At 43.9% G+C, this 143,876-nt stretch overlaps 10 protein-coding genes and 4 pseudogenes across 10 annotated transcripts; 7 read left to right on the top strand and 7 right to left on the bottom strand.

Annotated features, from left to right (window-relative positions):
• Positions 1-12: 12 nt before the first annotated feature.
• On the bottom strand, positions 13-990 carry LOC133231465 (olfactory receptor 1L6). The gene has a single exon (XM_061389864.1). It carries the CDS (start codon positions 988-990, stop codon positions 13-15), a length of 978 nt encoding a protein of 325 aa, XP_061245848.1.
• A 15,597-nt stretch (positions 991-16,587) lies between these two features.
• Positions 16,588-17,411, top strand: LOC133231590 (elongation factor 1-beta-like; the record flags this gene model as incomplete). The annotated part of the gene is made up of 1 exon (XM_061389953.1): positions 16,588-17,411. A coding segment is annotated over one exon (384 nt), but the record flags the coding sequence as incomplete, so codon positions are not given.
• A 12,612-nt stretch (positions 17,412-30,023) lies between these two features.
• LOC133231589 (olfactory receptor 3A10) lies at positions 30,024-31,583 on the bottom strand. Its single transcript, XM_061389952.1, has one exon. The coding sequence runs from the start codon at positions 31,443-31,445 to the stop codon at positions 30,498-30,500; it is 948 nt and encodes a 315-aa protein (XP_061245936.1). The 5' UTR covers positions 31,446-31,583; the 3' UTR covers positions 30,024-30,497.
• Positions 31,584-39,546: 7,963 nt separating this feature from the next.
• On the bottom strand, positions 39,547-40,699 carry LOC133231588 (putative olfactory receptor 3A4). Its single transcript, XM_061389951.1, has one exon. It carries the CDS (start codon positions 40,492-40,494, stop codon positions 39,547-39,549), a length of 948 nt encoding a protein of 315 aa, XP_061245935.1. The 5' UTR covers positions 40,495-40,699.
• Positions 40,700-53,553: 12,854 nt separating this feature from the next.
• On the top strand, positions 53,554-54,671 carry LOC133231587 (olfactory receptor 3A1-like). Its single transcript, XM_061389949.1, has one exon. It carries the CDS (start codon positions 53,724-53,726, stop codon positions 54,669-54,671), a length of 948 nt encoding a protein of 315 aa, XP_061245933.1. The 5' UTR covers positions 53,554-53,723.
• An 11,402-nt stretch (positions 54,672-66,073) lies between these two features.
• Positions 66,074-67,033, top strand: LOC133231463 (olfactory receptor 3A1). The gene has a single exon (XM_061389863.1). It carries the CDS (start codon positions 66,086-66,088, stop codon positions 67,031-67,033), a length of 948 nt encoding a protein of 315 aa, XP_061245847.1. The 5' UTR covers positions 66,074-66,085.
• A 10,782-nt stretch (positions 67,034-77,815) lies between these two features.
• Positions 77,816-78,775, top strand: LOC133231586 (olfactory receptor 3A2-like). Its single transcript, XM_061389948.1, has one exon. It carries the CDS (start codon positions 77,828-77,830, stop codon positions 78,773-78,775), a length of 948 nt encoding a protein of 315 aa, XP_061245932.1. The 5' UTR covers positions 77,816-77,827.
• Positions 78,776-86,660: 7,885 nt separating this feature from the next.
• LOC133231462 (olfactory receptor 1D2-like) lies at positions 86,661-87,640 on the bottom strand (annotated as a pseudogene).
• A 7,017-nt stretch (positions 87,641-94,657) lies between these two features.
• Positions 94,658-95,617, top strand: LOC133231461 (olfactory receptor 3A2-like). Its single transcript, XM_061389862.1, has one exon. The coding sequence runs from the start codon at positions 94,670-94,672 to the stop codon at positions 95,615-95,617; it is 948 nt and encodes a 315-aa protein (XP_061245846.1). The 5' UTR covers positions 94,658-94,669.
• A 7,613-nt stretch (positions 95,618-103,230) lies between these two features.
• Positions 103,231-104,207, bottom strand: LOC133231460 (olfactory receptor 1D2-like; annotated as a pseudogene).
• Positions 104,208-118,690: 14,483 nt separating this feature from the next.
• On the top strand, positions 118,691-119,647 carry LOC133231585 (olfactory receptor 3A2-like). The gene has a single exon (XM_061389947.1). It carries the CDS (start codon positions 118,700-118,702, stop codon positions 119,645-119,647), a length of 948 nt encoding a protein of 315 aa, XP_061245931.1. The 5' UTR covers positions 118,691-118,699.
• Positions 119,648-125,248: 5,601 nt separating this feature from the next.
• LOC133231584 (olfactory receptor 1D2-like) lies at positions 125,249-126,436 on the bottom strand (annotated as a pseudogene).
• A 6,773-nt stretch (positions 126,437-133,209) lies between these two features.
• On the top strand, positions 133,210-134,169 carry LOC133231459 (olfactory receptor 3A2). Its single transcript, XM_061389861.1, has one exon. The coding sequence runs from the start codon at positions 133,222-133,224 to the stop codon at positions 134,167-134,169; it is 948 nt and encodes a 315-aa protein (XP_061245845.1). The 5' UTR covers positions 133,210-133,221.
• A 6,272-nt stretch (positions 134,170-140,441) lies between these two features.
• On the bottom strand, positions 140,442-141,515 carry LOC133231583 (olfactory receptor 1D2-like; annotated as a pseudogene).
• Positions 141,516-143,876: the final 2,361 nt, after the last annotated feature.

Raw genomic sequence — 143,876 nt, 5'->3', positions numbered from 1 at the left:
CTGTAATCATTACTATTGAGATGCCAGTGAGTCCAGACCTGCCCTCACACCTCTTGGGGGTGCAGCCCTCCATCCGAGCCCCCTTTTTAGGGCGCCCTTGACTTCTTTGTTGCGCAGGCTGTAGATGAAAGGGTTCAGGGTCGGGGTAACCACCGCATAGACCACGCTGGCCAGGCGGTCGTAGCGGGCCGAGTAGGCAGACGACGGCCGGAAGTAGACGGAGAGGATGGAGCCGAAGAAGAGCGACACCGCCACCAGGTGGGCCCCGCAGGTGGAGAAGGCGCGGCGCCGGCCCCCTGCCGACCGCACCCCCAGCACCGCGACGAGGATGCGCGCGTAGGACAGGGCCACCAGGAGCAGCGGGGTCAGCACCACGGCCAGGCCCTCGGAGAAGATGGCCGTCTCCGCGGCCGACGTGTCCGAGGTGGCCAAGCTCAGCATCACTGTCATGTCGCAGAAGAAGTGGCGCACGGGGGTGGCGCGCGGGTAGGAGAGCTTGGAGATGAGCAGCGTGTGCAGCAGCGAGTGCAGGTGCGCCACGGCCCAGGACGCCCCCACCAGCGCCATGCAGCGCCCGGGGGTCATGACCGCCGCGTAGTGCAGGGGCCGGCACACGGCCGCCGCGCGGTCGTAGGACATGGCCGCCAGCAGGTAGCTCTCGGTGATGCCCAGAGCCACGAAGAAGTACATCTGGGCAAAGCAGCCCCGGAAGGACACGGCCTGGCCCGGGTGGAGCAGGCCGGCCAGCAGCCTGGGGACCGTGACGGTGGTGAAGCAGACATCCACGAGGCTCAGGTGACCCAAAAAGTAATACATGGGGGAGCGGAGGGCCCCGTCGGACCTCACCAGCACCACCATGCTCAGGTTGCCCAGGGCATTGACCAGGTAGACGCCAAGGAAGAGGAGGAACAACAGCGGGTGGATGTCTGTGCCGTCCATCAGGCCGAGGAGGAGGAACTCTGGGCGGGAGGTGAGGTTGGCCAGAGCCATGGAGTGGCCGCCACGGTGGGGGCCCTGAGAGGAGAGAGGAGACAGCCCAACGTAAATTCTGGCATCCCTAGGTAGATTTCTGCATGTTTTAAAATATGAATATTTTTTAAAACTTCTTCTTGCTAAAATGGTGTAGGGACCACACTGCTCATCCGATAATCCTAGTTTTATGAAGAAATTTAGTCTCAGAAGGGTGTTCTGGGCACTGGGGGGTGGGTCTCAAGATTTGGAGTAGATCTGACCTGATTTTGAGTCCTCGGTCTATCATTTAGGGCTCTCTGAGCCTCAGTTTCTTCTTCTTTAAGTGAGAAAAATATTAGTTGCTACTCCTACAGTTGTGAGGATGTACTTAATCACTCAGTCGTGTCCCACTTTTTGTCAGCCCCATGGACTGTAGCCCACCAGGCTCCTCTGTCCAAGGACTTTTCCAGGCAAGAATACTGAAGTGGGCTGCCATTTCCTTCTCCACAGTTGTGAGGATAGGGTGGGTAATAAATCTAAAATACTTGGCACAGTGCCCAGCACATGATAGGCATTAAAGACTGTCATCTATCATCTATCAAGTATCTATCTATCTACCATCTATCTATCCAGGCTTCCCAGGTGGCTCAGTGGTAAAGAACCCGCCTGCCAATGCAGAAGATGTGGATTCTGTCCCTGGGTCAGGAAGATCCCTTGGAGAAGGAAATTGGCAATCCACTCTAGTATTCTTGCCTGGGAAATCCCTTGGACAGAGGGGCCTGGAGGACTACATATAGTCCGTGGGGTCACAAAAGGGTCGGACATGAATCAGTGACTAAACAACAACAATCTATCCATCTATATCTTCAACGACATCCTCATCATTTGTTTAGTGAAACCAGTAGTTAGGGGCAGAATTGAGACCCAGTTTCTCACAAGACACCTTACTATGTTTGCCTTTCATGAATTCACCACATATTATTTGGCAGCTCAGGGAGGCTTTAGTTATTTAAGTATGTTTTTTCTTAATCTCATCTGAAACCTGCTTCCCTGTAACTTCCACAAGTGGCCCCGGTTTTGGCCGCTGGGGGCCATACACCAAATCTGCTTTCTCTGCAGCTTTTCACATTGTGTTTGAAGAAATCTGTTCGAGGTCCGCTGAGTCTTCTTTTCTCCAGTCCAAACACCCTGGTGCCGTGGATCCTTCCTTATAGGACTCCGTTTCCAGGTCTTTTTCCATTCTGGTTACACTCTACATCGTCAGTGTTTTTGGACACAGTGCTCTAAGCCGGAGTTGGGCTGTGTGGCACTCAACAGTTCAATAGTCCACCTCACGTGAGTTTATCAAGTGCTTGCTTTGGGTCAGGTGCTGTGTTGGTCTCTCGGACTATGAAGGTAGGTCAGTCTTTGTCCTTGACCTCCAGCCATGCACCATGTAAGAAGCAGTACTAACTATGAACAAAGTAGGAATGATTTCCTCTGCTTGGCTGATTCAAGGAAGATTCCAAAGTGAAGGGTTGAACTGGGGTTGGGAGAGTGAGTAGGAGATCATCAGACAGAGACTTGGGAATAGGAAGAGAATTTCAGGTAAGGGGAAGAGTGAACATGTGGCTTCTTCCCTGGAAGGCAGAGTGGAGTCGGGTGGGGAGGAAAATAGAACCCACGGTGAGAAGGCAGCAGGGGAGCGTTGGGTTTGTCACCTGGAGGGCAGTGTGCCAGGTCTCAGGGCTGTCTGCAGAGTCTGTGGGCTGGTCCCCCTCCTGGCCAGAGGTCACTGGTCTTAGGGACAGATACACCGTTACCCATCTCTGCCCAGAGACTTCAGCGTGTTTCCTGTGGGCTGGAACAGCAGCCTTAGAGAGAGAGAAAGAGAGAGAAAGCCAGACCTATAAGGGCCCCAGGAATTCCTGGGCATGCTGTTTCCACCCATCTCTGCTGCCCTGCCAGTCTCCCCATTGCCCACTAGATACGGTGTGAACCACTCAGCCTGGCACCCAAAGCCTTCCAGCTTGGCTCCCAGGATTCCTCTCCAACCTCAGCTCTGGCTGCTTCCACATTATTCCCTTTCCCAACCCCAGCCAGGATGGTCTTGTCACTGTCTCTCTCTCTCTCTTTTTTTTTTTTTTTAACAAATATATTTGCCACTTCCATCATTAAAAAAAATTATTTATTTACTTTTGGCTGTGCTGGGTCTTTGTAGCTGCATGGATTTTTCTCTGGTTGTGGCGGTGCACGGGCTTCTCATTGTGGTGGCTTCTCTTGTCATGGAGCACAGGCTCAGTAGTTGTGGCCCAGGGGTTAGTTGCCCCACAGCATGTGGGATCTTCCCAAATTAGGGATCGAACCCGTGGCTCCTGCATGGGCAGGCGGATTCTTTACCACTGCACCACCAGGGAAGCCCTTGTTGCTGTCTCTGGCTTACACCTTTCTCGCATGCCTTTCCTGCCATGGCTCCCTACCTGCTGCGCTCTTCCTACCCCACCCCAATACCCAGCCCCAGGTTCACCTCCTCCAGGAAGCCCTGCTTCCTTCCTTTTTTTTTTTTAAAATATGTATTTATTTCTTTTTGAAGTATAATTGCTTTACAATGTTTTAATTTCTGCTGTACAACAATGTGAATCAGCTATGTGTATACATATATCTCCTCCCTCTTGGGCCTGCCTCCCACCACCCCCATCCCACCCCCCGAGGTCATCACAGAGCACCAAGCTGAGCTCCCTGTGCTATAGGGAAGCTTCCCATTAGCTGTCTATTTCACACGTGCTGGTGTGTATATGCCAGTGCTCCTCTCTCAGCTCCCACCTCCTTTCTTGACTTCTTCAGCCCACATGAATTTCTCTCTCCTCCATCTCTTGTAACCCTCATTTGGAACATGGCCCTCATTTGCTGCTATTACAGTGACTTTTGCTGCTGTGATGCTCGTCTTCCCACTAGATGACAAGTTCTCTGAGGACAGATGTTTAGTTGTCTGCTATGCCTAATAGGAACAGACAACTAAATATCTGCCCTCAGAGAACTTGTTTGAACTGTCCCAGCAGCCAGGGAAGGCTACAGTGAGGAGGTGGCATTTGAGTAGGACAGACAAGTGTTCATCAAGAGAGGCAGAGATAGTGAAGATCTAAGAATGGGAATGCCAGCTCCCAGGTAGCTTGCAGCCCTAAATCTTATACGGAAAAGGTCACCTTTGTAGGAAATACTCAGATGCACCAAGACACAGAAGCACAAGGGGATGTGAGTCTGATAAATCCAGACACACAGACATGCCAGAGACATACTCACCCCCACTAGGACATGTGAACACTCACATACATGTGTTTACAGGTAGGACAGACCCACACAGATGCACACACGGACCCATCCATAGATGTACATGCCACATACACCTGAAGAGTCAGACCCAGATACATACCTCCTCCAACTCCCACCAATGCCAGAGAAGCAAAGAGACCTCCATGGATCTTCCTGGGCACACTGAGACCCGTGCAGGAATCTGCACACAAAACCAACAGCTTCTTCCTTCCTTTCTCTTGTCTCAGGTCTCCATCTGCCTTAACAGAGTGGGGAATGGTCGGTGGGCCCTAGGTCTCTCAGTTTGGGGAGTGTCTGTCTAATTCCTTGACCCTGGTCTCTTGCTGGTCAACCCAGATTCTTCTTTGGATGGCATCCCAAATAGCTTTCTCTGCAACTCCTGTTTTAACCCAAGATGTAGTCTTTCTAGGGCTTCCCAGGTGGCTCAGGCGTAAAGAATCTGCCCGCTAATTCAGGAGCTATAGGAGATGCAGGTTCAATCCCTGTGTCGGGAAGATCCCCTGGAGGAGAAAATGGCAACCCACTCCAGTATTCTTGTCTGGAGAATCCCATGGACAGAGGAGTCTGGTGGGCTATAGTCCACAGGGTTGCAAAGAGTTGGACACAGCCAAGCACAACAACACGAACCCTTTCTATTCCAAGGTCTTCCTCTCCTCCTTTGCTTTCCTCCCCCAACTTCTCATTCATTCTTCTTTAATAATTTACACGGCAGTCTTACCTGCTGTACCTACTCTACACCAGGCAGTAAGCATTGAGAGCTAAGACATTCTCAAAGAGTTCAGGGATTTCCCTGATGGTCCAGTGGTTAGGAATCTGCCTTGCAAATGCAGGGGACATGGGTTCAATCCCTGGTTGGGGAACTAGGATCCCACATGCTGCAGGGAAACTAAACTTGCCTGCCGCAACTACTGAAGCCTGTTCTCTCTGGAGCCCGAGTGCCACAAATACTGAGTCCACACACCACAACTAGAGAGTCCATCTACCACAATGAAAGATCCTGCATGATGCGATGAAGATTCTGCGAGCTACAACTAAGACCCGAGGCAGCTAAATAAATAAATAAATATATTCTTAAAAAGAGTTCACCTTCCTTCCTACCTCTGTATCAGCCAACTGGCAGTGATTCTAAGATATCATCTCCCCCAACACCCATGTCACAAATGGGAAGCAGGACCCAGAGAACACTGACTTCATTCAGCAATTTGGTGACAAAGCCAGGATGTGAATCTGGGGTTCGGAGCCTACCCAAGTTTTCATGCACTTTCCCATCCTGTCTGCCACACATTGGAGGCTATTTCTCATTTCCCTGTCACTCAGGCGTTCGGTTTACCCATTCGCCTTCCTGCCTTTGATTATTCCACTCTCTGCCAGCAAGTCTCCTCCCTGACCACTCACCTGTGAACACATGTGGGCTCCACCCTTCACACCATATACCGGATGCTGCTCGGCTTCCAGCCGCGGAGATAAGGCAGGTATGCCCTGGAGAGGAAGAGCTACCTCAACAGCCTAAGGCCATGCAGGCTGGGAACAGAGGGGTCACTAAGTAGTTAACCAGGCAACTCCATGGAGAGCTATGGCCTCTGCACCCACAGGCCCCAGGAGGACCCTCTGTTCTCAGCCAGTATGGTGCCTTCTCTCCTGTCCTAGAGAGACTGAATGGTAGAGAGGGGAATGCAAGGGTCTGAGAGCCCAGAACTGGGAAGACACCCCTCCATGTGGTAACACCTGTGTTGCCCCCGTGTCCCCAAAAGATACTATTGCTCCTCTACCTCCTTCTGAGGGGGTCCTGAGAGGGGCAGGGCTTGTCGACAACCACACAGCCAGAAGACCCTGGTCTCTTCTTTCTGGAAGTACCTATGCCGAGCTGCAACCATCACCCCTAAACCTGCCACCTCACTGTGATTCCTTTGCTCAGAAAAGAGTTCTTTCTTCTGATGCCATTGTGAGGAGAGTGGTGAAGTGGAGCTGAGGACTCTGATGCCCAGTGTCCCAGCATGGACCCCAGAACCTCTTCCCCAAGCCCCAGGGAGCAGCCCTAAAGGTCCCATCTAACCTGGAAGCCCAGGGAAGCAGGAAGGGCTGGAGGTGATGGCAGATTCACCCCAGGAAAGCAGATCATGGGACACTCGTGGAGCTGCTCCTGATGGACTGCAAGGATGCTGCTCTCTGTAAGCCCACAGCCCGGGTCAGAGATGCCAGGATCTCAGCCCTGACCGGCCGGTGCTGGGGCAAGATGATTCCCACTGCTTGTTCCAAAGCCCTTTGACTGTCTTGTCCTTCTCACTGGCCTGGCAAAGCAGCCCTCCTGCATCTGGAGGGCCCAGACTAATTCCCAGGCTCATCAATTTCTCTCGAGGACAGTCTCTATCTTTATCTCTCTCTCACCTGCCCTTCCTCCACTTGGTGTACCTTTTAACACTTGGGGACTGATAGCCACATCTCAGGGGATGAGCCTCTTTAGCTTGATCATTCATTTGAAAACATTGCTTGGGGACCATGGGGTGCCGGCCCTGCTGGGCTCTGAAGAGAGTCAGAGAAGTCTTGGAGTGAGTGAGAAGCCCCCAGTGAGTCTCTTCTCCTCTCTTCATCTGTTTCCTCTTTGGTAAATGGAGAGAGATGAACTGGTAGAGTCTGACTTTCCCTTTCGTGTTGGAAGGTGGGACATTCTGAGATTGCACCCTGAATGGTTAACAGGCAGGTCAGAGAGAGATTTAGGCACAGGGGTAAAGAACGTGCCTGCCAATGCCAGAGATGCAAGGGATGCAGGTTCGATTCCTGGCTCCAGAAGATCCCCTGGAGAAGGGAATGGCTCCCACTCTTGTATTCTTGCCTGGAGAATCCCATGGACAGAGGAGCCTGCTGGGTCACAGTCCAAGGGGTTGCAAAGAGTCAGACACTGAACGACTCACCTTTTCACTTTCATGCTAGTGACTGCATGTTTCATGCAGTGGACATGCCACAAGTTATTTAATCATTATGGTAATTTGGAACAAAAAGTAAGGGAGGTATGTCAATTTAAGTGTTACTTTCTTCCACGAAGCTTTCCTAAGATCCCAGAGAAAAAAATCCAGGGTCAAAAAGGTGAATATTTCTGTGGCTGCTGACAAATGTGGAGAAGAAATTCATCAAGCAAGCTTTTTTACTAATTACACAAGCCATCACCAATGGCTGAGTGTGTCTTCTCCTCACTGTGAAATGCTATTATGATTTTTATATTAGTTTTTCTTTTCTTGATTTTAGCTTCTGTGGAAAACAGAACTTTGTTTTCATTTCCTTTGGCTGTTAAATCCATGAGCTGTAATCATGGCTTTACCTGTTTCTGGTAGAGTGTAGCCAACTCTGAATCAGGGTCTTGGCCTCTCTTGGGCCTTGCATCTGAAAAGCAATAAGCTGCACAACAATACATTAGGACAGGAGGGGAGTTTAGAAACATGTCTATGTATTGCCGAGTCCCTTTGTTATGTACCTGAAACTATCCCCATATTGTTAATCTGTTAAACTCCAATACAAAATAAAAAGTTAAAAAAGAGACGTCTAATATTGGCATTTTTTCTTTAGTGTAAACCATTTAAAATAAGTTTTATTTTATATTCAGATCAGATCAGTCGCTCAGTCGTGTCCAACTCTTTGCAACCTCATGAATCGAAGCACACCAGGCCTCCCTGTCCATCACCAACTCCCGGAGTTCACTGAGACTCATCTCCATCGAGGCAGTGATGCCATCCAGCCATCTCATCCTCTGTCATCCCCTTCTCCTCCTGTCCCCAATCCCTCCCAGCATCAGAGTCTTTTCCAATGAGTCAACTCTTTGCATGAGGTGGCCAAAGTACTGGAGTTTCAGCTTTAGCATCATTCCTTCCAAAGAAATCCCAGGACTGATCTTCAGGATGGACTGGTTGGATCTCCTTGCAGTCCAAGGGACTCTCAAGAGTCTTCTCCAACACCACAGTTCAAAAGCATCAATTCTTCGGCACTCAGCCTTCTTCACAGTCCAACTCTCACATCCATACATGACCACAGGAAAAACCATAGTCTTGACTAGACAAACCTTTGTTGGCAAAGTAATGTCTCTGCTTTTGAATATGCTATCTAGGTTGGTCATAACTTTCCTTCCAAGGAGTAAGCGTCTTTTAATTTCATGGCTGCAGTCACCATCTGCAGTGATTTTGGAGCCCAGAAAAATAAAGTCTGACACTGTTTCCACTGTTTCCCCATCTATTTCCCATGAAGTGGTGGGACCGGATGCCATGATCTTCGTTTTCTGAATGTTGAGCTTTAAGCCAACTTTTTCACTCTCCACTTTCACTTTCATCAAGAGGCTTTTGAGTTCCTCTTCACTTTCTGCCATAAGGGTGGTGTCATCTGCATATCTGAGGTTATTGATATTTCTCCCGGCAATCTTGATTCCAGCTTGTGTTTCTTCCAGTCCAGCATTTCTCATGATGTACTCTGCATAGAAGTTAAATAAGCAGGGTGACAATATACAGCCTTGATGAACTCCTTTTCCTATTTGGAACCAGTCTGTTGGTCCAGTTATTTTATATTAGCATAGTTATAATTCTCAGACAAATGAATAAATACAAGATGAATATCTTTAAGTTTTGTATTGGTTAGAATTGACTTGTGTACTGATTTCAAAATATATACCATGCTACATGAACACAGAAAGAAATATGTATATAATATTTAAAATGTTTATATTAATTTATTAAATAAATTGATTTATTTAATAAATAAATATTAATTAATGTAATAATTAACAATCTAAATATATGTAAATGTTTTGTTTAAAAATATTTATATACTAGTTTTATGTTATAACAATATAAATATATTTATATTTTATAAAAATAAATATTTTTTCATATTTCCTTCCACTTTCTCACTCAAGTGAGAAATTATACTCTATGAACAATTATTAGTATTGTTATTATTTTGTAAAGAGGATATCACATTAATTTGTGTTAATCTTATTTGGGTAAATAGAAAGAAGCTGATATTGTAAATGATCTTTATTAAGGATCAGAGAACAAAATGAACTTAATTGTGTTTAGGAAGAGTATAAATTCAGAATCTAGAGGAAAAACCTCAGATGCTAGGTCATGACTTTCCATACAACTGGACATTTGATTCCAGCTTGTGAAGTATGTCAGAGTTGCCTCCCAGGAGTCATGGACTTAGGTTGTTGAATTTTCTCTGTGGATTCTTTTTAAAGACCTTTCATTTTCTGAGGAGTTTACATGCAACTGTAAATGCTTCAGGGCAAGAATTTATATTGAATATTTTCTTGTCTTAGAATGTGCTTTAGTGAAAATGGAATTAGTAGTGTTGGTTGGATATTGTAATATATTGCTAAATTAAGAACATAGTTTATTATGAATAAACCTAGAAGACTTTGTTAAATAATAAAATATGCATTATGGTTCTGAGCTATAAGAATGCTGTAATTTGTAAACGTGCCCTGGGCGAAAATTTTGCATCGGGTTGAACTGCCTTCTGAAGGCAATCTTTATGTCTTCCAGCTCACATCATTCTAAATAAGTTAAATCTGACATTTTAGAATATGTGGACCTGCTTCCCAAACTGCTATTTTAAGAGTTGAGTCACCCATAACAGTAGAGTAAAGAACATGTGTTAGTATCTCTGAAACACATACACAGAGTGTATTATCAGATGTAGAAAACTTGCAATACAGAAATCAAGACTTCTTGGAAGGCAGACCCTACAGAAATAATACCAGTTTCCCAAAATTCTGAGGGTCTTCCTAACAGAAACAACTTGTTGATTTTTGTTGTCAATCAAAACATTTGAAAATATAATCCCACAGCAAAGGATAAAATGACAGGTCACCTGGAAAAGACATATTAAGAAACAGGTAGGATTAAACTTTGGAGAAGGCAATGGCACCCCACTCCAGTACTCTTGCCTGGAAAATCCCATGGATGGAGGAGCCTGGTAGGCTGCAGTCCATGGGGTTGCTAAGAGTCGGACACGACTGAGCGACTTCACTTTCACTTTTCGCTTTCATGCATTGGAGAAGGAAATGGCAACCCACTCCAGTGTTCTTGCCTGGAGAATCCCAGGGATGGGGGAGCCTGGTGGGCTGCAGTCCATGGGGTTGCACAGAGTAGGACACGACTGAAGTGACTTAGCAGCAACAGCAGAATTAAACTTGGTTTTAAGAACTCACATTGCTTTACAATTTAAAATTTGAAGGAGAAGGCAACATGGGAACTAGAATACTTTAAAATCACACATCTGAACAATGTCAGGTCTTCATAAACCTACTTGGGATGGGGGACTCTAGCATGCTCTTTTATATAGAACTGATAGAGAAGCATATGTTTGAAACCACAAACATGAAAGGTGTAAAATGGAGAAGGAAAACATATTACTTCAGAAAGAATATATCTAAAAGAAAGTGGCATTCAACCCAAAGAAGTTGACAAGCAGCGGATGTGAACAACTGAATCCTCAAATATATAACTTAAGTAGTTCAGTTCAGTTCAGATCAGTCGCTCAGTCGTGTCCGACTCTGTGACCCCATGAATCGCAGCACGCCAGGCCTCCCTGTCCATCACCAACTCCCGGAGTTCACTCAGACTCACGTCCATCGAGTCAGTGATGCCATCCAGCCATCTCATCCTCTGTCGTCCCCTTCTCCTCCTGCCCCCAATCCCTCCCAGCATCAGAGTCTTTTCCAATGAGTCAACTCTTTGCATAAGTAGTTAAGTACAGTGAAAAAGTTTACTAGATGATTAAAGACATCCTAAGACAGAGAAGTTGGGTTGAGTTCTGCCTCTGGGAATTGTCTGAGAAACCAGTTCAGCTCCTTATCCACCTCTCTGCATGTGATCACACACACCCCATTCTAGCGCCCCCGAGACTTTACTTATAGAGGCTCTTAGGCTTTGTACCACCATATGTTCTTGGAATGAGATCTTCCTCACACTTGGGAGAAGAGAGAGGAAAGAATAGGAGATCAGGAAAAAGTATAAGAAAAATAAGAAGAAGGAAAAATAAGAACATCAACTGCAGGAATGATGAAACGGATCTGAATCTGCATAATTTGAGATACTTTTGAGGTGATTGAATTGAGAATGTGAATTCAAAGGAGGCGTCTATTTCAGGTCTGGGTTGAGGGGATGCAGCAGGAAGTCTGCCTCTCTGTGAGCAGAAGAACCCCAGCGGAAGTCAAGATTTTGTAAGATTTTCCAGGAAGCCTCAGAAGTCTTGTGGCAGACTTGGAATTTTCCCCAGGTGTGATCTTTGAAAGTTTGAAAGTCCAAGGCAGTTCAGGAGGGCCCCAGTTGACATCTGAGTCAAGCAACTTTTTAAAATTATTATATAAAAAAAGAATGTATAGGTCAATTGTATCTCAATAACACTGGGGAGAAAATGGAAGGTAGTATAGTAAAATGACAATAGTAGGATTATAAGTATTTTCTTCTTTGTATTTTTTTTTTTTTTACTTTGCAATATTGTATTGGTTTTGCCATACATCAACATGAATCTGCCACGGGTGTACACGTGTTCCCCATCCAGAACCCCCCTCCCACCTCCCCCCCATACCATCCCTCTGGGTCATCCCAGTGCACTAGCCCCAAGCATCCTGTATCCTGCATCAAACCTGGACTGGCGATTCGTTTCGTATATGATATTATACATGTTTCAATGCCATTCTCCCAAATCATCCCACCCTCTCCCTCTCCCACAGAGTCCAAAAGACTGTTCTATACATCAGTGTCTCTTTTGCTGTCTCATATACAGGGTTATTGTTGCCATCTTTCTAAATTCCATATATATGCGTTAGTATACTGTATTGGTGTTTTTCTTTCTGGCTTACTTCACTCTGTATAATAGGCTCCAGTTTCATCCACCTCATTAGAACTGATTCAAATGAATTCTTTTTAATGGCTGAGTAATACTCCATTGTGTATATGTACCACAGCTTTCTTATCCATTCATCTGCTGATGGACATCTAGGTTGCTTCCATGTCCTGGCTATTATAAACAGTGCTGTGATGAACATTGGGGTACACGTGTCTTTTTCAATTCTGGTTCCCTTGGTGTGTATGCCCAGCAGTGGGATTGCTGGGTCATATGGCAGTTCTATTTCCAGATTTTTAAGGAATCTCCACACTGTTCTCCATAGTGGCTGTACTAGTTTGCATTCCCACCAACAGTGTAAGAGGGTTCCCTTTTCTCCACACCCTCTCCAGCATTTATTGCTTGTAGACTTTTGGATTGCAGCCATTCTGACTGGTGTGAAATGGTACCTCATTGTGGTTTTGATTTGCATTTCTCTGATAATGAGTGATGTTGAGCATCTTTTCATGTGTTTGTTAGCCATCTGTATGTCTTGTTTGGAGAAAATGTCTATTTAGTTCTTTGGCCCATTTTTTGATTGGGTCGTTTATTTTTCTGGAATTGAGCTGCAGGAGTTGCTTGTATATTTTTGAGATTAGTTGTTTGTCAGTTGCTTCATTTGCTATTATTTTCTCCCATTCTGAAGGCTGTCTTTTCACCTTGCTGATAGTTCCTTTGTTGTGCAGAAGCTTTAAATTTTAATTAGATCCCATTTGTTTATTTTTGCTTTTATTTCCAATATTCCTGGAGGTGGGTCATAGAGGATTCTGTTGTGATTTATGTCAGAGAGTGTTTTGCCTATGTTCTCCTCTAGGAGTTTTATAGTTTCTGGTCTTACATTTAGATCTTTAATCCATTTTGAGTTTCCTCTTTGATTTCTTTCACCAGTGTTTTATAGTTTTCTATATATAGGTCTTTAGTTTCTTTAGGTAGATATATTCCTAAGTATTTTATTCTTTTCATTGCAATGGTGAATGGAATTGTTTCCTTCAGTTCAGTTCAGTTCAGTCGCTCAGTCGTGTCTGACTCTTTGCGACTCCATGAATCACAGCACACCAGGCCACCCTGTCCATCACCAACTCCTGCAGTTCACTCAGACTCACATACATTGAGTCAGTGATGCCATCCAGCCATCTCATCCTTTGTTGTCCCCTTCTCCTCCTGCCCCCAATCCCTCCCAGCATCAGAGTCTTTTCCAATGAGTCAAGTCTTCTCATGAGGTGGCCAAAGTACTGGAGTTTCAGCTTTAGCATCATTCCTTCCAAAGAAATCCCAGGGCTGATCTCCTTCAGAATGGACTGGTTGGATCTCCTTGCAGTCCAAGGGACTCTCAAGCGTCTTCTCCAACACCACAGTTCAAAAGCATCAATTCTTTGGCACTCAGCCTTCTTCACAGTCCAACTCTCACATCTATACATGACCACAGGAAAAACCATAGCCTTGACTAGATGGACCTTCATTGGCAAAGTAATGTCTCTGCTTTTGAATATGCTATCTAGGTTGGTCATAACTTTCCTTCCAAGGAGTAAGCGTCTTTTAATTTCATAATTTCTCTATTTTCTCAGTATATAGGAATGCAAGGGATTTCTGTGTGTTGATTTTATATCCTGCAACTTTACTATATTCATTAATTAGCTCTAGTAATTTTCTGGTGGAGTCTTTAGGGTTTTCTATGTAGAGGATCATGTCATCTGCAAACAGTGAGAGAGTTACTTCTTTTCCAATTTGGATTCCTTTTATTTCTTTTTCTGCTCTGATTGCTGTGGCCAAAACTTCCAAAACTATGTTGAATAGTAGTGGTGAAAGTGGGCACCCTTGTCTTGTTCCTGACTTTAGGGGAAATGCTTTCAATTTTTCACCATTGAGGATAATGTTTGCTGTGGGTTTGTCATATAGCTTTTATTATGTTAAGGTATGTTCCTTCTATTCCTGCTTTCTGGAGAGTTTTTATCATAAATGGATGTTGAATTTTGTCAAAGGCTTTCTCTGCATCTATTGAGGTAATCATATGGCTTTTATTTTTCAATTTGTTAATGTGGTGTATTTTAAAAATAATAGGTGGTTCCAGTTCAAGATGGTGATGAAGGAGGTTCCTGAACTCTTTCCTCCCACAGACACACTGAACCTACAGCTTCAGATGGAACAATTTCCTCTAAAAATAATAGCCCTTATTTCCTGCAATGGCTTTTACCTAAAGAATTAAAATAATCTATGGACATTTTAAATTCTTATATTATTATAATATATATATATAATATTATATTACATAAATATTATATTATATATAATTAACATAGAATTATAATTAATTATATAATATAATTTATTATATAATATATAATATTACATTCTATAATGTATTATATAATTTTAATATAATTATATATAATATATATATTATATAATTACAATAGAATATTATATAATATATTATATAATTTATATATTATATATTATTATATAATAATATATTGTTATATATTTAATTATTATATATCAGTTCAGTTCAGTTCAGTCACTCAGTCATGTCCGACTCTTTGCGATCCCATGAATTACAGCACGCCAGGCCTCCCTGTCCATCACCAACTCCCAGGGTTCACTCAGACTCACGTCCATCGAGTCAGTGATGCCATCCAGCCATCTCATCCTCTGTCGTCCCCTTTTCCTCCTGCCCCCAATCCCTCCCAGCATCAGAGTTTTTCCGATGAGTCAACTCTTTGCATGAGGTGGCCAAAGTACTGGAGTTTCAGCTTTAGCATCATCCCTTCCAAAGAACACCCAGGACTGATCTCCTTTAGAATGGTCTGGTTGGATGTCCTTGCAGTCCAAGGGACTCTCAAGAGTCTTCTCCAACATCACAGTTCAAAAGCATCAATTCTTCGGCACTCAGCTTTCTTCACAGTCCAACTCTCACATCCATACATGACCACTGGAAAAACCATAGCCTTGACTAGATGGACCTTTGTTGGCAAAGTAATGTCTCTGCTTTTCAATATGCTGTCTAGGTTGGTCATAACTTTCCTTCCAAGGAGTAAACGTCTTTTAATTTCATGGCTGCAGTCACCATCTGCAGTGATTTTGGAGCCCAGAAAAATAAAGTCTGACACTGTTTCCACTGTTTCCCCATCTATTTGCCATGAAGTGATGGGACCAGATGCCATGATCTTCGTTTTCTGAATGTTGAGCTTTAAGACAACTTTTTCACTCTCCACTTTCACTTTCATCAAGAGGCTTTTGAGTTCCTCTTCACTTTCTGCCAAGTAAAATAATCTGTGGACATTTGGGCTTCCCTGGTAGCTCATCTGGTAAAGAATCCACCTGCAATGCAGGAGACCCTGGTTTGATTCCTGGGTTGGGAAGATCCGCTGGAGAGGGGATAGGCTACCCACTCCAGTATTCTTGGGCTTCCCTTGTGGCTCAGCTGGCAAGGAATCTGGCTGGAATGTGGGAGACCTGGGTTCAATCCCTGAGTTGGGAGGATCCTTTGGAGAATGGAAAGGCTACCCACTCCAGTATTCTGGACTGGAGAATTCTATGCACTGTATATTCCATGGGGTTGCAAAGAGTTGGACATGACTGAGCAACTTTCACTCACATGGACATTTAATGAGATGAGGGCAGAAACTTTGGAAAACAGTGTGTGTTCCTATTATCGAGTGGTTGATACCAGTAGAACCAATAAAAGATTTACAGTTAGTGTGACAAAATTCACTAATGGGAATTTAAACCTAGTTGGCAGAACTCAGTGATATCCATCCACAAAATGGCCTCACCCACAAGAGACTTGTACTAGACCCAGAAATTCCTGCCTCTATGATATCTTGGGAACATTCAAGATCAAAGTTTTAAAATCATGGGACAGGGAAAATAAAGAGGCTCTGAAAGAATAACTCTATCTCATAGGGTTTACAAAAGAGGGTCACAAAAGAGATGGAGGGTGGGTGTAAATGCATGTGAAGTGTCAAACCAAGATGCTGTCCCTCCTTTTTATCCCTCTTAGTGCTCGGCGGCAACTGCCTGTGATTCCCTTTTCCTCCGCTGCCACCCAGTTCTCTGTCAGTTGTCATCATGGGTTTTGAAAACCTGAAAAGCCCTGCCCACCTCTGGGTGCTGAATGACTCCTTGGAAGACACGAGCTACATCTGGGGGTCTATGTCATCACAAGCAAACATGGCAGAATTTGAAGCCGTTTCGGGCCCACCACCTCCGGACTTGTGTCATGCCATATGTTGGTATATGAAGTGAAAGTCACTCAGTCTCGACCCCATGGACTGAAGCCCACCAGGCTCTTCTGTCCGTGGAATTCTCCAGGCAGGAATACTGAAGTGGGTTGCCATTCCCTTCTCCAAGGGATCTTCCCAATCCAGGGACTGAACCTGGGTCTCCTGCATTGGCAGGTGGACTCTTTACTGTCTGAACCACCAGGGAAACCCAAGGTATAATCACATCTAATCTTACAAAAATACCTGTCTGCCAGGGGTGAAGAAAGCTTTGGGGAAATATGGCCCTGCTAATGTGCAAGGCACCACAGAAAGTGGAGCTACAGATAATGAAGATCATGAGGACATTGATCCCTTTGGATCTGATGAGGAGGAGGAAAGTGAAGAAGCCAAGAGGCTAAGAGAAGAACCCCTTGCACAGTATGAGTCAAAGAAAGCCAAACAACCATCATTTGTTGCCAAGTCATCTGTCTTACTAGACATGAACCCTTGGGATGATGAGACAAGTATGGCAAAACTGGAGAAGTGCGTCAGAAGCATTCAAGCAGAAGGCTTAGTCTGGGCCTCTTCTAAACTAGTTCCAGTGGGGTATGGAATTAAAAAACTTCAAATACATGTGTAGTTGAAGATGATGAAGTTGGAACAGATATACTGGAGGAGAAGATCACTGCTTTTGATGAAAATGTGCAGTCTATGGTCATGGCTGCATTCAACAAGATCCAAAATCCATTGTGGATCAGTGCCCTTAAATAACAGCTTAAAAGACAAAGAAAGAGAAAGAGAGAGACACTATCATAGAGGAGGTCCTCACATTCTCATACTTTCCCAAGAGCCATGTTCCCCTCCCCAGGGTTATGCAAAGCCCACAGACACAGTTTAAGTTTGTGCTATGTGTGCTGAGTTGCTTCCGTAGTGTCCAACTCTTTGCAACCCTATGGACTGTAGCCCACCAGGCTCCTCTGTCCATGGGATTCTCCAGGCAAGAATACTAGAATGGGTTGCCATGCCCTTCTCCAGGGGATCTTCCTGACCCAGGGATTGAACCCTCATCTCTTTGGTCTCCTGCATTGGCAGACAGGTTCTTCATCACTAGCGCCACCTGGGAAGCCCAGAGTTGAGGTTTGAACCTAATGATAACCCAGAGAACACAGAGGGCTTTCCCACATTGCTCTTTGAAGGCACTGTCAGCCCATTAGCAGACATCTTACCACCACCCCACTCCACCCAGGACTCTATGAAGCTGGATCAGCACAGAAGCTTAAGGAATTCATATTTGCTTCCAGTGCTCTAAATCTGGACTCCTGCAGGCAAGGATCAACAAAGGAAGATTAGTAGATAGCTAGGAGAGAGAGCCAAGCTGAATATTCTGAATGCATGGTTCTCATTGGGGCAGCCTTAATGGAGGACACAGGAGAATGCTTAAAAGCTCTAAGGCATGTTCTCAGTGATCCTGAAAGATCTTATTAAACCAAGAAAAGCTTGCAAAGGGGTTCAGCAGAAAAGTTCTTGGGAAAATCATCTCCTCAAAAAAAATTTGGGGAGGGCCATGCTGGATCTTCATTGCAGTGTGTGGGCTTTGTTTTGTGGCAGCTTATGGCTCCTCTTTTTGCAGAGCATGGACTCTAGAGCATGTGGGCTCAGTATTTATGGCGGGCAGGCTCTCTAGTTGAGCATGGGCTTAGTTGCGCCATGGCATGTGGGATCTTAGTTCCCCGACCAGGGATTGAACCCATGTCTCCTGCATTGGAAAACAGATTTTTAACCACTGGACCACCATGGAAGACCCATCCTTCTCATTTTTCAAAGTAAAGAATTAGGGTTATCACTGCAGAAAACTGAATTAAGACTCTAGAACCAACTTCAAGAACTTTACCATTTTTAACTTTACCAACGTTACCGTTGTTGACCAAGAAATAGAGAAGGCTGCAAATAAGAAAGAGTTTATTTGAGGTCTTAGGAGCTGCAATTCTGGAGACACAGATTTGGGTAAAACGAGTGTTTCAGGGAAGAGAAAGGGGCAGGGGAATTAGAAAGGCAAAAGCCACAATGTTGTTAAAGTTGTCTGGCAAGAATTAGGATTAACTTGGATGTAGTTCAGTTGATAAAGAATCTTCCCACAATGCGGGACACCCAAGTTCGATCTCTGGGTAGGGAAGATCCCTTGGAGAAGGAAATGGCAACCCACTCCAGTATTCTTGCCTGGAGAATCCCATGGACAGAAGAACCTGGAGGGCTACAGTCCAAGGGGTCAAAAAGAGGTGGACACGACTGAAGTGACTAAGCACGCACTGATGCAAGAAAGTATTTGTCTGTAAGAGAGAGAGTTTGTTAGGAGTTATTTAGGGCACAGGTCCAATAAGCACTTTGAGTTTCTGAAATATTGGGCAAATCTTCTGGTTGTCTGCAGTAAGACAAGAGAGTATGTCTGAGATCCATTCTGAGAGTGTGTTTGTAAGTCCAACAAAGTCAGCCTAGGGACCCAACTAACACAATAGGCTGTATAGACTGTACTGTAATAAGTTTATAATACTTTTCACACAATACATAAAAAAACACAAAAAATAAAGAAAACCTTTTTAATCTTACAATACAATGAAAAGCAAGGTAGTACGGTACAACAGCTGGCTTCAGGGGCTGGAATCAAGTCAACAGGCAGGAAGAGTTACTGGTTGGAGGAGGGAGAGGAGGTGGGAGATGAAAGATCGTCAGCAATGGGAGACGGAAGGCAAGATGCAGTTTCACTCCCGCCCAATGGGATGGAACACATGTTCACATCTTTGAAAGTTCAAAGCGTGAAGGTATGCATGTAGGGGACTTACTGTAAATGGTCAAAGTTCAGACTCCATCTGGGTTGCGACATTCATCGTCACACTTCTTCAATGGCCTCCTGGCTCCATTTGAGAGAGCTCTCTTAGCTATATAACTCCATTCTGATTTTCCTTCCACACTGTGCATATGTATTATGTGGATATCTTGTTTAAATGCAGATTTTGATGTAGAAGATTTGAGGAAAGCCTGTGGTTTTGAATTTCCAACAAACTTTCACATAACACAGATGCTGCCGGGTAGCTGACCACACTTTGAGTAGAAAAGTCTAGAGGATTTACAGAAAGGGTTACAGAAAAATGAAGAGAAAAAAAATTAGAAATGATGAGTTAAAAGATAAGGAAAAGGCTATAATAGATATTTATTTTTCTAATAGCACTCATTCTGTCTTAATTACCTGCCCTGTTTCCTGTAGTGTCGTTTTTCTTTCTTCCATGTGGATAGCTTTGAAGAGACTCTCACAGTCAGGTTCTCCCCTGGCTTAAGGAATGGGCTTATGATCCAAGACAGACCAGCTGGACACACTTTTCTGGAGCATATATATGATATGTGTGTGCATGCATGCTAAATCACTTCAGTCATATCTGACTCTTTGTGACCCTATGGACTGTAGCCCACCAGGCTCCTTTGTCCCTGGGATTCTCCAAGCAAGAATACTGGAGTGGGTTTCCCTGCCCTCCTCCAGGGGATCTTCCCAGGGATTGAACTTGCGCCTCATGTCTCCTGCATTGGCAAGCAGGTTCTTTACCACTAGCACCACCTGGAAAGCATATATATATATACACACATATAATTCATATAATACATATTCTCTCTTCCTTAATATGCTTCCAAGATTCTTCCAAGTATTCAGGTATGGGTTTAGTTTGTTGACCTAAAACAAATAGACTGCTAGACATTTCTCCAGCAAAGATGGGTTAATTCAGGATCAGCAGAGAATTGCAGTTCAGAGTCTGCAACCATGGAGAGCCAAGTGCAAGTCCCCCTAAGGCAGGGGAAGGAGAATAATATCATGGGGGCTAAAGGAAGTTGGGAGGGCTGTGGCAAACAAAGAATTCATTGCTTTTCATTGGCTGAGTCGCTGCTAGAACAGGAGTCTGTCTTTCTGTTGGGCTCTGGATCCACACAGGGCTGGAGAGCTCCCCCTTCTGGTCTGACTTTATCAATAGATGAGTTTTCTGTTCATAAATTTTTAACAAGTTCATGTTCATGACTGTATTCCCCCTATTGTATTAATGTACAACAGAATATTTTTCTATTATATTGATGATGGACATTTGGGTTTTCAATGGACTATTATGAATAATGCTTCTGTGGACATTCTTATATGCGTGCCCATGGGTGCTCTTGTCTTGAGTATAAACCTAAGAGTGAGGCTGCTGGGTTATAGGGTGTGTACATTTTCATCTTTATTAGATACTGGCAAAATGATCTTCAAAGATGTTGCAACAACTTGCATTCTCATCGTAAATTAAGCACTATAAATCAGTGAGGGTGGGGCAGGGAATGGATTATTCCCTCCTGTTGAGGCTATTGGTTGCTCATTTGAAAAACAAAGACCTCCTGGATGTATATATTATATTACACGATGTGCCAAAATAAATGCAGGATGGATTTAAGAGTTAAATACAAAGCTCCAAATTTTAAAAACCCAAGTGAACAAATAAGTGACTATTTATATAACTGTCATCGATAGCAGGCATTCTAGGCATGTAAGCAATGGAAGAAGGCATGAAGGAAAAGATTAGTAGATCTGACTACATAAACATTTTTTAAATATATGTAAAAATTACCAAAATTAAAAGACAAGCAACAAATTTGGGGAAATATTTGCAGAAAATATGAAAACGTTAATATGCTAATGCTAAGTCGCTTCAGTCGTGTCTGACTCTGTGCGACCCCATAGACGGCAGCCCACCAGGCTCCCCCGTCCCTGGGATCCTCCAGGCAAGAGTACTGGAGTGGGTTGCCATTTCCTTCTCCAATGCATGAAAGTGAAAAGTGAAAGTGAAGGCGCTCAGTAGCGTCTGACTCCTAGTGACCCCATGGACTGCGGTCTACCAGGCCCCTCTGTCCATGGTATTTGCCAGGCAAGAGTACTGGAGTGGGTTGCCATAACCTGTAATGATCTAACAGAAATCTGGAGCAAACTAAAAAATAAAAATATTGAAGTGAAAATGCTGACATCTCACTGAATAAATAAGCAAGAACATAAAAGACAATTTACAAAAGAGAAAAATACCATGTTTAGTAGAAGAAAATACTCAGCTTCACTATGAAACAGAAAATGCAAAGTAAATTTTTAATATATTTTTGCCTCTCAAATTTGAAATGATTAAAAATAATATTTGTGACGATGGATATGGACAACTTCTAAATGGCAATTAAGGCATCACCTTTCTGTTAGTAGATAGTTTAACAACACAGATTAAGAGTCTTAAAATATTCATATCTCATATTAAATATCCACTTCATGAGAGTAAAAATATTACATATCTCGAAATAAATTTAATAAAAGCAGGGAAACTCATTTTTAAAAAAACCTTCAAAACTTTTCTTTAGAAAAAATGGATAGATCATACCATGCAAAGATCCAATACTGTAAAGCTTCCAACCCCAAATTATAAATTCAACGAATTCTAAGTAAGACCCCAATGGTAGAAGATTTCAGTGGGAAAAATGATTCTATAGCTAAACTGGAAGAGAGAACATGTGATACTTATCAACTATTAATACATTTGGGAGGAAAGAGTATGAGAATGCAACGTGAATATGAGATTTTCAGACCTGCGGATCCGTTCCACGGCTACAGTGGTTGAAACACTGTGACACAAGCACAGAATGGTGTGACAGAGTATAAAGCTGTTCAGAAGCAGAGATACGTGTACAAAAACATTTAATATTTGACAAAAGCATTCTTCAAGTTATTGGGAGCTGTCTTGGGAGCACAGGCTATAGAGTAACCAACATACCATTGTATCCCTATGTCAAATTGTGTACTAAAATTTTGGATGGAAAAATGGAAAACGTAAAAAATAAAATTATAAAATACATAGTAGAAAAACAGATGAGTATTTACACAAACTTGAGATGGGGAAAATAATTTCAAGTATGGCAGCAAAGAAAGATGTCATAAAGTAAAATATTTATATACTTGACTACAGAAGATAAAAGTTTGTATGTCAAAAACACAATGCGCATTAATGAGAGGCAAATATAAATAAGGAAAATAGTTGCAGCTAAGAGTTAATACTTGCACTCGAAGAAGAAAAAGAACCTTTACAATAAAATGCAACGTAGAACAGTAATGGAAAACAGGGATTATCACATTGTAAAGATCTCAGCTCCCCAACCTTTTTGGCACCAGAGACCAATTTCATGGAAGACAGTTTTTTCCACAGGCAAGGGGAGTGTGCAGTGGTTCACGTGGCAATGCAAGCAGTGGTGGGGAGAGTTCAGGTCGCAGTGGAAGTGATGGGGATGCTAGATGAAGCTTTGCTCGCTTACCTGCCCACCACTCACCTCCAGTTCTGTGGGCCGGTTCCTGGGGGTTGGGGGATCCCTGGTTTAAATGATAATACCTGAAGTTGCTTAAGGTCTGGAAAGGGGCCCTCTTGCATTGAATTGGCAGAACATTCAAATGTTGCAATACATCTAGTTGATAATTTGTCAATATTCATAAGTTTTGAAGATATATATGTGCATATGGTCCGATCAAGGAAACAGCTGTGCAGAGATATATAAAACTTTGCATTTAATAATGGAAAACTGAAAACAGTCTAAAGGGTTAGGATAGGGTTGATTAAGGAAATCCTGATGCAGGTATAAAATGATACAGCCAATATATACAACAGAGTAGGCACATTTATTTAATATGGGATTGAAGAAAACCAGGCTGTGATGGAGGAGGGGTGGGTGGACAGGAGAGTTTTGGGGTGTGACGGGGGTGGAAGCACAAATGCCGAAAGTCAGAAAAAAGTGAAGAAATGGCGGCAAGTGTTTGCAGAGAGGCTGACTCACACCCGGGCAAACTTGTTTTGAACACATCTTCCCTCTATCGGCAACTTTGCTAATGAATCTTGTTAAGGACACTACTGAAACCATCCATCACTAATTGGCCTCCTCCACCCTCCTCTCTAAGGTCTGATTTCTTTCTAAAGGACACAAATGAAAGCAAAATCTTTTCTGGGTGTCCCTTCCCTCTGGCCTTGTTAGCAGAGATGCAGAAGACAATCAGCAAATCCCCAGCCACCTCTCAGCCAAGTTATCCTGAGCTCTCATTTGGGAGCTAATTAGAGGATTCTGTTTGTGGAATGTTCGAGGACTTCATTCCCATCCCCATCACCGCTGTCTCAGTGGGAAACTTTGTGAGAAAGATGGATGGATGGGTAAACATCCATGAAGATGGGTGAATCTCTTGAGGCTCCGCTGAGCTTGAGAAGTCAGCAAAGTGTTTTGGGACCCAGGGAATTAATCATGCCCTCTTCCAAGTGTCCACGGCAGGGCAGAAGCTTCTATTGTTCTGAGTCTTTCACTAGTTCATTCAAGGGAAGTGAGGGCCACGGTGATACAAAGGACATTAACACTGATCGGGCAAGGCTGGAGTTTGGGGCAGTAAGTTCCTCTTCTGGTGCTTTCTAGCATGAGGCCACAAACTCTAGAAAGACAAAACTCAAAACCCCATGGATTTTTAACACCTTCTACATTATACTTGTGGTGCTGGTTTAGTCTCTAAGTCTCTTGTGACCCCATGGACTGTAGCCCACCAGGCTCCTCTATCCATGGGATTCTCTAGGCAACAAAACTGGAGTGGGTTGCCATTTCCTTCCCCAGGGGATCTTCCCAACCCAAGGATTGAACCTGGGTCTTCTGCATTGCAAGTAGATTCTTTACTAAGTAAGCCACCAGAGAAGGGCCACCAGGAAAGAGCCACCAGGGAACATTATACTTATCAACACACTGATTCTGTATTTCAATTTATTTAATTCTCAGAATAATCATTTGAATTGTGTGCTATGATTCCTGTTTCATAAATGAGAAACTGGGGCCCATGGAGGGTAACTGATCTGTCCAGTGTCACATAGCTAATAAATAGCAGTGTCTGCCCAGAAGCCAGGTCTCCCAACTTCTGGGTCCAATGCTGACCTTGCTTGATCACAGCTAGTTTAATGCAACAAGGAGCATGGGTTGCTCAGCTTGCTGCCCGGCACATGGAGGAAGCTTGATTCATATTTGCTTTTCCATATATCCTGGCCTGGGCAACTATTTGTAAATACCAAATAAAGGTCTGAAGTCTTTTAGGGCCTTAATATCCTAATCTCTTCAGATCCTACAAACATAAACTCTGAAATCAAGGCTAGATATTTTCTGGCTGATGTTCCAGGATTCCTTCCCAAGCTCACTTCTTTCAGTTTCAGTGACCACTGCCTCTCGGGCTGTCACATCTCTGCCTGGACCACTGCTACCGCCTCCAGTCTGGGCATCTCTCCAGTTGCCAGCCCAAGAACCAGCCGTTATTCATCAGAGCTCCACTGTGCATGAGTTATTCCTGGGCATATCCTCCTGCTCTCAATCTTATCACCTGTCCATTTAATTTAATTACCTAAGGCCCCCTTTTCCCCCATAGCTTTTGGTATCCTGTGGGAGAAGGGGGTCTGAGTATTTATCATAGAACAGATGAATGAACAAAGGTGCAAGATATGTGGAAGGAAGGAATGGCTTTGAAAGCTCACATGGCCTTAAGTAGAAGAGGCTGGGTTAGAAAGCAAGGCTCTCTTCTCTCAACTGTCGTACCTTTCCCATTTCCGAGACTCATTATGCTGAGAGTCAGCATCACTCTGTTTAGTTCAGAAGTCTTTGGTGATTTATTAGAGGCAATCATGGAGGAAGGCAAAAATACTGGGCTGTGAGTCAGCACTTGCAGGCTGCCCTACTAACTAACCCTATATGCATGCGTGCTTAGTCACTCAGTTGATCTGACTCTTTGTGACCCCCATGGACTGTAGCCCGCCAGGCTTCTCTGTCCATGGTATTTCCTAGGCAAGAATACTGGAGTGGGTTGCCATTTCCTTCTCCAGGGGATCTTCCCCACCCAGGAATCGAACTGGCGTCTCTTGTGTCTCCTGCATTGACAGGAAGATTCTTTACCACTGGACCACCTAGGAAGCCCTATAACCCCATGGCCTTTGGAAAATTGCTTAGCTTCTGTTTTTTTTTTTTTTTTTTTAATTTGCCAAGTGAAGATAATAAAAACTGGCCTTCTTACTGATATTTTCTAATCCTGGTCCTCATTGTGGATGAGACTCAACTGTGCAGATGCAAAATTCTAATGAGAACACAGATTTCAAAGTGCTCTGTGAATATTGTCATGTGCCAGAAGTATAATGAGGAATCATACTCCTTTCATAATTTTCTTGGGTTCTAACAGTGCCTTTATCTTTGTGACACACATGGTGGGCCTCTAGATACTGACATGGGTGTGGGAGAAAGAAGCAATGTGAAAATGTTTCTGAGAACTTGTCCAAGTAGGCATATGTGTCATAGATGCTTATGGTTTATAAAATGACATTAGCTGAGCTTAGCAGATGGATCTGGCTGTCCTCAATAAGCTCACATTTGTGTTGAAGGCCAAGAACATTTGGAACAAGTTTCTTTGGATGTGAGTTTTCTGAAGTCAGGGTGGTTGGACCAAAATATCTCTAGAGGTTTCTTTAAGCTCCCAGAGGCCATGACTCTATATCTGTGGCACAAGGAATCACGAAAATCTACATGAGTCACCACCAAAATGAGTCACTACCTTTGACTGGAATTGCATAAAAAGATTCAAAACTAGGCAGCGGTGCCAGGGTCTCGGGGGAGAAGGTGTGCTGGTGCTGGTGTAAGATAAGCATTCGTGTGGAATGGAGGGTGAAATTTGAATTTTCAGGGCCAGGAGATGGGATGAGGGGAAAGATCCCCTGGGAGTATTTTCCTAGGCTAGAGATGCTTGGGTTTGGCTCTCATCTCAGAAGAGGCAGCATGGCTAAGATGACCAATAACTACTTTATGTCTCTCTGGAGCCTGTGAGTCTAGATCAAGTGAAGCCAGTGGCCTTATATTGGATGGATAAGCAACTTACTGTTTTTTTTTTCCTCAAAGATGAGGATGACAGAGGACACTTTGAAGGCTGGAGAGAAAATGTTGCAGTCAATTCATTTTACTCCTCCCACTCCTGTATCCACCAATAGCATTTATTAAAAAAAATTTTTTTTTATATTACAGAATTCAGTGAATGTGTGCTCAGTCTCTCAGTCGTGTCTGACTCTTTGTGATCCTGTGGACTGCAGCCCGCCAGACTCCTCTGTCCATGGGATTTTCCTGGCAAGGATACTGGAGTGGGTTGCCATTTCGTCCTCCAGGAGATAGTCTTGACCCAGAGATGAAACCCAAGTCTCCTGCGGTGATTCCATTGGCAAGCGGATTCTTTACCACTGAGCCACCTGGCAAGCCACAGAATTCAGTGAGAAACTTCAAATAAGAGTAAGCGGAGGGACTTCCCTGGTGGTCCAGTGGTTAAGACTCTATGCTTCTACTTCTGGGGGCATTGTTCAATCCCTGGAACACTCCCCCCGCACCAAAAAAATATCCTCTTTCATCCCAGTAGGTCATTCTATAGGATTGCAAGTAAAATAATAAACAATATGAAAAAAAAAGAGTAAATGGAGTAGAAACTGAAAGTCCTTCTGCATTTCCCACCCCCCTGCCCAGTCCAATTCTCTTCTGCAGTGGAAATCACCACCTAAAACTTGGGCACATGTCACATCATCACCACTTTCTAAATTCAGCAGTATGTGCTGTACATCTTTTCATGAAAATATATTCATTCTTCTTTTTAAGCAAAAATATACTTTTCATTAAAATTATTTATACCACATATGAATTGCTCATATTTGCAGAGCAGAGTTAAAAACTATTCACTTCAGGACATCACTTAAAGAAAGACACTTTGTCATACTGATTAGCACTCATTTATTATTATCATCCCACCTGCTTAATGTGCTCCAAGTTGAATGGATCCCAGTCTTGGATGTTGCAGGATTTCAGAACCCAAGCTCCAATTAGCTTTTGCTAATTAAAAGTTCTCTTCCATTCCTTTGCAAGAGGGAGACACTTCTGGCTCTAACTTCAGGCAGTTTCTCTTAGTTCTGGGAGAGAAATAACATTGCAGTTCACACATAAAATCCAGAAAGTTTCTTCCTGTTAGGGCAAGCTCAATGACTATGTCCTCAGAAGAAAGCTTCTCTTTCTTTTTTTCTTATCCCTTCATATCTTAAGGTTTTTTTTTTTTTTCTTTTTTCTGGGGTAAATGGACATTTTATTTTCTCTGCTAAGTAAAATACAACTGTTTCAAAAGTCAACAAACTTGAATTTTACAATATACAGAACAAAAGGAACTAAACTAACACAAAAACAACTTACATAGCATGTAAATTTTGAGAGGATGAAAAGAACTTTAAATAGAATGCACCCATGAAAATTAACTTCAGAAATAAAATCCCAAGATGTTTTAACCACAGCTAACCACATATAATATCATTGGACCTGCATGATGACTATGTAAATATTAAATGCAATGGCAGATTCATGTTGATGTATGGCAAAACCAATACAATATTGTAATTAGTCTCCAATTAAAATAAATAAATTTATAATAATAAATAAATAAATTTAAAAAACATTAAAAAAAAAAAAAGGAAATGAGGAGGAGTCAGAGCTATTAATCTGATTGCACTGTCCCTCAGACCACCTCTGTACCCTGAGAGTGAAATTCAAACAAAACTAACAAAAGAAGTATTAGTTAAATGTAAGAAGTCATATGAAGAAAGCAAATTCAGAATTGCATTTAATATTTACATATCTTAAGATCTTGGGTTTTGGGCATTTAGAAAACATCTGGTCGGTTCACTGACCTCCCACGTAGAACACACATTTCCTGTCACAGGTCAGGAATACCAGTTGATGGTTATCAGTTCCTAATAGCAGTTGACGGATCCATGAGATGGCTTTATGTGCTCAGCACTGTGCTGTGAATTTGAAGACATGTGTAATAGAAAGCATGGTCCTTGTCGTTAAGGAGCTTACAATCTAGTCAGGGAGATCCAAAAAAAGCTGCAAGGAATACAGAAATGATGATGATGTCTTTCTTGCCGATCAGGGCACACTCTTTCGGAGGAGATTACGAACGTGCAATAAAAGTGAAGAGATGCATGAGTCTCCTGACAAAGAAAAGCCCTCGCTCAGCCAGAGGCTGTGGCTGAGAAAGACTGAGGGGAGCAGCTGGGAAGAAATGAGTGACAGAGAGACATGACATCCCCGGCGAAGGTCTGGATGTGATACAGTGGTCATCAGAAAGAAATCGGATGACATGGAGTGGGATAGACACTGCCCCAGGGGCTTAATCAGGCATCGTGGGTGGCCAGAGTGCCGGAGGGGCCCAGGCCCAGAGGCTGCAGGGCCCACCACCAACCACTGCCCCTGGCAGGGGCACTGGACCTGATGTGGGAGACAGCTGTCTTCAGGAAAAATAGAGAGAGTGATGGTGGGAACCTTCATTTGACTGGGGAATAGTCTCAGACACCTTGAGGGGACCAAGCTGCCCTCCTCACCAACTAATAAGCATGTTAGGTAAGGTCCCCCTTCTCAGACTTCCAACTTGTGGACCAGGAAGTGTCTGAAAGATTCACGGAAAAAAATTCTAGAAACAGTCACAACTGCATGTGAAATCAACTCTCATTCTAGTCACTGTTCTTCCATGGGTTCCCTTAGTTTCGTTCTTTTGGTAAAATCTTGGTTTCCAGTACTCATTCAGTGGTAACTTGCAAACTTCTATTTCCCTTTGTTTTTCACCTTTACTGATTTTCTATACATATTAGATAGAATGCCCTTTTATAAATCGGTGTACTTTGCCATGAAAAATAAACACTAAACTAACTATTTTGAATGCTGCGTCTCAGGAAATTAAGGATGATCCACTCTCGAGTTTTCAGTGGAGAAGCTGGGGTAGAGAGTTCACGCAGTGAAGTGAAAATGTGTTGTTCCCACTCATGGTTAGTCGGGATGGGGACCCTGGTTTTAGGAAGAGGTATTTGATAGTGTTGCTCTAAAGAAGATGCTGGAAGGTACTCTGACAGGTCCCCTGCTCCCAGGCTATGCCAAACCTTAATTCCACAATCATGGGCTTATTTCCTGAAGAAGAATCTTTTAAATAAACAGACTCCATGCATGAGTGCGTACTCAGTTGCTTTAGTCATGTCCAACTCTTTGCGATCCCATGGACTGTAGCCCTCCAGGTTCCTCTGTCCGTTGGATTCTCCAGGCAAGAATACTGGAGTGGGTTGCCATGCCCTCCTCCAGAGGATCTTCCCAACCCAGGGATCAAACCCGAGTCTTCTCCATCTCCTGCATTGCAGGTGGATTCTTTACCACTGAGCCATCAGGGAAGTCCCCAGACCCAATACTCTGATACAAATATGTTAGTTGCTCAATGTGTCTGACTCTTTAAGAGCCCATGGGCTGTAGCCTACCAGGTTCCTCTGTCCATGGGATTTTCCAGGCAAGAATACTGGAGTGGGTTGCCATTCCCTTCTCCAGGGGATCTTCCCAACCCGGGAATCGAAACTGGGTCTCTTGCATTGCAGCCAGAGCCACCATCTGAGCCACTTGATCATCTGAGCCACTAGGGAAGCCCTAAGATACAAATATATCTTATCTTTAATGGGTGAGGACAAACATTTTAATTAATATTTTTAATGTATTTCAACTGAACAGTCATTGAATTTTAAAAATACAACATAATTTATTTGTGTCCCACTTCCTGACCCATAGTATAATTTTCTCCCATTTGTCCTTTAAAAAAATATTGATATATTTATTTGGATGTGCTGGCTCTTACTTGCAGGATCTTTGATCGTCATTTCGGCAGGCAGGATCTTCAGTTGGGACTTGTGAAGTCTTATTTGCGGCATGTGGGATCTAGTTCTCTGATGAGGGATTGAACCCAGGCCTCTTGCACTGGGAACATGGAGTCTTAGCAACTGGGCCACCAGGAAAGTCCCTTCTCCCATCTGTCTCTAATCCATCTTTCATCAGTTATTTAGATACTCTCCTCTCTAAGCTTTAGCCTTTCTCCCCAGTTCAAGGCAAACCACATTCTACCCTGGCCTGAATTATCTACTTTCCTTCTTAGTCCACCCTTGAATATCCTCCTGCCCACAACTAAGCCTTCAGCACAAGAAAGCGGGGGGTTGCTCAAGGAGAGAGAGGCATCTCGACACCCCTGCCTTCTCACTCCGGGGGCCGCTTCCCTGTCAGCAACCTCTTCAGGGCGCCCTGCACATCAGGGTTCCGGAGGCTGTAGATGAGTGGGTTCAGCATGGGGCTGATGACAGTGTTGAGGATGCCAATGCCCTTGTCCTTGTCTGAGGCGGACACGGAGCCCAGGCGCATGTAGCTGAAGAAGCCGGTTCCATAAAAGATACAGACCACGGTGAGGTGGGAGCCACACGTGGAGAAGGCTTTCTTCCTGCCCTCCGCCGAGCGGATCCGCAGGACTGCGGCTGCCACGTGGGCGTAGGATACCGAGATGAAGACCATGGGGACCACCCCCATGAAGGTGGCCCCCACGAAAAGAAGCTGCCCGTTGAGGTGGATGCTGGAGCAGGAGAGCTGGAAAAGGGGCGGGAGGTCACAGTAGAAGTGGTTGACCACGTTAGGGCCGCAGAAGTCCAGCACAGACATAGCCACTGTGTGGGTCAGAGCATTGATGAAGGAGATGGAGCAGCAGACGGCCACCAGGGCTCCCTGGACGTCACGGCTCATGCGGATGCTATAGGTGAGGGGCTGGCAAATGGCCAGGTAGCGGTCGTAGGCCATGGCTGTCAGGAGGTGACAGTCCACTCCAGCCAGGAGGTGGAAAAAGAAGAGCTGTGAGATGCAGGCTGCATAGGGAACCCGGCATTGGTGGGTCAGGAGACAGGCCAGCATGGGAGGAATGGTGACAGTGATGCACCCAATGTCCAGCAGAGAAAGGTTCCCCAGGAAGTAGTACATGGGGGTGTGGAGTTTGGGCTCCACAAAGATGGCGGCCAGGATACTCAAGTTGCCCCCGACTGTGATCACATAGGCAAAGAGGAAGATGGCAAAAAGGATGGATTGCAGTTCTATGTTCTCTGTTAGACCAAGAAGGATGAATTCAGTGACCACAGTCTTGTTGCCCCAGGCACCTGGCTCCATAGGCCACTTCTGAGTGATGTAGAGTGAGAAAATGTGGACCTGCTGAAAGGGGAAGAGAGGTACTTAATCTGTGTCTGCTGGATGCTGGGGATAACAGGGCACGTACATTTATTGATGGAATGGATACTGGATTAGAGCTTGAGCAGGATCCCCAAGGCCCTTACAATGCTAGACATTAACTCTTGAATTTCCAGCTCAGGTTGAGATCCAGAGGATCCCAAGAAAGGGGCTGGGACAGAGGAAACTGCTCTGAGGACCCAGGATGGTGGCTGTTGATCAAAACGAGATGGAAGGATTTCACTATTTTGACAGCTATGAAGGTTGTATCAGTGTAGAGTGACTGACCTTAGGAAATATCATCACAGATGGATTTTTCTAAGTTAACATTAAGGCATGCCCAATCTGGGTATGAATCGACAGCAGTGACACAGTACAGTGTCTCATGACACAGTGACAAGAGTTCAGCCTTGCTCTGAGCAGAGGTTCATCTCTCTCCTGAATGCATCTGTCTACTTCTACTTCTCCAGTCATCCCCACTCTGCCTGGTCATGCAAGGTTCCATGTGCCTCGGGTCCTGTGGTCCAATTTGCCTTAAGTAGTTCTTTCTCTACACAAAGACGTTCACAGTCTCTCTCTCTTTCTCCCTCACTCCCTTCCTCCCCCCTTCCCTCCTTCCTTCTGTCTCTCTCTCTCCCTTTCTTTCTCCTGGTATATAAGGACAACTCAGCACAGTGGAAAGAGCTGTGGAGTTGAGTCCAGATGCTTGTGTTATAAACAAGCTTCTACTACTAACTAGCATCAGGACTTTGGAAAAGGATAACAGAAGGGGAAAAGAAGATAAAAGGAAGGGAGGAAGTAGAGAAAGAAGGGAGGAAAAAATAGGAAGCCAACATTTACTTGAATATAAACTTTTTGTCAAATATTTTACTCCATTGAAATTTCACAGAAATTCTTGAAGATAGCTAATCATTTTAAAATGAGAAAAGGGAAGCCCAAAAAAAGATATCCTGTTTTAAGTTCACATAAATAAGAGTTTGTTCTGGAGAACTTGTATTTTGTGCTTTTATTTTTGCCAACCCCTTTGCCAATATCTCAGTATCTATCGTCTATCTGTATGTCCATCCATTTTCCCTTCTGCAATATGAAAGGCTGTGTTGTATTATCTCTAGGTTTACTTAGAGGTATTTGTTGTTCAGTTGTTAAGTCATGTCCAACTCTTTGTGACCTCATGAACTGCAGTACGCCAGGCTTCTCTGTCTTTCACTATCTCCCATAGTTTGGTCAAACTCATGACCATTGAATCAGTGATGCCATCTAACCATCTCATCCTCTGTTGCCCTCTTCTCCTCCTGCCTTCAATCTTTCCCAGCATCAAGGTCTTTTCCAATGAGTCTGCTCGTCGCCAAAGTATTGGAGCTTCAGCTTTAGCATCAGTCCCTCCAATGAATATTCAGGATTGATTTCCGTTAGGATTGACTGGTTTGATCTCCTTCCTGTCCAAAGGACTCTCAAGTGTCCTCTCAAGCATCATAATTTAAAACCATCAATTCTTTGGTGCACAGCCTTCTTAATGGTCCAGCTCTCACATTCATACAAGTACTGGAAAAACCATAGCTTTGACTAGACAGACTTTTGCCGGCAAAGTGATGTCTCTGTTTTTTAATATGCTGTAATACACTATAAATATTGATTTTCCCCAATCAACGTAAATACCCACCTTGGCTCTCCACAGACTTCTCATTTCCCCATTCTTGACCCTAATCTCTTCCCTTCTGACTTCCTCTACTTGCCAGCTCTGACCTTCATTCTTCTTGTCACTAAGAGTAGAGAATGCCACCGTTGCATTTCACTGCCACCCCCTGAATCCGATGATGGCTCAGTCCTTTATTCTCTAGCACCAAGGGAAAAGCTACCTGAAGATCAGGTGGGATCTTCATCCACACTTACTCACGAAGGAAGGAAATGAGCAGTCCTGGCGCAGAGACAGTTACCTTTCTACTCCGAGTTCCCAGATGGCGGTTCTCGTAGAGAGGGTAGTGAGTCCTGAGCTGACCCAAAGTGGCCCGTCTCCAGAAGCCTTATAAAGGAAGTGACGCACGGCCTGACAGAGTGTGTCTTGGTGCTCTCTCTGTATTTGGGAGCTAACAAGCCCTTAGGGGCCCTAAAAAGGACACACTCCCCAGGGATTGCACAAGAAACCAGAGGCAGACAAACAACCTCAGTCCTTCAGTCCTTAAGGGTTTCTCTCATCTGCCTAGTATTTTGGACTTTATTAAAGGAACATTAGAGTCACAACTTCATTCCAGGCTCCTAATGGTCCTGAGAAAGGATACAGTTTCCATATTACTGATGGGAAAAATAAGAACCAGAGGGCTTAGTTGACTTGGCAAGGCCAGAGAGGATGTCCCTAGTGGAGCTCACTAATTCTGATACTGTTTTTCTCATTTATTTTCTACACTGGGTTTTTTAAGGTGTAAAAAACCTCATTGCTTTTAAAAGTTTGGGCTTATGGACTCTGTGGGAGAGGGAGAGGGAGAGGGTGGGGAGATTTGGGAGAATGGCATTGAAACATGTATAATATCATGTATGAAACGAGTTGCCAGTCCAGGTTCGATGCACAATACTGGATGCTTGGGGCTGGTGCACTGGGACGACCCAGAGGGAGGGTATGGGGAGGGAGGAGGGAGGAGGGTTCAGGATGGGGAGCACGGGTATACCTGTGGCGGATTCATTTTGATGTTTAGCAAAACTAATACAATATTGTAAAGTTTAAAAATAAAATTAAAAAAAGAAAAAAAATTCAGAAAGAAGTATGTTAAACACCTTTACATGTTATTTGACTCCACTAGTCTCTGCATTTGTAAATAATAAAACCAAGATATACAAGGCATTCTTAAATAATTTTTACTAAAAAGTAAAATATTGACATGTAAAAAAAAAAAGTTTGGGCTCAATATGTACACACTGCTTATTTAAAATAGATAACCAATAAGGACCTACTGTACAACACAAGGAACTCTGGTCAATGTCCTGTGGCAGGCTAGATGGGAGGGGAGTTTGAGGGGAGAAAGGATACATGTTTGGGCCACTTTGCTGTGCAGCTGAAACTATCACAACATTTTTAATCGGCTATATTCCAATACAAAATAAAAAGTAAAAACAATAATGCAAGCATAAAAAGCAATTACAAAATTACAGAGCTGAAAAAAATAAAAGTTACCTAAAGTATGATTTTAATTGTGAAGTCTGATGAGCTTTTATAAAATATATAGTCATGTATCTAGCACCTCCATCAATATATGGAACACTTCAACTGCTCCCAAAACTTCCCTTCTGCACCTTTGCAGGCAATCCCCTCTCCACGCCATAGTGATGGCAACCTCTGATCTGATTTCTTTCCCTCTGGTGTTGGTTTTTTCATAGTGTCACATAAATGGAACCACACATTATGTAGACTTTTTAAATAATCGGATTCATTCTATTAGCATGATCCTTCAGAGATTCGTGCATGTTGGTTATAGGAGTACATTTCAGCAAGTCATATTCCATCTATTGCAATTTGCTAGGCTATTTATCAGTTAATGAACATTTGGATTGTTTCCAGATTTTAGCCATTACAAATAAAGATATAACTATGTTCAGACAATTCTTTGTGTGGAGACATGTTTTCATTTCTCCTTGGAAAATACCTTGGAGTATAACTGCTGAAACCTATCTAAGTGGATGTTTAATTTTAAAAGCAACTGTCAAACTGTTTTCCAAAGTGGCTATATCATTTTGAATTCCTCCCAGCAATGAATGAGATTGCCAGTTGTTCATCAACACTTAATATCATCAGTCTTTTTAATATTAATCCTCACTGTTAGGTGTGCAATAGTATCTCATTGTGGTTTAACTTTGTATTTCCTTAATGATATTGAGCATCTTTTCATGTGCTTATTTACCATCTGTATGTCATTGATCAAATATTTATTTAAATAATTTGCTACCCCTCAATAAAAATTAGTTGTTTTTCTACTTCTCATTGAGTTATTTTTTAAAATATATTTTATTAAATATAAAGGATACTAGCCTTTAATCCATGTTTTGCAAATAGTTCCCTAGTCTGTGACTTATATTTTCATAAACAGTGTCCTTTGAATAATTGACATTTAAATTTTGGATGATATCCAATTCATCATTTTTTTCTTTTGTGATTCATGACTTTTGTATCTTATCTAAGGAATTTTTGTGTTGGTTTGCAAACTGGCCCCACACAGAGAAGGCAAGGAGAGACCAAAGAAAGAGGCAGACCACTCCAGATTGGCAGGTAGTGTTTTTCCTGCTACATTTTAGGTGACTGTGAAGAAAGCTGAGCGCCGAAGAATGGATGCTTTTGAACTGTGGTGTTGGAGAAGACTCTTGAGAGTCCCTTGGACTACAAGGAAATCCAACCAGTCCATTCTGAAGGAGATCAGTCCTGGGTGTTCTTTGGAAGGAATGATGCTGGAGCTGAAACTCCAGTACTTTGGCCACCTCATGTGAAGAGTTGACTCATTGGAAAAGACTCTGATGCTTGGAGGGATTGGGGGCAGGAGGAGAAGGGGACGGCATAGGAGGAGATGGCTGGATGGCATCACTGACTCGATGGACATGAGTCTGAGTGAACTCCGGGAGTTGGTGATGGACAGGGAGGCCTGGCGTGCTGTGATTCATGGGGTCGCAAAGAGTCAGACACGACTGAGCGACTGAACTGAACTGAATGAAAGTTTTTGGAATCAATTAATACTTTAACAAAATTATACTTTTATGGACATAGGTCAGGTTTTCTTTAGTGTCAGGTCCAATTTAGTGACAAGTCTTACCTCTTTTCTTCTCCCTAGATAGTGCCTAACTGTTAAGACCATCTTCCCTAAAATAAGACAGTGTGTGTGTGTGTGTGTGTGTGTGTGTGTGTGTGTGTGTACTCAGTCGCTCAGTCATGTCTGGCTCTTTGTGACCCCATGGACTGTAGTGTAGCCCATCAGGCTCCTCTGTCCATGGGATTTTCCAGGCAGGAATACTGGAGTGGGTTGCCATTTCCTTCTTCAGGGGATCTTCCCAACCCAGAGATCAAATCCACTTCTCTTGTGTCTCCTGCATTGGCAGGCAGATTCTTTACCACTGAGCCACCTGGGAACCCCCAAAATTAGACAATAATTCATCCTATTGATATTACTTGAGTGCCTTATGTGCTAGTAGAATTTCCTATAAGTTGAGGATTCAGAAAGAATCAGAAAATTCTAGGAAACACACATACATTACAGATCAAAACTTTTTTCAAGAGTGACGAAAGCTAGACCATCAAATGTCTGGATCAGGGACAACAAACTGCTGTGCCCACAAGGGCAAGGCAAAGGGTGTGGAGAGTTGGAAGCCTGGCAAATTGGAGGGTACTGGCCCTCTCTAGTGAGGTCTATAGAAATTTAGTCCTAGATGATTGCTGACAAAGAAGGATGTGGGCCCACTGTTGGTTGACAAATTTCATTCTATAAGAGCTGAAAACCAAGTGTGCTTAGTCGCTCAGTCGTGTCCGACCTTTGTGACCCCGTGGACTGTAGCCCGCCAGGCTCCTCTGTCCATGGGGATTCTCCAGGCAAGAATACTGGAGTGGGTTGCCATGCCCTCCTCCAGGGGATCTTCCGAACCCAGGGATTGAATCCAGGTCTCCCTTATTGCAGGCGGCTTCTTTACTACCTCAGCCCCCAGGAAAGCCTCCTGATTACTTTCAAGTCTTATAAACTACATGTCTGTGCTCCAGGTACAGCTGGGGGTCTAAAAACCGGTGAACTCGATAAAGCACACAAAAATGTTTCCTTTCCATTACTTTTCTAAGTGTAAATATTCCTGACTATCAGAATAATAAATTCACATAGAACCTTTTTCCCAAGGTTCCAAGTGCTGTGTTTAAGTATCAGAGACTCTCCAGAGCCAGTTGCAGCAATTTGAGCGTATACTCACTAACCCCTATCTGTGGGACATGCCTTCTTGGCCTCCTGAATCACTCTGGATAAATCTGCCTCCTGGCAAGGGAAATTGGCTTTCTGTTTCACACAATTCTATTTAAAAAAAAAAAAAAAAAAAACAACTCTTAAGCTATAAAATAAGACTTTAGTAATTAAAGCGATATACCTTGTTCCAGATTGGGAAAATCAGTAATACAAAGGTGTCTGTTCTTCCTAAATTTATACATTGACACTCTGTTAGTAGAAATTTACAGATTTTTAAAAATTAATTGGAAGGATGATTATAAGTAGTTGCAGGAATGAGTATGGCAAAGACAGACCAACGCCAGGGAAATGAAAGTAATAAAAAATACCTTAACAACTACATATTAACTTGTGTTTTAATACCATAATGATTAAGAAGAGCAAAAGAGGGTCCAACAACAGACCCCAAACTAGAAGGATATTTAGTCGATAGTGAAAGGGTGATTTTATATCAGTGGGGAAAGAATCAATGAATCTGTTCCTTTGAAAATTAAATAAAGGTTATTTCTAGGTTCATTGCAGCACTCCATCCAATGAGATTATTTCAACCAAAGCACATTCACTAAGAGAAAGTTGTAAAATCCATTTTATTCTATCCATTCAAAGGAATGCTATGCAATCTAGAAAAAAATGAGTAAGATCTCTATTGAATGTCATGGAAAGATATCCATCTATGTTATTCTTTTATTACTATGTTATCACTATATTATTAAGTGAAAAAAGCAGGTTTTTCTATTTTTACAAATATATGTTAGGTACATGCTTTTTAAACAATTATAGACTAAATATCAAAATGATTATCTCTGAAATGAAATTATGAGTAATTTTATTCTTTTCATACTAATTTTTTAATAATATGCATTTTTATTGCATTATGTAAAAAGATGTTTAAAGCTATAAATGGAATAAATGAAGTGGTTTTCTCCTTTTAGCAATGCAGAAGTAGAGTTCGGTTCAGGTTTATGTCCAAGAAGGCAAAGATCTCCAGTCAGTCAGTCAGGGAGACTTTCTCAGGTGAGCTGAAACTCTTTAATTCCTGTTATTACACATATTTTTTGTTATTGTCAGCCCTATATTCTACCTCATCTCTATGGTTTTTCTAAACAATGCCTTGCCCCTTGGATTTTGGTTTTAAACTTTGTTCTCTTTTTGTTGGTTTATTTGCTAAAGTCAGTCTTCAGCAATTCCTCTATCAGCCTCTTCCAGCTGCTCTGGAACAAGCTGTAAATGTATTAAAGAATGGTAACCCTGTATGCAAGACAGCAAAAGAGACACAGATATACAGAACAGTCTTCTGGACTCTGGGAGAGGGAGAGGGTGGGATGATTTGGGAGAATGGCATTGAAACATGTATAATATCATATATGAAACGAATTGCTAGTCCAGGTTCAATGCATGATACAGGATGCTTGGGGCTGGTGCACTGGGATGACCCAGAGGGATGGTACAGGGAGGGAGGTGGGAGGGGGGGTTCAGGATGGGGAACACGTGTATACCCGTGGTGGATTCATGTTGATGTATGGCAAAACCAATACAATATTGTAAAATAATTAACCTCCAATTAAAATAAATAAATTTATTAAAAAAACTTCTTACTCCATTAAAAAAAATATTTTTCCTGTAACACTGGCCTTCCTTTTCTTTTATACCCTCTTTCTTGTCTGTCCCATCCATCCCACTTTACAGATACCCTTCTTCTTTGGAATGATGTATTACTTTTAAGAGGCAGCAGAGACAGTGCCCACCTAGATTTAAATCACAGCTCTGACACTCTTTAGCTGTGTGACTTTGGGCAAGTTATTTAACCTCTCTGAGGTTGGGTTTCCTAATCTGTAATTTCTAAATCTGTGCCTGCTTCATAGGTTTGTTCTGAGGGTTAAATGAGTTAATAGCTGTCAGTCACTTAGAAGAGTGGCCTGGCACATGGTAATCATGATATAAGTAACAGCTACTGTTGTTTTTATTGTACTTTCCTTCCTAAGCCAGTTTCTGATTTGATTTCACTCTGTTCACATTCCATTTGCACTAATCGCAGTACCTCTTGGAAGCAGTTAGTGCAGCCCTGATATTCTTCAAAGCCAGAGCAAGAAATCTCACGTGGGGGGCTGTCTCCCTGTGAACACCCGTCTCAGGGCACCCTGCACATCGGGGTTTCGGAGGCTGTAGATGACGGGGTTCAGCATGGGGCTGATGACTGTGTTGAGGATGCCAATGCCCTTGTCCTTGTCTGAAGCCTCCCCTGAGCCCAGCCGCATGTAGCTGAAGACGCCTGTGCCATAGAAGATGCCCACCACGGTGAGGTGGGAGCCACACGTGGAGAAGGCTTTCTTCCTGCCCTCCGCTGAGCGGATCCGCAGGACTTCAGCTGCCACGTGTCCATAGGACACAGTGATGAGGACTAAGGGGGCCACACCCATGAAGGCTGCTGCTACAAAGAGCAACTGCTCGTTGAGCTGGATGCTGGAGCAGGAGAGCTGGAAGAGCTGTGGGAGGTCACAGTAGAAGTGGTTGATCACATTGGGACCGCAGAAGTTCAGAGTAGATACAGCAACAGTTTGAGTCAGCGCATTGGTGAAGGAAAAGACACAAGACATGCCGGCCAGGGCTCGCTGGATTCCCCAGCTCATGCGGGTGCTGTAGGTGAGGGGCTGGCAGATGGCCAGGTAGCGGTCGTAGGCCATGACGGTCAGCAGGAAGCAGTCCACCCCAGCCAGGAGGTGGAAGAAGAAGAGCTGGGAGAGGCAGGACCGATAGAGGATGCTTCTGTTACTGGACATGAAATGCCCCAGCATGGCAGGGACAGTGACACTGATGCATCCGACATCCAGCAGGGACAAGTTCCCCAGGAAGAAGTACATGGGGGTGTGGAGTTTGGGTTCAGCGAGGATGGCAGCCAGGATGCTGAAATTGCCCCCCACAGTAGCTACATAAGCGAGGAGGAAGATGACGAAGAGCATGGGCTGTAGAGCTGGGGTCTTCGTGAGGCCCAGCAGGACAAACTCAGTGACAACTGAATCATTTCCTGAGGCTCCCGGATCCATGACTCTCTCCCACCGGCAGTAGAACAAGTAAAGCTAGAAGGTGCCGATGGTGACAAATGGAGAATCAGACTTTTTTTTTTAACTGGAGTATAATTGCTTTACAATGTTGTGTTAGCTTCTGCTGCACAACAAAGTGAATCAGCTCTATGTATACATATATCCCCTCCCTCTGAAGTCTCCCTCCCACTCCACCCACCATCCACCCCTCTAGGTCATCACAGAACACCAAGTTTGGGCTCCAAAGTATTGACCTTCTACTGAATAAGAAAAGTGTACAAGGAGCTTTTGAGCAGCACAAGTTTCCAGGCTTCAGATCCAGGTGGGGTGAGTGGATACCCAACTCAGCCGCCTCCCTGGATGCCCAGTTGAGCTCTCTCACAGGCCAGAGAAGCAGACACCAAGACTCGGAATTCTCTTCTCCAACTCCACCGCCACTTGACTTCTTGCTCTTCTGTCTCCTGGTTCTAACTGCATATCATCCAACACACACACTATCATGGACCTGGTGGCCACATGAGGCTAAAGACTTTTGTGGTGCTGGGTCCTGCCCACATGCTTGATCACTTAGATAATGTCCTCCTTTTCCCACCCCTGGGTGGTCACACTAATAAAACACACAGTGATCCACCGCAACCTCTGGCTGAAGGATGGATATTGAAGTCACTCACATGGAGTCTACTTCAAATGGGAAGAGGCTGGAGTTGGAGCTTCCTGGGCTGGGGGTGGGGAGGGGAGGGTGGGGGTGGGAGGTGGGCAAAAGGCATAAGGCATGAGCAGAGGAAAATGTTTTCTAATGATTAATGTTGAGAATAAAGTCAAGTCCACAGCAGATAAACCTCCATTTAATGGTCTGACCTTTTCTGCATGGACGTGTTCTGACCATCAGCTCCATCTCTCCGGATAGAACTGGTTTTCATTCTAAATCTGCTCTGGACTTAACTATCTGGTAACAGCCTTGCTCCCCTCCAAGTTAATGAGGCTTTAAACTTTGGTTAAAACTGACTTCTCCCTGTCTCTAACCTTTACATTCAAGGGACTGAGTCCCACTGGTTTTTTTCAGAAGGGAGAAGCCATTATTTGGCTTGTATGAAATCCAAGTTGGGAGCATGCAGTGAGGGGTCTTGGCACCCACCCAGTCAAGGGGCTGAACACATCTTGGGCAAACAGCAGGGGACAGTCATGCTGGCCCAAAGACCTCCAAGTGGGGATAGCTTATGAAGGACACAGAGACAAGGAGATAAACAACTCACGTGACATCACCCTCACAGTGGGATTTTTCTCCTCCCAATTGTTACCCTGGAGGCATCAGAAATTAGACTTTCCAGGGGGAGCCAAAGCTGGATAAACAGACATAATGATCTCTAGTATCTTCAAAACGTTTTGAACTTTTCTGAAAATGTTTCCAAGTATGACCTTCATGGACATGGCAACATTCATTCATTTAACAAAAATATTTTTGAGCAATTACTATGAACTGACATTCTTTTTAAGTCTCCCTTTTTTGGTAAATTTTAAACTTTTTATTTTATATTGGAGCATAGCCAATTGACAATGTTGTGATAGTTTCAGGTTCACAGCAAAGTGACCCAGCCATATCCATTCTCCCCCAAACTCCCCTCCCATCCAGCTTGCCACATGACATTGAGCAGAGTTCCCGGTGCTATATAGTAGACCCTTGTTTTGTTACCATTTTAAATATAGTAGTGGGTACGTGTTGATCCCAAACTTCTGCCTATCCCTTCCCCCCATCCTTCTCCCCCTCGTAACCATCTCAGCACTTCATGGAGTTAAAATAAATCTCAGCGAGTCTTAAAAGGCAGTTAAGCTTACACTGCGTTGGAGGTGGAGTTGGGACTTTGGATTTCTGATTTAGTCCAGCCTACCATCTTGGGAGAGGAGCAGCAGTGACTTGTGACATCCTAGCCTTGTGGGGCTGGGGGCCGGGGGATTTGCTCCTATCTCACCCCCTCCATCACTTCACAAGGTCGCCTCACACAGCCTGTCACTACTGCCATCCTCAAACCCAGCTCTTCCTCTAGTCTCAAACAAATATCTTGCCCTTCCTCCATCCTGTACCTTACTCCAGACCCTCCACTGTCCTGACCCTAAATGTTTTCTAGCTTTGTACTCTCAACTTCATGAGTGAAGATAAAGGTTTGGAGTATCTTCTAGACCAGGACCACTCTACTTTTGCTCCTAAAGTGGCTTGAGGCATTTAAAAAAATATTAATGACTCCTAGTTAGTGTCAGAGTCACCTCTTTCTTGGTGAGCTATTGGAGATATTTAACTTCCCGAGAAGCACTCTGGTGTGGTGGACCAGCCCTCTTCTTGCTATGTCTCAGCAGTTTAGGATATCGTTTTCACTTCAGTTACTTCTAATCCCAGCTGGCTGTTGAGTCTGACTTCACTAGGCCACTTTGGTGATGAAATAAAGTGATCCGGATCTCAATTTTGACTCCAAAAAAAAAAAAAGAAAGAAAAAAAAGAGAATGCTTTCCCACTGGCTCTCATTAGCGAGTTTGAGAGAAGTTCTTTGCAGGATCAGTGGAAGAGCCTCACAGTGACTCAGGACTGCCAGAGGCCAAGGAGACATTGACAGGGAATTAGAATGAGTTGACATCTCTACTGACAGCTGTCCACAGAAGGGAACTTCTAGGTTCCAGGACCCAAACTGAACCTTTTACTACCCATTACTACCTTGCTACAAGTCCCAACTAGATAAAAAATGCTAAATGTCTCTCTTTCTGATTATTTTTTATTTCATTAATAATGCTTTGGGCATTCATTTTTATTTTGAACATGTTTCATAAATAAAACACTTATATAACAATGTTGCATAAGCAGTGGTATTCTCAGTTTTAGAATGAGTTACTTCACCTTAGAAGTTAGACAATTATGGCAGTGACGGAAGGTCTTACTGAGGTCAGTTTGCATGAAGGGTGGAAAAGCCTCCCAGAAGAGGGTGCAGGGCATTGACATGCCCAAGTCCAAGCATAATGGGGAGGATATCAATGCAAGTCTGTGTGTACTCAGTTGTGTCCAACTCTGCGACCCCATGCGCTGTACCCCACCAGGCTCTTCTGTGCCTAGAAGTTTCCAGGCAAAAATACTGCAGTGAGTAGTCATTTCTTACTCCAGGGCATCTTCCTGACTAAGATCGAACCCTCATCTCCTATGTCTACTGCTTTGGCAGGTGTATTCTTTACGTGCCACTTGGGAAGCCCCTTAGAATATCAGAGGGAACCTCATCTCCTGATGCCATTTCCTCCCTAGTGTCACCTCCAGATTCACAGAGTCAAGGAAGAGTGTTTCAATAAAGGGATGGTGAATATAAAACTTTCTTGATTATTCCCTTATTGGTAGATAAGTTAAAATGTCCCCTTATTATGCCTCTTCTACATTTAGAACAGATTCCTAGAAGTAGTTTGAAAGGTAATAAAAACTGGTATATTTGATAGCAAGATATTTAGCCAGGTCTTCTCTTTAATGACAGATTGGGACTTCCCTCGTGGTCCAGGGGTTAAAACTCCACCTTCCAGTGCAGGGGGTGAGTATTCAGTCCCTGATTGGGGAGCTAAGATCCCACATGCCTTTCGGCCAAAAAGCCAGAACAAAAACAGAAGCCATTTTGTAACAAATGCAATTAAGACTTTGAAAATGGTCCACATTAAAAAAAAATCTTTAAAAAATGAAAGACTGTTTTCCCCTAATATTTTATTGTAAAAATTTTAGAGCACATTGTAAAGTTTAAAACTTGTGCAGTGAACACCCATATACCTATCATCTAGACTTTACCGTTATATTTGGTCTTTATATAAATGGGGTCTTTCAATAGTTATTCTTCTTTGACTTGTTTATTTCATTATTATGTTTGTATGATTCTCATATTAGTGTCTACAACTATTGTTCATTTATTTTTTTAAGGCTGTATAGCATTGCAGGCTATTAATACACCAAAGTTTATCATTTCTTTCCTATTTCAAGATATTTTGCTTCTGTGAACACTGTTGTATATATTTCTCGGTACACATGCAAGAACTTCTCTATGATTGCTAATTAGAAATAGAGTTTGTGTGTCTTCAGATTTAAAGGATAAATTCAAATTGTTTCCCAAAGGACTTATACCACGTTAGGGTCTTAGCAGTTGTGTATAAGATTTTTTAAAATTCTATATTCTCATTAAAACTTGCCATTTATCTAATTTCTTATTTAGACAGATACAGTGTGAAATGGTGTCTCAACTGTGATTTTAATTTGCATTTGGTAGATCACAAATAAGGCTGAACTTCCTTTCACTGGCCATTTGTGTTTCCTCTTTTGTTCATATCCTTTGTTTTCTATTGGATCTATTATATTTTTTTTTTTATTGAGTGTAGAAGTCTGGAAATATGTTGGATACTCTAGGAGAGCTATATACATATTGTAAGTCTTTTACTTTTTAAAACATTTTTATGTACGTATTTATATTTGGCTGTGCTGGGTCTTTGTTGTTGTGTGGGCTTTTCTTTGGTTTCAGCTAGTGGGGCTCCTCTCAGTAGCTTCTCATTGTGGTGGCTTCTCTTGCTGCAGAGCTTGGGCTCTAGGGCACCTGGGCTTTAGTAGTTGGTGTATATGGGCTTAGTTGCCCTGAGGCATGTGGAATATTCCCAGACCAGGGATCGAACCCACGTCCCCTGAATTGGCAGGCGAATTCTTAACCTCTGGGCCACCAGGGAAGTCCACAAGTCTCTTTTAATTTGCAACTGTATTTAAACATTATCCTGTGATGTGTAGGGATTTTGACATTTTAATGCAGGCAAATCTCTCAGTCTTTTAAAAATGACTAACGTTTTTTGGACTTCTCTTTTTTTAATCTTCTTTTTTAAAATTATTTTTTGGCCATACCATGCAGCATTTGGGATCTTAGTTCCCAGACCAGGGATTGAACTTGCATCCCCTGCATTGGAAGTGTGGAGTCTTAACCACTAGACTGCCATGGGAGTCCCTTTTTGAACTTCTTTAAGAATGACTGAACTCCTAGAAGAGCATGAAGGTATTCCATTGACTATTTTTACAGTTTGAACATCTTTAATTTTCAATATAAGTATCTCATCCTCCTGAAACTAATTTTTGTGCATGCAGAAAGACAGTAATGTCATATTTCCTATGGCTATCTTATTACCCCAGAATCATTTATTGAAAGGCATGTCCTCTTCCTACTGCTCTGCTGGATGCCCATGTCACATACCAAATTCCCGCATATTATTTTCAGACTCTCTAATTTGTTCTTTTGCTTCATTTCTCTGATGTGCTCAGTTGGCTCAGTCATGTCTGACTCTTTTGTGATCCTTTGGACCATAGCCCGCCAGGGTCCTCTGTCCATGGAATTTCCCAAACAAGAATATTGGAGTGGGTTACCATTTCCTTCTCCAGGAGATCTTCCCAACCCAAGGAACAAATCTGTGTTCGTCTCCTGCCTTGTAGGCAGATTCTTTGCCTACTGAGCCATCAGGGAAGCCAGTTCTCTTGTTTTGCTCAGATACAGCACAATCTTAATTACTATACCTTAAAAAACATGTTGTGATGCCTCGTAGGGCAGGCATGAGCAGTTTAGTGCGACAGTAAGAGAGTCATACCATGGCTGGCCGCAGCTTTTAGCTAGAATTAGAGCCCAGAGTTGAGAACTGGGCTTGGATAAAATGAGCACAGCTTGGACAGAAAGCCTCAAGCTCATCCATGGCATGACAAGTACCAGGCAATTATGAGATGGACAGTAAGCATCGGAAAATGAAACACACCCACGAACACTTTTGCAAATGGCTAATATCCTGTAAGCAGAGGCATCATGTACAGTTGAACATGAAGGAGCTGAAAAAGGTTGGCACCAATATAGGAGTCCATCTAGGCAGCAGAGACAGAGTCAACGGGGCATATGACATGGCAGTAGGTGCTTTTTGAAGAAGTTGGAAGAAGAGAGGGCTTCCCTGGTTGCTCAGCTGGTAAAGAACCTTCCTGCCAATGCAGGCAATGCAGAGACATGGTTCGATCCCTGGGTCAGGAAGATCCCCTGAAGGAGGAAATGGCAACCCACTCCAGTAAGGATGGAAAGTTTTCTAGAAAGTTGTTAAAGCCATATTATGGGGTTTGAGATCCAGCTCTGTTACATCCTAGTTGTGCAGCATCAAGCAAATTACTAAACCTCATTGAGCCTCAGTTTCCTCCTCTGCACTGTGAGGCAAACAACAAAGCTACATCAGAGTTATTGGGAGGATTAAGGAAGATAACACATTAAAATGTAGAAAATATTAGTGATTGCTATTATTATTATTACTTGTTGATCCCCAGATTCCCCAGGGACTTTAAGTATGTTAAATTTCATTTAATTCTCAGACCAGCCCTCCCTCAGTGGTCAAGATATTGTTCTCATTTTACAGATGAGGAAACTTCAGAGTTCTTCAGCAGCTAGTCCTAAGTCATACCATTAAGAACTGGAGAAGCGAGTCCATAGATCACATCCACGGAGAAGGCAATGGCACCCCACTCCAGTACTCCTGCCTGGAAAATCCCATGGATGGAGGAGCCTGGTAGGCTGCACTCCATGGGGTCGCTAAGAGTTGGACACGACTGAGCGACTTCACTTTCACTTTTCACTTTCATGACTTGGAGAAGGAAATGGCAACCCACTCCAGTGTTCTTGCCTGGAGAATCCCAGGGATGGGGGAACCTGGTGGGCTGCTGTCTATGGGGTCGCACAGAGTCGGACACGACTGAAGTGACTTAGCAGCAGCAGCAGACCACATCCATGCTTTTCATGCTGCATCAGGTTGCCCTGGGAAAGCATGAGGACCAGGGGTTCTACAGTTAAGCCAGTGCAAGTTCTCCATTATGGTGGGCATGAAGGAAAAAAAGTGAAAGTGTTAGTTGCTCAGTCATGTCTGACTCTTTGTAACCCCATAGACTGTAGCCCACGAGGCTCCTCTGTCCATGGGATTTCCCTTCTCTGGTGGATCTTCCCAGCCCAGGGATCAAGCCTGGGTCTCCCACATTGCAGGGAGATTCTTTACTGTCTGAGTCAAGGGTGGGCATAATACAACTCAGTTTTTCTATTGCTACTTCCAGAATCATTATAGGACCCTCCAAAATGCAATCCCAGTGGCCTCCACTAACAAGTCTCGAGGGAGAAGGCACTGTATTCCTGAGGACTCCTTAGGAAACTGAGTTTGCAGAAGGCTTCTCCCCTTTGCCTCCTTTCTTGTGCTTCTTCTCTTCCCCAAGTCAAGGCAAGCCTAGGAAGTCGGCTGCACTCTGCTCAAAGCTGTCCTTCTAGGAGAGCAAATCTCTCAGTCTGGACTCTGGTTTCATCCCAGCTCTACCGTTAGCTCCATGGGTGACTTTGGAAACCTCTTTGGACTTCACTGCCCTTGAGTGATAAATGGGATTAATAACATTCCCCAATCACCCCATGGAAGCCACATGAGAGGTGGAGCAAGGAGTCAGATGGGAGATCATTTTGAGGAAATCAGAAGCATCACAAAGTTGTGAAGCATCATTACTGGGCTCAGCAGAGACTTGGGTTGCTTTTTGGTCTGTGGCTCCCCAAACCCCAACCCTTCTTGGGAGGGCTAATTTCTGAGGGCCCCAGGGGTGACACTGCAGTGGGTAGTGCCTCACAACACCCCAAACCCCAACCCTTCCTGGGAGGGCTAATTTCTGAGGGCCCCAGGGGTGACACTGCAGTGGGTAGTGCCTCACAACACAGGTGATCTCATCTCTCCTTCACCTGTTTTCTTATATATGGCCTCTTCCTTGCTCTCCGGGGCCAGGGCCTGCACAGTGCTGCACCCTCTTCACCAGGAACCTCCCTGGCTTCTGTACCTGTAACAGGGTAAGTGTTCTGCAGGGTTCCCCTCTGCTCCCTAGTAATGGAGAAGGCACTTGAGTTGTTATCAAGCAAGTCAGATCTCTTTCACAGAGGATTCAGTAGAGAAAGAGTCTTAACTCTGGGTAACACATCAAGTGAAGGGAAGAGCTGACACGTCCCATTCCAGGCCACTTTACCAATGCTTGTCATTCTTGGATGAAGCCAGCTTTCTGCTTTCATTGGAGTGAGCAGGAGGGCATTCATCAAATCTAGTTTTCCTGGACCCATTCCTCAGGCAACCATGGACCACACCCCTCCATCAGAGGGCCTGATTGAGCCTTCCTTATCAGATGCATAAAGGGTTTAGTTGGAACATCATAGCAGGGAGCCGTAAATACTCAGTATGGACAGCCTGGGGCTCACTTTGAACACCCAAGAGTCATAATCTAGGAGAACCTCTTCAGTTAAGGTTATCATGGTGATCTTGTTTAAGATGGACTTCTTAGATGAACAGCCCAGTGATCATCCTGGAATCTTGGTAGCAGTAAGTAAGCTTCACCACTAAGAGTGAGGATTCCGTGGCATCTCTGTGAGGTGTACTGTACTCCTCCTCCAGGGGATCTTCCTGACCCAGGGATCGAACCTGCGTATCTTACATCTCCTGCACTGGCAGGCAGGTTCTTTATCACTAGCGCCACCTGGGGAGCACGCTTTTTGCCTAGCCTTATTTATTCACAGGGTCTGACCCTCCTGATTTTGGGGCTATTTCAAGAAAAAAAATGTGTCAGTGACCAGGATTGTTTTAACTACTGCTTAACTGACTTCCCTGGTGGCTCAGATGGTAAAGTGTCTGCCTACCATGCAGGAAACCCAGATTCGATCCCTGGGTTAGGAAGATCCTCTGGAGAAGGTCTGACGTGACTGAGCGATTTTACTTTCACTTTAATTGTTCCTGATGTCCAATCTAGCTAAAGAATCGGCAATTCCCACAGCAGTATTGCTCTGCCTTTCACTAAAATCCATATCTCTTTCAAATCATATCAACCTTTCATTTTCTTGCATAAATTCCAGCTCATTCAGAAATCCTTTCCCAACTCCTTGTTCTTGGTTGCCGAATTCATTTATTTACTTATTTCAGAAATGTTAAGTACCTACTGTATGCAAAGTGTGATGATAGGCACTGAAAATACAAAGCTGAGTCAGGCCTGAATCTGTCCTGAAGCCATTTATAGTGAATAGAAGAATAGTGGAACGCTCTGTAGAGAAATGACCATGCAGGAGGATAACAGAGTTAACCTCCAATGCAAAAATCAAATGAAGTCGCTCAGTCGTGTCCGACTCTTTACGATCCGAACTGTAGCCCACCAGACTCCTCAGTCCATGGGATTTTCCAGGCATAAATACCACAGTTCAAAAGCATCAATTTTTTGGCACTCAGCTTTCTTTACAGTACAACTCTCACATCTATAAATGACTACTGGAAAAACCATAGCTTTGACTAGACGGACCTTTGTTGGAAAATTAATGTCTCTGCCTTTTAATATGCTGTGTAGCTTTTCATAGCTTTTCTTCCAAGGAGCAAGCATCTTTTAATTTTATGACTGTAGTCACCATCTGCAGTGATTTTGGAGCCCAGGAAAATAAAGTCTGTCACTGTTTCCATAGTTTCCCCATCTATTTGCCATGAAGTGATGGGACCGGATGCCATGATCTTACTTTTCTGAATGTTGAGTTTTAAGCCAACTTTTTCACTCTCCTCTTTCACTTTCATCAAGAGGTGCTTTAGTTCTTCTTCACTTTCTTCCATAAGGGTGGTGTCATCTGCACATCTGAGGTTATTGATATTTCTCCCGGCAATCTTGATTCCAGCTTCATCCAACCAGGCATTTTGCATGATATACTCTGCATATAAGATAAATAAGCAATATACAGCCTTGACGTACTCCTTTCCCGATTTGGAACCAGTCTGTTGTTCCATGTCCAGTTCTAACTGTTGCTTCTTGACTTGCATACAGATTTCTCAGGAGGCAGGTCAGGTGGCCTGGTATTCCCATCTCTAAGAATTTTCCAGTTTGTTGTGATCCACACAGTCAAAAGCTTTGGCATAGTCAATAAAGCAGGAGTAGATGTTTTTCTGGAACTCTCTTGCTTTCTCCATGATCCAGCGGATGTTGGCAATTTGATCTCTTGTTCCTCTGCCTTTTCTAAATCCAATTTGAACATCTGGTAATTCACAGTTCACCTTCTGTTGAAGCCTGGCTTGCAGAATTTTGAGCATTACTTTACTAGCGTATGAGATGAGTGCAATTGTGTGGTAGTTTGAACATTCTTTGGCATTGCCTTTCTTTGGGATTGGAATGAAAACTGACCTTTTCCAGTCCTGTGGCCACTGCTGAGTTTTCCAAATTTGCTGGCATATTGAGTGCAGCACTTTCACAGCATCACCTTTTAGGGTTTGAAATAGCTTAACTGGAATTCCATCACCTCCACTAACTTTGTTCACAATGATGCTTCCTAAGGCCCACTTGATGTCACATTCCAGGATGTCTGGCTCTAGGTGAGTGATCACACCATCATGATTATGTGAGTCATAAAGATCTTTTTTGTATAGTTCTTCTGTGTATTCTTGCCACCTCTTCTTAACATCTTGTGCTTCTGTTACATTATAGCTATATATTTTCATTTGACAAAGAGAAGCTGGCCCTTTTAACTAAAAATTTCCTCCTGGTAAGATTACCTTAGTACAGTTTAAAAAGTTGTAAACATTTGCCTCTCAGTATCCATGGATGCAAAACCCATGGACACAGAGGGCTGACTGTGCTAAGCCATTTTATATAAGGGACTTGAGCACCTTGAATCTGGTGGAAATATGATGGGAGGAACTACTGAGCTACTACTGCTGGCCTTTAAAGATCTCTGGAATTTAGAGAAAATAGAACATTGAAAGATATATTATTATGAAAGTAATCTGATTCATTTTGTAAGATTTCACCCTACAATTGCATTCGGAGAAGGCAATGGCACTCCACTCCAGTACTCTTGCCTGGAAAATCCCATGGATGGAGGAGCCTGATGGGTTGCAGTCCATGGGGTTGCTAAGAGTCAGACATGACTGAGCAACTTCACTTTCACTTTTCACTTTCATGCATTGGAGAAGGAAATGGCAACCCACTCCAGTGTTCTTGCCTGGAGAATCCCAGGGACGGGGGAGCCTGGTGGGCTGCCGTCTATGGGGTCACATAGAGTCGGACACGACTGAAGCAACTTAGCAGCAGCAGCAGCATTGTTGGCATATTGGCTTCTCTGGTGGCTCAGATGGTAAAGAATCTGCCTGCAATGTAGGAGACCCAGGTTCAATCCCTGGGGTCAGGAAGATCCCCTGGAGAAGGGAATCCCAGTATTCTTGCCAGGAGAATTCCATGGACAGAGGAGCCTGGCAGGCTGCAGTCCATGGGGTCACAAAGAATCGGACATGACTGAGCAACTAACCCTGACTGACTTTTGTTGGTGTGTAAGGAATCTATTGACTTGTGTATAATTATTTTTTAACTTGCTAATATCTTAATAAATCCACAAGTCTCCAAGTTTTTTCTTTCTTCTATTGAGGCAATGTTATTGTTCTCAACTTACTCTTTTCTTTCTTGTTTTTTTACCTAAGCATTTTATTTTCCTTTGCCCAAAACTTTTAGAATGAGAAATATTTGAAGTAGCAAAAGCCATAGCTTTACTTGCTCCTGATCTTAATACAAATGTCACTACTATTCTGCCATTATGAATGATTCAGATTTGCAATGGATATGCTCCATAACATAAAGTGATATATTTTCATTTCAAGTAACTACAAGTGTGTTTTTCTCTTTTTTTTCTTTTCTCTCTACATCCAGTATATGTGCAAATGTTTAAGAATTGCCTCTATAAAATTTTCCTCTTTTAAAGCCAATTAATATGCTGCTGCTGCTGCTAAGTTGCTTCAGTCGTGTCCGACTCTGTGCGACCCCATGGACGGCAGCCCACCAGGCTCCCCTGTCCCTGGGATTCTCCAGGCAAGAACCCAATGGAGTGGGTTGCCATTTCCTTCTCCAGTGCATAAAAGTGAAAAGTGAAAGTGAAGTCACTCAGTGGTGTCCGACTCTTAGCGACCCTATGGACTGCAGCCCACCAGGCTTCTCTGTCCATGGGATTCTCCAGACAAAAGTACTAGACTGGGGTGCCATCGCCTTCTCCAAATTAATATCCTACAAAATATTAATAGATTTACCAATATTAAACCATCCTCTGCTATAAAATCTCCTAGATAATGGCAGATTCATGTATTGTACTTAAGATTTTTACATACATAGTATCAAACAAGGGTAGTGTAGAATAATTTCTTTTTTGGTGCCATTGTTACATTTTAATATCAGGATTTGCTAACTTTAAAAATATAAATTTGGGAGGCTTTAATATTTTGTCATTTTAAAACAATTTATATTATAATTATTAAAAAAATAATCGGTCAAAGAAGCATATGAGCCTGGAGACTACACATGGAAGTACATTATCAATCATTTTTTCCATTTTTCAGTTGGTTTATTTGGTTTAGGGACTACTCTTGAATTGATTGTTCAAACTTAGGAACAAATAGTGTTCCATTTCTATTTTATTTATTTTTGGCCCTTTTAATTCCTAATTTTATGTACCTTTATATTTTCCTTGCCTAGATGTTGGCCAGATATTTATCTCTTTGTAATATATTTATAAGGGCAATTATAAATTATAAAGTCCTTATAAATATGGTCAATTCTGGCTTCCCTGGTGACTCAATGGTAAAGATCCCCCCAGGGATGAGGGTTCAGTCCCTGGGTTGGGAAGATCCTCTAGAGAAGGAAATGTCAACCCACTCCAGTATTCTTGCCTGGGAAATCCCACGGACAGAGGAGGCTGTCAGGCACAGTCCATGGGTCTGTGTCTTAGTCAGATGTGCCTTAGTGACTAAACAACAACACCACGATCAGTTCTAGTCCTTTCTATTTTACTATCTGTTCAATTTTACTTCAGCATTAAGTTTTCCCCAAATCTTCTTATATGGGTTGTTGGTGGTGGGAGGGCCTCCTTCCTTGGTTCTAGGGATCCAAGGAAGAAAGGGACTTTTATCTTTCACGAGGAAGGGGGGAAGTCCAATGTAGCTATGGTAGCAGGTAACTCACCTGGACGCTGGGTAAGGACACTGAGTTGAAGACAGAGAAGGTTAATGAGTGAGGTGTGGCCTGAAAGAGAAAATACCCACTAGGACACTTGGGAATTTACTCTGAGGCTTGACATCTGAAAGCGAGTCAATATATTTCTACTGATCAACTAACTTGGAAAGACTGATCCCTTCCCCTATGGGATATCTTCTTATAGGGACCCATGGAGCCAGAATCTGGAGCCAATGGAACAGCTGTTGCTGAGTTCATCCTGCTGGGTTTGGTGGAGACGCCAGGGCTGTGGCCAGCTGTCTTTGTACTCTTTCTCTTTGCCTACCTGGTCACTGTCGGGGGCAACCTCAGCATCCTGGCAGCCATCTTGGTGGAGCCCAAACTCCACACCCCCATGTACTTCTTCCTGGGGAACCTATCAGTGCTGGACATGGGGTGCATCACCGTCACAGTTCCCTCGATGCTGGGTCGTCTCTTGTCCCACAAACGCACAGTTCCCTATGCAGCCTGCCTCACACAGCTTTTCTTCTTCCACCTCCTGGCTGGTGTGGACTGCTTCTTGTTGACAGCCATGGCCTATGACCGATTTCTGGCCATCTGCCGACCCCTCACTTACAGCACCCGCATGAGCCAGACAGTCCAGAGGATACTGGTGGCTGTGTCCTGGGCTTGTGCCTTCTCAAATGCACTGACCCACACTGTAGCCATATCCACACTCAACTTCTGTGGTCCCAATGTGATCAACCACTTCTACTGTGACCTCCCACAGCTCTTCCAGCTCTCCTGCTCCAGCACCCAGCTTAATGAGCTGCTGCTCTTTGGTCTGGGTGTCCTCATGGCAGGTGCACCTATGATTCTCATTGTCACCTCCTACATCCATGTGGCAGCTGCTGTCCTGCGGATCCGCTCAGCAGAGGGCAGGAAGAAAGCCTTCTCCACGTGTGGCTCCCACCTCACCGTAGTGGGCATCTTCTATGGCACAGGCATCTTCAGCTACATGCGGCTAGGCTCAGTGGAGGCTTCAGACAAGGACAAGGGGATTGGCATCCTCAACACCATCATCAGCCCCATGCTGAACCCACTCATCTACAGCCTCCGGAACCCTGATGTGCAGGGCGCCCTAAGGAGGGTGCTCATGGGGAAGCGAGCTTTTGCATGAGGGATGTCTCGAGAGGGTGAAACCATAGCAAGTGTCCCTGTCCTTCCTAGATCTTGAGCAAGTTGACTTTTGTTAGGAAGTGAGTCTTCTTGTTCCTCAAGGAGGTTTGAGCTGATAATAGATGTGTAGGTTCTGTAGACCAGAGCTCTTGACTCGTTGCCATTTGGTCCTAGCTACCATCACACTCCAGATGGAGATGGAACCCAGGTAGTTCTATATTCTGGAAGACTCATGACCCTACAGGAAGAACCTTTAGTTTTTTCCTGCTGGGGTTCCCCAAAATACACCAACAGAGATTCTATCTAGACTGGAATATGGAAAGCCACAGCCTGGTGCCAAGTATTAGCACATCCTCCTGTCAGGTTTGCTCTGAAAGCAGCATTCCCAACCTGCTTTTACACAAGGACCCAGACCTAGTACAGTATAATTTGACACCCTGATTTCCAGTATCCTGCCTATAGTTCAAGATTCTACGGTTTTTAACAGTGGAGAATTTATATTTCCTTTGGCATTTCTTTCTATTTTTCTAAAATAGAAATATCCATTGATTTAAAAATTTTCTTAAAAATCATGTTTATAGAAATAAAAACAAAATTTTATGCGTGTAAAATCAAAACCTTTATCCTCTCTGTCCTCACTCTTCATAATGCAATTTTCCAGAAGAAACTACTGTTAAGAATTTGGTACTTACCTTTTTAGTTTTTTTATACATTTGTAAATATATTTAGGTATTTTTATATCAACATAAACATATTTATGTATATTCATATCAATAGAGGCATATATGCCATGTTTTATGTTTACACATTACACGGTGGATTTTCTACATGCTAAATATCTGAAAACTTACTTAATCCATTTTAATGACTGCCTAATGTTACTTTATGAGCTAATCATAATTTGATTAACCCTATTCCTTTTTTTATCTTTTATGATTTTTTAATGGACTTTTCTTAAAAAAATCTTTAATACATATTTTATTTAATCCAATATATCCAAAACATTATTTCATTAATATAAAATTATTATCAAATGATATCAAATAATTATCAAAGTATTTTACATCTCTTTTTTCATACTAAGTCTTTTGAAACTAGGCATATTACTTACATAACATCTCAGTTTGGACTAAGAACATTTCTTTTTTTTCTCTCTTTTTTTTTTTTTGACTTCCTCTTTCTTTTTTTTTTTAAACTTTACAAAATTGTATTAGTTTTGCCAAATATCAAAACGAATCTGCCACAGGTATACATGTGTTCCCCATCCTGAACCCTCCTCCCTCCTCCCTCCCCATACCATCCCTCTGGGTCGTCCCAGTGCCCTAGCCCCAAGCATCCAGTATCATGCATTGAACCTGGACTGGCAACTCGTTTCATACATGATATTTTACATGTTTCAATGCCATTCTCCCAAATCTTCCCACCCTCTCCTTCTCTCACAGAGTCCATAAGACTGTTCTATACATCAGTGTCTCTTTTGCTGTCTCGTACACAGGGTTATTGTTACCATCTTTCTAAATTCCATATATATGCGTTAGTATACTGTATTGGTGTTTTTCTTTCTGGCTTACTTCACTCTGTATAATAGGCTCCAGTTTCATCCACCTTATTAGAAGCGATTCAAATGTATTCTTTTTAATGGCTGAGTAATACTCCATTGTGTATATGTACCACAGCTTTCTTATCCATTCATCTGCTGATGGGCATCTAGGTTGCTTCCATGTCCTGGCTATTATAAACAGTGCTGCGATGAACATTGGGGTACACATGTCTCTTTCCCTTCTGGTTTCCTCAGTGTGTATGCCCAGCAGTGGAATTGCTGGATCATAAGGCAGTTCTATTTACAGTTTTTTAAGGAATCTCCACACTGTTCTCCATAGTGGCTGTACTAGTTTGCATTCCCACCAACAGTGTAAGAGGGTTCCCTTTTCTCCACACCCTCTCCAGCATTTATTACTTGTAGACTTTTGGATCGCAGCCATTCTGACTGGTGTGAAATGGTACCTCATAGTGGTTTTGATTTGCATTTCTCTGATAATGAGTGATGTTGAGCATCTTTTCATGTGTTTGTTAGCCATCTGTATGTCTTCTTTGGAGAAATGTCTATTTAGTTCTCTGGCCCATTTTTTGATTGGGTCATTTATTTTTCTGGAGTTGAGCTGTAGGAGTTGGTCAGGAACAAGACAAGGGTGCCCACTTTCACCATTACTATTCAACATAGTTTTGGAAGTTTTGGCCACAGCAATCAGAGCAGAAAAAGAAATAAAAGGAATCCAAATTGGAAAAGAAGAAGTAAAACTCTCACTATTTGCAGATGACACGATCCTCTACATAGAAAACCCTAAAGACTCCACCAGAAAATTACTAGAACTAATCAATGACTATAGTAAAGTTGCAGGATATAAAATCAACACACAGAAATCCCTTGCATTCCTATACACTAATAATGAGAAAACAGAAAGAGAAACTAAGGAAACAATTCCATTCACCATTGCAACGGAAAGAATAAAATACTTAGGAATATATCTACCTAGAGAAACTAAAGACCTATATATAGAAAACTATAAAACACTAGTGAAAGAAATCAAAGAGGACACTAATAGATGGAGAAATATACCATGTTCATGGGTCGGAAGAATCAATATAGTGAAAATGAGTATACTACCCAAAGCAATTTATAGATTCAATGCAATCCCTATCAAGCTACCAACAGTATTCTTCACAGAGCTAGAACAAATAATTTCACAATTTGTATGGAAATACAAAAACCCTCAATTAGCCAAAGCTATCTTGAGAAAGAAGAATGGAACTGGAGGAATCAACCTACCTGACTTCAGGCTCTATTACAAAGCCACAGTTATCAAGACAGTATGGTACTGGCACAAAGACAGAAATATAGATCAATGGAACAAAATAGAAAGCCCAGAGATAAATCCACACACATATGGACACCTTATCTTTGACAAAGGAGGCAAGAATATACAATGGATTAAAGACAACCTCTTTAACAAGTGGTGTTGGGAAATCTGGCCAACCACTTGTAAAAGAATGAAACTAGAACACTTTCTAACACCATACACAAAAATAAACTCAAAGTGGATTAAAGATCTAAACGTAAGATCAGAAATTATAAAACTCCTAGAGGAGAACATAGACAAAACACTCTCTGACATACATCACAGCAGGATCCTCTATGACCCACCTCCCAGAATATTGGAAATAAAAGCAAAAATAAACAAATGGGACCTAATTAACCTTAAAAGCTTCTGCACATCAAAGGAAACTATTAGCAAGGTGAAAAGACAGCCTTCAGAATGGGAGAAAATAATAGCAAATGAAGCAACTGACAAACAGCTAATCTCAAAAATATACAACCCTATTCCTTTTGATGGAGTTTAGATTGTTTCTAGATTTACTGCAATTACAACCAATGATGTAAAAACTATTCTTCAGAGATGAGTTTCTATTATCCTGGAAACATTTCCATAAGTTCTAATTAATAAAATTCCTGAGTTGAGTAAAATAAAAATTTAGATTTTTTTCTATGTATTTCACTCTTATTCTACAAAATATTTGCACTATTCTGTTATTCCAATAGTGAGTGAAATCACTTCATCCTCATAACTTTGTCAACTGCTATAAATAAATGCTTCTAATTTTTCACAATATAAAGGTTGAAAATTACCAATGAGTGTTTCAATATGCATCTCTTTGATGTTCACATTAAATTGAATATATTTTCAAATGTTTAATATCCATGATGTGGCCTGAATTATGTCTCACCAAAATTCATCTGTTGAAGCCCTAAAACTCCCAATGTGACTGTATCTGGTGATAAGGTCTTTAGAAAGTAACTAAGGTTAAATGAGATTAATTAGGGCTTCCCAGGTAGCACTGGTGGCAAAGAACCTGCCTGTCAGTGCAGGAGATGCAGGTTTGATCCCTGGGTTGGGAAGATCCCCTGGAGAAGGGAATGGCGACCCACTCCAGTATTCTTGCCTGGAGAAGTCCATGGACAGCTGAGCTTGCCCTCAAATTCCACCCATTTTGTTACAAGTGACAGGCATTCCTTTGTTTTCATGGTGGAATGCTACTCCTCTGTGTACATCTTCTTTATCCAATTATGTGCTGAAGAACATTTAGGTTGTCTCCATATCTTGACTATTACGAATAATGCTGCAGTGAACATGGGAGCATAGATATCTCTTTACTAATGATTTCATTTCCTTTGGGTGTGTAACTGGGATTCCCAGGTGGTGCTAGTGGTAAAGAACCTGCCTGCCAATGCAGGAGACATAAGAGACTCAGGTTCGATTCCTGGCTGGGGAAGATCCCCTGAAGAAGGAAATGGCAACCCACTCCGGTATTCTTGCCTGGAGAATCCCATGGACAGAGGATCTAGACCATATGGCAGTTTTATTTTTAATTTTTTGAGGAAACTCCATACTGTTTTCCATATGGCTATACCAATTTAAATTCTCACCAACAGTGTGTGAGGGCTCCCTTCTCTTCACATCCTCACCAACATTTGTTATTTCTTGTCTTTTTGACAGTAGCCATACTAACAGATATGAAGTGATACCACTGTGGTTTTGACTTGCAGTTCCCTGATTACTAGTGATGTTGAACACCTCTTCATGTACTTGTTGATCATCTGGATGTCTTTTCTGGAAAAATGTTTCTATTCCGCTCTGTTGCTCATTTTCAAAACTGGACTTTTTGCTTTTACTTGGTATTGTGTTGTATGCGATCTTTACAGATTTGGGGTATTAACCTTTTATCAGATACATGGGCTTAGTTGCTCAGTCGTGTCTGACTATTTGTGACCCCATGGACTATAGCCCACCAAGCTCCTCTGTCCGTGGAATTCTCCAGGCAATAATACTGGAGTGGGTTGCCATTTCCATCTCCAGGGGATCTTCCTGACCCAAGAAGCGAGCCCTCTTCTCCTGTGTCTCCTGCATTGCAGATGGATTCTTTACCCACTGAGCCATCCAGGAAGCCACCAAATATGGGTTTGCATATATTTTCTCCCATTCTGTAGGTTGCCTTTGATTGATTACTTCCTTTGCTGTGCAGAAGCACATTGGTTGGTGTAGCTTTTCCTACTGAAGTTAGTGTTGGCAAAAACTGTGGGGGTCTTTGGTAGCCAAAACCGCAGGAGCCCTGTAGGTGACCATAGTAGTCTATCCGGGTCCTGGGTGCAAAGGCTGCAGGTATCCTCCTGTTCCGTTTTGCCCGTGGGGGGAAGCTGCATCTGAGGGGATCCCTCTTGGCGCCAGGTCTGGTGGGCTGACACTTGGAGTGGGAGAGGAGCCGGGGCCCTGGGATAAGGTGCACTTGATGTTCTTGGATTGGAAGAATATCGATATTGTAAAAGCGACTGTACTACCCAAGGCAGTCTACAGATTCAATGCAATCCCTATCAAATCACCAATGGCACTTTTCACAGAACCAGAACAAAAAGTTTTGCAATTTTTACCTCATAGGATTGTTGTAAGGGTTGGTTGAGATTCCATATATATAAAGCTCATGGTGTAGTGTCATGTACACACCATAATAAATGTTATTATCATGCTACTAACATCATCGGTGGTCTCCTAATAGGAACTTTATGTGCGTTACTTTATTTAATTCTCCCAGCAACCTTGAGAGAGAATATTACCCATTTTCCAAATAGGGAAACTGGGGTTCAATGGGGTTCAGTAGCTGTTCGTAACTGAATGAGCAGGTCTATTCCTTTACAAAGTCCAGCAGGCTCCTACAGAGAGTGTGCTGTCATATGGGCTCTGGTGTAATTAATTGAGGAGGACATGAGAATCCAGGGATTGCATTACACAGCCTCTCCAATTTTCAATCTCTGTCATCTCTAACAGTAGACTCTCATTTTCTAAAGACTTGGCCCAGAAAATTACGGTATGGGGCAACTTCCCAGGGGGATCCTCAGCTTCTACCACCCTCAGGATCATTATAGGATCCCCAAGAGTGTGTAGCCTTTGCTAATAAGCCCCAGGTGGGAATGTATTTTCTTTCTTAAGATTTGTTACAAATTTGAAGCAGAAAAAGGAGCCTTTGGCTCCTTTCTTGGGTTTCCATCGTGGGGTTCAGGAGTCAGCTGGTCTATACCCCCAAGCTTCTGTTTCGACCAGACATCTGGGAAAGCAAAACTTGCAACCTGGGACCCCAGATTCAATCCTGGCTCTGCCTCTAGTTCCCTCATGAATTTGGGAAAGCAATAGCTCCCTTCGTCCCCATCTGTTAAACAGAGTTATAAAGACAGCTGCCCTAATCAGCTACATAAATTAATATGAGGGATGGCAATGAAGATGTTTGAAAAAAATTCTAAGTCAACAGAGTCATGAGGCACCACTGATTTGCCCCTGCAGTATTTATTAGGGCTTGTATTGTGTACCTGTCCTTAGCTCTCCCTATTGCCTCCTTCCCCTTCTTGGGCTAATTTCGAGGTCTCAAGGGGACAACACCATGGTGGAGAAGTCCCATGACAGAGATGGCCTCAGCCTCTCTTTATCTCATTTCTGTACATATGGCCCCTTTCTTTCCCCCAGAGTAGCGGAAGACTGAGTTTGTACAGATTCTCATCCCCTTTTTACAGCCCTTTCCATGAAACCTCGCTGGCCTCTGTGCCATAGCAAAGTGACTTCTTACATGACCCTCCGTCTGCTCCCATGTAACAGAGAAGGGACTTCAGTGGTCACTAAGTCAAGCTTCCTGGTTTTACAGATGCAGCAACCAAGGTCTCAAAAGCAAAAATAAAGAGACCTGCACAGGATGACATATCAGGTGAGTGGAAAAGCTGGGACTATGATCCAAAGCTTGAGGTTTCACTTCCAGGCACCGTTACCAATTCTTCCTTCTTTTTAAGATAAAGCTTCTTTTCTGATTTTATTCAGTGTTCAATGTCCATGCCCAGAACTCAATTCCTACTGGGCAACTTGACCAGATCCCTGAGACCAACCCTATAGCATGAAGGACCTATTGGAATTTCAGAGCAGGAAGTGGTCACAATGAGGGAAGCCCAGGACTCATACAGATCCCCAAGAATGGTGATCTAGAAGGTTCACCTCATTAATGGATTATACCTGTGATTCCATCAGCCACTGAAGCCCTGGACAGCTAGTCTGGTGAACAACCAGAATTTAGGAGACTGTATGTAAGTTTCGTTCCTTGTTAATTGAGGGCTGGACAGAAGCTACTAGGAGAGCATAGTATTCTGGCTCACAACTTACTTGTTTTTGAAGAGTCCCTCTTCTGATTGTAGAAAATATGTGTTCATACAAAGAGCTATATGTCAGTGCATGGATGCTACAACCACTGCATGCCTATCGAGACAAATGGAGGAATCAACCCTATCCCTACAGCAGTCTCCCTGTGCCTTTCACTCGACTCGACTTCCTCCAAATCATGTCAATCCTTCAAAGTCTAGCACAATTCACACTTGTCCACAAATCCTTTCCTTACCACCTTAGCCCACAATGAGGCCCTTTTGGCCAGAAAACCTCTTTGTCAACCAGTGCGGCTATTCATTTATTTACAAAATGATGCACAATTACAATGAGTTTATGCATGTAGTTCCTAAGGTTGAGTCAGCCATGAATCTCATCCTTAAATTACTAAATGACTAAATCACTAAATGACTGTGCTGAAGGCAGAGTGCTTAGTGCCACGTAGACTACAATTAAAGGGTAATGGTAATGTTGAAGATGTAAATATCACTTTAAAATGGGCACAGATCAGGGCAGTGTTTCTGGAGGAAGACAGCATTTGAGCTGAATCATGAAGATTTTGAACACGTGACATGGAAGAAAGACATTCAATACAGAGAAAATAGCATAAGCAAAGGTGGGAATCTAGGAACTCACAGAGTTTGCAATCTCAAGACATGGTTTAAAATAAAAAGGAAAATCAGGGGGCAGCTGCTGATCACGGTCATGATCCATCCAAGGCACTGATTTGGACTTGAGCTACTGCAGCCTACAAGGCAAGACTGGGATTTACAAGGGCACAGCTATCATGAGTATGAGAGTAAGTCTTTGAGTCATGAGAATGGGTCAGAAATACATTGAGAGAAAAAAAAAAAAGAAATACATTGAGAGAGAGTTGCTGGAGAAGGACATGGCTTTATGATCCTTGAGGTGTCCTAATGGTATGTGTAAATGTTAAGAACAGGTTAAAAGTCAGCATATCCTAGTTAAGACCTTGCCTTCAGCCACTTGCTATATGTGACTCATGTTCTTTCTGTAAAACGCAGATTAAAATGGTATCTGTTTCATAGGGAGGTTGTGAGGAATAAATGAGTTAACCACACGCAAAGTATTTAAAACTACACACTGTTGTAGCCCAGGGTAAGTCTCCTTGTAATTATTAGCAGGGAAAGCTTCCAAGGGAATTCTGTCAGTTCAATCCCTGGGTCGGGAAGATCCCCTGGAGAAGGAAATGGCAACCTACTCCTGTATTCTTGCCTGGGAAATTCCATGAACTGAGGATCCAGGCAGGCTACAGGCCATGAGATCGCAAAGAGTTGGGCACGACTGAGTGATTGAGCACACACTTCACCAAGTTAAAGCATACAATTCAATTCATATTCACAGAGTTGTGGGGGTTTTTTAATTTTTATTTTTAGTTGAAGGATAATTGGTTTACAATGTTGTGTTGGTTTCTGCCGTACAACAAACAAAGCATGCTGCTGCTACTGCTAAGTCGCTTCAGTCGTGTCCGACTCTGTGTGACCCCATAGACGGCAGCCCACCAGGCTCTGCCGTCCCTGGGATTCTCCAGGCAAGAACACTGGAGTGGGTTGCCATTTCCTTCTCCAGTGCATGAAAGTGAAAAGTGAAAGTGAAGTTGCTCAGACATGCCCGACTCCTAGTAACCCCATGGACTGCAGCTTACCAGGCTCCTCTGTCCACCAAGGAAGCCCTAATTCTCTGTTGCTGCTAAGTTGCTTCAGTTGTGTCTGACTCTATGCAACCCCATAGATGGCAGCCCACCAGGCTCCCCCGTCCATGGGATTTTCCAGGCAAGAGTATTGGAGCGGGTTGCCATTGCCTTCTCCAATGGCAATTCTCTGTTATCTCATCCTAAAAGGTTTTCTCTGGTTGGATAAGGAAGAAAGGGCAGTCAGTAAAAGGTTTCTAAGAAATAGTCATAATCAGACCCATTTGTATGTTTCTGCATTTTTATCACTTTTAAACTTGAAAATGGTCTAAAAAGAACAAAAATAATTACTTCATACTTTCAAGTGTGACAAAAATCAAATTCCCATTGGACCTGTACAGCAGACCCCTAAGCTGTTGTTTTTATCGTTATGACCAGAAGATGTAGCTTAGATATGAACAATTTCAGAACCAAAAGAAACAAAGATCCTAACCTAACAGAAATAGCTTTCACTAGCATAATATGAAATTTTAAGTAACTGGATTAAAAGCATACTTTCATCACCTCAATTAAAACTACAGTGCAAGACTACACTACTATCTTTGCATGAGCTGGTAGTGCTGAGCTATCTAACAAAAATGTTCATGGATTATCCTAATATATACACTCAGAGCAACAATACTTACTTGATTAAGTCCATCTCACTGAGTTGTGTTAAAATATTTGCGAAGAGATGTTTGAGTCCTCTTCGAAAGAGTTCACTGAGAATATCTACACATTTGAGGCCCATTTTCCTACCACTTATATTCTGTAGTCTAAAATTTCCACTGGATATAAATTCCTTCAGCTTCTCCCAATCTATTTTAGGATTTCGTTTACAATTTTTTTTTAACGTTGAACAAACCACTTTTTCAAAATGAAGAGCTGGCAGCAAGGTATATGGTATATGTATTCTACAAGCTGTACTTTACATTTAATAATACTGCTTTGATATCTTTCCAATCGGCACAGATAGAGCTATTTCCTACAGCTGCATAATATTCCTTTGGAAAAATATTCCATAATTAACTTAGTAACCCCTTTAATAATGAACAGATAGATTATTTCTAGTTATTTGCTATTATGAAAAATGCTGCAACAAATAAGCTCACACAGGCATCATTTCTGTGACCATATATCTGTTGGATAAATTTCCAGACATGGAATTGTCAGGTAAAAAGAAAAATACATTTATAATTTGAAAGATGTTGCCAAATTGTCCTTTCTCCTTTTCACTTCTGCCTTACAGATATTATGCAAATTCCCCTTGTGCCCAACACTAATCTAGAAGCATGTAGAGAATGAGCTTTGGGAAGAAGTGGGTGCATTTAGCCAGTTGGCCAGAATTTTAAAATAATTGAGACATTACTCTTGATTATTAAAAGTTTTTCTATATTTTGAGTTATCCTTGCACTTCAGTTCAGTTCAGTCCTTGCACTCTACTATTAAATTCTCCGTTTCCCCAATAACTCTGTGGTTTAACACTTCATTTATTTATTTATTGCATTTTTAAAAATTTTATTTTATTTTTAAACTTTACATAATTGTATTAGTTTTGCCAAATATCAAAATGAATCCGCCACAGGTATACATGTGTTCCCCATCCTGAACCCTCCTCCCTCCTCCCTCCCCATACCATCCCTCTGGGTCGTCCCAGTGCTCTAGCACCCAAGCGAACCTGGACTGGCATCTCGTTTCATACATGATACTTTACATGTTTCAATGCCATTCTCCCAACTCTTCCCACCCTCTCCCTCTCCCACAGAGTCCATAAGACTGTTCTATACATCAGTGTCTCTTTTGCTGTCTCGTACACAGGGTTATTGTTACCATCTTTCTAAATTCCATATATATGTGTTAGTATACTGTAATGGTGTTTTTCCTTCTGGCTTACTTCACTCTGTATAATACGCTCCAGTTTCATCCACCTCATTAGAACTGATTCAGATGTATTCTTTTTAATGGCTTAACACTTCATTTAAAACTTTGATCCATTTAGAATTTATTTTTGGAAAATATATGAGGTATGTATATGACTTATAGTTTTCCAGCATAGCTATATTATTGCCCTCATAAGCACTTATTGAATAATACTTGTTCCCACTCCTTTAAGATGCTGCTTGTATTATATACTAAATTCCTATATTAGTTTAGGTCTATTCCTTGACTTTTCAGTTTTTTTAAGCTTATAAAATGTTACTTTTTTAGCCTAATATAGGTATAACCAACAAGTAAAACTGTCAAAGTATAATAAGATCATCTGATGTATGTTTACATGGTGAAAGGATTCCATGTAGCTGAGAATGTTGTAGCAAATGTTGTGAGTTAATGAGTATGGTGTGGACTGGGTGCTGGGAAAGTCCTTACTTGGAAAGGGAGAACTTAGTAGAGGGCTCAGGACATAGGAAGTCTATTTCTTCTTTTTGAATATATCAAGAATAATTATTCCTTATATTCTTGGATATTTCCTTGCAGGAACTAATGCAGCCAAAACCCAGGGCCAATGGAACAGCTGTTACTGAGTTCATCCTGCGGGGTTTGGTGGAGACGCCAGGGCTGTGGCCAGCTGTCTTTGTACTCTTTCTCTTTGCCTACCTGGTCACTGTCGGGGGCAACCTCAGCATCCTGGCAGCCATCTTGGTGGAGCCCAAACTCCACACCCCCATGTACTTCTTCCTGGGGAACCTATCAGTGCTGGACATTGGGTGCATCACCGTTACTGTTCCCTCGATGCTGGGTCGTCTCTTGTCCCACAAGCGCACAGTTCCCTATGCAGCCTGCCTCACACAGCTTTTCTTCTTCCATCTTCTCGTTGGGGTGGACTGCTTCTTGTTGACAGCCATGGCCTATGACCGATTCCTGGCCATCTGCCGACCCCTCACTTACAGCACCCGCATGAGCCAGACAGTCCAGAGGATACTGGTGGCTGTGTCCTGGGCTTGTGCCTTCTCAAATGCACTGACCCACACTGTAGCCATATCCACACTCAACTTCTGTGGTCCCAATGTGATCAACCACTTCTACTGTGACCTCCCACAGCTCTTCCAGCTCTCCTGCTCCAGCACCCAGCTCAACGAGCTGCTGCTCTTTGGCGTGGGTTTCATAATGGCAGGTACCCCCCTGGCTCTTGTTGTCACCTCCTACATCCACGTGGCAGCTGCGGTTCTAGGAATTCGCTCAGTGGAGGGCAGGAAGAAAGCCTTCTCCACGTGTGGCTCCCATCTCACTGTGGTTGCCATATTCTATGGTTCAGGTATCTTTAACTACATGCGACTAGGTTCAGCCAAGCTTTCAGTTAAGGATAAAGCTGTTGGAATTTTTAACACTGTAGCCAACCCCATGCTGAATCCAAACATCTACAGCCTCAGGAACCCTGATGTTCAGGGTGCCCTCCGGCGGGTGATCAAGGGGAGGTGGTCACTGGAGTGATGAGGTCTTGTGTCAATTTCTCCCTTTCTCTTTTTGGACTAAAGGAAAAATTCTCTGGGGCCAGTAATTGGGACAAATGGTTCAGAACCTTCTCTATCTTCCTGAGCTTTTGGATTTTTTTGGGGGGGGGGTTGGGGGTGTGCATAGGAGCCCTACCCAATATAGGCAATGGACAGGTAGGTTCTGCCTGGTCTGTCTCCTTGACAAATTACAACTTAAGTCACTGTATGCTCCTTTTCTGGGTGGAAGTGAAACCCAGGAAGCCTTGAACGCCTTCAGGTGCATGTCTCATAGGGAATGACTCTTCCGTTGCTTATAGCAAGAATGTCCCAGGAACTTCCCAGGTGATCATGTGACTTCTTCAAGTTCAGGAATGGTTAATCTTTTACAAAATATAGGCCTAGAGATCAGGATGATTCTATTTCTCCCGTCAGGCTTCTACAAGCCAAAAAAAGCAGCTCATTCCTCTCCCATCACACAAGATGTCAACAGCACGGGGTATGGAGGGAACAGATGGGAAACTGTATGGTCATGTATTCTTGACTAACTTGGGAAAGCATGACACTTCTGTGAAGATTTTTAAAACTTAAATTTTTTTTTTTAAATTTCAAAACTTTAACAAATATGATCACTCTCAAAATACAAGAATGAAATTTCCTCATGTATCCATATATGTTTCAAATCTTTTGAAAAGATTATACCCTAAATACTATTTAAATATTAAAAAAAAAAACAGAATAATCAACATGAAATTCTCTTCTGAATTCTCCCTCTCAGTCTCCAAACCTCCTAGCTAAGACAATGTTTCTGTAAACACAAGTCACATGGTGACATGTGCTACTAGCCTTTAGTCCTGTCATTATCTAGCTATATTTTCCTGCTAGAGCCCCTTTTATTTTTTGGCCACACCACATGGCATGTGGGATCTTAATTCCCTGACCAGGGATGGAACCCACACCCCCTGCATTTGAAGTTTGCAGTCTTAACCACTGGACCACCAGAGAAGTACATTAGGGTCTCTCTCTCTCTCTCTCTTTTTTTTTTTACTTTACAATAGTGTATTGGTTTTGCCATACATCAATATGCATCCACCACAGATGTACATGTGTTCCCCATCCTGAACCCCTCTCCCACCTCCCTCCCCATACCCTCCCTCTGGGTCAGCCATTAAAAAGAATACATTTGAATCAGTTCTAATGAGGTGGATGAAACTGGAGCCTATTATACAGAGTGAAGTAAGCCAGAAAGAAAAACACCAATACAGTATACTAATGCATATATATGGAATTTAGAAAGACGGTAACGACAACCCTGTATGCGAGACCACTAGGGTCTCTTTTAGATTAATTGCCCATTCCTGGCATCTCTACTGTGCTACTGGTGTTTTCTGACTGATTTCCCTAAAACTTCCCCTTGACCTGCACCTGCAGGATTGGTTTTTCATGATACTTTATGGGGATGAAGGGACTGAAAGGACAGGAGGGAAGGAGCAAAACAAGATTGGATGGAGGCAGAGGGTTTGTGGGAAATGAAGATGAAAAATGAGGGCTCTTTGAGGAAGACGTGGTCGCGGCTGCAGCGGACTTGTGTGCCGCCAGCTCCTGCTCCTGACTCACTGCTGTTCGCTCTCGCCGAGGAACAAGTCGGTAATAAAAAAAAAAAAAAAGAAAAATGAGGAACAGGGAGAAACATAATTGCAAGCAAAAGGATTTGAGAAGCAAAGATGGAGATATTGCATGTATGCTCAATTGTGTCCGACTGTGACCCCATGGACTGTAGCCCAACAGGCTCCTCTCATCTGCAGTGTTCCTGACCTTGATCGGGTCCTTTACTTTCCCTGGGCCTGAACTTGACAGAGGCCTAAGATAATGGTCGATATTCTTTCACCTCTAATGTTCTCTGATTTGGAATGAGCAGAAAGACTGTTTCACTGTTGACCTTGAAGAAACACAACAAATTCCACCATCATTTCTTCTACCTATAGCAAGTAACAGAGCTAGTTGTTTACTCCCTGGAATTCCTGTGCCTCTGGCCTTTTTCCCATTTGAACACTCATCCCAAGTCACTTCAAGGGATAATTCTGAGGGGTAATTCTGTGATGTATCCCTGGGTGGAATGCATCAGCTGGTTCAGCATCATAAAAGATGACCAAGGCCACAGGTTCCCAGAACTCAGGAACATAATGTTTCTTTAACAACTGGGAGATTTCCTTTCCTTTGGAATCTGTCTGTTCTTTTTTATTCCAACCTGGGAATCTCTTTGCTACTTAAAAATGTATCACACTGGGTTAGCCAAAAAGTTTGTTTGTTTCCATATGCTGTTAAGGAAAAACTCAAATGAACATTTGACCAACCCAATATATATAATATATCATGTTGTAAAGGTTTAAACAATACAGAATGTCATTATCACTCTTTGACATCATTCCCACAACAATCCTATTCTTTAAAAGGAACAGGGCTTCCCTGGTGTCTCAGAAGTAAAGAATCCACCTGCCATTGGAGGAGACACAGGTTCGATCCCTGGTCCGGGCTCCTCTGTTCATGGGATTTCCTAGGCAAGAATACTGGAGTGGGTTGCCATTTCCTTTTCCAGGAAATCTCATCGACCCAAGGATTGAACTCACATCTCCTGCACTGGCAGGTGGATTCTTTACCACTATGCCACTAGGGAAGCCTGATATTCAGTTCAGTTCAGTCACTCAGTCGTGTCCGACTCTTTGCGACCCAATGAATTGCACCGCGCCAGGCCTCCCTGTCCATCACCAACTCCCAGAGTTCACTCAAACTCACGTCCATCGAGTCAGTGATGCCAACCAGCCATCTCATCCTCTGTCGTCCTCTTTTCCTCCTGCCCCCAATCCCTCCAGGCATTAGAGTCTTTTCCAATGGGTCAAATCTTCGCATGAGGTGGCCAAAGTATTGGAGTTTCAGCTTCAACATCATTCCTTCCAAAGAACACCCAGGACTGATCTCCTTTATAACGGACTGGTTGGCTCTCCTTGCAGTCCAAGCGACTCTAAAGAGTCTTCTCCAACACCACAGTTCAAAAGCATCAATTCTTCAGCGCTCAGCTTTCTTCACAGTCCAACGCTCACATCCATACATGACCACTGGAAAAACCATAGCCTTGACTAGCCTGATATTACAGATATATAATAGCAGAAAAGAAGAAGAGTTTGCCTCACTCATATTCCTCCCTTAGAAACAATAATTTGGACAAAAACTGCCTTTGTGGGAGCTTTGAGACCTAGGTAAGAGATTATGAGACCCCAGTGGAGTCAAGTCCAAAGAGGGCTCTTTTGAGAAGACAAGACTGTGCCCAGCTGGCAGACTTGCAGACAGGAGTCCTGGATACAGGCCTGGAAACAGCCCTATGGATTCAGCTACAGCCCCTCTTGGCCTTGATTCTGTCACCAACAACATCTGTCAAGAAACCTAGCATTAGTCAGGCCCACTTGTGTCCTAGATAATGAGCACATCAACCTCAGCCCTGGCTGTGGATGCTGAACTGGCCCGTGGCCCATCCCTAGGCCCCCTCAGCGGCCAGTTCTGCCCACCCAGGGACAAGGCAGGTGATGCCCATCCATTCCCCTAAGACACACTGTCCAACCTTGGTCCAAAGCAGACGCTGACACAGTCTTGTAACTTGGCTCCAGCACCTTGTAGGCATAGGTCAAGAACACACCTGCTCGTCCAGGGACCCATCAGAAAACACAGTCTTCTGTGCTCTCAGAGGCAGGCCCACTGACTTCTGTCTGACTGCAGATCTTGAAGTGACCCCATAACCCAGCTTCTACTCCTTGAAACCATAGGCTGGGAACACGTCTGCCAACCCAGGGACCTGGAGAAAGACACCTTCCCAGATATAGGCCAGCCAAACTGGATCTGATGGATCTTTTTTTAAAAAAATATAATATTTATTTTTACTAGTTATTGATTTATTTGGCTTCCCCAGGTCTTAGTTGTGGCATTCAGGATCTTTAGTTGCGGCATGCGGCACTTGATTGTAGCATGTGAGATCGTTCCCTGACCAGCGATCAAACCCAGCGCCCCTGCCCTGGGTGCATGGAGCCTTAACTACTGGACCACCAGGGAAATCCCTGTCTGCCAGATCTTGAAGAGGTCCTATAACCAACGCTTTGGCAGTCTATTACAACCAGCCCCAGGCACCCTTGCCTGGATGTTAAATCCTGAATCATGACAGGTGATCCCATGTCAATGAACTCTCCCTGTTCAGCCTTATGTTCTACTCCACTCCTTGGGCCCTCATGATCCACTCCCACACTGCTCCTCTATAAAACGGAGGAAATTCCAGTTCCTGCCAGGATATATTGGCCAGTATATTTATTTCCTGTTGCTGCTGTAACAAAGTACCACAAATCTAGTGACTTTAACAGAAATGTATCTTCTCAAGGTCCTGGAGACCAAAAGTCAAAAATGAGTCCTACAAGGCTAACATCATGATATCAGCAGGAAGAGTTCTCCTGGGAGGCTCCAGGGGAAATCTATTCCATGTGTTCTCCAGTTTCAGGTGGCTTCTGGCATTCCTTGGCTTGTGGCCACATCACTTCAGTCTCATGTCTATCATCACATTGTCTTCTTGGCCACCACCTGTGGCATGTGGGCTCTTAGTTCCCTGACCAGGATTCAAACCTGCACCCCCTGCAATGGAAGCTCGGCATCTTAACCACTGGACTGCCAGGGAAGTCCCCACGTTGCCTTTTTCATTTCTGTAGTCAAATATCTCTCCACCTCTCTCTTAAAAGGACTCTTATGATTACACATCACACAGGGCCCACTTGGATAATCCAGGATAATCTCCCCAGATGAAGACCCCTAACAATCACACTTACAAAGTCCCTTTTACAGGATTTAAAGTTGATTTCAGGGATTAGTACCTGCATATCTTTGGGGCCCTACCACAGCCAGGTATGGGAATTATTGTTAATGAGTAAGTTGTTTCTTTTTGGACATAAATGGTATTTCCTTTCTTAGAGTATGCTGAGACCTAACCAGGAGTCCTTCGAGCTCAACATAAGTCTTTTTATTTTTTTTTTAAGTGAGTGAAACTTAAAAAAATAATTTTATTTATTTATTTTTGAGTGTGCTGGGTCTTCATTACTGTGCACAGGCTTTCTCTAGTTGCAGTGAATGGGAGCTACTCTCTTACTGCAGTGAGTGGGCTTCTCCTTACTGTGGCTTACCTTATGGAGCAGCAGCTCTAGGGCATGAAGTCTTCAGTAGCTGCAATGCATGGGCTCAGTAGTTGTGGGTCCAGGGCTCTAGAGCACAGGTGCAATAGTTGTGGCACACAGGCTCTGTTGCTCCTTGGCATGTGGGATCTTCCCCAACCAGGGATTGAACCCATGTCCCCTGTGTTGGCAAGTGAATTCTTTATGTCTGAACTGCCAGGGAAGTCCCTCAACATCCCTCTTTTACCAGCACTTCCACAATCATTACAGGATCCCCAAGATACAGTCCCAGGGGCCCCACTAATGAGGCTCTGAGGGAGGAAGCCCCACATTCTTGAGGACTCATTAGGAAACTGGATTTGAAGCAAGCTTCTCCCTCTTCCTCTCTGCTGGGGCTTCCTCCACATCCCCAGGTCCACAGCAAGTCTGGAAATTAGCTGCTGTCTGCTCATAGGCCCTGCTTGGGGCTGACATCTGAGAAAGAAAACTGCTCCCTCAGGAAACCCATATCTAGTCTCAATTACACCTCTAACTTCCTGGGTGACTTGGAGAATATGGGCAAGTCCTGCAGACCTCAGCAACCCTACCATTAGTGGGCTATGTATCACTTGACTTAATGACCTGCCATAAAGCCAAGGCTAGAGATAACCTTTTTTTTTTCCTCAAGGAAAGTCTAAATATGAGAAGGTATGAGGCACTGCTGCTATATTTATGAAGAGCTTGAGTTGTTTATAAAACAACTTGTCTCTCTCCCCACTTTGTCTCTGCTTTCCTGGGAGGGCTAATTTCTGAGGCCACCGGGGGATACCATTGAGAAGACCGTCCTGAAATGTCTTTCATTTTCTTATACAAAGCCTCTTCCCAGATTTCTAGGTGGATAGGTCTGCAGAGCTCCTCATCTTCTCCTGCAAACACTCTCTGGTGTCTATGCCTGTGCCAGGGTGAGTACTCATAGGCCTCACTCTGTAAGAGTCCTCACTTTGTAACAGCAGGTTCTTCCTCTGCTCTTACAAAACAGAAATGGGGCTTCTGCTGCCATCGGCTCAAACTGCTTTTATACTTGGTGCAACTGATGCCCCTGAAGTGGGGAGCCTTTTTAGAAGATCTGGGACTGTAACCCAAAGATCTTGGCTCCTTTTCTGGGCCCCTTTGTCCATGTCTCCTTCTCTTGGATGAAGCCTGCTCTCTGCAACGCTTGTGCTGTGCTTAGTCTCTCATCCTGCTCTTTACGACCACACAGACTCTAGCCCGCCAGGCTCCTCTGTCCATGGGGATTCTCCAGGCAAGAATACTGGAGTGGGTTGCCATTCCCTCCTCCAGGGGATCTTCCCAACCTAGGGATTAAACCCAGGTCTCCCGCATTGGGGGCAGATTCTTTACTATCTGAGCCACCAGGGAAGCCCAAGCATATTGGAATAGGTAGCCTATCCCTTCTCTACGGGATCTTCCCAACCCGAGTATCCAGTTGGGGTATCCTGAATTGCAGGCAGATTCTTTACCAGCTGAGCTACCACAGAAGCCCCTGCAACTCTTAGGAGTAAGTATTAGGGGGATTCACTGAGTCCAGTTTGCTGCACAGGACCCACTTCATCAGGTAGTTAGAAACTTGACTCCAGTCAGAGGCTTTGCTAAACTGTTTCATCACTGGAATCTTGGAGGAGTTGGGTGGAATTCCAGAGTAGGAGTTTGTCATGGCTCAGTAGGGAGAAATCGAGGCTCATTATGAAGCCCTGAGAGTGGTAATCCTCAGTGATGGGCATGATACCCATAAGGCACTCTAGACTTCTTGGAAGATCTGAGTTCGTTCCAGTATCCCACTGATTTCAAACAAGCTGCATCTCCAGCCAACTGAGAGTTGTCAGCAGCTGTTCTGTTGCTCTTCTATGCCTGGCCATAACTTGCTTGTCTGTAAGGTACAGCTCTCCTAAGGGCCTTATTATTATGAGTGGTTTACGTGACAAGGAACATGTCAGGGTAGATTTCTATCTGCTTGTCCCATCAAAACCAAAGAAATCAGTAGTCCTTGAAGCAGCCTTGCACATGCACCTGCCTCTGAAACTTCCTTAAACTATACTAATCCATAAAATTCTTGCCTGGAAAATCCCATGGACAGAGGAGTCTGGAGGGCTGCAGTCCATGGGGTTGCAAAGAGCTGGATACAACTGAGTGCCTAAGCATGCACACACATAAAATTCTATCCCAGATTCCAATACAACCAGAGACTCTTCCATGAGAACTCTAGCTCATACTGATGTTTTCTTTCTCTGATTCCTATGAACACTTGACTCATCCATTGATTTATTTAAAAATATTGAGAATATACCATAAGGGAAGTATTGTGCTAAGTACTGTTACTGCAAAACTGAGTCAAACATGTATTAATATTTTTGTCCTCAAGTAGCTTACAGAGAAGTAGGGGAGATATACTCTACAGAAAAATAACTTAGCTAGAAGGGAAACTGTAATAAGTTCAATAAAATAATGTGTAGTGGAAGTTTAGGAGAGACAGAGCTCCTTTTGAAATGGAGAAGTTTCCAGGGAGGTTTCATTCATAAGTGAGTATTGGTGTCAACTCTTGAAATACCTGGGCATGTGGAGTTGGAAGGAAGTCATCGCCAGTACAGAAAACAGCATGAGAAAGGAGGTTAGAAAACTACCGGGTTACAATCAATGTTTGGGTCAAAATGGACTTCAAAGCAAAAACAGAGAGCAGGTCATTGCTCCTTAATATAATATATGAAAAGAACTAGTCTCCATCCACGGATTTGCCTATCTGTATTTATCAATTATCAATTTCATCAATGATCATCAGCCTGAAGATGATCCCCATATCTCACTGATCATGTGATCTCAGAATTTTAAGGCTATCTTAGAGATCACCATATCCAATTTTCACCCAAGCTCAGGCTCTCATCACCCTTTCCCTTCTGTTCTGACTTTCCAGCCTCTGATCCAGTGCATTCTATGCAGGGAAACAATGTTACTCTTAGTGAAGCCCTGGCTCTGCCTATTCCATGGGCAATAGAGAGACACGGATTTTTTTTTTTTTATCAAGAATTTATTATAAGATCTGAAAGACTTAGCTCAATCTGGTTCTCTATTATGCACGTACATAAGAGGTACAGTATTGTTGCTTGGGAAATCCCATGGACAGAAGTCACAAAGAGTTGGATGCTACAGAGCATGCACACATGCCGTTAGAGCTACTGGTCAGTCCACCATGCCCGAAACAAGGCCAAGTGCAAGATGGGTGATTTTGCTGTAAAGAAAACTAACGGCATCTAGTAGCAACCAACCCACAGGTCATGCTCAAAATTTTGATTCCAGAAGCAAGTAGCCGATACTATGAAAAGAATACATTATTTTAAAATAAGCCACTATTCAAAGTCTCATGTAAGGGCTTAAAGAGCAACAATGCTGCTAAGCCACCTCAGTCGTGTCCGACTCTGTGCGACCCCATAGACGGCAGCCCACTAGGCTCCTCTGTCCCTGGGATTCTCCAGGCAAGAACACTGGAGTGGGTTGCCATTTCCTTCTCCAATGAGTGAAAGTGAAGTCACTCAGTCATGTCTTGCTGGGGACCAGCCCCAGCTGATCCAGGGTATTCGAAGGAGAGACGGCCTAGGCGACTATTTATATGCTAATTAGAGATATAAAGAATAATAGTATGAGGATAGCTCAGTAGGAAAATTCAGTGGAGAAAAGAGGCTGAGTAGCTTGGTTTACGCGGGAGACCAATAAAACTTCAAGACAAGAAGTTTGCACCACTTACGTAGGCCGCAGGCGCCCTCTCGAATAGCGGAAGGTGCCTCACCCTAGACACCTTCTCGAGTGGGTCTTAGAAGCCCAGGCATAATTAGTAAGCGTGGTGGGTTCCGCGCTCCAGATGGAGACTCAGCTGGAAGTTAAAGGGAAGAATGACATGGGGAGACCAAGCATTGGTGAACAAGGCCCGTAGCTTTATTTTTAACAGGGGCTTTTATACCCTAAGTTACACATAGAGGATAATAGGGGATGCAAAGTCAGCAGTCTTTGATTCTTATCAAAAACCAAGGTTTCTTTCCTGCAAATTTATCGTATACAAATGGTTTAGGTGATTTACATCATCTTCTGGCCAGAAGGCCTACTAACATTTTATGACTCTTGACAAGAACTTATCAACAAAGACTTATTTTCTCTAAGAGTAATTATTTTAAGGTTTGGCGCCATCTTCCAAAGATAAAATTTCATTCCTATAGGGCGGATGTGTAATGGGTTTACAACAAAGAAAATAATTTATTACCTTAAGGGTCTAAAGTTACTAACACCAAGGCCACTACTTATTTTTTTCTATATACCAACTATTAATTAATACACATTCAAGGATACAATTCAGGGGATGTGAAAACTTGGCAACAAGCATTGACTCATCAATGAAATCCTTTACTAGTTTATTCTGACAGTTTTTAACTCTCTGAGAGGCTCTAAGCTATTTGAATATCTTAAGCTTCCCGTGCCTCTGGAGGCTAGGAGACTGTAAACAATCATATGCATAGCTGCAGGAGTCCGGGTAAACTTGTCAGGCGAGTTAGAGAGCCATCTGAGGGGTTTGGATTTAAACACTCCTAATTGCCCAGGAACTTTATTAATTGGAGCTGTAAGTTAACTCTTTGACAGAGAGAGAGAGATGGTGGTAGGGGACAGCCCCCAGTAAAGTCAGAGGTGAGAGCACAAAGCAATAAAGTAGGCAGACTCTGGTTTTTTGGGGGAAAATGCTCGAGAATATACGGGCGGACTCCTGAGGCTCGATCCTGCCTTTGCGTATGCCGAGCCTCTTTCCTCATGACCTTTGTCATGAGCGGAATGCCTCACCGGCTCCCAGCAATGTCTGACTCAGTGACCCCATGTACTGCAGCCTACCAGGCTCCTCCATCCATGGGATTTTCCAAGCAAGAGTACTGGAGTGGGTTGCCATTGCCTTCTCCGAAGGGCAACAATACTAGCAAATAATACTAGCAATTTATTGACATAAAGATTTTTAATTTTATTCTTCGGACTAGTCCCCCACCTTGGAGAAAGGGCTGGAGTTCCTGATACCCCCAGTCATGGCTATCTTCTTTCTGACTCTTGCAATACCTTGGCTTGATCGTCATTATGTCTAGAAGTCTTGGAACCTGGGTGGTGTTTTCAAATGCTTTCTGGATATTTCTCTCCAAATACCATTAATTCTTCTATTTTGAAATCTGTTTGTTGGTTTGGGCTGATCCCTCAGAGTAAGTTAGGGTATTTACATTTTAGTCTCACTGTATTCAAAGAGGAAGTTTGCTTTTATGTGAATTTATTTCCCCAAGTATTCTAACATTTTTCAACTGGGAGAAGATGGGAGGGACAAAGTTCTGGTGGTTTGGGCATCTCAGCCAAGAGCAGGGTAAAGACATGGAGGGATGAAGGAGGTCAATGGGTGAGGTGTAAGTGACCCCAGGGAGTGGGAAAACCATCACCCAGACAGCTAGGAACTTACCATGGGGCTCTGAACATATATGGTTTAACATATTTATGTTGAATAAGTAGATTAGGTAGATTGAAACTTCCACTCCTGCGACATTTCCTTACAGAGACTCATGCAGCCAGAAGCTAGAACCAACAGGACAGCTGTAACTGAATTTATTTTACTGGGCTTAGTGGAAACAGAAAATCTACAGCCTATGGTCTTCGTACTCTTCCTCTTTGCCTACCTGGTCACTGTCGGGGGCAACCTCAGCATCCTGGCAGCCATCTTGGTGGAACCCAAACTCCACACCCCCATGTACTTCTTCTTGGGGAATCTATCGGCGCTGGACATTGGGTGCATCACCGTCACTGTTCCTGCCATGTTGGGTCATCCCCTGTCCCACAAGCGCACAGTTCCCTATGCAGGCTGCCTCTCCCAGCTCTTCTTCTTCCACCTTCTGGCTGGGATGGACTGCTTCCTGTTGACAGCCATGGCCTATGATCGATTCTTGGCCATCTGCCGACCTCTCACCTACAGCACTCGCATGAGCCAGATGGTCCAGAGGATACTAGTGGTTGTGTCCTGGGCTTGTGCCTTCACCAATGCACTGACCCACACTATTGCCCTAACCACCCTTAACTTCTGTGGTCCCTGTGAGGTCAATCACTTCTACTGTGACCTCCCACAGCTCTTCCAGCTCTCCTGCTCCAGCACTCTCCTCAATGAGCTGCTGCTCTTTGGCATGAGTTTCATAATGGTAGGTACAACTGCGGTTCTCATCATCAGCTCCTACATCCACGTGGCAGCTGCAGTTGTACGAATCCGCTCAGCAGAGAGCAGGAAGAAAGCCTTCTCCACGTGTGGCTCCCATCTCACTGTGGTCTGCCTCTTCTATGGGACTGGTATGTTCAACTACATGCGCCTGGGTTCAGAGGAGGCTTCAGACAAGGATAAGGGAGTTGGAGTTTTCAACACAGTTATCAATCCCATGCTGAACCCACTTATCTACAGCCTTAGAAACTCTGACGTTCAGGGTGCCCTGTGGCAGGTACTTGTAGAAAGGCAGTCACTGACATGAGGGGTGATAGGTTCCTTCCTTTTCTGCCCTTTCTGGGTTGAAGGAAATTTCCCACAAAGGCATTAACCTGGAAAAATAGTTTCTCTACTCCTGTCCATGGCTACACCTGGAGCATGTCTTCTTTGTAATCTCCTCTTGGAGTCGAGAAACTGGAAGCGTAGGCTCAGATAAAGATAGGAAGGAAAGATATGAGAGTGAGAAGTAGGAAAGACTTGGGAGTGGAGGACCGAAGATGAAAATGAGGATATGTGGAGGGATGGGACAGGATGGTGAGCAAAAGAAATAAGCAGGAAAAATGGAAATTAGGAAAAGGACATGAGAGGATGGGAGGTGAGAAAGGATGAGAGAATTAAGGGTATCAAACTAGATGCCTAAGGAATGCTGATGAGGTCAAGGATGGGTGTCGAGAAAATGAAGAATGAATAGGAGGGGAGATGAGAATACAATTCATCTATAGAATCACTTCCTATTGGCATATGGCCATGGAATAACTAGCACCTTTGATGTTACTGTTGGGCCCCACCCGTCCAACCAGGAAAAGAAAAGTTTAAGTTTTGATGAAGGTGTAATGATACAAGGCAGTTAGGTATTCCTCTTCTGCTTCCTCTGGCTAGGAGATGATCCTAGAAAGACAGGGGGCAGGACTGAGAAATGGAGAAGAGCAAGGGAAGATGTGTGTGCTGAGGCTTCATCCTCCATAACCCCACTGGGCCGTCAAAATCAACAGCCTCCCTGCCTCTGGGTGCAGTGCCTGGTGACAGTCTAAAGAACACAGATGAAATTGGTCTCTTTCCTGATACTCTTGGGTCTCCAGACACTTTGGGTTAAAGAGAATGTTTTCAAGGGGAAACATTCTTGAGAATGACAACCCTGAGTGTGGGCTGTAACCACCGCTCTGTGACCTTAGAAAATGCTTCTCTATGGCTGGACTTGTTCCATAAAGAACTGGGACGAGATCATCTCTCCAGGGTTCTTCACATTAAATGACCTTTGATATAATTTTCTAGGTGACCTTTTTCATGAGGATGAGTCCAGAAAAGATTTTGAGAGCTTTACCACCACCACCTCCACCACTCTATCTACCCCATGACACTTAGCACTAATGTGTACATCCACTAAGTTATCACAGTGTCTGTTTACCACGTCCCTTTCATAAAGGGTTGTTATAAATAAATATCTTTAACTTTTACAAACTGAAGTTTGAGAAATGGCAATATTTTTACTTGGTTCTTTAATTCCAGTTAAAACTGCAGTTGGATATCTTTTCACATATTAAGTGGCCAGTTGTATTTCGTCTTTAAGAAGTGCTGAAACTGGAGCATATTATACAGAGTGAAGTAAGCCAGAAAGAAAAACACCAATACAGTATACTAACACATGCATATGGAATTTAGAAAGATGGTAACGATAACCCTGTATGCGAGACAGCAAAAGAGACACAGATGTTTAGAACAGTCTTTCAGACTCTGTGGGAGAGGGAGAGGGTGGGATGATCTGGGAGAATGGCATTGAAACATGTATAATATCATATAAGAAATGATCGCCAGTCCAGGTTTGATGCAGGATACAGGATTCTTGAGGCTGGTGCACTGGGATGACCCAGAGCGATGGTACGGGGAGGGAGGAGGGAGGGGGTTCAGGATGGGGAACACGTGTACACCCGTGGCGGATTCATGTTGATGTATGGCAAAACCAATACAATATTGTGCCGGGGTCCAGCCCCGGCTGATCCAGGGTATTCGAAGCGGGGACGGCGTCGGCGAGGGTCAGGATACAATAGCTTCAATTAGATATTAATTAAAGATATAAAGAGTAATAGAATAAGGTTAGCTCAGTAGGAAAATTCAGTGGAGAAAAGAGGCTGAGTAGCTTGGTTTACGCGGGAGATCAATTAAGCTTCAAGACAAGAAGTTTGCACCACTTACGTAGGCCACAGGCGTCCTTCCATTCTCCCGAAGGAGAGGAGACACTGAGGCCTCCCTGGTCGGATCTTAGAAGCCCAGGCATAATTAGTAAGCATGGTGGGTTCCGCGCGCCAGATGGAGACTCAGCCAGAGTGAAAGAGAGAGAGACATGGGGAGACCAGTATTTCGAGAAACTGATCCCCATTCTTTATTTTCCATGGTCTACTTTTATACACTGAGATGTTATGCAAAAGTCACGCGGGGTCAGCAGTCCTGACTTTTATCAAAGTCAGGTGCTTCATACAAATGTATACAGAGGTCTTAGGGGTGTTACATCATCTTCTGGTCAGGGGGCCTGCTGACAATTTATGACCCTCTCCTTGTGACAGCGGTCAGTCAACCAGAACACTTTTTTCTCCAAGGGTGAGTATTCTTAAAACAGACGCCACCCAAATAAAGTTACATTCCTATAGGGTGAGGGTGTAGTGGGTTTTAGTTAAGGAAAGAATTTTCTTAGCCTAAGGTGTAACATGATTTATATCAAAGGTTAATACTTATTTCTTCTATATATTCATTAATGTGTGTAAGGGCAGGGGACGTGGAGACTTAGCAACAAACATTGGCTCAACAAATGAAAAACCCTTCACCAATACAATTTCTAATCAGCCCATTGTACTTATACTAATAGTTTTCTAACTTTTCTAAGGAACCTGTTTTTAGAAGGTTTAAAGCATCTCATGCCTCTCACGGTTGGGAGGCTGTGAGCAATCACATGTGGCCAGACAAGCCTGTCAGGCAGGCTAGAGAACCTTCAGAGGAGTTTGTAGGTTGAAACACCCCTCTCACACCCAGGAATTATTATTAACTGGAGCTCTAAGTTAACTCCTTCTCCCAAAGAGGTGGTGGGGGACTGCCCCCCGTAAAGTCAGGGGTGTAGATGAGCACAAAGTAGTAAAGTAGGCAGGGTCTGGTTATGGGGGTAGATGCTCCAGGTTTTCCAGGGGGACTCCTGAAGCTCGATCCCACCTTTGCATATGTCGAGCCTCCTTCCTCATGACCGTTGTCACGGGCAGAGTACCTCACTCTGGCCCCCAACAATATTGTAATTATCCTCCAATTAAAATAAATAAAGCTAAATTAAAAAAAAATAAAATTACACTCTCTCTGATCAAAAAAAAAAAAAAAAAAAGAAGTGCTTTTTGACAGCTTTTGCCCTCTTTTCTGGAGAAGGCAATGGCACCCCATTCCAGTACTCTTGCCTGGAAAATCCCATGGGCAGAGGAGGCTGGTAGGCTGCAGTCCATGGGGTCGCTGAGAGTTGGACATGACTGAGAGACTTCACTTTCACTTTTCACTTTCATGCATTGGAGAAGGAAATGGCAACCCACTCCAGTGTTCTTGCCTGGAGAATCCCAGGGACAGGGGAGTCTGGTGGGCTGCCATCTATGGGGTTGCACAGAGTCGGACACGACTGAAGCAACTTAGCAGCAACAGCAGCAGCCCTCTTTTCCACTGGATAGTTTGTCAGGAAATCATAACTGGCCAACCTTCACAAACAATGAAACTCAGCTTTGAATCAGCTCCGGTCCAGATCGAACAAAAGTGATCTAATCTTAGTGCCTAATAGATGCAAAAATAAATAATTTTTGGAGGAAGAAGATATCCAGAGCCATGCAATAGAAACTTAATCTGAGCCATATACATAATTTAAAATTTTCTAGAAGCCTCATGGGGATAAGACTGTTTCTGAGTCTGTAGCAGGGACCATTTAAAAGCCAAAGTAAACATCTATTTCTGCTTTATTGACTATGCCAAAGACTTTGACTGTGTGGATCAAAATAAACTGTGGAAAATTCTGAAAGAGATGGGAATACCAGACCACCTGACCTGCCTCTTGAGAAATCTGTATGCAGGTCGGGAAGCAACAGTTAGAACTGGACATGGAACAACAGACTGGTTCCAAATAGGAAAAGGAGTAGGTCAAGGCTGTATATTGTCACCCTGCTTATTTAACTTATATGTAGAGTACATCATGAGAAACGCTGGACTGGAAGAAACACAAACTGGAATCAAGATTGCCGGGAGAAATATCAATAACCTTAGATATGCAGATGACACCACCCTTATGGCAGAAAGTGAAGAGGAACTCAAAAGCCTCTTGATGAAAGTGAAAGTGGAGAGTAAAAAAGTTGGCTTAAAGCTCAACATTCAGAAAACGAAGATCATGGCATCTCGTCCCAACACTTCATGGGAAATAGATGGGGAAACAGTGGAAACAGTGTCAGACTTTATTTTTGGGGTCCAAAATCACTGCAGATGATGACTGCAGCCATGAAATTAAAAGACGCTTACTCCTTGGAAGGAAAGTCATGACCAACCTAGATAGCATATTCAAAAGCAGAGACATTACTTTGCCAACAAAGGTCCATCTAGTCAAGGTTATGGTTTTTCCTGTGGTCATGTATGGATGTGAGAGTTGGACTGTGAAGAAAGCTGAGCGCCGAAGAATTGATGCTTTTGAACTGTGGTGTTGGAGAAGACTCTTGAGAGTTCCTTGGACTGCAGGGAGATCCAACCAGCCCATTCTGAAGGAGATCAGTCCTGGGATTTCTTTGGAAGGAATGATGCTAAAGCTGAAACTCCAGTACTTTGGCCACCTCATGCGAAGAGTTGACCCATTGGAAAGAACCCCATGGTGGGAGGGGTTGGGGGCAGGAGGAGAAGAGGATGACAGGGGATAGGATGGCTGAATGGCATCACTGACTCGATGGACGTGAGTCTGGGTGAACTCCAGGAGTTAGTGATAGACAGGGAGGCCTGGCATGCTGCAATTCATGGGGTCCCAAAGAGTCGGACACAACTGAGTGACTGAACTGAATTGGACTGAAGCAAGTAAATTAATTTAAATGATTCATTTTCTTTTATTCATATATCTAAAACATTATAATCTCAACATATAATCAATATTATGAAATTATAACTGAGATATTTTACATTCTTATTTTTCATACTGTCCTTAGAATCATGTATATTTTAAACTTATAGAAACTCTCAATATGGATGCTAAATTTCATCAAAAATATTTGACCTGAGTCCTCTCGCAAGGCTACGATCAAGCCATCAGCCAGTGGTGTAACTGTCTCCAGGCCTGACTGAGGAAAGGAAAGCTTCCACATTCATTCACATGGTCATTGGTAGGACTCAGTTCCTTGCAGGTTAGGGGACTGAGGACCTCAGGACCTCACTGGCCTGAGGTTGGAGGCTGCCTCAGCTCCTTGACCCTAGGGCCTCTTAAAATGTGGTGACTTCCTTCCTCAGAGCTAGAAAAGAACCATAAAGAAAGACTGAGAAAGAAAGCAAATAGGAGGTCCTCTGCTTGTGTGCCCTCAGCAACATCCATTTAGCAGCCATAAGCAGACAAACGTACTGCTTCCCTGATAGCTCAGTTGGTAACGGATCCACCTGCAAGGCAGGAAGCTCTGGTTCAATTCCTGGGTCGGGAAGATTGCTGGAGAAGGGATAGGCTACCCACTCCAGTGTTCTTTGGCTTCCCTTGTGGCTGAGTTGGTAAAGAATCCGCCAGCAATGCGGGAGACCTGGCTTCGATCCCTGGGTTGGGAAGATCCCCTGGAGATGGGAAAGGCTACCCACGCCAGTATTCTGGCTTAGAGAATTCCATGGACTGTATAGTCCATGGGGTCGCAAAGAGTTGGACACAACTGAGCAACTTTCACTTCACTTCACTTTATGCAGACAAAAGTGGGCTTCCCAAGTGGCGCTAGTGGTAAAGAATCCCCCTGCAATGCAAGAGACAGAAGAGATGTGGGTTCAATCCCTGGGTCTGTAAGATCCCCTGGAGGAGGAAATGGCAACCCACTGTAGCATTCTTGCCTGGAGAATTCCTGGACAGAAGAGCCTGGCAGGCTATGGTCTATGGAGCTACAAATAGACTTGATTGAGTGCACACACACACACACACACACACACACTTGCAGACAAAAGTGACTTTGTGGGGATTTGGGATCCAGGTAGGAGACTGGAAACTTGGTGGGGCTCACGACCAAAGAGGGGGGCTTCCCTGGTGGCTCAGTGCTAAAGAACCTGCCTGCCAATGCAGGAAACACCAGTTCAATCCCTGGTCTGGGAAGATCCCATATGCCATGGAACAACTAAGCCCAGGAACTGCCACGACTGAGCCTATGTGCCCCAACTACTGAAGTCCACATGCCCTAAAGTCTGTGCCCCACAAGTGAAGTGACCACAATGAGAAGCCCAGGCACTGAAACAAAGAGTCGCTCTCCCTTGCTGTAACTAGAGAAAAGACCTCGCAACTTTCATAGAGGGAAAAGGGAAGTTAAGAGAGCTGTGGTCAACAAAGGGTCTATGGCTTTTCATTGGCTGAGTCCTTGCCAGGAAAGAAGAGGAGTCTTTCTTCCTCCAGACTAGCTCTGCTACACTCACAGGGTGTGAGAGCTTGGCTATCTGCTCCAAAGACAAATACTTCCCCCCATACCATTCACCCGGTGATCTTACCTTGCCTTGCTCTACTCACTTTTCGACTCATCAGCATGCCTTAATTCTTAGCTCAGCTTTTACCATCTCAAGGAGGCCCTCCCTGAATTCCCCATCACTAACAAGCCAGGCGAGTCTTCCCCCTCCTTCTCCCCAACCCACATGCTCAGAGCATAACCACTGCCTTCAGACACAGAAATAAGGTAGCCTCCCTCCTTGGTCCATCATGAGCTCCTGATTAATGTTTGTAAAACAGTCTAAGCCACTAATAGGCATTCAGTCATTATCAGTGGAATGAACTGAACCTCAGATAAAGTTTACTCTCCCTGTCTCTCAACGTCTAGGTCAGTGCTGGCTCTGCTGATTCATCTGTAAAGGACTGCTCCCTCTTTCACACTGCCAGAACCCAGGGACTCATCTTTTCATCAGTAACTTCTCCTTTTCTATCCATTGCACTTGACACTAGGCTGGTGGAACCAAGTAGAGATAGGGTCTCACAGTTACCTCCCCCACTTCTGCTTCCACCACCAATCCTGTCCATGAGCATGTGCTGATCACACTTGAACATTCTGCTTTGAGTGAAGGGTACAGTGGTTGCAAGGAGAGGTGGGACCATGGAGTGAGGAGCTGGCATAACAGGATAGGGTGGGGTGCTCAGGGATGAGGTCTCTCCACAGGGAAAAGGAAAATAGGAGAAAGCCACAGTCAGTATTGCTTTTAGGTCTGAGAGAGCAACGCTGATGTGGCTGAGGAGGGTGTGGATGAGACCATAGAGGACAGAGAGCACCCAACACAAGATGAGGAGTGAAACGCAGAGCTTGGGCAACGAATAGCCTCACCCATGGCACCTGTAGTGGGGGTAATGCAGGTGTCTCCAAATGGCTCACAGGAAGCAGGTCCCAAGACCATGTCAGAGCTCAAGACCAAGAGTGTGCTAGAGAGTCCCCTCTCCAGGCCACAACTGAGTATATTATGAAAGACTGGGATGGTGGCACTGTGGCCCTATGGTCAGACAAGTGGAAGACTTTGATCCTGCAAAATTTTAGTATTAGAGTTAACATGACCTTATTTATTGCCAAGGTTGATGAGGTCTGGGGACACTGGTTACACATAGGTGTCTTTTCCTCATCACAGAGATATAAGCTCATTTTGAGCAGGATCTATGCTCTCATGGGGCTTCCCAGGCAGCTCAGTGATAAAGAATCCAGCTGCCAGTGCAGGAGACTCAGGTTCAGTCCCTGGGTCGGGAATATTCCCTAGAAAAGGAAATGGCAACCTGCTCCAGTGTTCTTGCCTGGCAAATCCCATGGACAGAGGAGCCTGGTGGGCTACAGTCCATGGGGTGGTAAAAGGATCAGACACGACATAGTGACTAAACAACGAGTGTGCCTTTATCACTCCTGCGTCCTCCATAGGATAAGGCCTCTGACACAAGTTGAAGCAATCACCACTTCAATGCCCAGATTACCTCATGCCAACCTCTGGAAGGCTTTCTCTAAGAGGAGTCTTCCCAGTGCCCCATGCATGGCCTTGATCCTCAGGCTGTAGGTGAAAGGATTCATCATGGGGGTCACCACAGCATACATCAGTGGGGCTACTGAGTCCTTCATGGTGTAGGTTTCAAGAAGCTGCAGATATACCATACCAAGTGTCCCACAGAAGAGGGAGACCACAGTCAAGTGGGAGGCACGGGTGGAGAAAACTTTGTGTTTCCCAGACACTGAAGGTATCTGGAGGATGGCGCTGACAATCCAGACATAGGACGTGATCATGAACCCTCAAGGGGTGAGGAAGATGAAGCAGCCTGTGACAATCAACATTGTGTGACTGAAGTGAATGTTAGAACAGGCGAGCCTCAGTAGGACGTCCATCTCACAGAAGATGTAGCGGATCTTCCAGGACTCTCAGAAGGTCACCATGGTCATGAGGAGGGTGTGATGAGGCCACAGAGGACAGAGAGGGCCCAACTCAAGGTGAAGAGTGAAATGCAGAGCTCAGGGCTCATGGCTGTGGTGTAGTGGAGGGGGTGGCAGATGACCACACAGCGGTCAAATGCCATCGTGTCAAGGATGAGGTTGTCCAGAGCCACCAAGGAGACCAGGAAATAGAGCTGAGTCACACACCCTCCATATGAGATGGCTTTATTCTGAGACTGAAGGTTTACCACCATCTTGGGGCTCTTGTTGGTGATGAAGAAGAGGTCTGTGAAGCAGAGGTTGGCCAGGAAGAAGTACATGGGAGAGTGTAGGCGGGAGTCAGAGCAGATGGCCAGAATGATGAGCACATTTCCCACCACTGTGACCAGGTACATGGACAGGAACATCCAAAACAGGACCCGCTGCTGCTCAGGATTCTGTGAGATCCCCAGCAGGAGGAACTCTGAGACTCCACTCCGGTTGTCTCCATGCATTTCTCCAACTGTCTGCAACATCAGCACCAACAAACGTTTGTTAACTAAGTTACTTCTATTAAACAAGGGCATTCACATACACAAAATCAACTATTCTCTTGGAATTAAAATATCTTGAACTAAATTTTATAATATTTTAATACAGATTTTCATCAAGGTAATACAGGCATAAACATATAGTATGGACAATGTGTAACTTCTAGTCATTCCAGCAACAATTTCTCAGTTCAGTTCACTTCAGTCACTCAGTCGTGTCCCACTCTTTGTGACCCCATGGACTGCAGCACGCCAGGCTTCCCTGTCCATCACCAACTCTCAGAGCTTACTCAAACTCATGTCCATTGAGTCCATGATGCCATCCAGCATCTCATCCTCTGTGGTCCTCTTCTTCTCCTGCCCCCAATCCCTCCCAGCTTCAGTGTCTTTTCCAGTGGGTCAAATCTTCGCATGAGGTGGCCAAAGTATTGGAGTTTCAGCTTTAGCATCATTCCTTCCAAAGAACACCCAGGACTGATCTCCTTTAGAATGGACTGGTTGGATCTCCTTGCAGTCCAAGGGACTCTCAAGAGTCTTCTCCAACACCACAGTTCAAAAGCATCAATTCTTCGGCACTCAGCTTTCTTCACAGTCCAACTCTCACATCCATACATGACTACTGGAAAAACCATAGCCTTGACTAGCCTGATATTACAGATATATAATAGCAGAAAAGAAGAAGAGTTTCGCTCACTCATATTCCTCCCTTAGAAACAATAATTTGGACAAAAAGTGTCTTTGTGGGAGCTTTGAGATCTAGGTAAGAGATTATGAGACCCCAGTGGAGTCAAGTCCAAAGAGGGCTCTTTTGAGAAGACAAGACTGTGCCCAGCTGGCAGACTTACAGACAGGAGTCCTGGATACAGGCCTGGAAACAGCCCTATGGATTCAACTACAGCCCCTCTTGGCCCTGATTCTGTCACCAACAACATCTGTCAAGAAACCTAGCATTAGTCAGGCCCACCTGTGCCCTAGATAATGAGCACATCAACCTCAGCCCTGGCTGTGGATGCTGAACTGGCCCATGGCCCATTCCTAGGCCCTCTCAGCTGCCAGTTCTGCCCACCCAGGGACAAGGCAGGTCATGCCCATCCATTCCCCTAAGACACACTGTCCAACCTTGGTCCAACTGCAGACGCTGACACAGTCTTGTAACTTGGCTCCAGCACCTTGTAGGCATAGGTCAAGAACACACCTGCTTGTCCAGGGACCCATCAGAAAACACAGTCTTCTGTGCTCTCAGAGGCAGGCCCACTGACTTCTGTCTGACTGCAGATCTTGAAGTGACCCCATAACCCAGCTTCTACTCCTTGAAACCATAGGCTGGGAACACGTCTGCCAACCCAGGGACCTGGAGGAAGACAGCTTCCCAGATGTAGGCCTGGCAAACTGGGTCTGATGGATATATATTTTTTTAATATTTATTTTTGCTAGTTATTTATTTGGCTTCCCCAGGTCTTAGTTGTGGCATTCAGGGTCTTTAGTTGGGCATGTGGACACTTAATTGTAGTATGTGAGATCATTCCCTGACCAGGGATCAAACCCAGCCCCCCTGCCCTGGGTGCATGGAGCCTTACCTACTGGACCACCAGGGAAATCCCTGTCTGCCAGATCTTGAAGAGGCCCTATAATCAACATCTTGGCAGTCTATTACAACCAGCCCCAGGCACCCTTGCCTGGATGTTAAATCCTGAATCATGACAGGTGATGCCATGTCAATGAACTCTCCCTGTTCAGCCTTATGTTCTACCCCAGTCCTTGGGCCCTCATGATCCACTCCCACACTGCTCCTCTATGAACTGCAGGAAATTCCAGTTCCTGCCAGGATATATTGGCCAGTATATTTATTTCCTGTTGCTGCTGTAACAAAGTACCACAAATCCAGTGACTTTAACACAAATGTATCTTCTCAGGGTCCTGAAGACCAAAAGTAAAAAATGAGTCCTACAGGGCTAACTTCGCGATGTCAGCAGGAAGAGTTCTCCTGGGAGGCTCCAGGGGAAATCTATTCCATGTGTTCTCCAGTTTCAGGTGGCTTCTGGCATTCCTTGGCTTGTGGCCACATCACTCCCGTCTCCATGTCTATCATCACATTGTCTTTTTGGCCACGGCCTGTGGCATGTGGGCTCTTAGTTCCCTGACCAGGATTCAAACCTGCACCCCCTGCAATGGAAGCTCAGCATCTTAATCACTGGACTGCCAGGAAGTCCCCACATTGCCTTTTTCATTTCTGTAGTCAAATATCTCTCCACCTCTCTCTTAAAAGGACTCTTATGATTACACATCACATAGGCCCACTTGGATAATCCAGGATAATCTCCCCAGATGAAGACCCCTAACAATCACACTTACAAAGTCCCTTTTACAGGATTTAAAGTTGATTTCAGGGATTAGTACCTGCATATCTTTGGGGCCCTACCACAGCCAGATATGGGAATTATTGTTATGAATAAGTTGTTTCTTTTTGGACATAAATGGTATTTCCTTTCTTAGAGTATGCTGAGACCTAACCAGGAGTCCTTCGAGCTCAACATATGTCTTTTTTTTTTTTTTAAGTGAGTCAAACTAAAAAAAATTAATTTTATTTATTTATTTATTTTTGACTGTGCTGGGTCTTCATTACTGTGCACCGGCTTTCTCTAGTTGCGGTGAATGGGAGCTACTCTCTTACTGCAGTGAGTGGGCTTCTCCTTGCTGTGGCTTATCTTATGGAGCAGGGGCTCTAGGGCATGAAGTCTTCAGTAGCTGCAACGCATGGCCTTAGTAGCTGTGGGTCCAGGGCTCTAGAGCACAGGTGCAATAGTTGTGGCACACAGGCTCAGTTGCTCCTTGGCATGTGGGATCTTCCCCAACCAGGGATTGAACCCATGTCCCCTGCATTGGCAAGCAGATTCTTGACCTCTGAACTACCAGGGAAGTCCCTCAACATCCCTCTTTTACCAGCACTTCCAGAATCATTACAGGATCCCCAAGATACAGTCCCAGGGGCCCCACTAATGAGGCTCTGAGGGAGGAAGCCCCACATTCTTGAGGGCTCATTAGGAAACTAGATTTGAAGCAAGCTTCTCCCTCTTCCTCTCTGCTGGGGCTTCCTCCACATCCCCAGGTCCACAGCAAGTCTGGAAATTAGCTGCTCTCTGCTCATAGGCCCTGCTTGGGGCTGACATCTGAGAAAGAAAACTGCTCCCTCAGGAAACCCATACCTAGTCTCAATTACACCTCTAACTTCCTGGGTGACTCGGAGAATATGGGCAAGTCCTGCAGACCTCAGCAACCCCACCATTAGTGGGCTACGTATCACTTGACTTAATGACCTGCCATAAAGCCAAGGCTAGAGATAACCTTTATTTTTTTTTCCCAAGGAAAGTCTAAATACAAGAGGTATGAGGCACTGCTGCTATATTTATGAAGATCTTGAATTGGTTATAAAACAACTTGTCTCTCTCCCCACTTTGTCTCTGCTTTCCTGGTAGGGCTAATTTCTGAGGCCCCCAGGGGATACCATTGAGAAGACAGTACTATAATTTCTTTCATTTTCCTATACAAAGCCCCTTCCTGGATTTCTGTGTGGATAGGTCTGAAGGGCTCCTCATCTTCTCCTGCAAACACTCTCTGGTGTCTATGCCTGTGCCAGGGTGAGTACTCATAGGCCTCACTCTGTAAGAGTCCTCACTTTGTAAGAGCAGGTTCTTCCTCTGCTCTTACAAAACAGAAATGGGGCTTCTGCTGCCATCAGCTCAAACTGCTTTTATACTTGGTGCAACTGATGCCCCTGAAGCGGGGAGCCTTTTTAGGAGATCTGGGACTGTAACCCAAAGATCTTGGCTCCTTTTCTGGGCCCTTTTGTCCATGTCTCCTTCTCTTGGATGAAGCCTGCTCTCTGCAACGCTTGTGCTGTGCTTAGTCGCTCATTCTGCTCTTTGCGACCCCATAGAGTATAGCCCGCCAGGCTCCTGTGTCCAAGGGGTTTCTCCAGGCAAGAATACTGGAGTGGGTTCCCGTTCCCTCCTCCCGGGGATCTTCCCAACCCAGGGGTTAAACCCAGGTCTCCAGTATTGCAGGCAGATTCTTTATTATCTGAGCCACCAGGGAAGCCCAAGCACACTGGAATAGGTAGCCTATCCCTTCTCTACGGGATCTTCCCAACCCGAGTATCCAGTTGGGGTATCCTGAATTGCAGGCAGATTCTTTACCAGCTGAGCTACCACAGAAGCCCCTGCAACTCTTAGGAGTAAGTATTAGGGGGATGCACTGAGTCCAGTTTGCTGCCCAGGACCCACTTCATCAGGTAGTCAGAAACTTGACTCCAGTCAGAGGCCTTGCTGAACTGTTTCATCACTGGAATCTTGGAGGAGTTGGGTGGAATTCCAGAGTAGGAGTTTGTCATGGCTCAGTAGGGAGAAATCGAGGCTCATTATGAAGCCCTGAGAGTGGTAATCCTCAGTGATGGGCATGATACCCATAAGGCACTCTAGACGTCTCTGTAAGATCTGAGTTCATCCCAGAATCCCTCTGATTTCAAACAAGCTGCATCTCCAGCCAACTGAGAGTTGTCAGCAGCTGTTCTATTGCTCTTCTATGCCTGGCCATAACTTGCTTGTCTGTAAGGTACAGCTCTCCTAAGGGCCTTATTATTATGAGTGGTTTACATGACAAGGAACATGTCAGGGTAGATTTCTATCTGCTTGTCCCATCAAAACCAAAGAAATCAGTAGTCCTTGCAGAAGTCTTGTACATGCACCTGCCCCTGGAACTTCCTTAAACTATACTAATCCATAAAATTCTTGCCTGGAAAATCCCATGGACAGAGGAGCCTGGAGGGCTGCAGTCCATGGGGTTGCAAACAGCCCACTACAACTGAGCGGCTAAGCATGCACAGACATAAAATTCTGCCCCAGATTCCAATACAACCAGAGACCCTTCCATGACAACTCTAGCTCATACTGATGTTTTCTTTCTCTGAAATCCTATGAACACTTGACTCATCCATTGATTTATTTAAAAATATTGAGTATATACCATAAGGGAAGTATTGTGCTAAGTACTGTTACCGCAAAACTGAGTCAAACATGTATTAATATTTTTGTCCTCAAGCAGCTTACAGAGAAGTAGGGGAGATATACTCTATAGAAAAATAACTTAGCTAGAAGGGAAACTAATAAGTTCAATAAAATAATGTGTAGTGGAAGTTTAGGAGAGACAGAGCTCTTTTTGAGATGGAGAAGTTTCCAGGGAGGATACATTCATAAGTGAGCATTGCAGTCAACTCTTGAAATACCTGGGCGTGTGGAGTTGGAAGGAAGTCATCGCCAGTACAGAAAACAGCATGAGAAAGGAGGTTAGAAAACCACCGGGTTACAATCAATGTTTGGGTCAAAATGGACTTCAAAGCAAAAACAGAGAGCAGGTCATTGCTCCTTAATACAATACATGAAAAGAACTAGTCTCCATCCACGGATTTGCCTATCTGTATTTATCAATTATAAATTTCATCAATGTTCAGCAGCCTGAAGATGATCCCCAAATCTCACTGATCACGTGATCTCAGAATTTTAAGGCTATCTTAGAGATCACCATATCCAATTTTCACCCAAGCTCAGGCTCTCATCACCCTTTCCCTTCTGTTCTGACTTCCCAGCCTCTGATCCAGTGCATTCTATGCAGGGAAACAATGTTACTCTTAGTGAAGCCCTGGCTCTGCTTTTTCCATGGGCAATAGAGAGACATGGATTTTTTTTTAATCAACAGTTTATTATAAGATCTGAAACACTTAGCTCAATCTGGTTCTCTATTATGCACGTACATAAGAGGTACAGTATTCTTGCTTGGGAAACCCCATGGACGGAGGAGCCTGGCAGCTACAGTTCAAGAGGTCACAAAGAGTTGGATGCTACAGAGCATGCACACATGCCGTTAGAGCTACTGGTCAGTCCACCATGCCCAAAACAAGGGCAAGTGCAAGATGGGTGATTTTGCTGTAAAGAAAACTAATGGCATCTACTAGCAACCAATCCACAGGTCATGCTCAAAATTTTCATTCCAGAAGCAAGTAGCCGATACTATGAAAAGAATACATTATTTTAAAATAAGCCACTATTCAAAGTCTCATGTAAGGGCTTAAAGAGCAACAATGCTGCTAAGCCACCTCAGTCGTGTCCGACTCTGTGCGACCCCATAGACGGCAGCCCACTAGGCTCCTCTGTCCCTGGGATTCTCCAGGCAAGAACACTGGAGTGGGTTGCCATTTCCTTCTCCAATGCATGAAAGTGAAAAGTGAAAGTGAAGTCACTCAGTCATATCTGACTCAGAGACCCCACGGACTGCAGCCTACCAGGCTCCTCCATCCATGGGATTTTCCAGGCAAGAGTACTGGAGTGGGTTGCCATTGCCTTCTCCAAAGGGCAACAATACTAGCAAATAATACTAGCAATTTATTGACATAAAGATTTTTAATTTTATTCTTTGGACTATGTCCCCCACCTTGGAGAAAGGGATGGAGTTCCTGATACCCAAGTCATGGCTATCTTCTTTCTGACTCTTGCAATACCTTGGCTTGATTGTCATTATGTCTAGAAGTCTTGGAACCTGGGTGGTGTTTTTAAATGCTTTCTGGATATTTCTCTCCAAATACCAATAATTTTTCTATTTTGAAATCTGTTTGTTGGTTTGGGCGGATCCCTCAGAGTAAACTGGGGGATTTACATTTTAGTCTCACTGTATTCAAAGAGGAAGTTTGCTTTTATGTGAATTTATTTCCCCAAGTATTCTAACATTTTTCAACTGGGAGAAGATGGGAGGGACAAAGTTCTGGTGGTTTGGGCATCTCAGCCAAGAGCAGGGTAAAGACATGGAGGGATGAAGGAGGTCAGTGGGTGAGGTGTAAGTGACCCCGGGGAGTGGGAAAACCATCACCCAGACAGCTAGGAACTTACCATGGGGCTCTGAACATATATGGTTTAACATATTTATGTTGAATAAGTAGATTAGGTAGATTGAAACTTCCACTCCTGCGACATTTCCTTACAGAGACTCATGCAGCCAGAAGCTAGAACCAACAGGACAGCTGTAACTGAATTTATTTTACTGGGCTTAGTGGAAACAGAAAATCTACAGCCTATGGTCTTCGTACTCTTCCTCTTTGCCTACCTGGTCACTGTCGGGGGCAACCTCAGCATCCTGGCAGCCATCTTGGTGGAACCTAAACTCCACACCCCCATGTACTTCTTCTTGGGGAATCTATCGGCGCTGGACATTGGGTGCATCACCGTCACTGTTCCTGCCATGTTGGGCCGTCTCCTGTCCCACAAGCGCACAGTTCCCTATGCAGGCTGCCTCTCCCAGCTCTTCTTCTTCCACCTTCTGGCTGGGATGGACTGCTTCCTGTTGACAGCCATGGCCTATGATCGATTCTTGGCCATCTGCCGACCTCTCACCTACAGCACTCACATGAGCCAGACGGTCCAGAGGATACTAGTGGTTGTGTCCTGGGCTTGTGCCTTCACCAATGCACTGACCCACACTATTGCCCTAACCACCCTTAACTTCTGTGGTCCCTGTGAGGTCAATCACTTCTACTGTGACCTCCCACAGCTCTTCCAGCTCTCCTGCTCCAGCACTAGGCTCAATGAGCTGCTGCTCTTTGGCGTGGGTTTCATAATGGCAGGTACACCTGTGGTTCTCATCATCAGCTCCTACATCCACGTGGCAGCTGCGGTTCTACGAATCCGCTCAGCGGAGGGCAGGAAGAAAGCCTTCTCCACGTGTGGCTCCCACCTCACTGTGGTCTGCCTCTTCTTTGGGACCGGTGTATTCAACTACATGCGCCTGGGTTCAGAGGAGGCTTCAGACAAGGATAAGGGAGTTGGAGTTTTCAACACAGTTATCAATCCCATGCTGAACCCACTTATCTACAGCCTTAGAAACCCTGACGTTCAGGGTGCCCTGTGGCGGGTACTTGTAGGGAGGCGGTCACTGATATGAGGGGTGGTAGGGTCCGTCCTTTCTTGCCTTTTCTGGGTTGGGGGAAATTTTTAATGAGGGCAGTAACCTGGAAAAATGGTTCCTAACTATTTTCCTAGCTCTGGTGCCTGAAAATTTGTGTTGTGTGCTTGTTCTGCAAAGAAACCCTACAGAATTCATTCATTTATTTATACAATAGGTATTTATTCAATTCTTCTGTGACTTAGACATTCTTCCAGGGCACTGATGAACAAAATAGGAGTCTGAGCACTCACACAACTCACATTCTAATGAAGGGAGACAACATCATCAAGTATAAACAAGCATCCTACATGGTAGATCACATAGTGATATGTGCAGTAGAGAAGAAACAAGCACAATAGTGGGATATGAAGTTAGGTTCTGCCGAGAAAGTTCCCAGGGCAAGTTGTGACTTTGCTTTTGGCTGTGCTCACTTTCCAGGTAGAGTTGAGGACTTGGAGGTCTGGTAGGTCTTGCGTAGCAATGTCCTAACAGGGAAGGGTATTTGGTTAACCACAGTCTAAGTAACCAATAATACCAAGTTTTCTTCTGGTGGGTATGTGAGATTCCCTCTAGATCAGGGTGCAGAATGCTGTCCTAAATTGTGGGCTCAGTGCCAAGGATTATTCTACTTTATTATTTGCCTTTTGCCTCCCAGAAAATTACTTCCTTTTTTTCACAACCACACAAGAATCCCAGAGTATGTTTAGAGCACAGGTTGAGTCTACAGAAAGAAAGAGCCCACTAAATAAAAATGAAATTAAAGCATTTGTGATATATCTTAAGATCAAGAAAAGGAATATTCTGTCTCCATCCTCTACTGTCTTTCTTATTTGATGTCTCCTTCCTCATATAAATGATAAAGTCTTTGAAAGAGGCATTTGTACTATAATTTCCTTAGAATTTGCGATGTAGAATATCCAAAGTAACCTTCTCAAACATCTTGCTTTTCTCTCCCAAACCTCCTAGCTCAAAAAATATCCATAAATGTAGTCCCTAGGAGTGACACTTCTAACTTTATCTTAACATATCAGTACAGCTCCAACACAGAGAATTTCCTCACCTTGATGTTCATGCAGCATTCATCCATTATTGATTAGTAACTTTTTTTTCATCCTCCCTTGGAAAGACTGCTTACCCTGTCCTGGTAATTCTGATGTTTCTCTACTTTATCATTCCCATAACTGTCCATGGCTACACCTGGAGCTTGTCTTCTTTGTAATCTCTTCTGGAGTCAAGTAACTGGAAGGATAGGCTGAGATAAAAACAAGAAGAAAAGGCACGAGAGTGAGAAGTAAGAAAGGCTTGGGAGTGGAGGACTGAAGATGAAAATGAGGATATGTGGAGGGATGGGACAGCATGGTGAACAAAAGTAGTAAGAAAGAAAAATGGAAATTAGGAAAAGGACATGAGAGGATGGGAGGTGAGAAAGGATGAGAGAATTAAGGGTAACACACTAGACGCCTAAGGAATGCTGATGAGTTCAAGGATGGGTGTCGAGAAAATGAAGAATGAATAGGAGGGGAGATGAGAATACAATTCATCTATAGAATCACTTCCTATTAGCATATGGCCATGGAATAACTAGCACCTTTGATGTTACTGTTGGGCCCCACCCGTCCAACCAGGAAAAGAATAGTTTAAGTTTTGATGAAGGTGTAATGATACAAGGCAGTTTAGGTATTCCTCTTCTGCTTCCTCTGGCTAGGAGATGATCCTAGAAAGACAGGGGGCAGGACTGACAGATGAGAAGAGCGAGGGAAGATGTGTGTGCTGAGGCTTCATCCTCCATAACCCCACTGGGCCGTCAAAATCAAGAGCCTCCCTGCCTCTGGGTGCAGCGCCTGATGACAGTCTAAAGAACACAGATGAAATCAGTCTCTTTCCTGATACTCTTGGGTCTCCAGACACTTTGGGGTTAAAGAGAATGAGCTTCTCTCAAGGGGAAACATTCTTGAGAATGACAACCCTGAGTGTGGGCTGTAACCACCGCTCTGTGACCTTAGAAAGTGCTTCTCTATGGCTGGACTTGTTCCATAAAGAACTGGGACGAGATCATCTCTCCAGGGTTCTTCACATTAAATGACTTTTGATATAATTTTCTAGGTGACCTTTTTCATGAGGATGAGTCCAGAAAAGATTTTGAGAGCTTTACCACCACCACCTCCACCACTCTATCTACCCCATGACACTTAGCACTAATGTGTACATCCACTAAGTTATCACAGTGTCTGTTTACCACGTCCCTTTCATAAGGGGTTGTTATAAATAAATATCTTTAATTTTTACAAACTGAAGGTTGAGAAGTGGCAGTATTTTTATTTGGATCTTTAATTCCAGTTAAAACTGCAGTTGGATATCTTTTCACATATTAAGTGGCCAGTTGTATTTCTTCTTTAAGAAGTGCTGAAACTGGAGCCTATTATACAGAGTGAAGTAAGCCAGAAAGAGAAACACCAATACAGTATACTAACGCATATATATGGAATTTAGAAAGATGGTAACGATAACCCTGTATGCGAGACAGCAAAAGAGACACAGATGTATAGAACAGTCTTTTGGATTCTGTGGGAGAGAGAGAGGGTGGGATGATCTGGGAGAATGGCATTGAAGCATGTATAATATCATATAAGAAATGAATCGCCAGTCCAGGTTTAATGCAGGATACAGGATTCTTGGGGCTGGTGCACTGGGATGACCCAGAGCGATGGTACGGGGAGGGAGGAGGGAGGGGGGTTCATGATGGAGAACACATGTACACCCGTGGCGGATTCATGTTGATGTATGGCAAACCAATACAATATTGTAAAGTAATTAGCCTCCAATTAAAATAAATAAATTTAAATTAAAAAAATAAAATTACACTCTCTCTGCTCAAAAAAAAAAGAAGTGCTTTTTGACAGCTTGTGCCCTCTTTTCTGGAGAAGGCAATGGCAACCCAATCCAGTACTCTTGCCTGGAAACTCCCATGAATGGAGGAGCCTGGTCGGCTGCAGTCCATGGGATCGCTGAGAGTCAGACGTGACTGAGAGACTTCACTTCCACTTTTCACTTTCATGCATTGGAGAAGGCAATGACAACCAACTCCAGTATTCTTGCCTGGAAAATCCCATGGATGGAGGAGCCTGGTGGGCTGCAGTCCATGGGATCGCTGAGAGTCAGACGCGACTGAGAGACTTCACTTTCACTTTTCACTTTCATGCATTGGAGAAGGAAATGGCAACCCATTCCAGTGTTGTTGCCTGGAGAATCCCAGGGACGGGGGAGCCTGGTGGGTTGCCGTCTATGGGGTTGCACAGAGTCGGACACGACTGAAGGGATTTACAGCAGCAGCAGCCCTCTTTTCCATTTTGTTAGGAAATCGTAATTGGCCAATCTTCACAAACAATGAAACTCAGCTTTGAATCAGCTCAGGTCCAGATTGAACAAAAATGATCTAATCTTAGTGCCTAATAGATGCAAAAATAAATAATTTTTGGAGGAAGAAGATATCATCCAGAGCCACGCAAAGGAAACTTAATCTGAGCCATATACATAATTTAAAATTTTCTAGAAGCCTCATGGGACAAGACTGTTTCTGAGTCTGTAGCAGGGACCATTTTAAAGCTAAAGTAAGCAAGTGAAATGAATTTCAATGATTCATTTTCTTTTATTCATATATCTAAAACATTATAATCTCAACATATAATCAATATTATGAAATTATAACTGAGATATTTTACATTCTTATTTTTCATACTGTCCTTAGAATCATGTATATTTTAAACTTACAGAACCTCTCAATATGGATGCTAAATTTCATCAAAAATATTTGACCTGAGTCCTCTCGCAAGGCTACGATCAAGCCATCAGCCAGTGGTGTAACTGTCTCCAGGCCTGACTGAGGAAAGGAAAGCTTCCACATTCATTCACATGGTCATTGGTAGGACTCAGTTCCTTGCAGGTTAGGGGACTGAGGACCTCAGGACTTCACTGGCCTGAGGTTGGAGGCTGCCTCAGTTCCTTGACCCAAGGCATCTTAAAATGTGGTGCCTTCCTTCCTCAGAGCTAGAAAAGAACCATAAAGAAAGACTGAGAGAGAAAGCAAATAGGAGGTCCTCTGCTTGTGTGCCCTCAGTAACAACCATTTAGCAGCCATAAGCAGACACACGTACTGCTTCCCTGATAGCTCAGTTGGTAACGAATACCAATGCAGGAAGCTCTGGTTCAATTCCTGGGTCAGGAAGATCCGCTGGAGAAGGGATAGGCTACCCACTCCAGAATTCTTGGGCTTCCTTTGTGGCTCAGCTGGTAAAGAATCTGCCTGCAATGCGGAAGTCCTGGCTTCGATCCCTGGCTTGGGAAGATCCCCTGGAGATGGGAAAGGCTACCCACACCAGTATTCTGGCTTAGAGAATTCCATGGACTGTATAGTCCATGGGGTCGCAAAGAGTTGGACACAACTGAGCAACTTTCTCTTCACTTCACTTTATGCAGACAAAAGTGGGCTTCCCAGGTGGCGCTAGTGGTAAAGAATCCACCTGCCAAGACAAGAGACACAAGAGATGTGGGTTCAATCCCTGGGTCGGGAAGATCCCCTGGAGGAGGAAATGGCAACCCACTCTAGCATTCTTGCCTGCAGAATTCCATGGACAGAAGAGCCCGGTGGGCTATGGTCTATGGGGCTACAAAGAGTTGGACTTGATTGAGTACAATCACACACACACACATATGCCGACAAAAGTGACTTTGTGGGGATTTGGGATCCAGGTAGGAGACTGGAAACTTGGTGGAGCTCACGACCAAGGAGGGGGGCTTCCCTGGTGGCTCAGTGCTAAAGAACATGCCTGCCAATGCAGGAACCAACAGTTTGATCCCTGGTCCGGGAAGATCCCATATGCCTTGGAGCAACTAAGCCCAGGAACTGCCATTACTGAGCCCATGTGCCCCAACTACTGAAGTCCACATGCCCTAGAGTCTGTGTCCCACAAGTGAAGCCACCACAATTAGAAGCCCAGGCACTGAAATAAAGAGTAGCTCTCCCTTGCTGTAACTAGAGAAAAGACATCGCAACTTTCATAGAGGGAAAAGGGAAGTTAAGAGGGCTGTGGTCAACAAAGAATCTATGGCTTTTCATTGGATGAGTCCTTGCCAGGAAAGAAGAGTAGTCTTTCTTCCTCCAGACTGGCTCTGCTACAGTCACAGGGTGTGAGAGCTTGGCTATCTACTCCAAATACAGATACTCCCCCCTATACCATTTACCCAGTGATCTTACCTTGCCTTGCTCTACTCACTCTTCGACTCATCAGTTCAGTTCAGTCGCTCAGTCGTGTCCGATCTTTGCAACCCATGAATCGCAGCATGCCAGGCCTCCCTGTCCATCACCAACTCCCGGAGTTCACTCAGACTCACATCCATCGAGTCAGTGATGCCATCCTGCCATCTCATCCTCTGTCGTCACCTTCTCCTCCTGCCCCCAATCTTCCCAGCATCAGAGTCTTTTCCAAGGAGTCAACTCTTCGCATGAGTGGCCAAAGTATTGGAGTTTCAGCTTTAGCATCATTCCTTCCAAAGAAATCCCAGGGCTGATCTCCTTCAGAATGGGCTGGTTGGATCTCCCTGCAGTCCAAGGAACTCTCAAGAGCCTTCTCCAACACCACAGTTCAAAAGCATCAATTCTTTGGCACTCAGTCTTCTTCACAGTCCAACTCGCACATCCATACATGACCACAGGAAAAACCATAACCTTGACTAGATGGACCTTTGTTGGCAAAGTAATGTCTCTGCTTTTGAATATGCTATCTAGGTTGGTCATAACTTTCCTTCCAAGGAGTAAGCGTCTTTTAATTTCATGGCTGCAGTCACCATCTGCAGTGATTTTGGAGCCCAGAAAAATAAAGTCTGACACTGTTTCCACTGTTTTCCCACCTATTTCCCATGAAGTGATGGGACTGGATGCCATGATCTTCGTTTTCTGAATGTTGAGCTTTAAGCCAACTTTTTCACTCTCCTCTTTCGCTTTCATCAAGAGGCCATTTAGTTCCTCTTCACTTTCTGCCATAAGGGTGGTGTGATCTGCATATCTGAGGTTATTGATATTTCTCCTGGCAATCTTGATTCCAGCTTGTGCTTTTTCCAGTCCAGCGTTTCTCATGATGTACTCTGCATATAAGTTAAAGAAGCAGGGTGACAATATACAGCCTTGATGTACTCATCAGCATCCTTAATTCTTGGCTCAGCTTTTACCATCTCAAGGAGGCCCTCCCTGAATTCCCCAGCACTAACAAGCCAGGCGAGTCTTCCTCCTCCTTCTCCCCAACCCACATGCTCAGAGCATGACCACTGCCTTCATACACAGAAATAAGGTAGCCTCCCTCCTTGGTCCTTTATTAACTCCTGATTCATGTTTGTAAAACAGTCTAAGCCACTAATAGGCATTCAGTCATTATCAGTGGAACGAACTGAACCTCAGATCAAGTCAACTCTCCCTGTCTCTCCAAGTCTAAGTCAGTGCTGGCTCTGCTGATTCATCTGTAAAGGACTGCTCCCTCTTTCACACTCCCAGAGTCCAGGGGACTCATCTTCTTATCAGTAACTTCTCCTTTTCTATCCATTCCACTTGACACTAGGCTTGTAGAACCAAGTAGAGATAGGGTCTCACAATTACCTCCCCCACTTCTGCTTCCACCACGAATCCTGTCCATGAGCATGTGCTGATCACGCTTGAACATTTTGCTTGGAGTGCAGGGTAGAGTGGTTGCAAGGAGAGGTGGGACCATGGAGTGAGGAGCTGGCATAACACAGGATAGGGTGGGGTGTTCAGAGATGAGGTCTCTCCACAGGGAAAAGGAAAATAGGAGAAAGCCACAGTCAGTATTGCTTTGAGGTCTGAGAGAGCAACGCTGATGTGGCTGAGGAGGGTGTGGGTGAGACCATAGAGGACAGAGAGCACCCAACACAAGATGAGGAGTGAAACACAGAGCCTGCGGAATGGATATCCTCACCCAGGACATCTTCAGTGGGGGTAATGCAGTTGTCTCCAATTGGCTCACAGGAGCAGGTCCCCAAGAGCATGTCAGAGCTCAAGACCAAGAGTGTGCTAGAGGGTCCCCTCTCCAGGCCACAACTGGGTATATTATGAAAGACTGGGATGGTGGCACTGTGGCCCTATGGTCAGACAAGTTGAAGACTTTGATCCTGCAAAATTTTAGTATTAGTGTTAACATGACCTTATTTATTGCCAAGGTTGATGAGGTCTGGGGACACTGGTTACACATAGGTGTATTTTCTTCATCACAGAAGTATGAGCTCATTTTGAGCAAGATCTATGCTCTCATGGGGCTTCCCAGGCGGCTCAGTGATAAAGAATCCAGCTGCCAGTGCAGGAGACTCAGGTTCAGTCCCTGGGTCGGGAAAATTCCCTGAAGAAGGAAATGGCAACCTGCTCCAGTGTTCTTGCCTGGCAAGTTCCATGGACAGAGGACCCTAGCAGGTGACAGTCCATGGGGTCGTAAAAGGGTCAGACATGACTTAGTGACTAAACAACGAGTGTGCCCTCATCACTCCTGTATCCTCCATAGGATAACACCTCGTGCATGAATTGAAGCAATCTCCACTTCAATGCCCAGATTACCTCATGCCAACCTCTGGAAGTCTTTCCCTAAGAGGAGTCTTCCCAGTGCCCCATGCATGGCCTTCATCCTCAGGCTATAGATGAAAGGGTTCATCATGGGGGTCACCACAGCATACATCAGTGGGGCTACTGAGTCCTTCTTGGAGTGGGTTTTGAGGGGCTGCAGATATACCATACCAAGTGTCCCACAGAAGAGGGAGACCACAGCCAAGTGGGAGGCATGGGTGGAAAAAGCTTTGTTTCCCAGATGCTGAAGGTATCTGGAGGATGGCTCTGACAATCCAGACATAGGACGTGGTCATGAACCCTAAAGGGGTGAGGAAGATGAAGCAGCCTGTGACAATCAACACTGTGTGAGTGATGTGAATGTTAGAACAAGCGAGCCTCAGTAGGACGTCCATCTCACAGAAGATGTAGCGGATCCTCCAGGACCTCAGAAGGTCACCTTGGTCATGAGGAGGGTGTGAATGAGGCCACAGAGGACAGAGAGGGCCCAACACAAGGTGACGAGTGAAATGAGAGCCCAGGGCTCATGGCTGTGGTGTAGTGGAGGGGACGGCAGATGGCCACACGGCGGTCATATGCCATCGTGGCCAGGATGAGGTTGTCCAGAGCCACCAAGGAGACCAGGAAATAGAGCTGAGTCACACACCCTCCTTATGAGATGGCTTTGTTCTGAGACTGAAGGTTTACCACCATCTTGGGGATTCTCTTGGTGATGAAGAAGAGGTCTGTGAAGCAGAGGTTGGCCAGGAAGAAGTACATGGGAGTGTGTAGGAGGAAGTCAGAGCAGATGGCCAGAATGATGAGCACATTTCCCACCACTGTGACCAGGTACATGAACAGGAACATCCAAAACAGGACCCGCTGCTGCTCAGGATTCTGTGAGATCCCCAGGAGGAGGAACTCTGAGACTCCACTCTGGTTGTCTCCATGCATTTCTCCAACTGTCTGCAACATCAGCACCAACAAACGTTTGTTAACTAAGTTACTTTTATTAAACAAGGACATTCACATACACAAGATCAACTATTCTCTTGGCATTAAAATATCTTGAACTAAATTTTATAATATTTTAGAGGCTGAGGATCTAAGATGGCGGAAGAGTAGGACGGGGAGAACACTTTCTCCCCACAAATTCATCAAAAAAACATTTAAACGCCGTGTAAATTCCACAAAACAACTTCTGAAACCTGGCAGAGGACATCAGGCACCCAGAAAAGCAACCCAAGTCTTCGAAAGAAGAGAGAAGAAATACAGCTCCACTCACCAGAACACCGACACAAGCTTCCCTAACCAAGAAACCTTGACAAGCCACCTGTACAAACCCACACAGAGCGAGGAAACGCCACAATAAATAGAACTCCACAAACTGCCAGAATACAGAAAGGACACCCCAAACTCAGCAATTTAAACAAGATGAAGAGACAGAGGAATACCCAGCAGATAAAGGAACAGGATAAATGCCCACCAAACCAAACAAAAGAGGAAGAGATAGGGAATCTACCTGATAAAGAATTCCGAATAATGATAGTGAAATTGATCCAAAATCTTGAAATCAAAATGGAATCACAGATAAATAGCTTGGAGACAAAGATTGAGAAGATGCAAGAAAGGTTTAACAAGGACCTAGAAGAAATAAAAGAAAGTCAATATAAAATCAATAATGCAATAAATGAAATTAAAAACACTCTGGAGGCAACAAATAGTAGAATAACAAAGGCAGAAGATAGGATAGTGAATTAGAAGATAGAATGGTAGAAATAAATGAATCAGAGAGGATAAAAGAAAAACAAATTAAAAGAAATGAGGACAATCTCAGAGACCTCCAGGACAATATGAAACGCTACAACATTCGAATCATAGGGGTCCCAGAAGAAGAAGACAAAAAGAAAGACCATGAGAAAATACTTGAGGAGATAATAGTTGAAAACTTCCCTAAAATGGGGAAGGAAATAATCACCCAAGTCCAAGAAACCCAGAGAGTCCCAAACAGGATAAACCCAAGGCGAAACACCCCAAGACACATATTAATCAAATTAACAAAGATCAAACACAAAGAACAAATATTAAAAGCAGCAAGGGAAAAACAACAAATAACACACAAGGGAATTCCCATAAGGATAACAGCTGGTCTTTCAATAGAAACTCTTCAAGCCAGGAGGGAATGGCAAGACATACTTAAAGTGATGAAAGAAAATAACCTACAGCCCAGATTATTGTACCCAGCAAGGATCTCATTCAAATATGAAGGAGAAATCAAAAGCTTTACAGACAAGCAAAAGCTGAGAGAATTCAGCACCACCAAACCAGCTCTCCAACAAATACTAAAGGATATTCTCTAGACAGGAAACACAGAAACGGTGTATAAATCGAACCCAAAAGAATTAAGTAAATGGCAACGGGATCATACTTATCAGTAATTACCTTAAACGTAAATGGGTTGAATGCCCCAACCAAAAGACAAAGACTGGCTGAATGGATACAAAAACAAGACCCCTACATATGTTGTCTACAAGAGACCCACCTCAAAACAGGGGACACATACAGACTGAAAGTGAAGGGCTGGAAAAAGATTTTCCATGCAAATAGGGACCAAAAGAAAGCAGGAGTAGCAATACTTATATCAGATAAAATAGACTTTAAAACTAAGGGTGTGAAAAGAGACAAAGATGGTCACTACATAATGATCAAAGGATCAATCCAAGAAGAAGATATAACAATTATAAATATATATGCACTCAACATGGGAGCACCACAATATATAAGACAAACGCTAACAAGTATGAAAGGAGAAATTAACAATAACACAATAATAGTGGGAGACTTTAATACCCCACTCACACCTATGGATAGATCAACTAAACAGAAAATTAACAAGGAAACACAAACTTTAAACGATACAATAGACCAGTTAGACCTAATTGATATCTATAGGACATTTCATCCCAAAACAGTGAATTTCACCTTTTTCTCAAGCGCACATGGAACCTTCTCCAGGATAGATCACATCCTGGGCCATAAATCTAGCCTTGGTAAATTAAAAAAAATAGAAATCATTCCAAGCATCTTTTCTGACCACAGTGCAGTAAGATTAGATCTCAGTTACAGGAAAAAAACTATTAAAAATTCCAACATATGGAGGATGAACAACACCCTGCTGAATAACCAACAAATCACAGAAGAAATCAAAAAAGAAATCAAAATTTACATAGAAACTAATGAAAATGAAAACACAACAACTCAAAACCTGTGGGACACTTGAAAAGCAGTCCTAAGGGGAAAGTTCATAGCAATACAGGCATACCTAAAGAAACAAGAAAAAACTCAAATAAATAACCTAACCCTACACCTAAAGCAACTAGAAAAGGAAGAAATGAAGAATCCCAGGGTTAGTAGAAGGAAAGAAATCTTAAAAATTAGGGCAGAAATAAATGCAAAAGAAACAAAAGAGACCATAGCAAAAATCAACAAAGCCAAAAGCTGGTTCTTTGAAAGGATAAATAAAATTGACAAACCATTAGCCAGACTCATCAAGAAACAAAGGGAGAAAAATCAAATCAATAAAATTAGAAATGAAAGTGGAGAGATCACAACAGACAACACAGAAATACAAAGGATCATAAGAGACTACTATCAACAATTACATGCCAATAAAATGGACAACGTGGAAGAAATGGACAAATTCTTAGAAAAGTACAACTTTCCAAAACTCGACCAGGAAGAAATCGAAAATCTTAACAGACCCATCACAAGCACGGAAATTGAAACTGTAATAAAAAATCTTTCAGCAAACAAAAGCCCAGGTCCAGACGGCTTCACAGCTGAATTCTACCAAAAATTTAGAGAAGAGCTAACACCTATCCTGCTCAAACTCCTCCAGAAAATTGCAGAAGAAGGTAAACTTCCAAACTCATTCTATGAGGCTACCATCACCCTAATACGAAAACCTGACAAGGATCCCACAAAAAAAGAAAACTACAGGCCAATATCACTGATGAACATAGATGCAAAAATCCTTAATAAAATTCTAGCAATCAGAATCCAACAATACATTAAAAATTTCATACACCATGACCAAGTGGGCTTTATCCCAGGGATGCAAGAATTCTTCAATATCCGCAAATCAATCAATGTTATACACCACATTAACAAATTGAAAAACAAAAACCATATGATTATCTCAATAGATTCAGAGAAAGCCTTTGACAAAATTCAACATCCATTTATGATAAGAACTCTCCAGAAAGCAGGAATAGAAGGAACATACCTCAACATAATAAAAGCTATATATGACAAACCCACAGCAAACATTATCCTCAATGGTGAAAAATTGAAAGCATTCCCTCTGAAGTCAGGAATAAGACAAGGGTGCCCACTTTCACCATTACTATTCAACATAGTTTTGGAAGTTTTGGCCACAGCAATCAGAACAGAATAAGAAATAAAAGGAATCCAAATTGGAAAAGAAGAAGTAAAACTCTCACTATTTGCAGATGACATGATCCTTTACATAGAAAACCCTAAAGACTCCACCAGAAAATTACCAGAACTAATAAATGATTATAGTAAAGTTGCAGGATATAAAATCAACACACAGAAATCCCTTGCATTCCTATACACTAATAATGAGAAAACTGAAAGAGAAATTAAGGAAACAATTCCATTCACCATTGCAACAGAAAGAATAAAATACTTAGGAATATATCTACCTAAAGAAACCAAAGACCTATATATAGAAAACTATAAAACACTGGTGAAAGAAATCAAAGAGGACACTAATAGATGGAGAAATATACCATGTTCATGGATTGGAAGAATCAATATAGTGAAAATGAGTATATTACCCAAAGCAATTTATAGGTTCAATGCAATCCCTATCAAGCTACCAACGGTATTCTTCACAGAGCTAGAACAAATAATTTCACAATTTGTATGGAAATACAAAAAACCTCGAATAGCCAAAGCTATCTTGAGAAAGAAGAATGGAACTGGAGGAATCAACCTGCCTGACTTCAGGCTCTACTACAAAGCCACAGTTATCAAGACAGTATGGTACTGGCACAAAGACAGAAATATTGATCAATGGAACAAAATAGAAAGCCCAGAGATAAATCCACGCACATATGGACACCTTATCTTTGACAAAGGAGGCAAGAAGATACAATGGATTAAAGACAATCTCTTTAACAAGTGGTGCTGGGAAAACTGGTCAACCACTTGTAAAAGAATGAAACTAGACCACCTTCTAGCACCATACACAAAAATAAACTCAAAATGGATTAAAGATCTCAGTGTAAGACCAGAAACTATAAAACTCCTAGAGGAGAACATAGGCAAAACACTCTCTGACATACATCACAGCAGGATCCTCTATGACCCACCTCCCAGAACATTGGGAATAAGAGCAAAAATAAACAAATGGGACCTAGTTAAACTTAAAAGCTTCTGCATAACAAAGGAAACTATTAGCAAGGTGAAAAGGCAGCCTTCAGAATGGGAGAAAATAATAGCAAATGAAGCAGAGGACAAACAACTAATCTCAAAAATATACAAGCAACTCCTACAGCTCAACTCCAGAAAAATAAATGACCCAATCAAAAAATGGGCCAAAGAACTAAATAGACATTTCTCCAAAGAAGACATACAGATGGCTAACAAACACATGAAAAGATGCTCAACATCACTCATTATCAGAGAAATGCAAATCAAAACCACTATGAGGTACCATTTCACGCCAGTCAGAATGGCTGCAATCCATAAGTCTACAAGCAATAAATGCTGGAGAGGGTGTGGAGAGAAGGGAACTCTCTTGCACTGTTGGTGGGAATGCAAACTAGCACAGCCACTATGGAGAACAGTGTGGAGATTCCTTAAAAAACTGGAAATAGAACTGCCTTATGATCCAGCAATCCCACTGCTGGGCATACACACTGAGGAAACCAGAAGGGAAAGAGACACGTGTGCCCCACTGTTCATCACAGCACTGTTTATAATAGCCAGGACATGGAAGCAACCTAGATGCCCATCAGCAGATGAATGGATAAGAAAGCTGTGGTACATATACACAATGGAGTATTACTCAGCCATTAAAAAGAATACATTTGAATCAGTTCTAATGAGATGGATGAAACTGGAACCTATCATACAGAGTGAAGTAAGCTAGAAAGAAAAACACCAATACCATATACTAACACATATATATGGAATTTAGAAAGATGGAAACAATAACCATGTGTACGATACAGCAAAAGAGACACCGATGTATAGATCAGTCTTATGGACTCTGTGGGAGAGGGAGAGGGTGCGGAGATTTGGGAAAATAGCATTGAAACATGTATAATATCATGTATGAAATGAGTCGCCAGTCCAGGTTCGATGCACAATACTGGATGCTTGGGGCTGGTGCACTGGGACGACCCAGAGGGAGGGGAGGGCAGGGAGGAGGGTGGAGGGTTCAGGATGGGGAACCTGTGGCAGATTCATTTCGATATTTGGCAAAACTAATACAATATTGTAAAGTTTAAAAATAAAAATAAAAAATAAAATGTAAAAAAAAATTTATAATATTTTAATACAGCTTTTCAACAAAGTAATAACAGGCATAAACATATAGCATGGACAATGTGTAACTTCTAGTCATTCCAGCAACAATTTCTCAGTTCAGTTCACTTCAGTCACTCAGTCGTGTCCGACTCTTTGTGACCCCATGGACTGCAGCACACCAGCCTTTCCTGTCCATCACCAACCTCCAGAGCTTACTAAAACTCATATCCATCGAGTCCGTGCTGCCATCCAGCCATCTCATCCTCTGTCATCCCCTTCTCCTCCTGCCCCCGATCCCTCCCAGCATCAGAGTCTTTTCCAATGGGTCAAATCTTCGCATGAGGTGGCCAAAGTACTGGAGTTTCAGCTTTAGCATCATTCCTTCCAAAGAACACCCAGGACTGATCTCCTTTAGAATGGACTGGTTGGATCTCCTTGCAGTCCAAGGGACTCTCAAGAGTCTTCTCCAACACCACAGTTCAAAAGCATCAATTCTTCGGCACTCAGCTTTCTTCACAGTCCAACTCTCACATCCATACATGACTACTGGAAAAACCATAGGCTTGACTAGCCTGATATTACAGATATATAATAGCAGAAAAGAAGAAGAGTTTCCCTCACTCATATTCCTCCCTTAGAAACAATAATTTGGACAAAAAGTGCCTTTGTGGGAGTTTGAGATCTAGATAAGAGATTATGAGACCCTAGTGGAATCAAGTTCAAAGAGGGCTCTTTTGAGAAGACAAGACTGTGCCCAGCTGGCAGACTTGCAGACAGAAGTCCTATATTCAGGCCTGGAAAAAGCCCTGTGGGTTCAGCTACAGCCCCTCTTGGCCTTGATTCTGTCACCAACAACATCTGTCAAGAAACCTAGCATTAGTCAGGCCCACTTGTGCCCTAGATAATGAGCACATCAACCTCAGCCCTGGCCGTGGATGCTGAACTGGCCCATGGCCCATTCCTAGGCCCTCTCAGCTGCCAGTTCTGCCCACTCAGGGTCAAGGCAGGTAATGCCCATCCATGCCCCTGAGACACACTGTCCAAACTTGGTCCAAAGCAGACGCTGACACAGTCTTGTAACTTGGCTCCAGCACCTTGTAGGCATAGGTCAAGAACACACCTGCTTGTCCAGGGACCCATCAGAAAACACAGTCTTCTGTGCTCTCAGAGGCAGGCCCACTGACTTCTGTCTGACTGCAGATCTTGAAGTGACCCCATAACCCAGCTTCTACTCCTTGAAACCATAGGCTGGGAACACGTCTGCCAACCCAGGGACCTGGAGGAAGACAGCTTCCCAGATGTAGGCCTGGCAAACTGGGTCTGATGGATCTCTTATTTAAAAAGAAAATAATATTTATTTTTGCTAGTTATTTATTTATTTGGCTTCCCCAGGTCCTAGTTGTGGCATTCAGGATCTTTAGTTGCAGCATGTGGACACTTAATTGTAGCATGTGAGATCATTCCCTGACCAGGGATCAAACCCAGCCCCCCTGTACTGGTGAATGGAGCCTTACCTACTGGACCACCAGGGAAATCCCTGTCTCCCAGCTCTTGAAGAGGCCCTATAACCAACACATTGGCAGTCTATGACAATCAGCCCCAGGCACCCTTGCTGGATGTTAAATCCTGAATCATGACAGGTGATCCCGTGTCAATGAACTCTCCCTGTTCAGCCTGATGTTCTACCCGAGTCGTTGGGCCCTCATGATCCACTCCCACACTGCTCCTCTATCAACTGGAGGAAATTCCAGTTCCTGCCAGGATATATTGGCCAGTATATTCATTTCCTGTTGCTGCTGTAACAAAAACACCACAAATCGAGTGACTTTAACAGAAATGTATATTCTCAGGGTCCTGAAGACCAAAAGTCAAAAATGAGTCCTACAGGACTAACTTCGCGATGTCAGCAGGAAGAGTTCTCCTGGGAGGCTCCAGGGGAAATCTATTCCATGTCTTCTCCAGTTTCAGGTGGCTTCTGGCATTCCTTGGCTTGTGGCCACATCACTCCAGTCTCCATGTCTATCATCACATTTTCTTTTTGGCCACGGCCTGTGGCATGTGGGCTCTTAGTTCCCTGACCAGGATTCAGACCTGCACCCCCTGCAATGGAAGGTTGGCATCTTAACCACTGGACTGCCAGGGAAGTCCCACATTGCCTTTTTCATTTCTGTAGTCAAATATCTGTCCACCTCTCTCTTAAAAGGACTCTTATGATTACACATCACACAGGGCCCACTTGGATAATTCAAGATAATCCCCCTAGATGAAGACCCCTAACAATCACACTTACAAAGTCCCTTTTACATGATTTAAAGTTGATTTCATGTGTTTGTTAGCCATCTGTATGTCTTATTTGGAGAAATGTCTATTTAGTTCTTTGGCCCTTTTTTTGATTGGGTCATTTATTTTTCTGGAGTTGAGCTGTAGGAGTTGCTTGTATATTTTTGAGATTAGTTGTTTGTCAGTTGCTTCATTTGCTATTATTTTCTCCCATTCTGAAGGCTGCCTTTTCATCTTGCTAATAGTTTCCTTTGATGTGCAGAAGCTTTTAAGTTTAATTAGGTCCCATTTGTTTATTTTTGCTTTTATTTCCAATATTCTGGGAGGTGGGTCATAGAGGATCCTGCTGTGATGTATGTCAGAGAGTGTTTTGCCTATGTTCTCCTCTAGGAGTTTTATAGTTTCTGGTGTTACGTTTAGATCTTTAATCCACTTTGAGTTTATTTTTGTGTATGGTGTTAGAAAATGTTCTACTTTCATTCTTTTACAAGTGGTTGACCAGATTTCCCAGCACCACTTGTTAAAGAGATTGTCTTTAATCCATTGTATATTCTTGCCTCCTTTGTCAAAGATAAGGTGTCCATATGTGCATGGATTTATCTCTGGGCTTTCTACTTTATTCCATTGATCAATATTTCTGTCTTTGTGCCAGTACCATACTGTCTTGATAACTGTGGCTTTGTAGTAGAGCCTGAAGTCAGGCAGGTTGATTCCTCCAGTTCCATTCTTCTTTCTCAAGATAGCTTTGGCTATTCGAGGTTTTTTGTATTTCCATACAAATTGTGAAATTATTTGTTCTAGCTCTGTGAAGAATACCGTTGGTAGCTTGATAGGGATTGCATTGAATCTATAAATTGCTTTGGGTAATATACTCATTTTCACTATATTGATTCTTCCAATCCATGAACATGGTATATTTCTCCATCTATTAGTGTCCTCTTTGATTTCTTTCACCAGTGTTTTATAGTTTTCTATATATAGGTCTTTAGTTTCTCTAGGTAGATATATTCCTAAGTATTTTATTCTTTCTGTTGCAATGGTGAATGGAATTGTTTCCTTAATTTCTCTTTCTGTTTTCTCATTATTAGTGTATAGGAATGCAAAGGATTTCTGTGTGTTGATTTTATATCTTGCAACTTTACTATAATCATTTATTAGTTCTGGTAATTTTCTGGTGGAGTCTTTAGGGTTTTCTATGTAAAGGATCATGTCATCTGCAAATAGCGAGAGTTTTACTTCTTCTTTTCCAATTTGGATTCCTTTTATTTCTTATTCTGTTCTGATTGCTGTGGCCAAAACTTCCAAAACTATGTTGAATAGTAATGGTGAAAGTGGGCACCCTTGTCTTATTCCTGACTTCAGAGGGAATGCTTTCAATTTTTCACCATTGAGGATAATGTTTGCTGTGGGTTTGTCATATATAGCTTTTATTATGTTGAGGTATGTTCCTTCTATTCCTGCTTTTTGGAGAGGGTGTGGAGAAAAGGGAATCCTCTTACACTGTTGGTGGGAATGCAAACTAGTACAGCCACTATGGAGAACAGTGTGGAGATTCCTTAAAAAACTGGAAATAGAACTGCCTTATGATCCAGCAATTCCACTGCTGGGCATACACACTGAGGAAACCAGAAGGGAAAGAGACACGTGTACCCCAATGTTCATCACAGCACTGTTTATAATAGCCAGGACATGGAAGCAACCTAGATGTCCATCAGCAGATGAATGGATAAGAAAGCTGTGGTACATATACACAATGGAGTATTACTCAGCCATTAAAAAGAATACATTTGAATCAGTTCTAATAAGATGGATGAAACTGGAGCCTATTATACAGAGTGAAGTAAGCCAGAAAGAAAAACACCAATACAGTATACTAACGGATATATATGGAATTTAGAAAGATGGTAACAATAACCCGGTGTACGAGACAGCAAAAGAGACACTGATGTATAGAACAGTCTTATGGACTCTGTGGGAGAGGGAGAGGGTGGGAAGATTTGGGAGAATGGCATTGAAACATGTATAATATCAAGTATGAAACGAGTTGCCAGTCCAGGTTTGATGCACGATACTGAATGCTTGGGGCTAGTGCACTGAGACGACCCAGAGGAATGGTATGGGGAGGGAGGAGGGTGGAGGGTTCAGGATGGGGAACACATGTATACCTGTGGTGGATTCATTTTGATATTTGGCAAAACTAATACAATTTGTAAAGTTTAAAAATAAAATAAAATACAAAGAAAAAATTAAAAAGTTGATTTCAGGGATTAGTACCTGCATATCTCTGGGGCCCTACCACAGCCAGGTATGGGAATTATTGTTAATGAGCAAGTTATTTCTTTTGGGACATAAATGGTATTTCCTTTCTTAGAGTATGCTGAGACCTAACCAGGAGTCCTTCAAGCTCAACATATGTCTTTTTTTTTTTTTAAGTGAGTCAAACTTAAAAAAATAATTTTTTTATTTTTGACTGTGCTTGGTCTTCATTACTGTGCACAGGCTTTCTCTAATTGCGGTGAATGGGAGCTACTCTCTTACTGAAGTGAGCGGGCTTCTCCTTGCTGTGGCTTACCTTATGGAGCAGCGGCTCTAGGGCATGAAGTTTTCAGTAGCTGCAATGCATGGCCTCAGTAGTTGTGGGTCCAGGGCTCTAGAGCACAGGTGCAATAGTTGTGGCACACAGGCTCTGTTGCTTCTCAGCATGTGGGATCTTCCCCAACCAGGGATTGAACCCATGTCCCCTGTATTGGCAAGCGAATTCTTTACGTCAGAACTGCCAGGGAAGTCCCTCAACATCCCTCTTTTACCAGCACTTCCAGAATCATTACAGGATCCCCAAGACACAGTCCCAGGGGCCCCATTAATGAGGCTCTGAGGCAGGAAGCCCCACATTCTTGAGGGCTCATTAGGAAACTAGATTTGAAGCAAACTTCTCCCTCTTCCTCTCTGCTGGGGCTTCCTCCACATCCCCAGGTCCACAGCAAGTCTGGAAATTAGCTGCTCTCTGCTCATAGGCCCTGCTTGGGACTGACATCTGAGAAAGAAAACTGCTCCCTCAGGAAACCCATATCTAGTCTCAATTACACTCTAACTTCCTGGGTGACTTGGAGAATACGGACAAGTCCTGCAGACCTCAGCAACCCCACCATTAGTGGGCTATGTATCACTTGACTTAATGACCTGCCATAAAGCCAAGGCTAGAGATAACCTTTTTTTTTTTCCAAGGAAAGTCTAAATACGAGAAGGTATGAGGCACTGCTGCTATATTTATGAAGAGCTTGAGTTGTTTATAAAACAACTTGTCTCTCTCCCCCATTTGTCTCTGCTTTCCTGGGAGGGCTAATTTCTGAGGCCCCCAGGGGATACCATTGAGAAGAAAGTCCTATAATATCTTTCATTTCCTTATACAAAGCCTCTTCCTGGATTTCTGTGTGGATAGGTCTGCAGAGCTCCTCATCTTCTCCTGCAAACACTCTCTGGTGTCTATGCCTGTGCCAGGGTGAGTACTCATAGGCCTCACTCTGTAAGAGTCCTCACTTTGTAACAGCAGGTTCTTCCTCTGCTCTTACAAAACAGAAATGGGGCTTCTGCTGCCATCGGCTCAAACTGCTTTTATACTTGGTGCAACTGATGCCCCTGAAGCGGGGAGCCTTTTTAGGAGATCTGGGACTGTAACCCAAAGATCTTGGCTCCTTTTCTGGGCCCTTTTGTCCATGTCTCCTTCTCTTGGATGAAGCCTGCTCTCTGCAACGCTTGTGCTGTGCTTAGTCGCTCATCCTGTTCTTTGCGACGACACAGACTCTAGCCCGCCAGGCTCCTCTGTCCATGGGGATTCTCCAGGCAAGAATACTGGAGTGGGTTTCCGTTCCCTCCTCCAGGGGATCTTCCCAACCCAGGGATTAAACCCAGGTCTCCCGCATTGCGGGCAGATTCTTTACTATCTGAGCCACCAGGGAAAGCCAAGCATACTGAAATAGGTAGCCTATCCCTTCTCTACGGGATCTTCCCAACCCAGAAATCCAATTGGGGTCTCCCGCATTGCAGGCAGATTCTTTACCAGCTGAGCTACCACAGAAGCCCCTGCAATTCTTAGGATTAAGTATTAGGGGGATGCACTGAGTCCAGTTTGCTGCACAGGACCCACTTCATCAGGTAGTTAGAAACTTGACTCCAGTCAGAGGCCTTGCTGAACTGTTTCATCACTGGAATCTTGGAGGAGTTGGGTGGAATTCCAGAGTAGGAGTTTGTCATGGCTCAGTAGGGAGAAATCGAGGCTCATTATGAAGCCCTGAGAGTGGTAATCCTCAGTGATGTGCATGATACCCATAAAGCACTCTGGATGTCTCTGGAAGATCTGAGTTCATCCCAGAATCCCACTGATTTCAAACAAGCTGCATCTCCAGCCAAGAGGGTTGTCAGCAGCTGTTCTATTGCTCTTCTATCCCTGGCCATAACTTGCTTGTCTGTAAGGTACACCTCTCCTAAGGGCCTTATTATTATGAGTGGTTTACATGACAAGGAACATGTCAGGGTAGATTTCTATCTGCTTGTCCCATCAAAACCAAAGAAGTCAGTAGTCCTTACAGCAACCTTGCAGATGCACCTGCCCCTGGAACTTCCTTAAACTATACTAATCCATAAAATTCTTGCCTGGAAAATCCCATGGACAGAGGAGCCTGGAGGGCTGCACTCCATGGGGTTGCAAAGAGCCGGATACAACTGAGCGACTTAGCATGCACACACATAAAATTCTGTCCCAGATTCCAATACAATCAGACTCTTCCATGACAACTCCAGCTCATACTGATGTTTTCTTTCTCTGAAATCCTATGAACACTTGACTCATCCATTGATTTATTTAAAGTATTGAGTATATACCATAAGGGAAGTATTGTGCTAAGTACTGTTACTGCAAAACTGAGTCAAACATGTATTAATATTTTTGTCCTCAAGTAGCTTACAGAGAAGTAGGGGAGATATACTCTACAGAAAAATAACTTAGCTAGAAGGGACACTGTAATAAGTTCAATAAAATAATGTGTAGTGGAAGTTTAGAGGAGACAGAGCTCCTTTTGAAATGGAGAAGTTTCCACGAAGGATTCATTCTGAATCAGCATTGCAGTCAACTCTTGAAATACCTGGGCATGTGGAGTTGGAAGGAAGTCATTGCTGGTACAGAAAACAGGATGAGAAAGGAGGTTAGAAAACCACCGGGTTACAATCAATGTTTGGGTCAAAATGGACTCCAAAGCAAAAACAGACAGCAGGTCATTGCTCTTTAGTATAATATATGAAAAAAACTACTCTCCATCCAGGGATTTGCCTATCTGTATTTATCAATGATCAACTTCATCAGTGATGATCAGGCCTGAAGATGATCCCCATATCTCACTGATCACATGATCTCAGAATTTTAAGGCTATATATTAGAGATCACCATATCCAATTTTCACCCAAGCTCAGGCTCTCATCACACTTTTCCTTCTGTTCTGACTTCCCAGCCTCTGATCCAGTGCATTCTATGCAGGGAAACAATGTTACTCTTAGTGAAGCCCTGGTTCTGCTTATTCCATGGGCAATAGATAGACATGGATTTTTTTTTTAATCAAGAGTTTATTATAAGATCTGAAAGACTTAGCTCAATCTGGTTCTCTATTATGCAGGTGCATAATAGGTACAGTATTCTTGCTTGGGAAATCCCATGGACAGAGGAGCCTGGTGGCTACAATTCAAGAGGTCACAAAGAGTTGGGCACTATACAGCATGCACATATGCCGTTAGAGCTACTGGTCAGTCCACCATGCCTGAAACAAGGCCAAGTGCAAGATGGGTGATTTTGCTGTGCAGAAAATTAATGGCATCTAGTAGCAACCAATCCACAGTTCATGCTTAAAGTTTTGATTCCAGAAGCAAGTAGCCGATAGTATGAAAAGAATAAATTATTTTAAAATAAGCCACTATTCAAAGTTTCATGTAAGGGCTTAAAGAGCAACAATACTAGCAAATAATACTAGAAATTTATTGACATAAAGACTTTTTATTTTATTCTTCAGACTATGTCGCCCACCTTGGAGAAAGGGCTGCAGTTCCTGATAGCTGGAGTATCCTGATAGGATACCCTGACAGTCATGGGTATCTTCTTTCTGACTCTTGCCATATCTTGGCTTCATCGTCATTATGTCTAGAAGTCTTGGGCCTGGGTTGTGTTTTCAAATGCTTTCTAGATATTTCTCTCCAAATACCATTAATTTTTCTATTTTGAAATCTGTTTGTTGGTTTGGGCTGATCCCTCAGAGTAAGTTAGGGTATTTACATTTTAGTCTCACTGTATTCAAAGAGGAAGTTTGCTTTTATCTGAATTTATTTCGCCAATTATTCTACCATTTTTCAACTGGGAGAAGATGGGAGGGACAAAGTTCTGGTGGTTTGGGGCATCTCAGCCAAGAGCAGGGTAAAGACATGGAGGGATGAAGGAAGTCAGTGAGTGAGGTGTAAGTGACCCCAGGGAGTGGGAAAACCATCACCCAGACAGCTAGGAACTTACCATGAGGCTCTGAACATATATGGTTTAACATATTTATGTTGAATAAGTACATTAAGTAGATCGAAACTTCCACTCCTGTGACAATTCCTTACAGAGACTCATGCAGCCAGAAGCTACAACCAACAGGACAGCTGTAACTGAATTTATTTTACTGGGCTTAGTGGAAACAGAAAATCTACAGCCTATGGTCTTCGTACTCTTCCTCTTTGCCTACCTGGTCACTGTCGGGGGCAACCTCAGCATCCTGGCAGCCATCTTGGTGGAACCTAAACTCCACACCCCCATGTACTTCTTCCTGGGGAATCTATCGGTGCTGGACATTGGGTGCATCACCGTCACTGTTCCTGCCATGTTGGGCCATCTCCTGTCCCACAAGCGCACAGTTCCCTATGCAGCCTGCCTCTCCCAGCTCTTCTTCTTCCACCTTCTGGCTGGGATGGACTGCTTCCTGTTGACAGCCATGGCCTATGATCGATTCTTGGCCATCTGCCGACCTCTCACCTACAGCACTCGCATGAGCCAGATGGTCCAGAGGATACTAGTGGTTGTGTCCTGGGCTTGTGCCTTCACCAATGCACTGACCCACACTATTGCCCTAACCACCCTTAACTTCTGTGGTCCCAACGAGGTCAATCACTTCTACTGTGACCTCCCACAGCTCTTCCAGCTCTCCTGCTCCAGCACTCAGCTCAATGAGCTGCTGCTCTTTGGCATGAGTTTCATAATGGCAGGTACACCTATGGTTCTCATCATCAGCTCCTACATCCACGTGGCAGCTGCAGTTCTACGAATCCGCTCAGCGGAGGGCAGGAAGAAAGCCTTCTCCACGTGTGGCTCCCATCTCACTGTGGTCTCCCTCTTCTATGGAACCGGTATGTTCAACTACATGCGCCTGGGTTCAGAGGAGGCTTCAGACAAGGATAAGGGAGTTGGAGTTTTCAACACAGTTATCAATCCCATGCTGAACCCACTTATCTACAGCCTTAGAAACTCTGACGTTCAGGGTGCCCTGTGGCGGGTACTTGTAGGGAGGCGGTCACTGGCATGAGGGGTGATAGGGTCCCTCCTTTTCTGCCTTTTCTGGGTTGAAGGAAATTTCCCATGAGGGCAGTAACCTGGAAATATAGTTTCTCTACTCTGTCATTCCCAAAACTGTCCATGGCTACACCTGGAGCTTGTCTTCTTTGTAATCTCTTCTTGCAGTCGAGAACTGGAAGGATAGGCTGAGATAAAGATAGGAAGGAAAGGTATGAGGGTGAGAAGTAGGAAAGACTTAGGAGTGGAGGACTGAAGATGAAAATGAGGATATGTGGAGGGATGGGACAGCATGGTGAACAAAAGTAGTAAGAAAGAAAAATGGAAATTAGGAAAAGGACATGAGAGGATGGGAGGTGAGAAAGGATGAGAGAATTAAGGGTAACAAACTAGACGCCTAAGGAATGCTGATGAGGTCAAGGATGGGTGTCGAGAAAATGAAGAATGAATAGGAGGGGAGATGAGAATACAATTCATCTATAGAATCACTTCCTATTAGCATATGGCCATGGAATAACTAGCACCTTTGATGTTACTGTTGGGCCCCACCCGTCCAACCAGGAAAAGAAAAGTTTAAGTTTTGATGAAGGTGTAATGATACAAGGCAGTTTAGGTATTCCTCTTCTGCTTCCTCTGGCTAGGAGATGATCCTAGAAAGACAGGGGGCAGGACTGACAGATGGAGAAGAGCGAGGGAAGATGTGTGTGGTAAGGCTCCATCCTCCATAACCCCACTGGGCCGTCAAAATCAAGAGCCTCCCTGCCTCTGGGTGCAGCACCTGGTGACAGTCTAAAGAACACAGATGAAATCGGTCTCTTTCCTGATACTCTTGGGTCTCCAGACACTTTGGGGTTAAAGAGAATGAGCTTCTCTCAAGGGGAAAAATTATTGAGAATGACAACCATGCATGTGGGCTGTAAGCACCGTTCTGTGACCTTAGAAAGTGTTTCTCTATGGCTGGACTTGTTCCATAAAGAACTGGAACGAGATCATCTCACCAGGATTCTTCATATTAAATGACCTTTGATATAATTTTCTAGGTGACCTTTCTCATGAGGATGAGTCCAGAACACATTTTGAGAACTTTACCACCACCACCTCCACCACTCTACCACCATGGTAGACCCCATGACACTTAGCACTAATGTGTACATCCACTAAGTTATCACAGTGTCTGTTTACCGCGTCCCTTTCATAAAGGGTTGTTATAAATGAATATCTTTAATTTTTACAAACTGAAGTTGAGAAATGGCAGTATTTTTATTTGGATCTTTAATTCCAGTTAAAACTGCAGTTGGATATCTTTTCACATATTAAGTGGCCAGTTGTATTTCTTCTTTAAGAAGTGCTGAAGCTGGAGCCTATTATACAGAGTGAAGTAAGCCAGAAAGAGAAACACCAATACAGTATGATGCTGCTGCTGCTGCTAAGTTGCTTCAGTCGTGTCTGACTCTGTGCAACCCCAGAGACGGCAGCCCACCAGGCTCCCCCGTCTCTGGGATTCTCCAGGCAAGAACACTGGAGTGGGTTGCCATTTCCTTCTCCAATGCATGAAAGTGAAAAGTGAAAGTGAAGTCGTTTCTGACTCTTAGCAACCCCATGGACTGCAGCCCATCAGAGTCCTCCGTCCATGGGATTTTCCAGGCAAGAGTACTGGAGTCGGGTGCCATTGCCTGCTCCGCCAAAACAGTATACTAACGCATATATATAGTATTTAGACAGATGGTAACGATAACCCTGTATGCGAGACAGCAAAAGAGACACAGATGTACAGAACAGTCTTTTGGACTCTGTGGCAGAGAGAGAGGGTGGGACAATCTGGGAGAATGGCATTGAAACATGTATAATATCATATAAGAAATGAATCGCCAGTCCAGGTTCGATGCAGGATACAGGATGCTCGGGGCAGGTGCACTGGGATGACCCAGAGAGATGGTGCGGGGAGGGAGGAGGAAGGGGCGTTCAGGATGGGGAACACACGTACACCTGTGGTGGATTTATGTTGATGTATGGCAAAACCAATACAATATTGTAAAGTAATTAGCCTCCAATTAAAATAAATATATTTAAATTAAAAAATATATAATTACACTCTCTCTGATAAAAAAAAACAACCAACAACAAAAGAACAAAAAGAAGTACTTTTTGACAGCTTGTGCCCTCTTTTCTGGAGAAGGCAATGGCACCCCATTCCAGTACTCTTGCCTGGAAAATCCCATGGATGGAGAAGCCTGGTGGGCTGCAGTCCATGGGGTCGCTGAGAGTCGGACATGACTGAGAGACTTTACTTTCACTTTTCACTTTCATGCATTGGAGAAGGAAATGGCAACCCACTCCAGTGTTCTTGCCTGAAGAATCCCAGGGACCGGGGAGCCTGGTGGGCTGCCGTCTATGGGGTTGCACAGAGTCGGACACGACTGAAGCAACTTAGCAGCAGCAGCAGCCCTCTTTTCCACTGGATTGTTTTGTTAGGAAATTGTAACTGGCCAACCTTCACAAACAATGAAACTCAGCTTTGAATCAGCTCAGGTCCAGTTTGAACAAAAGTGATCTAATCTTGGTGCCTAATAGATGCAAAAATAAATAATTTTTGGAGGAAGAAGATATCATCCAGAGCCAGGCAATAGAAACTTATCTGAGCCATATATATAATTTAAAATTTTCTAGAAGCCTCATGGGGACAAGACTGTTTCTGAGTCTGTAGCAGGGACCATTTTAAAGCTAAAGTAAGCAAGTGAAATTAATTTCAGTGATTCATTTTCTTTTATCCATATATCTAAAACATTATCATCTCAATATATAATCAATATTATGAAACTATAAGTGAGATATTTTACATTCTTATTTTCATACTGTCCTTAGAATCATGTATATTTTAAACTTACAGAACCTCTCAATATGGATGCTAAATTTCATCAAAAATACTTGACCTGAGTCCTCTCGCAAGGCTATGATCAAGCCATCAGCCAGTGGTGTAACTGTCTCCAGGCCTGACTGAGGAAAGGAAAGCTTCCACATTCATTCACATGGTCACTGTAGGACTCAGTTCCTTGCAGGTTAGGGGATTGAGGACCTCAGGACCTCACTGGCCTGAAGTTGGAGGCTGCCTCAGTTCCTTGACCCTAGGGCATCTTAAAATGTGGTGTCTTCCTTCCTCAGAGTTAGAAAAGAGCCATAAAGAAAGACTGAGAAAGAAAGCAAATAGGAGGTCCTGTGCTTGTGTGCCCTCAGCAACAACCATTTAGCAGCCATAAGCAGACACACGTACTGCTTCCCTGATAGCTCAGTTGGTAACGGATCCGCCTGCAAGGCAGGAAGCTTTGGTTCAATTCCTGGGTCAGGAAGACCCGCTGGAGTAGGGATAGGCTACCCACTCCAGAATTCTTGGGCTTCCTTTGTGGCTCAGCTGGTAAAGAATCCGCCAGCAATGCGGGAGACCTGGCTTCGATCCCTGGCTTGGGAAGATCCCCTGGAGATGGGAAAGGCTACCCATGCCAGTATTCTGGCTTAGAGAATTCCATGGACTGTATAGACCATGGGGTTGCAAAGAGTTGGACACAACTGAGCAACTTTTACTTCATTTCACTTTATGCAGACAAAAGTGGGCTTCCCAGGTGGCGCTAGTGGTAAAGAATCCACCTGCCAATGCAAGAGACACAAGAGACGTGTGTTCAATCCCTGGGTCGGGAAGATCCCCTAGAGGAGGAAATGGCAACCCACTCTAGCATTCTTGCCTGCAGAATTCCTGGACAGAAGAGCCTGGCAGGCTACGGTCTATGGGGCTACAAATAGAGTTGATTGAGTGCATACACACACACACACACACACATATGCCGACAAAAGTGACTTTGTGGGGATTTGGGATCCAGGTAGGAGACTGGAAACTTGGTGGGGCTCACGACCAAAGAGGGGGGCTTCCCTGGTGGCTCAGTGCTAAAGAACCTGCCTGCCAATGCAGGAATAACCAGTTCGATCCCGGGTCCGGGAAGATCCCATATGCCATGGAACAACTAAGCCCAGGAACTGCCACTACTGAGCCCATGTGCCCCAACTAGTGAAGTCCACATGCCCTACAGCCTGTGCCCCACAAGTGAAGTGACCACAATGAGAAGCCCGGGCTCTGAAACAAAAAGTCGCTCTCACTTGCTGTAACTAGAGAAAAGACCTTGCAACTTTCATAGAGGGAAAAGGGAAGTTAAGAGGGCTGTGGTCAACAAAGGGTCTATGGCTTTTCATTGGCTGAGTCCTTGCCAGGAAAGAAGAGGAGTCTTTCTTCCTCCAGACTGGCTCTCCTACAGTCACAGGGTGTGAGAGCTTGGCTATCTGCTCCAAAGACAAATACTTCCCCCCAGCAATTCACCCAGTGATCTTACCTTGCCTTGCTCTACTCACTTTTCGACTCATCAGCATGCCTTAATTCTGAGCTCAGCTTTTACCATCTCAAGGAAGCCCTCCCTGAATTCCCCATCACTAACAAGCCAGGCGAGTCTTCCCCCTCCTTCTCCGCAACCCACATGCTCAGAGCATAACCACTGCCTTCAGACACAGAAATAAGGTAGCCTCCCTCCTTGGTCCATCATGAGCTCCTGATTCATGTTTGTAAAACAGTCTAAGCCACTAATAGGCATTCAGTCATTGTCAGTGGAACAAACTGAACCTCAGATCAAGTCAACTCTCCCTGTCTCTCAACGTCTAGGTCAGTTCTGGCTCTGCTGATTCATCTGTAAAGGACTGCTCCCTCTTTCACACTGCCAGAGCCCAGGGACTCATCTTCTCATCAGTAACTTCTCCTTTTCTATTCATTGCACTTGACACTAGGCTGGTGGAACCAAGTAGAGATAGGGTCTCATAATTACTTCCTCCACTTCTGCTTCCACCACCAATCCTGTCCATGAGCATGTGTTGATCACACTTGAACATTTTGCTTGGAGTGAAGGGTACAGTGGTTGCAAGCAAAAGAGGTGGGGCCATGGAGTGAGGAGATGGCATAAGGATAGGGTGGGCTTCTCAGGGATGAGGTCTCTCCACAGGGAAAAGGAAAATAGGAGAAAGCCACAGTCAGTATTGCTTTGAGGTCTGAGAGAGCAATGCTGATGTGGATGAGGAGGGTGTGGATGAGACCATAGAGGACAGAGAGCACCCAACACAAGATGAGGAGTGAAACACAGAGCCCGGAGAATGGACAGCTTCACCCAGGGCACCTGTAGTGGGGGTAATGCAGGTGTCTTCAAATGGCTCACAGGCAGCAGGTCCCCAAGAGCATGTCAGAGCTCAAGACCAAGAGTGTGCTAGAGAGTCCCCTTTCCAGGCAACAACTGGGTATGTTATGAAAGACTGGAATGGTGGCACTGTGGTCCTATGGTCAGATAAGTTGAAGACTTTGATCCTGCAAAATTTTAGTATTAGTGTTAACATGACCTTATTTATTGCCAAGGTTGATGAGGTCTGGGGACACTGGTTACACATAGGTGTGTTTTCCTCATCACAGAGGTATGAGCTCATATTGAGCTGGATCTATGCTCTCATGGGGCTTCCCAGGCGGCTCAGTGATAAAGAATCCAGCTGCCAGTGCAGGAGACTCAGGTTCAGTCCCTGGGTCGGGAAGATTCCCTGAAGAAGGAAATGGCAACCTGCTCCAGTGTTCTTGCCTGGCAAATCCTATGGACAGAGGAGCCTGGCGGGCTACAGTCCATGGGGGTGGTAAAAGGATCAGACATGACTTAGTGACTAAATAATGAGTGTCCCTTTTTCACTCCTGTGTTCTCCATAGGATAATGCCTCGGACACGAGTTGAAGCAATCTCCACTTCAATGCCCAGATTACCTCATGCCAACCTCTGGAAGGCTTTCCCTAAGAGGAGTCTTCCCAGTGCCCCATGGATGGCCTTGATCCTCAGGCTGTAGATGAAAGGGTTCATCATGGGGGTCACCACAGCATACATCAGTGGGGCTACTGAATCCTTCATGTAGTGGGTTTTGAGGGGCTGCAGATATACCATACCAAGTGTCCCACAGAAGAGGGAGACCACAGCTAAGTGGGAGGCACGGGTGGAGAAAGCTTTGTGCTTCCCAGACGCTGAAGGTATCTGGAGGATGGTGCTGACAATCCAGACATAGGACATGGTCATGAACCCTCAAGGGGTGAGGAAGATGAAGCAGCCTGTGACAATCAACACTGTGTGAGTGATGTGAATGTTAGAACAGGCGAGCCTCAGTAGGACGTCCATCTCACAGAAGATGTAGCAGATCCTCCAGGACCTCAGAAGGTCACCATGGTCATGAGGAGGGTGTGATGAGGCCACAGAGGACAGAGAGGGCCCAACACAAGGTGAGGAGTGAAATGTGAGCCCAGGGCTCATGGCCGTGGTGTAGTGGAGGGGGCGGCAGATGACCACACAGCGGTCAAATGCCATCGTGGCCAGGATGAGGTTGTCCAGAGCCACCAAGGAGACCAGGAAATAGAGCTGAGTCACACACCCTCCGTATGAGATGGCTTTGTTCTGAGACTGAAGGTTTACCACCATCTTGGGGCTCTTTTTGGTGATGAAGAAGAGGTCTGTGAAGCAGAAGTTGGCCAGGAAGAAATACATGGGAGTATGCAGGCGGGAGTCAGAGCCCATGGCCAGAATGATGAGCACATTTCCCACCACTGTGACCAGGTACGTGAACAGGAACATCCAAAACAGGACCCGCTGCTGCTCAGGATTCTCTGAGATCCCCAGGTGGAGGAACTCTGAGACTCCACTCCGGTTGTCTCCATGCATTTCTCCAACTGTCTGCAACATCAGCACCAACAAACGTTTGTTAACTAAGTTACTTCTATTAAACAAGGACATTCACATACACAAGATCAACTATTCTCTTGGAATTAAAATATCTTGAATTAAATTTTATAATATTTTAATACAGATTTTCAACAAGGTAATACAGGCATAAACATATAGCATGGACAATGTGTAACTTCTAGTCATTCCAACAACAATTTCTCAGTTCAGTTCACTTCAGTCACTCAGTCGTGTACCACTCTTTGTGACCCCATGAATTGCAGCACGCCAGGCTTCCCTGTCCATCACCAACTCTCAGAGCTTACTCAAACTCATGTCCATTGAGTCCGTGATGCCATCCAGCCATCTCATCCTCTATGGTCCTCTTCTTCTCCTGCCCCCAATCCCTCACAGCATCAGAGTCTTTTCCAATGGGTCAAGTCTTCACATGAGGTGGCCAAAGTATTGGAGTTTCAGCTTTAGCATCATTCCTTCCAAAGAACACCCAGGACTGATCTCCTTTAGAATGGACTGGTTGGATCTCCTTGCAGTCCAAGAGACTTTCAAGAGTCTTCTCCAACACCACAGTTCAAAAGCATCAATTCTTCGGTGCTCAGCTTTCTTCACAGTCCAACGCTCACATCCATACATGACTACTGGAAAAACCATAGCCTTGACTAGCCTGATATTACAGATATATAATAGCAGAAAAGAAGAAGAGTTTCACTCACTCATATTCCTCCCTTAGAAACAATAATTTGGACAAAAACTGCCTTTGTGGGAGCTTTGAAATCTAGGTAAGAGATTATGAGACCCCAGTGGAGTCAAGTTCAAAGAGGGCTCTTTTGAGAAGACAAGACTGTGCCCAGCTGGCAGACTTGCAGACAGGAGTCCTATATTCAGGCCTGGAAAAAGCCCTGTGGATTCAGCTACAGCCCCTCTTGGCCTTGATTCTGTCACCAACAACACCTGTCAAGAAACCTAGCATTAGTCAGGCCCACTTGTGTCCTAGATAATGAGCACATCAACCTCAGCCCTGGCTGTGGATGCTGAACTGGCCCATGGCCCATTCCTAGGCCCTCTCAGCTGCCAGTTCTGCCCACCCAGGGTCAAGGCAGGTGATGCCCATCCATTCCCCTAAGACACACTGTCCAACCTTGGTCCAACTGCAGACACTGACACAGTCTTGTAACTTGGCTCCAGCACCTTGTAGGCATAGATCAAGAATACACCTGCTTGTCCAGGGACCCATCTGAAAACACAGTCTTCTGTGCTCTCAGAGGCAGGCTCACTGACTTCTATCTGACTGCAGATCTTGAAGTGACCACATAACCCAGCTTCTACTCCTTGAAACCATAGGCTGGGAACACTCCCGCCAACCCAGAGACCTGGAGGAAGACACCTTCCCAGATGTAGGCCAGCCAAACTGGGTCTGATGGATCTTTTTTAAAAAAAAAATTTTTTTTATTTTTGCTAGTTATTTATTTATTTGGCTTCCCCAGGTCTTAGTTGTGGCATTCAGGATCTTTAGTTGGGCATGTGGACACTTAATTGTAGCATGTGAGATTGTTCCATGACCAGGAATCAAACCCAGCCCCCCTGCACTGGGTGCGTGGAGCCTTAACTACTGGACCACCAGGGAAATCCCTGTCTGCCAGATCTTGAAGAGGCCCTATAATCAACATCTTGGCAGTCTATTACAACCAGCCCCATGCACCCTTTCCTGGATGTTAAATCCTGAATCATGACAGGTGATCCCATGTCAATGAACTCTCCCTGTTCATTCTTATGTTCTACCCCCGTCCTTGGGCCCTCATGTTACACTCCCACACTGCTCCTCTATGAACTGCAGGAAATTCCAGTTCCTGCCAGGATATATTGGCCAGTATATTCATTTCCTGTTGCTGCTGTAACAAAGTACCACAAATCTAGTGAGTTTAAGAAAAATGTATCTTCTCAGAGTCCTGGAGACCAAAAGTCAAAAATGAGTCCTACAGGGCTAACTTCATGATGTCAGCAGGAAGAGTTCCCTTGGGAGGCTCCAGGGGAAATCTATTCCATGTCTTCTCCAGTTTCAGGTGGCTTCTGGCATTCCTTGGCTTGTGGCCACATCACTCCAGTCTCATGTCTATCATCACATTGTCTTCTTGGCCACGGCCTGTGGCATGTTGGGTATTAGTTCCCTGACCAGGATTCAAACCTGCACCCCCTGCAATGGAAGCTCCGCATCTTAACCACTGGACTGCCAGGGAAGTCCCCACATTGCCTTTTTCATTTCTGTAGGCAAATACCTCTCCACCTCTCTCTTAAAAGGACTCTTTTGATTACACATCACATATGCCCACTTGGATAATCCAGGATAATCTCCCCAGATGAAGACCCCTAACAATCACACTTACAAAGTCCCTTTTACATGATTTAAAGTTGATTTCAGGGATTAGTACCTGCATATCTTTGGGGCCCTACCACAGCCAGGTATGGGAATTATTGTTAATGAGTAAGTTGTTTCTTTTGGGACATAAATGGTATTTCCTTTCTTAGAGTATGCTGAGACCTAACCAGGAGTCCTTCAAGCTCAACATATGTCTTTTTTTTTTTTTTAAGTGAGTCAAACTTAAAAAAAATAATTTTATTTTATTTTTGACTGTGCTGGGTCTTCATTACTGTCACAGGCTTTCTCTAGTTGCGGTGAATGGGAGCTACTCTCTTACTGCAGTGAGCGGGCTTCTCCTTACTGTGGCTTATCTTATGGAGCAGGGGCTCTAGGGCATGAAGTCTTCAGTAGCTGCAACGATGGCCTTAGTAGCTGTGGCTCCAGGGCTCTAGAGCACAGGTGCAATAGTTGTGGCACACAGGCTCTGTTGCTCCTTGGCATGTGGGATCTTCCCCAACCAAGGATTGAACCCATGTCCCCTGCATTGGCAAGCAGATTCTTGACCTCTGAACTACCAGGGAAGTCCCTCAACATCCTTCTTTTACCAGCACTTCCAGAATCATTACAGGATCCCCAAGATACAGTCCCAGGGGCCCCACTAATGAGGCTCTGAGGGAGGAAGCCCCACATTCTTGAGGGCTCATTAGGAAACTGGATTGGAAGCAAGCTTCTCCCTCTTCCTCTCTGCTGGGGCTTCCTCCACATCCCCAGGTCCACAGCAAGTCTGGAAATTAGCTGCTCTCTGCTCATAGGCTCTGCTTGGGGCTGACATCTGAGAAAGAAAACTGCTCCCTCAGGAAACCCATACCTAGTCTCAATTACACCTCTAACTTCCTGGGTGACTTGTAGAATATGGGCAAGTCCTGCAGACCTCAGCAACCCCACCATTAGTGGGCTATGTATCACTTGACTTAATGACCTGCCATAAAGCCAAGGCTAGAGGTAACCTTTCCCGCCCCCCCCCCAAGGAAAGTCTAAATATAAGAAGGTATGAGGCACTGCTGCTATATTTATGAAGAGCTTGAGTTGTTTATAAAACAACTTGTCTCTCTCCCCCATTTGTCTCTGCTTTCCTGGGAGGGCTAATTTCTGAGGCCCCCGGGGGATACCATTGAGAAAACAGTCCTATAATTTCTTTCATTTCCTTATACAAAGCCCCTTCCTGGATTTCTGTGTGGATAGGTCTGAAGGGCTCCTCATCTTCTCCTGCAAACACTCTCTGGTGTCTATGCCTGTGCCAGGGTGAGTACTCATAGGCCTCACTCTGTAAGAGTCCTCACATTGTAAGAGCAGGTTCTTCCTCTGCTCTTACAAAACAGAAATGGGGCTTCTGCTGCCATCAGCTCAAACTGATTTTATACTTGGTGCAATTGATGCCCCTGAAGCGGGGAGCCTTTTTAGGAGATCTGGGACTGTAACCCAAAGATCTTGGCTCCTTTTCTGGGCCCTGTTTCCCATGTCTCCTTCTCTTGGATGAAGCCTGCTCTCTGTAATGCTTGTGCTGTGCTTAGTCGCTCATCCATCTCTTTTCGACCACACAGAGTATAGACCTCCAAGCTCCTGTGTACAAAGGGATTCTCCAGGCAAGAATACTGGAGTGGGTTGCTGTTCCCTCCTCCAGGGGATCTTCCCAACCCAGGGTTTAAACCCAGGTCTCCCACATTGCGGGCAGATTCTTTACTATCTGAGCCACCAGGGAAGCCCAAGCACACTGGAATAGGTAGCCTATCCCTTCTCTACGGGATCTTCCCAACCCAGAAATCCAATTGGGGTCTCCTGCATTGCAGGCAGATTCTTTACCAGCTGAGCTACCATGGAAGCCCCCGCGACTCTTAGGAGTAAGTATTAGGGGGATTCACTGAGGCCAGTTTGCTGCCCAGGACCCACTTCATCAGGTAGTCAGAAACTTGACTCCAGTCAGAGGCTTTGCTGAACTGTTCATCACTGGAATCTGGAGGAGTTGGGTGGAATTCCAGAGTATGAGTTTGTCGTGGCTCAGTAGGGAGAAATCGAGGCTCATTATGAAGCCCTGAGAGTGGTAATCCTCAGTGATGGGCATGATACCCATAAGGCACTCTAGATGTCTCTGGAAGATCTGAGTTCGTCCCAGAATCCCACTGATTTCAAACAAGCTGCATCTCCAGCCAACTGAGAGTTGTCAGCAGCTGTTCTATTGCTCTTCTATGCCTGGCCATAACTTGCTTGTCTGTAAGGTACAGCTCTCCTAAGGGCCTTATTATTATGAGTGGTTTACATGACAAGGAACATGTCAGGGTAGATTTCTATCTGCTTGTCCCATCAAAACCAAAGAAATCAGTAGTCCTTGCAGCAACCTTGCACATGCACCTGCCCCTGGAACTTCCTTAAACTATACTAATCCATAAAATTCTTGCCTGGAGAATCCCATGGACAGGAGCCTGGAGGGCTGCACTCCGTGGGATTGCAAAGAGCCGGATACAACTGAGTGCCTAAGCATGCACACACACAAAATTCTGCCCCAGATTCCAGTACAGTCAGACGCTTCCATGACAACGCTAGCTCATACTGATGTTTTCTTTCTCTGAAATCCTATGAACACTTGACTCATCCATTGATTTATTTAAAAGTATTGAGTATATACCATAAGGGAAGTATTGTGCTAAGTACTGTTACTGCAAAACTGAGTCAAACATGTATTAATATTTTTGTCCTCAAGTAGCTTACAGAGAAGTAGGGGAGATATACTCTATAGAAAAATAACTTAGCTAGAAGGGACACTGTAATAAGTTCAATAAAATAATATGTAGTGGAAGTTTATGAGAGACAGAGCTCCTTTTGAGATGGAGAAGTTTCCAGGGAGGATTCATTCAGAAGTCAGCATTGCAGTCAACTCTTGAAATACCTGGGCACGTGGAGTTGGAAGGAAGTCATCGCTGGTACAGAAAACAGGATGAGAAAGGAGGTTAGAAAACCACAGGGTTACAATCAATGTTTGGGTCAAAATGGACCCCAAAGCAAAAACAGAGAGCAGGTCATTGCTCCTTAGTATAATATATGAAAAGAACTACTCTCCATCCAGGGATTTGCCTATCTGTATTTATCAATGATGAATTTCATCAATGATGAATTTCATCAATGATGATCAGGCCTGAACATGATCCCCATATCTCACCGATCATGTGATCTCAGAATTTTAAGGCTATCTTAGAGATCACCATATCCAATTTTCACCCAAGCTCAGGCTCTCATCACCCTTTCCCTTCTGTTCTGACTTCCCAGCCTCTGATCCAGTGCATTCTGCCCAGGGAAACAATGTTACTCTTAGTGAAGCCCTGGCTCTGCTTATTCCATGGGCAACAGAGAGACATGGTTTTTTTTTTTTTATCAAGAGTTTATTATAAGATTTGAAAGACTTAGCTCAATCTGGTTCTCTATTTTCAGGTGCATAATAGGGACAGTATTCTTGCTTGGGAAATCCCATGGACAGAGGAGCCTAGCGGCTACAGTTCAAGAGGTCACAAAGAGCTGTACACTATGGAGCATGCACACATGCCATTAGAGCTACTGGTCAGTCCACCATGCCTGAAACAAGGCCAAGTGCAAGACGGGTGATTTTGCTGTGCAGAAAACTAATGGCATCTAGTAGCAACCAATCCACAGGTCATGCTTAAAATTTTGATTCCAGAAGCTAGTAGCCGATACTATGAAAAGAATAAATTATTTTAAAATAAGCCACTATTCAAAGTCTAATGTGAGGGCTTAAAGAGCAACAATACTAGCAAATAATACTAGCAATTTATTGACATAAAATTTTTTATTTTATTTTTTGGACTATGTCCCCCACCTTGGAGAAAGGTCTGGAGTTCCTGATAGCCACAGTCACGGGTATCTTCTTTCTGACTCTTGCCATACGTTGGCTTGATTGTCATTATTTCTAGAAGTCTTGGAACCTAGGTTGTGTTTTCAAATGCTTTCTAGATATTTCTCTTTAAATCATTAATTTTTCCCTATTAATTTTTCTATTTTGAAATCTGTTCATTGGTTTGGGCTGATCCCTCAGAGTAAATTGGGGGATTTACATTTTAGTCTCACTATATTCAAAGAGGAAGTTTGCTTTTATCTGAATTTTTTTTCCCCAAGTATTCTAACATTTTTCAACTGAGAGAAGATGGGAGGGACAAAGTTCTGGCGGTTTGGGGCATCTCAGCCAAGAGCAGGGTAAAGACATGGAGGGATGAAGGAAGTCAGTGGGTGAGGTGTAAGTGACCCTGGGGAGTGGGAAAACCATCACCCAGACAGCTAGGAACTTACCATGGGGCTCTGAACATACATGTTTTAAAATGTTTATGTTGAATAAGTACATTAAGTAGATCGAAACTTCCACTCCTGCGACATTTCCTTACAGAGACTCATGCAGCCAGAAGCTAGAACCAACAGGACAGCTGTAACTGAATTTATTTTACTGGGCTTAGTGGAAACAGACAATCTACAGCCTATGGTCTTCGTACTCTTCCTCTTTGCCTACCTGGTCACTGTCGGGGGCAACCTCAGCATCCTGGCAGCCATCTTGGTGGAACCCAAACTCCACACTCCCATGTACTTCTTCCTGGGGAATCTATCGGCGCTGGACATTGGGTGCATCACCGTCACTGTTCCTGCCATGTTGGGCCGTCTCCTGTCCCACAAGCGCACAGTTCCCTATGCAGGCTGCCTCTCCCAGCTCTTCTTCTTCCACCTTCTGGCTGGGATGGACTGCTTCCTGTTGACAGCCATGGCCTATGATCGATTCTTGGCCATCTGCCGACCTCTCACCTACAGCACTCGCATGAGCCAGACGGTCCAGAGGATACTAGTGGTTGTGTCCTGGGCTTGTGCCTTCACCAATGCACTGACCCACACTATTGCCCTAACCACCCTTAACTTCTGTGGTCCCAACGAGGTCAATCACTTCTACTGTGACCTCCCACAGCTCTTCCAGCTCTCCTGCTCCAGCACTAGGCTCAATGAGCTGCTGCTCTTTGGCGTGGGTTTCATAATGGCAGGTACACCTGTGGTTCTCATCATCAGCTCCTACATCCATGTGGCAGCTGCGGTTCTACGAATCCGCTCAGCGGAGGGCAGGAAGAAAGCCTTCTCCACGTGTGGATCCCACCTCACTGTGGTCTGCCTCTTCTATGGGACTGGTATCTTCAACTACATGCGCCTGGGTTCAGAGGAGGCTTCAGACAAGGATAAGGGAGTTGGAGTTTTCAACACAGTTATCAATCCCATGCTGAACCCACTTATCTACAGCCTTAGAAACCCTGATGTTCAGGGTGCCCTGTGGCGGGTACTTGTAGGGAGGCGGTCACTGATATGAGGGGTGGTAGGGTCCATCCTTTTCTGGGTTGGGGGAAATTTTTCATGAGGGCAGTAACCTGGAAAAATGGTTCACAACCATTTTCCTAGCTCTGCTACCCGAAGATTTGTGTTGTGTGCTTGTTCTGCAAAGAAACCCTACAGAATTCATTCATTCATTTATACAACAGGTATTTATTCAATTCTTCTGTGACTTAGACATTCTTCCGGGGCATTGATGAACAAAATAGGAGTCTGAGCACTCACACAACTCACATTCTAATGAAGGTAGACAATATCATCAAGCATAAACAAGCATCCTACATGGTAGATCACATAGTGATATGTGCAGTAGAGAAAAAACAAGCACAATGGGGGGATATGAAGTTAGGTTCTGCCGAGAAAGTTCCCAGGGCAAGTTGTGACTTTGCTTTTGGCTGTGCTCACTTTCCAGGTAGAGTTGAGGACTTGGAGGTCTGGTAGGTCTTGCATAGCAATGTCCTAACAGGGAAGGGTATTTGGTTAACCACAGCCTAAGTAACCAATAATATCAAGTTTTCTTCTGGTGGGTATGTGAGATTCCCTCTAGATCAGGTTGCAGAATGCTGTCCTAAATTGTGGGCTCAGTGCCAAGGATTATTCTACTTTATTATTTGCCTTTTGCCTCCCAGAAAATTACTTCCTTTTTTTCACACAAGAATCCACACAAGAATCCCAGAGTATGTCTAGAACACAGGTTGAGTCTACAGAAAGAAAGAGCCCACTAAATAAAAATGAAATTAGAGCATTTGTGATATATCTTAAGATCAAAAAAGGAATATTCTGTCTCCATCCTCTACTCTCTTTCTTCTTTGATGTCTCCTTCCTCATATAAATGATAAAGTCTTTGAAAGAGGCATTTTTACTGTAATTTCCTTAGAACTTTCCATGTAGAATATCCAAAATAACTTTCTCAAAAGTCTTGCTTTTCTCTCCCAAACCTCCTAGCTCAAAAAATATCCATAAATGTAGTCCCTAGGAGTGACACTTCTAACTTTCTGTTAACACATCAGTACAGCTCCAACACAGAGAATTTCCTCATCTTGATGTTCAGGCAGCATTCAGTTCATCCATTATTGTTTAGTAACCTTTTTTTCATCCTCCCTTGGAAAGACTGCTTACCCTGTCCTGGTAATTCTGATGTTTCTCTACTTTATCATTCCCATAACTGTCCATGGCTACACCTGGAGCTTGACTTCTTTGTAATCTCTTTTGGAGTCAAGTAACTGGAAGAATAGGCTGAGATAAAAACAAGAAGAAAAGGCACGAGAGTGAGAAGTAAGAAAGGCTTGGGAGTGGAGGACTGAAGATGAAAATGAGGATATGTGGAGGGATGGGACAGCATGGTGAACAAAAGTAGTAAGAAAGAAAAATGGAAATTAGGTAAAGGTCATGAGAGGATGGGAGGTGAGAAAGGATGAGAGAATTAAGGGTAACAGACTAGATGCCTAAGGAATGCTGATGAGGTCAAGGATGGGTGTCAAGAAAATGAAGAATGAATAGGAGGGGAGATGAGAATAAAATTCATCTATAGAATCACTTCCTATTAGCATATGGCATGGAATAACTAGCACCTTTGATGTTACTGTTGGGCCCCACCCACCCAACCAGGAAAAGAAAAGTTTAAGTTTTGATGAAGGTGTAATGATACAAGGCAGTTTAGGTATTCCTCTTCTGCTTCCTCTGCCTAAGAGATGATCCTAGAAAGACAGGAGGCAGGACTGACAGATGAGAAGAGCGAGGGAAGATGTGTGTGCTGAGGCTTCATCCTTCATAACCCCACTGGGCCGTCAAAATCAAGAGCCTCCCTGCCTCTGGGTGCAGCGCCTGATGACAGTCTAAAGAACACAGATGAAATCAGTCTCTTTCCTGATACTCTTGGGTCTCCAGACACTTTGGGGTTAAAGAGAATGAGCTTCTCTCAAGGGGAAAAATTATTGAGAATGACAACCATGAGTGTGGGCTGTAAGCACCGTTCTGTGACCTTAGAAAGTGCTTCTCTATGGCTGGACTTGTTCCATAAAGAACTGGGACGAGATCATCTCTCCAGGTTTCTTCACATAAATGACCTTTGATATAATTTTCTAGGTGAACGTTTTCATGAGGATGAGTCCAGAACACATTTTGAGAGCTTTACCACCACCACCTCCACCACTTTATCTACCCCATGACACTTAGCACTAATGTGTACATCCACTAAGTTATCACAGTGTCTGTTTACTGCGTCCCTTTCATAAAGGGTTGTTATAAATAAATATCTTTAATTTTTACAAACTGAAGGTTGAGAAATGGCAGTATTTTTATTTGGATCTTTAATTCCAGTTAAAACTGCAGTTGGATAACTTCTCACATATTTAGTGGCCAGTTGTATTTCTTCTTTAAGAAGTGCATTTTGATAGCTTTTGCCCTCTTTTCTGGAGAAGGCAATGGCACCCCAGTCCAGTACTCTTGCCTGGAAAATCACCTGGGTGGAGGAACCTGGTGGGGTCACTGAGAGTCGGACATGACTGAGCACCTTCACTTTCACATTTCACTTTCATGCATTAGAGAAGGAAATGGCAACCCACTCCAGTGTTCTTGCCTGGAGATTCCCAGGAACCGGGGAGCCTGGTTGGCTGCCGTCTATGGGGTTGAACAGAGTTGGACACGACTGAAGCAACTTAGAAGCAGCAGCAGCAGCAGCCTTCTTTTCCACCGGATTGCTTGTTAGGAAATCGTAACTGGCCAACCTTCACAAACAATGAAAACTCAGCTTTGAATCAGCTCAGGTCCAGATTGAACAAAAGTGATCTAATCTTAGTGCCTAATAGATGCAAAAATAAATAATTTTTGGAGGAAGAAGATATCATCCAGAGCCACGCAATAGAAACTTAATCTGAGCCATATACATAATTAAAATTTTCTAGAAGCCTCATGGGGACAAGACTGTTTCTGAGTCTGTAGCAGGGACCATTTTAAAGCTAAAGTAAGCAAGTGAAATTAATTTATATGATTCATTTTCTTTTATTCATATATATAAAACATTATTATCTCAACATATAATCAATATTATGAAACTATAAGTGAGATATTTTACATTCTTATTTTTCATACTGTCCTTAGAATCATGTATATTTTAAACTTACAAAACCTCTCAATATGGATGCTAAATTTCATCAAAAATACTTGAACTGAGTCCTCTCGCAAGGCTACGATCAAGCCATCAGCCAGTGGTGTAACTGTCTCCAGGCCTGACTGGGGAAGTGAAGGCGTCCACATTCATTCACATGGTCACTGGTAGGACTCAGTTCCTTGCGGATTAGGGGACTGAGGACCTCAGGACCTCACTGGACAGAGGTTGGAGGCTGCCTCAGTTCCTGACCCTAGGCATCTTAAAATGTGGTGCCTTCCTTCCTGAGAACTAGAAAAGAACCATAAAGAAAGACTGAGAAAGAAAGCAAATAGGAGGTCCTCTGCTTGTGTGCCCTCAGCATCAACCATTTAGCAGCTATAAGCAGACAAACGTACTGCTTCCCTGATAGCTCAGTTGGTAACAGATCCGCCTGCAATGCAGGAAGCTCTGGTTCAATTCCTGGGTCAGGAAGACCCGCTGGAGTAGGGATAGGCTACCCACTCCAGTATTCTTGGGCTTCCCTTGTGGCTCAGCTGGTAAAGAATCCGCCTGCAATGTGGGAGATCTGGCTTCAATCCCTGGCTTGGGAAGATCCCCTGGAGATGGGAAAGGCTACCCACGCCAGTATTCTGGCTTAGAGAATTCCATGGACTGTATAGTCCATGGGGTCACAAAGAATTGGACACAACTGAGCAACTTTTACTTCATTTCACTTTATGCAGACAAAAATGGGCTTCTCAGGTGGCGCTAGTGGTAAAGAATCCACCTGCCAATGCAAGAGACACAAGAGATGTGGGTTCAATCCCTGGGCCGGGAAGATCCCCTGGAGGAGGAAATGGCAACCCACTCTAGCATCTTGCCTAGAGAATTCCATGGACAGAAGCACCTGGCGGGCTACGGTCTATGGAGTTACAAATAGGCTTGATAGAGTGCACACACACACACACACACACACACACACACACACACACTTGCCGACAAAAGTGACTTTGTGGGGATTTGGGATCCAGGTAGGAGACTGGAAACCTTGTGGAGCTCACGACCAAGGAGGGGGGCTTCCCTGGTGGCTCAGTGCTAAAGAACCTGACTGCCAAAGCAGGAATAACCAGTTCGATCCCTGGTCCGGGAAGATCCCATATGCCGTGGAGCAACTAAGCCCAGGAACTGCCACTACTGAGCCCATGTGCCCCAACTACTGAAGTCCACATGCCCTAGAGCCTGTGCCCCACAACTGAAGTGACCACAATGAGAAACCTGGGCACTGAAACCAGTAGCTCTCACTTGTTGTAACTAGAGAAAAGACCTCGCAACTTTCATAGAGGGAAAAGGGAAGTTAAGAGGGCTGTGGTCAACAAAGGATCTATGGGTTTTCATTGGCTGAGTCCTTGCCAGGAAAGAAGAGGAGTCTTTATTCCTCCAGACTGGCTCTGCTACACTCACAGGGTGTGAGAGCTTGGCTATCTGCTCCAAAGACAAATACTTCCCCCCATACCATTCACCCAGTGATCTTATCTTGCCTTGCTCTACTCACTTTTCGACTCATCAGCATGCCTTAATTCTGAGCTCAGCTTTTACCATCTCAAGGAGGCCCTCCCTGAATTCCCCATCACTAACAAGCCAGGCGAGTCTTCCTCCTCCTTCTCCCCAACCCACATGCTCAGAGCATAACCACTGCCTTCAGACACAGAAATAAGGTAGCCTCCCTCCTTGGTCCATCATGAGCTCCTGATTCATGTTTGTAAAAGAGTCTAAGCCACTAATAGGCATTCAGTCATTATCAGTGGAATGAACTGAACCTCAGATCAATTCAACTCTCCCTGTCTCTCAACGTCTAGGTCAGTTCTGGCTCTGCTGATTCATCTGTAAAGGACTGCTCCCTCTTTCACACTCCCAGAACCCAGGGACTCATCTTCTCATCAGTAACTTCTCCTTTTCTATCCATTGCACTTGACACTAGGCTGGTGGAACCAAGTAGAGATAGGGTCTCACAATTACCTCCCCCACTTCTGCTTCCACCACCAATCCTGTCCATGAGCATGTGCTGATCACGCTTGAACATTTTGCTTGGAATGCAGGGTAGAGTGGTTGCAAGGAGAGGTGGGACCATGGAGTGAGGAGCTGGCATAACACAGAATAGGGTGGGCTGCTCAGGGATGAGGTCTCTCCACAGGGAAAAGGAAAATAGGAGAAAGCCACAGTCAGTATTGCTTTGAGGTCTGAGAGAGCAATGCTGATGTGGATGAGGAGGGTGTGAATGAGACCATAGAGGACAGAGAGCACCCAACACAAGATGAGGAGTGAAATGCAGAGCCCAGGGAATGGATAGCCTCACCCAGGGCACCTGCAGTGGGGGTAATGCAGGTGTCTCCAAATGGCTCACAGGCAGCAGGTCCCAAGAGCCTGTCACAGCTCAAGACCAAGAGTGTTCTAGAGAGTCCCCTCTCCAGGCCACAACTGGGTATATTATGAAAGACTGGGACGGTGGCACTGTGGTCCTATGGTCAGATAAGTTGAAGACTTTGATCCTGCAAAATTTTAGTATTAGTGTTATGCTATGCTAAGTCACTTCAGTCGTGTCCGACTCTGTGTGACCCCATAGACAGTAGCCCACCAGGCTCCCCTGTCCCTGGGTTTCTCCAGGCAAGAACACTGGAGTGGGTTGCCATTTCCTTCTCCAGTGCATTAAAGTGAAAAGTGAAAGTGAAGTCGCTCAGTCGTGTCCAACTCCTAGTGACCCCATGGACTGCAGCCCACCAGGCTCCTCCACCCATGGGACCGTCCAGGCAAGAGTACTGGAGTGGGGTGCCATTGCCTTCTCTGAGTATTAGTGTTAACATGACCTTATTTATTGCCAAGGTGGATGAGGTCTGGGGACACTGGTTACACATAGGTGTCTTTTCGTCACCACAGAGGTATGAGCTCATTTTGAGCTGGATCTATGCTCTCATGGGGCTTCCCAAGCAGCTCAGTGATAAAGAATTCAGCTGGGAGTGCAGGAGACTCAGGTTCAGTCCCTGGGTCGGGAAGATTCCCTGAAGAAGGAAATGGCAATCTGCTCCACTGTTCTTGCCTGGCAAATCCCATGGACAGAGGAGCCTGGTGGGCTACAGTGCATGGGGTCGTAAAAGGGTCAGACACGACTTAGTGACTAAATAACAAGTGTGTTCCGATCACTCCTGTGTCCTCCATAGGATAACACCTTGTACATGAATTGAAGAAATCTCCACTTCAATGCCCAGATTACCTCATGCCAACCTCTGGAAGGCTTTCCCTAAGAGGAGTCTTCCCAGTGCCCCATGGATGGCCTTGATCCTCAGGCTGTAGATGAAAGGGTTCATCATGGGGGTCACCACAGCATACATCACTGGGGCTACTGAATCCTTCATGTAGTGGGTTTTGAGGGGCTGCAGATATACCATACCAAGTGTCCCACAGAAGAGGGAGACCACAGCCAAGTGGGAGGCACGGGTGGAGAAAGCTTTGTGCTTCCCAGACGCTGAAGGTATCTGGAGGATGGTGCTGACAATCCAGACACAGGACATGGTCATGAACCCTCAAGGGGTGAGGAAGATGAAGCAGCCTGTGACAATCAACACTGTGTGAGTGATGTGAATGTTAGAACAGGCGAGCCTCAGTAGGACGTCCATCTCACAGAAGATGTAGCGGATCCTCCAGGACCTCAGAAGGTCACATTGGTCATGAGGAGGGTGTGATGAGGCCACAGAGGACAGAGAGGGCCCAACACAAGGTGACGAGTGAAATGAGAGCCCAGGGCTCATGGCCGTGGTGTAGTGGAGGGGGCGGCAGATGACCACACAGCGGTCATATGCCATCGTGGCCAGGATGAGGTTGTCCAGAGCCACCAAGGAGACCAGGAAATAGAGCTGAGTCACACACCCTCCGTATGAGATGGCTTTGTTCTGAGACTGAAGGTTTACCACCATCTTGGGGATTCTCTTGGTGACGAAGAAGAGGTCTGTGAAGCAGAGGTTGGCCAGGAAGAAGTACATGGGAGTGTGCAGGCGGGAGTCAGAGCCAATGGCCAGAATGATGAGCACATTTCCCACCACTGTGACCAGGTACATGGACAGGAACATCCAAAACAGGACCCGCTGCTGCTCAGGATTCTCTGAGATCCCCAGGCGGAGGAACTCTGAGACTCCACTCTGGTTGCCTCCATGCATTTCTCCAACTGTCTGCAACATCATCACCAACAAATGTTTGGTTACTGTTACTTCTGTTAAACAAGGGCATTCACATACACAAGATCAACTATTCTCTTGGCATTAAAATATCTTGAATTAAATTTTATAATATTTTAATACAGATTTTCAACAAAGTAATAACAGGCATAAACATATAACATGGACAATGTGTAACTTCTAGTCATTCCAGCAACTTCTTCTCAGTTCAGTTCAGTTCAGTCACTCAGTCATGTCTGACTCTTTGTGACCCCATGGACTGCAGCACGCCAGGCTTCCCTGTCCATCACCAACTCTCAGAGCTTACTCAAACTCATGTCCATCCAGTCAGTGATGCCATCCAACCATCTCATCCTCTGTTGTCCCCTTCTCCTCTCGCCTTCAATCTTTCCCAGCATCAGGGTCTTTTCCAATGAGTCAGTTCTTTGGATCAGGTGGCCAAAGTATTGGAGCTTCAGCTTCAGCATCAGTCCTTCCAGTGAACATTCAGGGCTGATTTCCTTCAGGATTGACTTCTTCTCTGCCATACTTCTTTTTTTTTAATTAATTAATTTACTTTAATTGGAGGCTAATTAGTTTACAATATTGTAGTGGTTTTTGCCATACATTGACATAAATCAGCCATGGGTGTACATGTGTTCCCCATCCTGAAAACCCCTCCCCATTTCACCCCTCAGGGTCATCCCAGTACACCGGCTCTATGCGCCCTGTCTCATGCATCAAACCTGGACTGGCGATCTATTTCACATATGGTAATATACATGTTTCAATGTTATACGTGTACACCTGTGGCAGATTCATGTTGATGTATGGCAAAACCAATACAATATTATAAAGTAATTAACCTCCAATTAAAATAAATAAATTTATATTAAAAAAATGCTATTCTCTCACATCATCCCACCCTCGTCTTCTCCCACAGAGTCCAAAAGTCTGTTCTTTATCTCTGTGTCTCTTTTGCTGTCTCACATATAGGGTCATCATTACCATCTTCCTAAATTCCATATATATGCATTAATATACTGTATTGGTATTTTTCTTTCTGACTTACTTCACTCTGTATAATAGGCTCCAGTTTCATCCATCTCATCAGAACTGATTCAAATGCATTCTTTTTAATAGCTGAGTAATATTCCATTGTGTATATGTACTACAGCTTTCTTTTCCATTCATCTGCCAATGGACATCTAGGTTGCTTCCATGTCCTAGCTATTGTAAACAGTGCTGTGATGAACACTGGGGTACACATGTCTCTTTCAATTCTGGTTTCCTCGGGGTGTATGCCCAGCAGTGGGATTACTGGGTCGTATGGTCTGCTATACTTCTTATCTGCCATACTCAATATTACAGGAATAATGTCTATGTCTTATTTTAAATTCTACCATCTTACCACATTCTTGAAGTGCTTAAAGGTTAATACATCATGATATTGAGTAGATGTTTAGTTAACAATAATTGCGCCTCAAATAAACCTCATTGGCAATGATACTGCCACTGTGCAAAGATGAACAGATTTTAAAATAATATTTAAAACAGGTTATGCACTATAAAAAGGGCTTCCCTGGTGGGCTCAGACAGTAAAGCCTCTACCTGCAATGCGGGAGACCTGGGTTCAGTCCCTGGGTTGGGAAGATCCCCTGGAGAAGGCAATGGCAACCCACTCCAGAACTCTTGCCTGGAAAATCCCATGGATGGAGGAGCCTGGTAGGCTACAGTTCATGGGGTAGCAAAGAGTCGGACATGACTGAGTGACTTTACTTTCTTTCTTTCTTATGCACTATAAGAAATGATTATTATACAACTGGACAAAGGGAGAGAGTAAAAATATTGGAAAGGAGAAGGAAAAATTATCATTTTCATTGATAGGATGATGTATTGGGGAAATCTAAGACAATCAACTGAAATGTCATTGGAAATAAAAATCAGCGTCAGTAAAGTGGCCAATCACGCAATGAATGAATAGACCTCAAAACTAACAGTGGGCCCAGTAAGTCCACCTAGAGTGCAGTTATTAAGACTTAAGATGAATATTTCAGATGCTGGAACTCATTATCTGAGCTTTGTCACTCACTATGAAACCTCAGGCCAGTTACCTGAGCTCTTTCACACTAGCATTCCCCTGTAAATAATGAGTTGTGGTAAGGGTAAAATTAAGGAATAAAGTGCTGAACACAAAGTATTAGCATGTAGTGGACATACAATAAATATTGCCTATTACTGTTATTATATATAGGTAAACAGTTATCTGGTGAGAATACAGTGTGAACAATGACATTATCAGCAAAATAATCTAAGCTTTAAGATGTTAATAAGAATTGAGCAGGACCTTCCAATTCTTCCCCTGGAGAAGGGAATGGCAACCCACTCCAGCATTCT

Source organism: Bos javanicus, chromosome 19 (assembly GCF_032452875.1).
Source record: "Bos javanicus breed banteng chromosome 19, ARS-OSU_banteng_1.0, whole genome shotgun sequence".
In the NCBI taxonomy this organism is placed as follows: Eukaryota; Metazoa; Chordata; class Mammalia; order Artiodactyla; family Bovidae; genus Bos; species Bos javanicus.
This window is presented reverse-complemented; position numbering and strand designations above follow the sequence as displayed.

Excerpts from the sequence above, each read along its gene's own strand:
- LOC133231588 (XM_061389951.1), bottom strand. The coding sequence starts at position 40,494 with ATGGATCCGGGAGCCTCAGGAAATGATTCAGTTGTCACTGAGTTTGTC.
- LOC133231459 (XM_061389861.1), top strand. The coding sequence starts at position 133,222 with ATGCAGCCAGAAGCTAGAACCAACAGGACAGCTGTAACTGAATTTATT.
- LOC133231587 (XM_061389949.1), top strand. The coding sequence starts at position 53,724 with ATGGAGCCAGAATCTGGAGCCAATGGAACAGCTGTTGCTGAGTTCATC.
- LOC133231585 (XM_061389947.1), top strand. The coding sequence starts at position 118,700 with ATGCAGCCAGAAGCTACAACCAACAGGACAGCTGTAACTGAATTTATT.
- LOC133231463 (XM_061389863.1), top strand. The coding sequence starts at position 66,086 with ATGCAGCCAAAACCCAGGGCCAATGGAACAGCTGTTACTGAGTTCATC.
- LOC133231589 (XM_061389952.1), bottom strand. The coding sequence starts at position 31,445 with ATGGAGCCAGGTGCCTGGGGCAACAAGACTGTGGTCACTGAATTCATC.
- LOC133231461 (XM_061389862.1), top strand. The coding sequence starts at position 94,670 with ATGCAGCCAGAAGCTAGAACCAACAGGACAGCTGTAACTGAATTTATT.
- LOC133231465 (XM_061389864.1), bottom strand. The coding sequence starts at position 990 with ATGGCTCTGGCCAACCTCACCTCCCGCCCAGAGTTCCTCCTCCTCGGC.
- LOC133231586 (XM_061389948.1), top strand. The coding sequence starts at position 77,828 with ATGCAGCCAGAAGCTAGAACCAACAGGACAGCTGTAACTGAATTTATT.